The 107428-nt window shown below is 33.7% G+C and overlaps 12 protein-coding genes and 3 pseudogenes across 18 annotated transcripts; 9 read left to right on the top strand and 6 right to left on the bottom strand.

The window, feature by feature from the left end:
* Positions 1-6067: 6067 nt before the first annotated feature.
* On the top strand, positions 6068-9276 carry LOC110646638 (probable inactive receptor kinase At4g23740). 2 transcript variants are annotated; one of them, XM_021800142.2, is made up of 3 exons: positions 6068-6340; positions 6757-8078; positions 8337-9276. In XM_021800142.2, exons 2-3 carry the CDS (start codon positions 6848-6850, stop codon positions 8927-8929), a joined length of 1824 nt encoding a protein of 607 aa, XP_021655834.2. In that variant the 5' UTR covers positions 6068-6340; positions 6757-6847; the 3' UTR covers positions 8930-9276. The 2 variants fall into 2 exon arrangements, with proteins under 2 accessions (XP_021655834.2, XP_057988745.1); XM_058132762.1 differs by lacking the exon at positions 6068-6340 and having other exon boundaries at positions 6585-8078.
* Positions 9277-10510: 1234 nt separating this feature from the next.
* On the bottom strand, positions 10511-13850 carry LOC110646644 (uncharacterized). Of its 4 annotated transcripts, none has more exons than XM_058132764.1 (4): positions 13363-13850; positions 11962-12263; positions 11044-11085; positions 10511-10834 (listed from the first exon to the last, which is right to left on the bottom strand). In XM_058132764.1, exons 1-3 carry the CDS (start codon positions 13613-13615, stop codon positions 11071-11073), a joined length of 570 nt encoding a protein of 189 aa, XP_057988747.1. In that variant the 5' UTR covers positions 13616-13850; the 3' UTR covers positions 10511-10834; positions 11044-11070. The 4 variants fall into 4 exon arrangements, with proteins under 4 accessions (XP_057988747.1, XP_057988746.1, XP_021655855.2 ...); XM_058132763.1 differs by having other exon boundaries at positions 11044-11102; XM_021800163.2 differs by having other exon boundaries at positions 11945-12263.
* Positions 13851-15249: 1399 nt separating this feature from the next.
* LOC110646656 (SUMO-conjugating enzyme UBC9) lies at positions 15250-17784 on the top strand. The gene is made up of 5 exons (XM_021800173.2): positions 15250-15466; positions 15593-15670; positions 16342-16469; positions 16819-16923; positions 17400-17784. Exons 2-5 carry the CDS (start codon positions 15601-15603, stop codon positions 17541-17543), a joined length of 447 nt encoding a protein of 148 aa, XP_021655865.1. The 5' UTR covers positions 15250-15466; positions 15593-15600; the 3' UTR covers positions 17544-17784.
* Positions 17785-28471: 10687 nt separating this feature from the next.
* Positions 28472-30204, top strand: LOC110646664 (ethylene-responsive transcription factor CRF4-like; annotated as a pseudogene).
* Positions 30205-40182: 9978 nt separating this feature from the next.
* LOC110646675 (plastid division protein PDV1) lies at positions 40183-42320 on the bottom strand. The gene is made up of 2 exons (XM_021800190.2): positions 41944-42320; positions 40183-40974 (listed from the first exon to the last, which is right to left on the bottom strand). The coding sequence occupies exons 1-2, from the start codon at positions 42247-42249 to the stop codon at positions 40462-40464; spliced, it is 819 nt and encodes a 272-aa protein (XP_021655882.2). The 5' UTR covers positions 42250-42320; the 3' UTR covers positions 40183-40461.
* A 2261-nt stretch (positions 42321-44581) lies between these two features.
* Positions 44582-49013, top strand: LOC110646682 (mitochondrial carrier protein MTM1). Its single transcript, XM_021800204.2, has 11 exons — positions 44582-44854; positions 44948-45223; positions 45535-45624; positions 45725-45853; positions 46160-46219; positions 46321-46491; positions 46698-46797; positions 47002-47093; positions 47246-47395; positions 47690-47748; positions 48393-49013. The coding sequence occupies exons 2-11, from the start codon at positions 44984-44986 to the stop codon at positions 48523-48525; spliced, it is 1224 nt and encodes a 407-aa protein (XP_021655896.2). The 5' UTR covers positions 44582-44854; positions 44948-44983; the 3' UTR covers positions 48526-49013.
* Positions 49014-53341: 4328 nt separating this feature from the next.
* LOC110646699 (uncharacterized) lies at positions 53342-57772 on the bottom strand. The gene is made up of 4 exons (XM_021800228.2): positions 57613-57772; positions 56533-57276; positions 54810-55881; positions 53342-53839 (listed from the first exon to the last, which is right to left on the bottom strand). Exons 2-4 carry the CDS (start codon positions 57191-57193, stop codon positions 53653-53655), a joined length of 1920 nt encoding a protein of 639 aa, XP_021655920.2. The 5' UTR covers positions 57194-57276; positions 57613-57772; the 3' UTR covers positions 53342-53652.
* A 78-nt stretch (positions 57773-57850) lies between these two features.
* On the top strand, positions 57851-62622 carry LOC110645765 (dihydrofolate synthetase-like; annotated as a pseudogene).
* A 5700-nt stretch (positions 62623-68322) lies between these two features.
* On the top strand, positions 68323-68973 carry LOC131172230 (uncharacterized). Its single transcript, XM_058133184.1, has one exon. It carries the CDS (start codon positions 68323-68325, stop codon positions 68971-68973), a length of 651 nt encoding a protein of 216 aa, XP_057989167.1.
* Positions 68974-69435: 462 nt separating this feature from the next.
* Positions 69436-72833, top strand: LOC110645927 (transcription factor SPEECHLESS-like). Its single transcript, XM_021799202.2, has 3 exons — positions 69436-70437; positions 71288-71818; positions 72578-72833. Exons 1-3 carry the CDS (start codon positions 70033-70035, stop codon positions 72641-72643), a joined length of 1002 nt encoding a protein of 333 aa, XP_021654894.2. The 5' UTR covers positions 69436-70032; the 3' UTR covers positions 72644-72833.
* A 1696-nt stretch (positions 72834-74529) lies between these two features.
* LOC110646708 (probable WRKY transcription factor 53) lies at positions 74530-77140 on the bottom strand. Its single transcript, XM_021800240.2, has 3 exons — positions 76465-77140; positions 76252-76380; positions 74530-75487 (listed from the first exon to the last, which is right to left on the bottom strand). Exons 1-3 carry the CDS (start codon positions 76785-76787, stop codon positions 74854-74856), a joined length of 1086 nt encoding a protein of 361 aa, XP_021655932.2. The 5' UTR covers positions 76788-77140; the 3' UTR covers positions 74530-74853.
* Positions 77141-83268: 6128 nt separating this feature from the next.
* LOC110646719 (RNA polymerase sigma factor sigE, chloroplastic/mitochondrial) lies at positions 83269-87509 on the top strand. 3 transcript variants are annotated; one of them, XM_021800258.2, is made up of 6 exons: positions 83278-83533; positions 84184-84896; positions 85013-85159; positions 85398-85634; positions 85996-86253; positions 87049-87509. In XM_021800258.2, the coding sequence occupies exons 2-6, from the start codon at positions 84231-84233 to the stop codon at positions 87244-87246; spliced, it is 1506 nt and encodes a 501-aa protein (XP_021655950.2). In that variant the 5' UTR covers positions 83278-83533; positions 84184-84230; the 3' UTR covers positions 87247-87509. The 3 variants fall into 3 exon arrangements, with proteins under 3 accessions (XP_057988748.1, XP_021655950.2, XP_021655942.2); XM_021800250.2 differs by having other exon boundaries at positions 83279-83533; positions 84173-84896; XM_058132765.1 differs by lacking the exon at positions 85398-85634 and having other exon boundaries at positions 83269-83533; positions 84173-84896.
* A 272-nt stretch (positions 87510-87781) lies between these two features.
* Positions 87782-88735, bottom strand: LOC110646732 (transcription factor TRY). Its single transcript, XM_021800270.2, has 3 exons — positions 88527-88735; positions 88312-88399; positions 87782-88046 (listed from the first exon to the last, which is right to left on the bottom strand). The coding sequence occupies exons 1-3, from the start codon at positions 88576-88578 to the stop codon at positions 87938-87940; spliced, it is 249 nt and encodes an 82-aa protein (XP_021655962.2). The 5' UTR covers positions 88579-88735; the 3' UTR covers positions 87782-87937.
* Positions 88736-93996: 5261 nt separating this feature from the next.
* LOC110646740 (bidirectional sugar transporter SWEET3) lies at positions 93997-96150 on the top strand. The gene is made up of 7 exons (XM_021800279.2): positions 93997-94135; positions 94245-94281; positions 94406-94628; positions 94819-94980; positions 95193-95312; positions 95669-95881; positions 95975-96150. Exons 1-6 carry the CDS (start codon positions 94099-94101, stop codon positions 95837-95839), a joined length of 750 nt encoding a protein of 249 aa, XP_021655971.2. The 5' UTR covers positions 93997-94098; the 3' UTR covers positions 95840-95881; positions 95975-96150.
* Positions 95998-103817, bottom strand: LOC110639208 (pentatricopeptide repeat-containing protein At2g13600-like; annotated as a pseudogene).
* Between the last annotated feature and the right edge of the window lie 3611 nt (positions 103818-107428).

Below are 107428 nucleotides of genomic sequence, written 5' to 3' on the forward strand. Positions count from 1 at the left end.
GATATACACCGACCACAAGAGTTTGAAGTACATCTTCCAACAAAGGGATTTAAACTTGAGACAGAGGAGATGGATGGAGCTTCTGAAAGACTATGATTGCACCATCCAGTACCACCCTGGGAAGGCCAATGTTGTAGCAGATGCTTTGAGCAGAAAATCTTCTAGCAGTTTGGCGCACATTTCAGTAGAGAAGAGACCGTTGATTCAGGAAGTACATGAGTTGATGGATCAAGGTTTAATCCTAGATCTGTTGGATGAGGGGGTATTGTTGGCTCATTTTTCAGTGAGGCTAGACTTGAGAGACAGAGTTAGAGTTTCCCAGCACAGAGACCAACAATTGATGAAAATCATAGAAAGAGTACAACAGGGTGAAGGTGGCGAGTTTGGATTTGCCAATGATGGCACCCTAGTGCAATGTTCTAGGATATGTGTGCCCGATGTGGACAATCTCAGAGATGAAATCATGCGAGAGGCACACTATACACTGTACAATGTCCACCCAGGTTCCACCAAGATGTACCATGATGTGAAAGATAGCTATTGGTGGAATGGCATGAAGAGACACATAGCAGACTTTGTGTCCAAGTGCTTGACTTGTCAGAAGGTGAAGTTTGAACACCAGAGACCGTCAGGGAAGCTGCAAGAGCTCCCTATCCCAGAATGAAAGTGGGAAATGATCATTATGGATTTTGTGACTGGGTTGCCTCGTACCACACGAGGATATGATTCGATATGGGTAATTGTAGACCGTCTAACCAAATCAGCTCACTTATTGCCTGTGAAGACTACATATTCTGTGGCACAGTACGCCCGACTCTACATTCGAGAAATAGTCAGATTAAATGGAGTTCCTGCTTCCATAATATCTGACAGAGGACCCCAGTTCACTTTTCAGTTTTGGAGAAAGTTGTAGGAGGCACTTGGCACACAGTTGAACTTTAGTACTGCTTTCCACCCTCAGACAGACGGACAGTCCGAGAGGACAATCCAAACACTGGAAGACATGCTTCGCATGAGTGTTTTGGATTTTGGAGGTCAATGGGATGATCAACTAGCTTTGGTGGAGTTTGCCTACAACAACAGTTACCATTCCAGCATAGGGACGACACCCTATGAGGCACTATATGGAAGAAAGTGTAGGTCTCCTCTGTGTTGGACGGAAATGGGAGAAGCGAAGGTGCATGATGTAGACTTAGTGTAGTACACTTCAGAGATGGTTCCTTTAATCAGAGAACGATTGAAAACAGCTTTCAGTAGGCAGAAGAGTTATGCAGACCCCAGACGGAGGGATGTGGAGTTTGCAGTGGGCGACTATGTATTCCTGAAGGTTTCTTCAATGAAGGGAGTCATGAGATTTGGAAATAAGGGCAAGTTGACACCTCGGTATATCGGACCTTTTGAGGTTACTGATAGAGTTGGAGCAGTTGCCTACCGGTTGGAGCTACCACCCAACATTTCTCACGTTCATCCCGTATTTCACATATCCATACTCAGGAAATACATTCCAGATCCTTCTCATGTACTACAGCTGGATGTAATAGAGTTAAAAGAGAACTTGACATTTAAGGAGCAACTTGTAGCCATAGTGGACTACCAAGTGAGACAGCTAAGATCAAAACAGATCCCTATGGTTAAGGTTTTGTGGAGGAGTCATTCAGTGGAAGAGTGTACCTGGGAGTCAGAACGGGACATGCGTAGCAAGTACCCTTATCTGTTCAATGTGTAATATTGTACTTTATTCTGCCTTGTATAAAATTCAAGAATGAATTTTCTGTAAGGGGAGAAGAATGTAACACCCCAAAAATTTTAAATTTTATTATTTTATGAGTATTATTGATATTTTAATTTTATTTAAATTTTAAGTAATTATTTGAGAATTTTCGGATTTTAAAAATCGGGTTCGATTTTCCGAAAATATAAACTTTGATGATTTTTAAAAATTTATTTAAAGACCACGTGGCAAAACTAAAAATATATTTGGAGTCTACGAATTTTTGTGAGTTTTCTGGAATTTTTTCAGAATTTTTGGACCTCGTTTTCGGTCCCGAGGCAGAGTAAAATTTCAAAATTTTGTATTCTGAATCGAACCGACTGAATCGAACCGGACCGGATCGGACCGGTCGAATCGGACCTGCCCTTTCTTTTTCTTCCTTCTTCCTCCTCGTGCGTCCCGACCCCTCTCCCTTTCTCTCTCTTTTTCTCTCTCCTCCCTCCTCCCCTTGCCGCGCCGCCACCTTCTCTGCCACCCCAGCTCGTCGGCGCGCCGCCTCACCCCTCCCCCACGGCCGACCGCCTCCTGGAACGCCAAAAAACGGCTCCTGAAGCGACACTCACGCGCATGCGACCGTTCATCTTCCCGGCCAAAATTCGGCAGATCCGGCCACCAATAGGACCGGATCTTGTGTCTAAACTCATCTACTCGTCGAGAGCTTTCCATAGACACCAAGAACACCGAAATCCATCAAGCGGTTTGTCCAATTTTTGCCCGGGAAGTTTTAGCCCATTTTGACTTTTGGGCTAGATTTCTCACAAACCGTAAACTCCACGAGAAAACCGAGAGTACCAGAGTGCTCCACTCATCGAGAGCTTCGCGGCGACATAAATTTTGAAATTTTCCGACACCGTTTTTCGATGGGTCCCATGGAACTTCGCAGTATTTTTTCGAGAATTAAATGAGTTTAGAAAATTCTGAAAAATTTATGTACTAACCCCCGTGTTGTGGGCTTCGTGTAGGTATCCTCAATTCGCGGAAATTCGACAGTTATCCAGGTCTATAAATTTTCGGCCAGACAGACCAGTTACCGGAGAAGTCTCCGAATTGGACCAAGGTTTTGGCTACCCCCCCCCATTGTTAGACGTCCCGAGCGCGTTCCCCAAGTCAGAATCGGCAAAGGTAAACCCGAACCTTGCTTTTTCATAATTTTCTAGTGCTTAAATAGGATTAAAAATTCATAAAATATTCGTGGTAGCTCAAAAAATTATGATTCTTTTTGCAATAGCCTAGTAATATTTCTAAGGACTGCGGGGCAAAGTTTTAGAATTTTTAGAGCTTGTTTGGGTAGTTTTTGCAAAAATGATCAATTATAAGGACTAAATTGAAATTTTACATATTGTGATGGATGACTGATTTGATGGGCCCAGGAGGGGCTGTGTGATGTGATTGAATTGTGGATATATGAGTTGCGAATATAGAAGTGTGTTTTGAGCCCTTTTGCAGGTTGGGTAGGTCCTAGGTATAGGGGAGACTCTGCCAGATTTTCGGCACGACTTAGGACGTATTTGGTCTTTTCTTGATTTGTATTGAGTCATTTGTATTAAATAATTGTAATGTAATTGTCAGGTGAGCCGGGACAGCCTTCTTCCTCCGCCCAGCCGCCACAGTGACCGTTGTCTAGTCTGTGAGTAAAATATTAATTTTAATTGTAATTTCACTATTATTATATGTTCAAGCATGCCCATGCATCACTTATATGCATATATCTACATAGATAAACTTTAGGCACGATTTATGTTGCATTCGTAACTGTGAAAGTGCCATGTATGTTGTTGTGGTAATTTGGAGCAGTGTGCGTGCGTTGGCGTGCGTGTGATGTGGTGTGGACTATGGATAGGACGGGTAGACACAGTTTGAGATCTTCGCTGGGACCCGGTCCTTCGGAGTAGACACGACTTGAGTTATTCGCTGGGACCCCGATTTGGTTATTAAGTGGAAGTCCGAGCTGAGTTCTTCGCTGGCACAGTTGGAATTAAGAGAGCTGTATAGGGGATCAGCTCCCATATATATTATGATTGATATTACTGGATGTGTGAGTGCTCCAAATTGCCTTTTTGATGTTATGATGTGAAATTATTGTTGGTATTGTATTTCACTCTACAGGGTGCATTAGTTTTAGATAGTTATAGAGATTATGGTTAAAATTGATATGTTACTCTCGAGTAACACTCACTCTGCTCAATATTATTTTTTCAGGCTACAGGAGGATTTTATTGTGGTTAACCTGCTTTTCTCCTTCGCAGGTTGTTTATCAATATTTGTGTAATTTTACTTACTCATAGAATTTCCGCATGTGTTAAAAATATTAATTGATTCGGGTCTGTAATATAAATTGTTATGTAGACCTGTAAAATTACTATATGCATGCTTGATGGACTGGATGAGGGAGCTGAGCTCCCATTTATCTTTATGTTGATATGAGTATGTGGAGGGTGAGCTGAGCTCCCCAATTGATGATATATTTTGTTTACAGGTCGGGTGAATAAAAAACTCCCCGTTGAAAGGTCCACTTTTTAGCCGGACTCCGTTTGGTTGATTTCTTGATATTGGGCCCAAATGGACCTTAGAGTTGGGTTAGTGAATAGTTAGGCTTACTACGGCCTCGGGGGCTTAGGCTGGCCCAGGGTCCGGCCCATAGGTTGGGTCGTGACAAAAACCAATGAATTAAACTACAATATATATGTTCAATTTTCATATTAATTGGATTGGATTCAGTTTGGGTAATTTTTACTTGTTTTAATGTTTTTTAAACTTTTATAATTCAACTCTTATCATATTATTATACATTAATTAAAAAATAAAATATTAACTTAAGATGTATTACTCAATAAAAATAAATAAAAATAAAAAATGAAATAAAATTATTTACTTGTTTTATATATATATTTAGTTTGTGTTCGATTTTTACTAGGTTAATCCAAAATCCAAACTGAAAATTTGATTTGTAATTATTTTCAAATCATAACTAATATTTAAATATATAAAATTACTAATTTTAATTTAAATTTATTCGGGTTGGTATAGTTGATTGGTTTGATGATTTCTCTGCACACCCTTCAAAGATATGAATACATTTAAGATAAATTTTTTATCATTAACTATTAAAATTATTAATTAAATTCATATTTAAATATAATAATTTTCACAATTACCATATATTGCATGTAATGAATTTAATTTTTATGATAACGTTCATAATATTTTCATCTAATTAATAGGTTATTGTTATTTTTTTAATGAATAAAGAATTTCGTCCAAACCAAGGAAAATGCATGAAATCCATGCCCCAAAGAAAGCAACTTGAACATGAAATTTAATAAGCAAAGGCAAGAAAAATCAATTAAACAAAGTAATTGCAATTCTTAATTTCATTGCATCTTTGAAAAAATAAGGAACACGAACAACTTATCAATCGTAGCCATATTTCTCTTATTTATGAATACATAGTTTTTTTATAAGAAATTTGTTTAATTATTTTAAAGTTCCTATAATTTAAGTATAATTTTAAATATTATATATTTAAAAATATTTAAGAAAAAAAAAAACCTTAATTATATATAAGCAGTGCTAGCCTGTGAAAACAAATTAATATATTTAATTTTCATGGATAAACGTCACTGTTTTGGTTGTTAGCAAGGTAGAATGGGGGCCCTTGGGGCATGTGTTCATTAATTTATATTCATTTTCATGGGGCATTTCATTAAAAATGTGGTTTTCGCCTAAAATTGTAGGTTTCGCATTATTGGTCGAAATTTTTTTCTGCTCTTTCAAAGATAAGAATTTCATTAAAGGCCGTAGGTGGGCATTTATTTATTGATTAGTAGGTTCATTTAGGCCTTATTTTATTGAAGTTATTTGGTTAAATAAATTTTAAAAAAGTGTAAAATTTTATTTATTGTTTAATTAATATTTTATCTTAATTTTTTTTTTTAAATTCAAAGATGTAATTCTTTCAAATATCAAAATGTAACTTACATGTTACTATGACTTCCTGTCAGAGTTTAAACTAAATAAGTTTTATCTCATATTTGTAAACTTTAATATATATATATATATATATATAATTAAAATAATAAATAAATTAATCTTAATATAAATATTTAATTTAAAATTGCTTAAATATACCTTATATTGAATAGCCCAACATTTACCGCTACCATGACAACTACGTATTGCTAAATCAAGTCGTCTACTTTAATAACACGTATCGCTTAGTGTTTGTCTCCGTATGCACCCCTCCTGTTCGTGCGATATGATATATATTTTTTCTTGATTATTTATTTGCTTTTCTATGATTATCTAATAGTTTCTTGCATGTGATGCTGCTCTCCGAAGCAAAAACAGCTCATAACAATCATCATTTATGATCATCTTTTATCGTTGTCAAGAACGATCATTCCATTCTCCCACTATTCTTTCTTTTTTTGGTCTCTCAAGAATGTAGTTGCTTCTTTCTCCTTCAATATTCTTGTCAGTTTCTTTTTTCTTGGACGCACGCATACCTGAGAGAGAGAGATGGCTGCTTGTGGATCTTTTGCAAGTCTTGATGCAATCTGCATTTCGTATGTAAGTAGATTTTCTGTAAACAACTATCATCATGTGCTGCTTTCTTTTGGGTCTTGTATTTTGCTTTCGGTTTGGTTTCTGAGAAAATGAAAGAAAATGATTGATGACTCGTGCATAGGATTAGGCGTGGAAATTTTGGATTATTTTCTATTTATTTATGTTTGTCCCAACAAGCAAAATAGTTTAGGTAAAAGAGTGCTCTAAAAGTCAACGAATAACTCCATGTTTTCTAATCATGGTTAAGTTGCTAATTCTGACCTGAGGCTCCTAATAAAGTCCTAGGAATCATACTCTTTTAGAAAATTAACAAGAAATATCTCTACTACTGCAAATGACAATCAACATTCAACCATTATGTAATCTTTTTTCTTCTTCTATTGCTAATTCTGATTCATCTTTTACCCAAATTCATGTAGACTTAACCAGGAATTGTATTAGATACTTGGCTCTTCAATCTCAATTTTGCTTCCACTGCTGGATTTTTCACTCTGGCTGAGGGAAACAAGCATGAAAATGAACCTCCTGTTCATTTTCTCTGTAATTCTCTTCTTTGGAGCAGTTTCTTTTTCCGCCCTTGCAGAGCCAGTTGAAGATAAACAAGCTTTACTAGATTTCCTTCACAATATTCATTACTTGCATTCTCTCAATTGGAAGCAGAACTCTTCAGTATGCAGGGAGTGGAGAGGAGTGACCTGTAACGGTGATAATTCTAGAGTTATAGCCCTCAGGTTGCCTGGAGAGGGAATTCAAGGCCCAATCCCGCCAAACACTCTTAGTCGCCTGTCGGCAGTTCAGATCCTGAGCCTCAGATTGAATGGTATATCGGGTTCTTTCCCTTCCGATTTCTCCAAACTTGGAAACTTGACCGGCCTTTATCTTCAATTCAACAACTTCTCAGGCCCATTGCCTTCGGATTTCTCAATGTGGAAGAATCTTTCAATTCTTGATCTCTCCAATAATGGGTTTAATGGAAGCATTCCAACTTCAGTGTCAAATTTGACACACCTCACTTCTTTAAATCTCGCTAACAACTTTCTTTCTGGTGTTATTCCTGATATTAATGTTCCTAGTTTGCAATCTCTAAATTTAACCAACAATAATCTCACTGGAAGCGTTCCTCGGTCTCTTCTGAGATTTCCAGGTTGGGCATTTTCTGGTAACAACCTTTCATCAGAAACTGCCCTTCCTCCAGCCCTTCCACTTGAGCCACCAAGTCCTCAACCACAAAAGAAAACCAAGAAACTAAGTGAACCCGCAATATTGGGGATTGTAATAGGCGGCTGCTTTCTAGGGTTTGTAGTTATTGCTCTTCTGATGGTTTGCTGCTATTCGAAGAAAGACAAGGAAGGTGGATTACCAACGAAGTTACAAAAGAAAGAGGGGTCTTTGAAGAAAAATGTTTCAGAGAGTCAAGATAAGAATAACGGGCTTGTATTCTTTGAAGGTTGTAATCTTGCATTTGACTTGGAGGACTTGTTGAGAGCATCCGCTGAAGTGCTTGGGAAGGGAACTTTTGGGACAACTTACAAGGCAGCTCTTGAGGACGCAACCACAGTGGTGGTGAAGAGATTGAAGGAAGTGCCGGTGGCTAAAAAAGAGTTTGAGCAACAGATGGAAGTGATTGGAAGTATTAGGCACCCAAATGTATCTGCGCTAAGGGCATATTACTATTCAAAGGATGAGAAACTTACAGTGAGTGATTACCATGAGCAGGGGAGTGTTTCTGCAATGCTACATGGTATGTCAAAAGCCCTTTTTTTTTTTATAATCTTTACCTCAGCTGGTTTACCTATTTTCCTCTATAAATATTTTTCTTTTTGAACTCATTTGCATGCCTTCAATTATAGAATTAATGTTGCTTTATGTGCATTACGTGTTTGCTAATCCTCCCAAGTCACAATGTGTAACATTGCTAATGATAGAAGAAGTTACTCAAGCTGCAGGCTGCAGAAAGTCAGAAACGTTACTGATAGAAAATGCCTATCAAATTTTGCAGGTAATAGAGGGGAAGGCAGGATTCCTTTGGACTGGGAAACGAGGCTGAAAATTGCAATTGGTGCAGCGAGGGGCATTGCTCATATCCACAAACAGAACAGTGGCAAACTAGTCCATGGAAACATAAAAGCCTCAAACATTTTCCTCAATTCTAAGGGATATGGCTGCATTTCAGATATTGGTTTGGCTGCATTGATGAGCCCAATGCCCCCACTGGGAATGAGGACTGCAGGGTACCGTGCCCCAGAAGTAACAGACTCTAGGAAAGCAACTCATGCTTCCGACGTCTACAGTTTTGGGGTCTTGCTGCTTGAGCTTCTGACTGGAAAATCCCCTATACATTCCACAGGTGGGGACGAGGTTGTTCACTTGGCGAGGTGGGTGCATTCTGTCGTAAGGGAGGAATGGACTGCTGAAGTATTTGACATTGAACTTTTAAGGTACCCCAACATTGAGGAGGAAATGGTAGAAATGTTACAAATAGGAATGAATTGTGTGGTGAGGATGCCAGAGCAGAGATTAAAAATGACTGATGTAGTGAAAATGGTGGAGGACATTCGACGACGGAGTCCTGAAAACCCACCATCCTCTTGAACTAATTTAGAAATTGCAGTTTCAACCCCAACACTAGGCTGCAGACGTAGCTTCCACTTCTGCTCCACCTCCACAGTGAGATTCTTGTGTCCTGCTAATAGTTGTCGTGATATGAATTTATTATTTTCACAATTTCAATTTGTGATTAGTTAAGCTGCTACTGTATCTTTATATTTATGACACAAAGTACTGAGATTAGTTTAGCTACCGCACTACCTAACCCAAATCGTGTCAAAAAACAACTTGGGATCTTGCTATTGTCTCATCTAGTCAGGACTTAATTGTTATGTTACGCATGTAGAGTCTACTTGCTACCTAATGCAACCAAATTAATATCTTCATGCGTCTGTTTGTGCCTTGTGTGCACGTGCATGTGAAGAATTGTGAGGTCCAGATTCATTACTACCTACCAAAATTTACCCAAACCGATCAAGGGAGTGTTTGGTTTTAGAGTGTGTGATAAGTTTAAAATAATAGAGTCGATAATTGATGGATAACTGATATGATTATATCAATTTTATTTTTAAAACTATTTCTCATTCAAAAATTAATATTATTAATACTTTTATTTTTTTTTATTTTTAATCTTAACATCTTAATCAGCATATTACAACTTTATTAACATATTTTTTTATTAATAATATAAAATATAAAATGCTTATTTGTTATGAAATAATACATTTTTTTACATCTAATAACATAAAATTAGGTATAAGTTTTTTTTCTTTATGAACAATAATAATTACTTTATTATTTTATAACCACATTTTTAAAGTTATTTAATTATTTTTTAAAGAATTTAATTATTTTCTTATTTTAATAATAAAATAAACAATATAATATAATAAATCAATAATTATATATTTATTTCAATAATAAAATAAATAATATAATATATTAAATCAATAATTATATATTTATTTTAATAATATAATATATTAAATTAATAATTATATATTTAATATAATAATAATATAATATAATAAATTTATAATTTTATATTTGTTTTAATAATAAAATAAATTATATGAGATATGTCCCTATTAATCAATTTACATATCAACAGCATCAATTAAATATAATTTTATTAAATACTTAACATAAATTAACTATTATCAAGTATCAACTAACAATTATCAATTATATCTAACAGTTAAAAAAAAAACAGGACCTCAGCTACTAATTCCCAGACTGGTTATGCAATTTGACTCATAAACGTGACTAACAATCAACTGTTCAAGAGCAGTATAAATGTGAATCTCTTCAAAAGCTAGAGGAAAAAAAATGGCACATGCATAGGTATGGAAAATGTCTCAGGATCAAGTTACTAATAAGCAATTTGTTAAGTTGCAAGTCTATGCTACAACCCTCGGATCAGGTCTATATCTAAACTCTTCCATTGGAATTATGGTTTCTGTTTTGCTGGATGCTAGCATCCCTTAAGACTGACTATTCCCTCCCCTCTTCGCCATATTACTTTTATAAAACTTACATAAAAGGCTTGGAGCAATTGGCTTTCAAGCCCAGCCCCAGCCCCCGAAGCAATTTGTAGGACCCAACTGAAATTCCAAAGAATCAGCATACAAAACATCTTTTATATTATTTGTGAACATCCATAGAGTCTCATTTCACACATTCGTGTGGAGTTGGTTTCGTATTGAAAAATCATCATTCTTTTACTATAAAGAATTACGCCCACCAAAAAACGAAACACTAAAGGAACAACAAAGCTAAATTTTCATTGGGATTGGCCTTGATGCTGAGTACCCTCACACACAATGCAATGAATCTTAATGATCCTGTGTCTTTACAATGAAAGATGCCGCTCCCCTGCATAGTCTACAAACGTATGAAGGCATGTACTAGCTGCAACTCACTTCCTCACAATTCTAGTTTTAACACCACCTGAAATCACACAGAGAGAGAGAGAGAGAGGGAGAGAGAGATGACAATGATGACGATAATGAGGCTTTAGGAGTTTAAACAACCCAGAATTAAGACATGATAAATTAATAGCACAAGTTGTAGCTACGTCCTAGTCATAGTAGTTGGAGCAATAATTTTCAGTACAAAAAAAAACAAGGGAGAAATTTTCAGAGCATAGCATTACTGACCTTCGACTTCCTCAAATTGAACTTCCTTCACCAATTCAGCAGCTGCATGATACTCGAAACTGTAAAGATAAGTGCCGTTATCAATCAAGTAAGAACCACAGAACAAATTTAGACAGTACTTCTAGCAATGATGTCTTTGAGCAATAACATTCACATATATCTCATAATTTTGCTTGTGCTTTGAGGCCAAATAAGTACTGTCCCCGAAGCAAACATTTTTCAGTTCCTCTTATCTAAGAACACGTCTCTATCCCTTTCTGATCATAACTAATTCCTCTAGTCTAAACTCAACTCAACTCAACTCAACTAAGCCTTTATCCAAAAAATTTGGGGTCGGCTATATGGATTCGCTTTCTCCACTCTGAACGATTTTGGGTTAAATCCTCAGAAATGTGTAATGCTTCTAGGTCATGTTGTACTACTCTCCTCCAAGTTAATTTAGGTCTACCCCTCTTTTTCTTTCTATCCTCTAACCTAATGTGCTCTACTTGTCTAACTGGAGACTCCGTATGTCTACGCTTCACATGACCAAACCACCTCAATCTCCCTTCTCTCAACTTATCTTCAATTGGCACTCCTCTGGTCTAAACACGCTCACAAATACATGTAACAAACTGGCTACAAAGTCAGTGGCAGAGGCCTCGCAAAAAGGCTCATACCCAATATTCCTACGCTATAAGGCAACTATATCAAGCACTACCCAAAATATATATATATATATATATATATATATATATATATATATATATCATGAACATAATGTGCCCATAAGGATCAATAATATTAACCCTCTGCCCTTGCAAAAAGCATCCATTGTGTAGCCACTTGTGAAAACCCTAAGAAGTAAAACATTAAATAATAACATTACGAATCACAACTGATATCAACGGATTTCTTTTACCTATTGGAGAAAACCACCTCAAGTTCATAGTCAGATGAACTCTTTGTAGCTTCAACTAACACTCCGACAATTTCTGTCTTTCGTGTACTGGCCATAAGTACATCATACTCAGTTGGAATGATGATTGCAAAGAAATTATCACTTAATTCACTCAAAAACATTTTCTCCACAGCCGCCAATGCTATACGCCGTTTAAGTGTATCAGTATCCGGGTCAACAATATAAATGGCAAAGTCCGTTATTAATAATATACGCCGTTTCATCTTCCCTGAACTAGTGAATTTCAATACTTTATCAGCAAAGAGAACTTGGTTGTCACCTGCAAAAATCAAATGGAGAACAATTTAGAAAAATAATCAGATTGTCCCTGAGATCTGCTTCCTCACAAAGGGATCGAATCTTCTATTATGTACTGCCACAGATGCAATAGATCATCAAAGAAAAAAACTCCTAATTTTTTATGTGCATGTTCCTTTCAATTTGGCTTGAGTTTGTTCCAATTTGTGTTTGGAAATAAAGGTAGGATGGGCACCGAGGGCAGAGGGAGGGGGGACAAGTGGGATCCATGGCTTCTAACCTTACTAAAATTTTCTCCTATATAAATATATACACCATGAAAAATTTATTTCATTTTAGTTATTGTCCCCCCTTAAAATAATTTACATTGTTTTATATGATATAAGTATGCGAAATATTAGAGCCCTTATTTTTCATTGTATATTCAATAAATTTTTAAAGCATTTGCATCCTTAAATTTAAAAAATAAAAAAAAAAATTCTTGTTTAACAATTTTCTAGCTCCACTTCTGATGGACACAGTGATCCCATGAGATCCACTCAGTTACTTCTTCCTCTCCATCATCCTCTCTCACAAAAATTGAATAATTATGATCGATACAAAACTTCTCCATACATCGTCTAAATTAAAGGGGACGTTCTTTTCACTATTAAGGTAATAGCAAACTAGCATTCTTTCTCAAATGAGACTTTAGAACGATATTTCCCAAAAAAAAAAAAAAAAAAAGATGTAAAAATATATGAGAACCATGGAGTAATCTGCATGCATTGCACAACATGAGAAGGACCAAAGCTTATGCACCTACGCAGATTCTTGAAGTTAAAGTGCAACTAGAAAAGTAACTATTGATAACAATTAGACCACCCAAATTTTGAAATTGACCAATTTCTAGGACCCCAAATTTTTCTAAATCATTTCAATTCATATGTACTTCGATAGTAAGGATAATTTCATTGATCCCATCAATTGCCATCATTTTTAGCCTAAAATCTGGAAATAAAACGAACTTAAACAAGCAACTGAATGTTAATAAGACCTCTAAAAGTACTAATAGAAAAACAAAAACTAAGAACCCACAATCAATTATCAAATAATCATCAAATTACACAATTCAATCTAACCTTGCTTTTGCAAAATCTTCATCAAATATGGATTCGAAGGCACGTCGATGTAGTCTCCTCTTACATCTCTATGAAGGGATGCTTTTCTTCGAACCTTGATGCCCATGAAGGGCTCTTGATCTTCGCTCACATTGCTTCCCGACGGTTTCAATCGCATTCTACTCTCATCTCCCTCATCGCCATCTTCGCCATCGTTCTTGGGCAACTGGGAATCATCGATTTGGACTCGCCGGTTAGACTTGTACTTCCTCATTATTGGACAATCACGATAGGCGAGTCTCTGAATCGGAAAGGGCCGAGTGAGTTGGAATATTGGGAAAGTAAGATGGCTGGTGTAGAGGCTAACTTGCTCCGCGGTGTTCGTTGCGCACCAGATGGTGGATCTGGATTCTCGCACTTAGCCGCATCAAATTATTGGGTCCCACATTTGGGTTGGCAAGGCCCGTCTCCAATTGTTGATTCTCCGTCGCTACGCGGCAACCTGCCGGACTATAAATTATATTGCGGAGCTTTGATTTATTTTATAATAAATAAATTATAAATTAATAAAGATTTATAAATTATTATAATTATTAATATTTTAAAAAATTTTAACGTTTATAATTTTATAATTTTTAATTATACATAAATTATTGTATGTATTATGTATATATTATGTAATTTTTCTAGCAAACATATTAATATTATCCACTTTTATTTATTTCAAGAATTTTCCATCTACCAGTTTTGTGCTACAATTGATCTTATCTTTTCACAGTAACGATGATCTAATATTCATGTAATTTCATTATATAATTAATTTTAAGCAATAGTTATGTTGAAAAAGAAATTATAAGAATAAACATATGAATTATCAAAATGGTTTGGACTTTGAAATTGAATGGTAACGAGTGAAATATTTATAAATATCACTATATTTGAATTCGAATAATCTTATTAGGATTTGATTAAATTAAGTAATTTTTAATAATTTATTAAAATCTTAATTAGAGAGTTTATAATCGAATAAAGTCTAATTTGACTCGTGATTAATGTAGTTAAATTAAATTAAAATTATTATTTCTCCTTTAAATTAAATTAATCAAAATTTAATTTAAATTAATTAAAAAAGAAAATTAAAAAAATAATTATTAAATTAATTCAAAATTAAATTAACATTTATAATTTAATTTAACATTTTTAATTTTTTTAGCAGGAATTTAAGATTTTTTAATTTTAAAAACTGAAATTAGGGTAAAATATTTCGCGAAGGATGCTACTTGCAAGGGTGAACTAGAGAAAATATATAAATTTATGTTCATTGCTACTTTCGTGAAGTCATTATTGAGTGAGTTTATAGTTCTGCAAATTCCTTCCATATTTCTCTGTGATTCTTTCTCTTTGGCTTCAAGCAGTCCAAATAGATATTCACTTGTTTTTATTGGACTTCAACAAAATAGAATTATTTGTTATTTAATAAACTTATATTTGTTATTTTGATAATTTCGTTGGTCAAACACGTTTAAAATAGAAAGAAATGGTCAAATGATGACATTTTTCTTTTAAAAATAAAAAAGAAAAAAGAAAAAGAACCGTGCACCGTCACATTTGACGCCGTCCCGGCTAAAACAAAGCACGCGACAACGCGGTATTCGTTTCGATAGTCGAATCCCCCGTTGCACGACACCGTAGCGTCCATGGACGACAACGCGGTATCCATTTTCAATTTCCACCATCCAAAATAATAGACAAAATTAATAATAATAACAAAATTAATTTCCATTTTCCACCAACACAAAAAAAAAAAAAATAGTATTGATTCGACGGCGGCTTTCGGCGAAAAAATGGGTTTTACGTACAGAAAACGCCAAGTTGGGGGACCACCAAATACAGAAGAGAAAAACCCAAACCCAAATCCAGGGGTCGAAACCATCGAACCAGAAGGAGGTCCCAGGCATTTATAAAAGTCGTTACCTCACCCGATCTTAAATCTCTCATCCATTTCCTTTTCTTTCTTTTGCTGATTGTTCTCTCCGTGTCCTCTCAATTCTCAAATAATAATCATACTACCGACCCAGAAGCTACCGTAATCCACAGGGGAGGATCAATATTCTCTTCATCTCAGGTATTTTCGCTTCGATTTCCTCTTTATATATATATATATGTATCTATAGACCTTTGTAGCCGTGTATTTGTGCGCTCGCTTTTGTTTTGATCTTTGATCTGAGGGCATCTAAGCGTTGAATCGCAGATTTTGAGATGGCTTCGAAGCGGATCTTGAAGGAACTCAAGGATTTACAGAAAGATCCTCCCACATCATGCAGCGCTGGTATTGCATTATTATTATTATTATTATTATTATTATTATTATTATTATTATTACGCGCTTTTTTGTTTGATCGCTCCTGTTATTCCTGATTCGAATTCGATTTGCAAGTTCTATGCTCGGGTCTTTGTATGATTTTTTTTTTTCTCAAAAAAATTTCTTAGCGGTTATAGTTGTATTAATTCGTAGCATGGCCTGCTTAAGGAGTCGACAAGGTCTAGAGGAAAGTATTATTTTGTAAAATGGAAAAGTATTTATTGTCCATGGTTTTGCGTCTTTTGTGGGGAATTGGAACTTGGTGTTGTTTACTGTCCAAGCATGTATTCCACTGAATATTTGTTGTAGTTAATCATGGTTAAGATATTGGTTTTTTATGATAGAAACTAACATTGTATTTTGGCTTGGGTGATAATGACATATTGAAAAGATATTGAAAATAAACTGGTCAATCAAATCTCAAGAGTTTTTTTTTTTTTTTTTTTTTTGAAATTACATGTTTTGTATCCATATTCCAAATTAATGCTCAAACACACGTTCTTCATTTTTTTTCTGAATCTAATTATAAAAAAAAAAAAAACGAATTTCACATTTTTAGGGCAGTTTATCTTTCTGTGCAAAGACTGCTCTAAGATCTTTGATTTTTCTTGTTTGCCTCATTTCTGTAAATGTTTCAGGTCCTGTTGCTGAAGACATGTTCCATTGGCAAGCAACGATCATGGGTCCTCCAGACAGTCCATATGCTGGTGGTGTGTTCCTAGTTACTATTCATTTCCCTCCGGATTATCCATTTAAGCCTCCCAAGGTATGTTCTTTGCACTCTACTTGCAATGTAACTTTTTCATATTTTTTAAAATAGTTGGAATTTCTTCATTCACTTGTAAATTTGTAATGCTAGATTTCTCATTTAATCAAGATATTTGTTTGTACTCTGAATTAGATATATTCTCTCCTGTTCTATGTCATCCCCATATATAACGTGAGCAGAGAGAAATTTGTCTCGCATAATGAAGTTTGTGTATATATGATATACATTAATTAATCTATGACATATTTTACTACTAATTTTTGTGACATTGTATTTCACTTATGTATTAACAGCATTGTTGTGTGTAAATGTGTTGTCATTGATTTTATATGGATTTATCTCACAGGTAGCATTCAGAACAAAGGTATTCCACCCAAATATAAATAGCAATGGAAGCATTTGTCTGGATATCTTGAAGGAGCAATGGAGCCCTGCATTAACCATATCCAAGGTTCTTGTTCTATAACTCTGAAAGCTTTGATCTGGAACTCACAAGAAGACATTGTATGGATGACATAATCTTTCTGCAGACAAAGGGACTAGTGATTTATTCAGCATATCATTGAATTGTTTAAGTGAATCATATCATCCATGCAACCTACAGAACTCATATAGTTCTGGTTCCCTTGTCATTTTTATTATTCACTACAATGTTCATTGAAACCTTAGGCTAGCAAAAGATACCTCCCTTTAAAATAGAAATTTACCCTTTCAAAGGATAGGATAACAGCTATCTTAGCATTGATATTTGTTGATGATTTGTTGCATATTTTGGTCATCACATTCACCATTCTAAATCCAGTTAATTTCAACTTTTGTAAATGTGTAGCATATTTTTCACTTAATGTGGATGTTAGTTCCCTTCTTGTCTGATTGATATCTAAATTGCTAGGTTTCAATTTGTAAAGATTTGTTTTCATTTTATAGGTGTTGCTTTCAATTTGTTCATTGTTGACGGATCCCAATCCTGATGATCCTTTAGTGCCAGAGATTGCTCATATGTACAAGACAGACAGAAACAAGTATGAGACAACTGCAAGAACCTGGACCCAGAAGTATGCCATGGGCTAAATGATTTCTGGCGCGTGTGAGGAGAAGCCCTTTTTCTATTCATTTTAATTTTTGTCTTTCTGTTGTGTATCAATGTTTGTCTTGTCTCCAATCTAAATGGGCTAAAGAGGTCTATAACAACACCCTAGTTAAAAGAGATAACATTTATGTTGCTTTCAATTGGTGTATGGATAATGTTATCGTGGAACTGAGCAAATTTGTCCATTCAATATCAGCTTTACGTGTGCTGGAATTGTTCAAATGTGTTCCAAATTCAATGTTGTCTTTTGCTGCTTGTAATCCCTACTTGTGCTCCAGCTTCTCTGGTTGCTTAGGCCAGGGATATTTGGGGTAGGTTCAATGTTTTTTGCTCTAATTAGCAGGCCGCGGTTCGGTTCAGGCCCATAACCGTTTCCCTCCACTTTTGAGCCAGAACAGAATCAGACCAGATAGTTTTGGGCCTTTTGAATCGTCATTTTTATTTGAAAATTTTCAGCTTGTTTTTTAAAACAATAAAATTACAAAATTGGACAAGAAAATTTAAAAAATAAAATTAATACAAACAGCCTTCGAAATTAAAAGGCAGTGATATTTAGGAACATTTAATTAATTAAAGAGCTTCAATCAACGGTACAGGCTTTCAATTTTCGATGTTGAGAAGCTAATATATGAACTGAGATATTTCCTTCCAGATTCAGTAAAATGTTTCGAGGCCTTAATTTCAGCTCTGAGGGGTGGTAGAAAAAATGCCTGTTGCGGTTCACTCAGTTTGGATAATTAATGGTTAATCGAACGGCGCCAAATAGTATATAATAATTATCTTTCTTGTTATTTGCTTTTATTTTTATTATCAGCTTTAATTGTCATTGATATGTTTCTTGTTATTTTAATAAATAATAATAAAAAAAGAGCATAGTATTAAAAGTTACAGTAACATATTTTATCTTAATTTTAAGTTAACAAATTCATTTGGGTCCAAAAATTTGTGAAATAAAATTAAAATAATTAAACTGATCAAATTGTTTAATTTGTCTGATTTTAATATAAAAATGGGAATTGACTATCAATAAGAGAAACTATGGACTGTCGGGTTTGAGTTAATGGCCTTATAGTTGAAATGAGAAAACGAGTCCATATAGAATCTCATGGTCTGACTTGAAACCTATTATCCCCTTTAAAAGTATTTTCATAATCTTATAGAATATTATACATAATCACTCAATTTTATAAATATTTTTTATAAAAAAAATAATTAAATCTTAATTTCTTTCATGAAAATCATAAAATTTTCATTTTTTTAACCTTTACTCTTTTGAAATCATGAAACTTAATCTACATCGACTTTGAAGTCCATTTTTGCAATGTAAAATATATTCGGTTGCAAGAATCAACAAATATTTTGTCAAATATATAATAAATTGTAATCAACTAATAATTCATATTAATTTATGCTTTTCAAATAAAATTTATATTAATGTAAATTTTATTTTCTAGTTTATTTTTATTTGTTTTTGAAAAACTCATTATTGTCAACCTTCTAGTAATTATAACTTTATTTCGTGAAATTTAGGGCACATGGTGCCCTGCAAAATGGAATATAATGGCACATTATATGGTTCTTTCATTATTAAACACACATATCTCCACCATCTCAATTTTCATAAAAATTCTCAGGAGAAATTAAATGAATTTGGACGTTTAATTGTTTTCTTTAGTGACAATTGACTCACTAAAACATATAGTTAAATATATAGAAATGAAATTAAAATCACAAGATTTCATTAGATTTAATTTTATTTTTATTTTTATTTTAATTTAATTTCAAATCAAGTGCATTCCAAAAATTAAAATAGAATCACAATAAGTCGGTCGGTTATAATTGATGAACTATACGTATAAAATAATTTTAAAAGAAATTAATTAAAAAATTCGAATTTCAGAACCCTTCGCTCTATAAATCATATTTAATGGAAGAATTTGAACGTAAATGTATTAGTAAAAGAAAGTTGCTTTTATCATTTCGTACTAAAATAATATTATTATAATAGCATATTATCTGGTCTAAGCCCATATATATGTCAGCTTGAAGTTAGGAGCAAGTCCAGAAGGCAAGAACTGAAAGCAGCCATGCCTAGGAATTCAAACTCCAATTTATTATGTTCTTGTTCCCCATAAAAAACCAACTTTATGTGTTTTGATTAATTATAATTAAATACCACAGGAAATGGTGACCCATGTCATTTTTATTGTTTTATATATATATATCATTAGAGGTTGATTAATATTATTAATTACAAGTGTCAAATCTTCACCTAAGTAGAAATCTAATTAAGTCCAAACTCCAAGCTAGAAATTAAAATAAAACCCTGCAAATGGGTCGTGCCCACGAGTGGAGAGGGCATGGTCCCTGAAAATCTGCTTCATTAAATTTAAACCTAACCCCTTTAACCAAATCTCAGTTTCAAGGGACACATCAAAGGTATCTCAGTAGAGGGATTATATATATATATATATATATATATATATATATATATATATATATATATATATATATATATATATAATCACAATATAACATCCACTAAAGAGCTTTTTGGGTGGAATATTTTTGTGGGAAATTATGAACAACTCAACAATCAGCTTGCTGAAATGCTATATTAATTCGATTAATAATTAATCTTTAATTTAGTTAAATAATATTCTAATTAATGTGTTGCAGATGACTATCAATTATTAATTAGTATACCTTAGAAAATTAATAAAGTAAAAATCTCATTCTCATAGAGATTTAAAGTCGACATCGCATAATTTTAAAATAATTTATTGATAGTCAATTGCTTATTTTATATAGAGTTTAATTTTAAATTAATTTTAACAAATAAAAAATTAAAATTTTAAACAACAGTTTCTTTAGTGCATGATTAACACTGTCATTGAAGTTCTTACTTTAATTCTTTATGATTTTCTCAATGAGAAAATGAATAAAAAATATCTTTTATAGCATTTCCTGAATGATTCTCTATATTAATATGATAACAAAAATTAGAGAAAATCATAATTTCTAAAAAATTAATCATGGCATTTCATGGCTGCTTAAAATAGTGAGGAAAGTGAAATAAGTTGAAGAACTCACATGCAAAGCAACACAAAGAAATCACATAATTATAGAAGCAAGTGCATTCTATATCTCTACCACATCCTCCCATTTTTCATGGTTGTTTTGGATTTTTAAAACTCAATGATTGTAACCAAACCAAAAATCTCTTAATTTTAATCTGAAAAAAAATTAAAAATAAAACATTTCATTGATCAAATCCCTCATTTTGAGGCTCAAAGAAGTACAATTCACTAACTCCTAATAATCTCTCACTCAAATCCATACACCCTTTTGAATTCCACACCCCATTCAAAAAAAAAAGAAAAAAGAAGCACTTGTACAAGTCTAACACAATCTCTGTGTCTAATATATAAATATATATATTACAAGAAGTTTTAATTAAGTCTCTAATTCCAACTTAACACATCACCCCATATGGGAAACTACACATGCTGTCTTTGGTCTCCGAGAGAGGGCGTAACTGGCGCCGGTCACCGGCAGTTCAACAGTGAAGCACTGTCGGTGGGACCTAATGGAGGGAGAAGCTGGTCAGATCACCCATTGTCATCTGGTCTCGAGACAAAAACACTATACAGATTGGTTAATGTATTTCGCATCGCTTCCCAAAATCTTTTTTCCATAGGATATGTATATGTCCTGATTAGTACTACATATTAAAAGAAAATAAAGAACGCTCTGGACAGCTAAAACCATATAAAGAAGATATTCTTTTGTCAATTCTTGAAGATGAGGTACACTTTGACCCATTAGTTTAATTTTGTGCACTGAATTTTGCCAATGTAGAAACCCAAATAAGCTGAGAAAGAGAGAGAGAGAGAGAGAGAGAAAGTAGTGCATGAGATGAAGAGCACTTTCTATTTCTATAACCCACGATGCTTGCACGTCTTCTTGATCTTGAAAATGGAAAAGATTATATTTTTGGATTTTTTGTGTCCTTTAAGAGTGTCTCTCAAAGCCCAACTCAAAGCAGCGCTAGCACATGACTTGACTTCAATTTGGGTGATATTGCTTCTTTCTCTGCCCTTGATATATGCATATACAACTATGAAATCTTCAAGATATTTAGTCTTCTTAGCTCTATCTCCATCAGTGGAAGGAACCCATCTTTCTGAAAATTTGATACACCTAGCTAAAATGAAATGAAAAGGAAGAGGCATGTGATTTGATTCTGCTAAAAATATCTCTCTTTTTTTAAAATCAATCTTGTATATCTATTTTTGCAGCATAATTTGAATTATTTTGCCCATCAAATTATATTAATTAAATGGTATATATGACAAGTGTTTCCATTAACAAAATCACAGAAATAATAATGATAATATAATTAATTTAAGTGCATTATCAAAATTTCATGATTACAATTAATGTAGATTAAAGACTCAATCCGATTGAATATCTAGATTGGTCATTTTCTGGATCAACCAGACGAATTGAAATGGATCTATAACTACACGTGATTTTATAACTTCAACTTGGCAGAGGGAAGCATCTGCACAAATCATATGTAGCAGAAAATGGCGACTGTGAAATGAGGGTTTTTTTTTTTTTTTTCAAGAGAGGAGAGATGGGAGGGACCAACATGTCTTGCTTCAAAGAGAAGTTGTGAATTGCTGGTGTTTGAAGATTAATATGTACAAATTAATTTGAAAATATTTTAAAATTTAAATATTAAAAATTAGATTATTTTTTGATGGTTATGTTGTGTGTATATATTAGAATTCATCAAATTCCGAGCTTTGCTTTTGAATAATTTTGTTACAGTATGCACAAATATACATAAGAGACGACAGACATGGTAATAAAGCTTCAACGTTGCATGGGATAGGTGGCCCTTCTTTTTAGAATAGATCTCGTCACCTTTTATTCTATTTTTCATTTTGGCATTAATTACACTAAACATTTGTATTAAGATTTCATTTATTCTCCAAATTAAAACCCCTCTCTCTTTCTCTCTCTCCCTCTGTTAAAAAAAAAAAATTATCAAGCTAGTAAATTAATGTCCAGTGCCAGCTTCTTATCAGCTGTTAATTAGACAAGAAAATAGAAAAAGAAAATTATTGGTTTTAGCAGTAGACAAATGCGTAATGTTCCCGTGACTAGCATGTGTAGTTTGAAATATGTTCAGTGTCATTGTCGTTTTTCTTTGTCACTCTCGTCGTTTTCTTTCAAATTTTAATTTCCTTTTTCTTTCTCTAACTTTTATATATGAGCTTTTTCAAGTTTTTATTTTCTTTTCTTTTATTTCTTCTTTAAGGTTGGGAGTACTGCATGCTATTTAAAGTTAGTATTTTTTTTCCCCAATATTGCAGGTGAGGCATGCTAAAATATACATTGAGAAGTGGTCGATAAAACTAATTGTTAATTGAATGTGTGTATACAAAATTTTTCTTAATTTTTTTATTAATAAAATTTCTACTTATAAACTAAAGTTATTTTGGTAATTTATATATTATTAAAAAAGGGATAAATTAATAAGTTAATAAATATTTTAAAAAAAGATAAATTTTAAATTTTGAAGTTTAAAACATAGGACATATTTACCAAAAAAATGACATTAATTATTTTATATATGAAAATTTATAAATAATTAAATACTCATCTCTTAATTATATATCAAAAGATTATTAAAAATGTAAATTAATATTTTTTTTATAGAAAAATAAGATAATGAGGATTAAACCTAACACCTATTGTGTGAGTAATATATTTTTAGTTGTGAAATTTAGGTTTTTTTTGTCTTCATTTGGACACTATTGCTCGTTGTAGCACTTTGCACATTTCCATTCATAAATTTAAGTTTTTACTAATTTTTTTTATTTGATTTTAATCAAAATTCAGACTTTATGTTTCATAATTTTAAAATTAACTATATATTACTGGGTTTTGGAGAAAAATTTCATAAATAAATTCCACTTTTGTCTTCATTTTTCTTGTTTTCGCCCTCTTATTTCCTTGCTATATATTTTAGATTTGCGATAAAAATTTTATTAATTTTTTTAGTAGTGAATATAAATTGAAACTCGTCTTCATATTTATTTTGGGGTTCTGTATAAGTGTGAGAAGCCAATTTTTTATTGTAAATTCAATTTTATTGATAAAGTCGAATTCAAAATTTTATTTTTAGTAGGGTTGGATTTATCTGATTCAAACTTTTATGGATCAGATTCATTTACATGTTAAGAGATGTCGAGTCTGACTGTTTTTGAACTCATAAGATTTTCTCAAAATGAACAGTTTAGATCTTAGCAAGATGGTATTAAAAAAATCGACACCACGAGTTAGAGACGAACAAATGCAGGACATACGATATTAAGCACGGTTAGTGTGATTCTCGTTAAGAATCATGCTAACAATATAATTTCGTAATGTATGATTAAAAGAAATCTCGGGATTGGCCAATAATAACATTAAAATCATGCTATTATGCCTCCTATTACCATATAAACAGACTTTAAGTGCCTATTCAGATACGTTTTTCACACGCATTGCAGATATACTATTTCATTGCCATCTCGAATACTATCATTGACTTGAACATAGCAGTGGTTGTCAAACAGCTGTTAGCCTCACCCATTTCTTATTTATAGGCAACTCAAAATCCATTCTCAAATATCTGATGACCCAAAAATCTATGGCAGCATCATATATATATATATATATATATATATATATATATATATATATATATATATATATATAAAACAATACCTAGACTAGATATATGTATGTATCATAAGAATATTAATTATTGTATATACTTTTCAATATATTTATTAAAAAGTTAATAAATATTTGAAAAAAGAAATAGTAAACATTAAGGAGTATAAATAGCCGGTAAACACTGGAATCAAGCGCGTCTAGGGGTTGATGCCGATTAAGTTATTTGATGACTAAGGGGATGATTTGAAGGTAACGAGTGGAGAAATGAAGCAAGCAAGAATAAGGATCTTGGACTTGGTGCTCATTGACTTATCCCTACTTTGTTTTAGCAACCCACCAAATATATATAACAAAAAAAAAAAGCTAAAAAAAAAAATAAAAACATTAAAGAAATACATGTTTCAATGGCTTATAATACATAAGTGAGCATACTATCAGTGGTTTGTCTAATTTGGTGTATTTCCATAGCTGTCTTTTGTATATATTGTTCACTTGGCTCAATGGAGAGGGGCCAATGTCCGAGAACCAGCGAAACTTTCATGTTTGTCTTTCCTAATCCATATATATAACCCATTCTTTGTCTCTTTCTAAACATGGGATCTTCAACCTTCTATCTCTCTCTAAAAATATGGTTTCTAGGAAAATGTTGATGAGAAATGAAATGGGTTGCGTTCACTAAATGAAAAAATAAATTATTAAATCGATAATTGTTGAACTATATATCAAACACCCCCCACAAATTGACCAAATAATCATGCATGGATATGGTTGTTTGTAGCTGCAATTTGGCAACTTGCGCTGTCCTCTCACTGTTCATTAGAAGACAATTTCATGACCTTCTTGTCTTGCCATTAGTAAACTAAAAATGACTATATATATATATATGTCCGACAGTACACATGTTATTTCTGAAAAATATTATTATCGTGTGATGATCATTGAAATTTATCTTGCCAAAGACTTGCAATAGAACTAGTGGGTGAAGCCTGGAAGTTCATGAGTGTTTAGTTCCAGCAAGTTCATGTGAAAATATGGTACAAAAACAAAACCGTCATGTGAAAGCAGCTTCTTCCCCATAATTACAACCTTATATATATATATATGGTCTCTTTAGATTATAAATGCAGGCGTGCTAACTGGTACGCGTGATCCCTTTCTACTTGCTCATGCTTGCCTACACACACACACGTATACATATTTCTAAACACGAAAAGGTGGTGCATAAACCAAATTCTCTATATCATCCAAATCGGCTATTTCTTTGCTTCAAATTCTGGTGTTGTAGTTACCTACCTGTGATGGTGAAATCCCAACAACCAATCATTTGTGGACACATGGAGACAGAACCATTCATATGAATTCTAAATTTAAAAAGAAACAAAATTAGTCGGCTTCTTTGTTTCTTGCTTTGTATGTTCAAGTTATAGATAAAAAACTTTTGCCATATCTAATCTCTTATGATTCCAAAATCACTCGATTCGACTTAGGTTTTTCTTGGAGTCTAAATATTGACTAACTACTAGTAAATCAATGAATATGATCCTGTCTTCATTGTTGTAGTTAAGAAAATATCGCAAATTCTGTCTTCTTTCTCTTGGTAATCTAATGTTCGTCATTAGTTCCTTGATCTTTGGAGCTGAAGTCGATGATGACAAAATGATGGATTTATGCGGACATTAATACTATTAGTACTCTATATTTGTAATGAACAGACAAAAGAAAACAACTCATTTGGTTAATGGCATCCTTCAACCTTTTCCTTTAAGTTCTTGTACTATTAATGTAACATATAATCATTAGTTTCGTTTGGAATAAATCGTTTGCAATAAAAAAAAATCAAATGAATTCTTTTACTATTATACTTATTTTTTATTTAAAAATGTATTTTTTTAATTAAGTTAAAAAAATTAATTTTTTTATTCTAAATATAAAAATTCATTAAAAATATAAAATTTTAAATTCCAAATAGGGAATTGAGCGATTGAATTCTAATTTTATAGATACTACAAGATTGCATATGCAGCTTTCAACTCATGTATTTGCTTTTTCCATTTATAATTGTAAATGCTAATACTTTCTTTTCTTATGGGGAAAATATAAAAGTAACCCTAATTTAGAGAAAAGGTAATCATGCACTTTGTTCTTACTAATATATACATGTTTTCCTTTTTTAAAAAGGAAAAAAAATTTTGACCAATTATTAATAAATCTTAACTTAAATGATACTAAAGTTATTATTAGAATTATAATGTATTGATTTAAGTATATACTGAAATTAAATGAAAAAAAATAATCATCTTAAAAATCAATAATTATAAATAGAAAAAGGTTTTTTATGATTATTTTATTTTTAACTTATTTTCTTTGTATTTTATTTTTCAATTATTAAATTAAATTTTATTAATTTATTTAAGAGTAATTATTGATAAAGTAAAATTCACTGTATAAAAAATAAAATAAGATTATGATAAAACATTTGAAAATAAGGTTAACAGCCGGTGTACGGATGGTCCAAATTCACTGGTCTATATGATGATACGAGAGTGTGAACTGCTGACCTTCGTATTCGCTGTACACCAATCAAGCAGACGGCAAATTTGGACCTAATGAGGTGCATGCAATGTCCATGATGAATGATGTGTTTGCAGTGAAACAACACTTTTATTGGCAACAAATTTACCGGAAGACGAACAGGCAATGACCAGTAGGTGAGAAGCTGGAGATTGTCATCTCCATTCCGAACTCCTACGCGCCATTTTAAGAATTTGAATCAGGAAATAGTAATTTTTTGAGAAATGTTTACACTACTTTATTATTATTATTTTAAATATATTTAAAAATACAAATATTTTTTTTTTGGTACTCTTTTGAACTTTAAATAAAAAACAAAGAAAAAAAAATCCATAGGATTTCCATAAAAGATGTATACAGTAATTAATTCCTAATAAAGAGGTCAGAATTAAATACACTTTTTTCAAATTTTGGCGAGCGTGTTTTGCACGAACTATGAGGGAAAGTAAAACAAGTATGTCTCGGTTGGGCAAATAGGGAGAGCAGAGAAAGCTCAGAGACGTGCAACACTGAATTATAAATGGCGGCGAATTCTAGGCTGCCGGCCACGTTAGTTCTGGCTGTAAAAAAAGTAAATTTAAAAAGATTACCACTGAAAAAACCAAAAAAATATAATTCAACTCGAAACTTTCAAAACTTAAAAACGGTAAAAAAAAAAATTAAAAATATTATTAACCCCCACTATTAAGCCAGCACAAGATGAAGTGTAATGCAGTATTACACAAATCAGATTCCGAAATTAGCCTTCTCCAACTTCACCCAACCAACAAAGATCTAACAAGTAATTACTGGAGTGATTAAAGGAGAAAATAAGTAATCACAGATATATTAAGCGATTTAAGTGGTCAAACTAGTAATGTATTTCTAAATTTCATAATTGACCAGCTAATTTACAACCGACCCGGGTATCTTGGGCCTCACGTGACAGAAATCACGCTCCTCAAGATGCTGAGTAAGCACTTATGATGCTCTCCAATTGGGCCAGATTTCTTCATGGGTCCTATACTATTATAACTCCGTTTGGTATTGTTAAGATAGAAAGTTAGTAATTTTTAAGAAAAGTATAATTTTAGAAAAATAATTTAGAAAAATAATTTTATTATTGTAATAATGAAAATTAAAATTTTAATTAATATACTTAAAAATTAATTCATCATCAAGATGCGGCGGAACGTATAGTGTGGGTTCGGCCGTAGCCGTAATCATCAACCCGACTCACCAGATTTAATATGACCTGCCCCTAACTAATTACCCATCAGATAGACAGTGAACATATTATATTTATTTAATTAATTAAAAAAACAAATTAAAAATAAAAATTAAATATGAAAGGAAATATTAATAGAGGGCGTTTTCCAATTTCGGCTGTTGTGATCCTATAAAACAGCGATTTCAGTGTTTTGGTATCGGATGCTTCTTCTCTCCTTAGTACTAGCGATTTTTCTCGTACACTTCACTTCCCTTCTCATCCCATTTCTCTCCTGCTCTCTCTCTCTCTCTCTCTCTTCTCTTCGTTTCCATCTTTGAGCGAAGATTCTTGGGCTTTTTGGGCTGGATATTGATTGCGATCTCTACTAAATCACCTTCCAACATAGGAAAAAATCCAAAACCAGGTTTAGGAATTCCTATTTTGCTTATTTCTACTCGGTTTTCAATTCTATTGCTTCCCCTTTAGGCCCTCTTCGATTCTCGTTGATTCACAGAGTTCTCAACTTCCACTCTGTAAACTCTGTGCTTGCTTGTTAACCCATCCGTTGAAATCCTGAAACGGTGCAAGCTTTTTTTTTTCATTTTCAATTTCCCTTTTTATGTCCTTTAGGCAGATTTCTGAATCAGCCTTGTCTCTCGTTATCTCCAAGTATTAGTCTTCTTCTTCAAGGCTCTTCCCACTTTTTCGTTTGTCTTTTTCTCTATCTTATGCGAATAAAGAATCTGAGAAGTTAGTAGAAAACACTTGCACAAGAGAAGAGATGATGGAACAAAGTATCCTATGTCCGATCAAATATACAGAACACAGAAAAGTTACAAAGAAATTCACAAAACCCTCCTTAAAGCCCAAAAAGATCTCCGGTGAAAGGAGTCGGTTAGAGCACAACCCACCCAGAGTTGTACGGATATCAGTCACTGATCCCGACGCCACCGACTCCTCCAGCGATGAAGAGGGTGAGTTGTTTGGCCGCCAACGAGTGAAGCGGTATGTGAATGAGATTAGCATCGAAGCTAGCTCCAAAGACACTGTTGCCATCGCTAATGGGCGCAAAAGACCTGCAACTAAGCTTCCGGCGTCTCACCGGCCAATCAAACTCAATACAGCAAATACTAATGGCAGAAAGTTCCGTGGAGTCCGGCAACGGCCATGGGGTAAATGGGCTGCAGAGATTCGAGATCCTGCAAGACATGTGCGGTTATGGCTAGGCACCTATGACACAGCTGAGGAGGCTGCTATGGTTTATGACAATGCTGCAATTAAGCTTCGGGGACCCGATGCTTTAACCAACTTCATAAAACCGCCAAGAAGAGAAGAACAACAGGAAGAAGCAGAAGCAGAAGGAGAACAAGTAGAAGAAAAGCCAGAAATTCATGTGACTTCAACTTCTGGCTATGAATCCGGCGATGAGTCTCAAAATCTCTCATCCCCAAAATCTGTGCTGAACTTTAGAGCTCATTGCAATGAAGAATCTGAACTGCAGAAGCCGGTAGAACCAGTAGAAAAATCAAAAATAGAAAGTAAACCGGTTGAACAAGTAGTACTTGAAGAGTGTGAAGGGGAAACGAACGTATCCGACGAATCAGCAGAGTATCTATTACCGCTGGACTTACCCTTATTGGAGGAGCCATTCTTGAATGATTTCTTCAATTTTTCGAGTACAGGACCTTCACTCTTCGATGACACAATAGCAACGACAACAAGCACCGTTTTACAAGAGAGCATATCAAGTGAATATTTCAGTGACATATTCCTGGACACACCCCAGGACTTTGGATCATCCTCATCATCGTCCATGTGCCAAGAGGACGACTTTTTCCAAGACATCGGAGATTTATTTCTTCTGGGAACCGCTAGTTGCTCTTTGAGATGAGACCCAAGAAACGGCAAGTCCTTACCAGTTGCCGCCGTTTTGCGTGCCGATTTCACGGCAAATTTTGTACCAGTGGCATCAATGTTTTTCCCTTTTTTTTTTTTTATTAAGCAGTTTTGTGACTATATTATTATATATTTATTTGTTAAAATTTCTCCGTTCAAAAGACTGGACGGAGAAACGAGTGGAGTTCTGTTCTGCTAAGATTTTGTACTTAATATATCCTAAAAATAATTTCCAATTCTTTTGGTAATTACATGATTAACATTATTTTTTATTATGAATATTGGATGTATTATAATATAATATAATCTAAGAGTGACACAGTGGCATTCTTTTTGCCCCACGCGAGTTGGCGTGATTTGCGGTTGTGGCCGGTCGATTGGGTCAAGTCGGTGAGCCACGAGTGTGAACTCGAAATCGAGGCTTCCAATTTTAATTTTTCCATTTCTGAATACCTACGCTATGCACGCGAATAAATTGGCCCTTCAGTCCATATGGCGTCCGTTAAAGCCGTGCGGCCGCAAAGTTAAAAAAGAAGGTCTAAAAAGGCTAAAAAGGAAGAAGACTCTAATTAAGCAGGATTTAAATGGGATTTATGTTGTTGTTAGCTAATTCCATTAATTATACACATTAGATCATAATTAACATGGCTAATTAAGATGCAATGTGGACCAATTTCTCCAAAAAGAGTCAAATGATATATATGATCTAGAAATTAACATGTCACCTTTGCTTTTGAAAGGATATTTTGGGTTGCATTTGTGTTGATTTGGATCAAAGGAATTTAAATTAATATATTTTCTTAGGCTAAAAGGTGAGAAGGTCATGAATATATGACAATGATTTGGACCGCTGATATCATTTTAAATGGACGGTTGTGATTTAATGCCAAATTGCATTAATCAAACTAAATTACCAAGAGCAATATCTAAAAGAAACATAATTGTAAGAGTTGAACCGGAGACATTACATGGTCTATAAGGCCTCTCAACTACTACATCATATGCAACATACCCATAAACTAACTTCTTAGATTATACCTTAAATGACGTAAAAGTCATTTTCAATAAAGAAATTAATTAAAAAATAAATTTAAAATGTAAAAAATTAACTTAAAAATATTTTAAATTTAACTATTAAAAAGATATAATAAATAATATTTTCAAAAAATTTTAATTCTTTATGGTCCCATATCTTATTTTATTTTATTTTATTTCCCATCTCTCTAAAATATCTTATATTCACAACTATATATAGGATCACAATCAAAGTCAAAAGGAAAACAAGTGTCAAAGAAAGGCTATTATAAGTCTCCAATTAATCATCCTTTGCCTTGAATTTTTAATTGGTGGCTTAATTATTTAAACACAACAAAGAAGAATTTATAGGAAAAAAACAAAAATTGACGAAGAATGTTTCAGAGGTCCCTCACAGTCATGCTGTACATAGGATTGCTTCTTGCTTACTCATTACTCAAGGAGCAATAGAATTAAAATCATACAAAGACCTCTCAATTATATCCAAATCCACATTACGAATTAATGTCGTTTTCTCCATCCTCTAGTCCTTTTTTTTTTAACAATTTATTTATTTATTTTTTAATTTATTTTTATAAATTTAACATATGTAGATTGAATTTCTTTATTGGGTATTTATTAAATCAGAGGATTTTCTTTTTTTTATTATTTATTTTGAATCAATTGTGACAATATATATTAAGTTGTTAGCATTAGAAGGAAATTAAAGAATTGCTGCATGGAGATTAGATTCTAATAATTAATTAGTTCTATAAAAAGTGTAGACATATGATGTTTTCAGGAATTAGTTATTGGAAAATTAAAGAAAATGTTCAAGTTGAGCATCTAGACCCACAAGACCAATTTCATTGAATTGTATCTAACTGAAGGAGAAAGTGAGGAGCGGGAAAAAAAAATATACTCTAAAGAAAATGTTAACACAGTTCGATTATTAAGCTTAAAATCGTGTCCATTAAAATGGTTTAAGCCAATTAAATTAGACTCTCTTATATATATATATTTTTTAATTTCTTATAATTTTTTCAACGTGGGACTCCAACATGAGCAATGCTGCTGGATGGATCTCAGCGGTAATGAAAGGGGTGAGGGGTCCTGGAGTGGTGGTGCATGCCGGTTGGTAAAAATATAGGTGGTGTTTCGTTGGGAGGCATAGCATGCCTACTTGAATGTAAATGTAAAAGATACCCTATCACATGCTGCGTCCCTTTGTTATTAGGTGCTGCAAAATGTGAAGCTCGTTATTCTGTTTTCTCTTGTCTTTTCACAATTTCTCAGAGTTTTCGATTTTTGCGTGTGGTGTACAGGTGAAAAATGCATTGACCCATCTATATTAAATTTAAATTTTAACCTTTTTCATTATATAAAAGCCAACACTCAATAAAAATAAATTATGAATTAACCATAAAATATTACTTATAAATCAATACTTAAAAGGGAATTAAGCTGTGAAATTCACAAGTCATTTTATGTAAAAGTTAGCTTTTTAAAGATACGATCACGTTCTTGTTATTAATTCACTCCAAGAAGATGCTGAATTGAATTCACCAGAAAATTAACTCCGTCCTACAATAAGAGTCACATTTTACCCAGATTAACAACGAATCCACCGTATTAAACGCCGTAATAAAATTTAAATATTTTATATAATTATTAAAATTTTAAAATATAAATTATTTATAAAAAATATATCTTATTTAGATTATTAATTAATAAAAATAAAAGAGTTTAATATTATTTAAATAATAATAATAATTAAGAATTTAAGACTAATTTACCGTACAAGAATTTTCTTTCTAACCATGATTATGCCATGTCAGTATCTCAACTCATCTCTTATCAATCGGCAGCAAAAGGCCAATCCAACACTACCCATCGCTGCACAATTAACGTTTAACTTACGCCAATTTTAAAAAAAGAAAAAAAAACGTTTAAATTATGCCAATACATAATTAATCACTTGAAATATAAATATTAAATTTTAACCTCTTTTATTATATCTATATATAATCATTAAAATCACTCCCTTGTATATAAAAAAATATATATATTAGTTTTTATTTTTTATTTTTTTTTCCTTCTTGGGTAAATTTTTCCGAAACGGTTAAAAGTACTTATTTACGGCAAAGTTGAAGAAGGTATATTGATGTCGATTGTCAAAACTCAAAAGCACCGGAAACATTCAACAATGGCGGCGGAGAATAGCTTTTCATCAATGCACGTACCATTCCTGATTTCAGATGTAGCCAGTAACCAGTAATGCATTACCATGTTACAGAAGCCCTTTCTCTGCATCAAATTCCAAACTATTCAAATCAATAAGAGACCATTTCATAATTTATTTAACCTATTAAAATTTATAATCTGTTTCACCTATTAGAGTTTATTATTGTTCTAATTAATAATGTTATATTTTAATCTCTAATTTTATAATTTATTCTCAAGTAAACAACTCCATATCTATCTGAAGTATCTTCTTCATGTATTAATTTTTTATTTTTTTTTTAAATTAAATTTATATTTTCCAACTAATATACTGTTTAAGTTCTATAAAAATGAGAAATTATTCGATTTTCAAAAAAAAATGAAAAAATAAGATATTATGTTGTCTTCAAAATCAAACAAATAATCTGAAAAATTTAAAAATAAAAATTGAATTGAACTATATTTCTATAAAAATTAAACTAAATTTACAAATTAAATTGGTTCGGCTGATTATTTCAGTCTGAACTTAATAGTATTTGCTCTTATCTAATTAATTAATTATGATGTACTTGATTATAGTTACTTAATTTATGATTTATTTTACTAATAGTTACTTGATTAATTAATCTAATTGTTAATAATTACTTGATTAATTGATCTAATTAATTATGATACACTTTATCCTAGTTACTTAATTTATTATCTATTTAATTAGGTGGTTCGATTTTCACAAGAGAGAGGAAATAATGAAAATATTATGTTATCTCTAAAATCGAGCCGTATAAACAAAAAAATTTAAAAATAAAAAACTGAATCGAACTAAATTTATATAAAAACTAAACAAAATTTCTAAATTAATTATATTTGATCAATTAATTATTTCAGTCTGAACCAAATAATACTCACCATATCTAATTAATCATGTTATAATTGATCATAACTGATTTATGCACTAATTGAATATAATCTATTTGATTAATTTATAAAATACTTGATAGTACTTGATCTAATTGTTAATAGTTATTTGATTAATCAATTTAATTGATTGTTATATAATTGATTATATTTACTTGATTTACGATCTAATTAATTGTAATACATTTAATTAATTGATAAAATATTCGATATTACTTAATCATTATATAATTGATCATAATTAATTGATTTAGATCTAATTGATTATGATGTGCTTAATTAATTAATAAAACATTCGATAGTACTTTATTATAATCTAATTGATTATAATTAATCGATTTAAAATTTAATTAATTAACCATTACTTAATTAATTATTCAAATTAATTATAGTGTAATTAATCATAATTACTTGATTTATGATCTAATAGCTTAATGGTTACTTAATTAATTGATCTAATTATTAACAGTTACTTGGTTAATTGATTATGATCTAATTTAGCATAGTTACTTGATTAATAATCTAATTGATTAGGTAGTCCGATTTTCACAAAATGAAAGAAAAAATGAAAAAAATATTATGTTATCTTCAAAATCGAGCTTAACAAACTAAAAAATTCAAAACTAAAAATTGAATTGGACTGAATTTCAACAAAAATAAAATCAAATTTTCAAATTAATTTGATTCGATCAACCAGTTATTTCAATATGAATCAAATAATATTCATCTTTATTATTTATTTATGATATAATTAATCATAATTGCTTAATTTATGATATAGTTAATTATGATATATTTAATTAATTAATAAAATATTCATTAATACTTGATTATGATCTAATTGTTAATAGTTATTTGATTAATTGATCTAATTAATTATAATATAATTGATTAGAGTTGCTTGATTTATGATCTACTTGATTAAGTGATAAAATACCCGATAATACTTAATTATGATGTAATTGATTATAATAAAATGATTTATGATCTAATTGATTAATTGATAAAATATCGATAGTACTTGATTATTATTTGATTGATCATATTTACTTGATTTATGATCTAATTGATTAGGCGATTTGATTTTCACAAGAGAAAAAAAAAAAGAGAAAAATATTATATTGCTTCCAAAACCAAACCAAATATATCGAAAAATTCATAAAAAAAAACCGAACCAAAATTCTATAAAAACTTAATTGAATTTCTGAATTAATTTGGTTCAATCGGTTATTTCGATTTGAACCAGATAATGATTACTCTTATCTAATTGATTAAATGATTATTACATAATTAATCATGGTTACTTGATTTATAATCTAATTGATCATAGTTACTCGATTTGTAACATAATTAATTATGATCTACTTAATTAAGTGATAAAATACACTATAGTACTTGATGATGATGTAATTGATTAAAGTTACTTGATTTATGAGGTAATTGAATATGATATACTTTATTAATTGATAAATACTTAATAGTATTTGATGATGATGTAATCGATAATGGTTACTTGATTTATGATATAATTGATCATAGTTACTTGTTTAATATCTAATTAATTAATTGATCTAATTGTTATTAGTTACTTTATTTATTTATCCAAATGATTATGTTGTAATTGAACATAATTACTTGATTCATGATCTAATTATTAATAGTTACTTGATTAATTAATTTAATTGATTATAGCTACTTGATTTATGTTCTAATTAGTTTACTGGTTACTCGCCCGATTTGGATGGACCAACTCCAATGTGCTAAATAAATGGATTAAAGGTTGAACCGAACCAGTCATTGACCCGGTTCTCATTTAAATCGATTTGACTAATCTGATTCGGTTCGATTTTAACACACTATATAAGTCAATTATAATTAATTGAATTTTTAGTATTGTTAGGCATAATTGGTTAAATTGTTGGTAGGCTATAATTAGTTGAGAGATTAATAGAAGCTATTGATTTGTTAAAAAATTAGTGGGATATAATTGGTTAAAAGATTAATAAGAGCTAATTAGCTAAAAAATAAGGAAATTATGATTAGTTGAATTTTAGAGAGAAATAATTTTGATGGGAAACTAAATTAATTTAGAGCTTAATTGACTTAAAGATAAAGTGGACATTTTATTTCATTTGTACAACTTTTGTAAGCATTTTTTTTTTGTACACCGAGCATTTTCCTTTCATTATTTACTTATATGAATATAAGTTGAAAACAGTAAAATCTCAAGAGCGGAAGGGGGAAAGAAAATTAATGACACAAAGATTGATGAAGTTGTCTGAGCAAAGATTCAAAGAAAATATTAGCAGAATTAAATAACCAGTGTCCCTAGAAAGAAACTCAATACAGACTGGCAATGCTATACACTTACGTAGTCATGGCAGAACATAAAAGGGCCATAAAATCATCACACCATAATTGCAAACGGAGTTAATATATATATATATATATATATATATATATTATTATAGATGTACCTATGGGTCATCTTTCATCTTCATTGCTCCTTTAGTGGGCTAGTATTTCTGTATGCAAGCCTCCCTTCACGTGAGATGCATATAAAAATTCCAGTTTTTTTTTTTTTTCTACTGTGTTTCTATTAAAGATTGTGTACGCAAGTTGGTCTAATAATAATATTAACTGACTACTTTTTGCCTAATATATATAAAGAGACACTGACTTTTTCGTAAAAAATTTAATTTGTTGAATATGTACTTTTTCTTAATTATACACCTAAGCCTGCAGATAGTTATATAGCAGGGTTCTTATTACTGTATCATATTGAATGGAGTTGCTGTACTATAGTTAGCAGAGTTAACAACTTTTAATTATAAGTTAATATTGTTTGATGATATATTGATTATTATTAATCTTGAAATTTTGATACTTTTTTATATATAGTATCTCCAGGGTCCTTTTAAAAAGTTCGAGATTAATGTATCATTTATTTCTAATTATATCTAATTGGGTTTTGAATGAAAAATGTGATGGATATATGGAGGCATTAAAACATGTTTTACTTAAGGTTTTAAGATTATTATTATTATTATTATTATTATTATTATTATTATTATTATATAAGTGTTTACTGTAGAATGTTAATGTTTGAAGAGCTGAGAAGGGCTCACACTTCCTTACCACATCAAACTAAATTGGCATCTTATCATCATTAGGCTTCCAATATGATTTCAGTGCTTCATTGCAAAGAATTGAATGACATAATATTTTATCATCTCAATAAAACCAACTCCAACCGAATATGATAAGATCGGTGTACAGTTAAGCTATTAAGCACCGTTAATACAAAAATAAAATTGTTTTAATTAATTTAAAGAAAACCCATTATGACTAGAAAACAGCTTAATCAAATAAACAAAGAAAAAAAAAATAGTCATCTTTTTTCTGGTTAGTTTGTTACCCATTTAAGTGTCAATACAGTAAACTTTATAGCCTACAAGCAGGACTTCTGCGGCTGCATGTAGGCACTTAACCGGCGATACGTGTAAGTGTGGGGGCCGGCCACTTGAAGAAGTAGCTAGGTGAAGGTACATTAGAGCGTAGAGTGGCAGAGGTTGAGTGAAGAGAGAAAAGAGTAGACATGTGATTCAGAATTAGAGGCAAGTTGAGGAGGAAAATTAATGAACAGCGACAACACCTGAAACCACTTCCTTTTTTTCTCTACTTGTTTTCCTCGTCTCCTCTCTTCTTTCACTATCTTTGTATTCTCCAAAGCCTTTTAGTCCCCACATCCTAAACATCTGTATCACCTCTTCTTCTTTCATGCACTTTCCAATGATTTTACCTTTTTATTGTTTTCTTTTTTTAATATAAAGAAATTCCCATTGTTCCTGCACGCACTTACTTTGTTACTATATACATATATATTTATTATTTAATTTTTTTATTAAATATAACTAATAATTATTAACTGATAATAATAATTTATTTTAAATACTTAATAAAACAATTAAAAATAATTCACATTGGATTATTAACTAGCCAATAGATACTTCAACGAACTTTGTATTTGTATGTCACTTAGTTTTCAAGTTTAAAACAGACGTGAGTCTAAGATTTTGACTTCTTTGTAGTCGAGACAAACTGAAGTCGGTAACGATTTTTTACTTATTCCAACTGCGAAATCAAAGTTGGTAACAACTAATGTGGTGAGTGTTAGGATTTGCCCGCCAAAAAGTGAAACGAATGAATTTTAGACACGTGGGAGATTATGGCCCAGTTAGAAATTTGATGATCTTCTTAACCAAAATCATGATTAACTAGCGTTAATCATAGCATTATAGCTCAAAGATCTCATCAAATGTTTGACTAATCAAGTGGTGGGGGCGTTCATCATCCGCGCGGAGGCGAGGACCATTCAATCTCGAACCTTGGGCCCCATAAGATCAAATCTTTGGTTTTCTATTCTGAGCCCCATGCACATGCGAATAGGACTTTTGGACACAGGTGGGCCCTGGTATCCTGGCCCAACAAGAAATATATACAAAAGAAGAAGACAATCTGGTGGTGTGGCACGTGAACTCTGGATGGGAATAGTGCAACTGACAACAGTGGATTTTTCTTTATCAACGTGGCCATTATGAACAGGGTTAATCATGAGACACGTGGCTATGAGACCATCACAGACTGGAGAAAATTTGATTCTAATTTTAAATCAAATAGGATGTAATTAGACAAGTTGCAATGTCCATCCCATTGGAGGAAAGATGTTGAGAAACAAAATCGATTTAAAGGGAAAAAAGAAAAAGAACATGTGGGATCTGATGGCCTCTGTGTCTGTCCGTGGGGCTCAATCGACAAAGGAGCGCTTCAGCCTTCATCCTCTGCTTTACTTGGAAGCAAGAAAAATATGGAACCACTTTTTTTTTTTTTTTTTAAATGTAATTTATTTTATAATTTTAAAACTCCATCAATAAAATATAAATATAGATGTATAGCAACTTTAAATGTAATTAGCTAAAAAAAAAAAAAAAAGGAGTTGACCTGTAGAGGTGTGCTACCCAAAACACAGAATGGGATGTCCCACTTGGGATTTTACAGGAAGATGATGAATCATAAAGAGGAAAATTTGTTCGTTGATGTCCCCTCAAATTGTAAAGGTAAATCTGTTTGATTGGAGAAGGAAGAGCTACAGCCTACTCCATTTGGAAGTCAAAGAAGGTGTTCCAAATTATAAATGTAATTATGTGTTCACACTAACTTTTTGGGTTTTGCTTCCTAATCAATTCCTATTAGTCTAAACAAAATTAACATGCCTTTTTGCTATTATAGGTACGGCTCCCCAATTTGGCATTTTTTCCTTAAGTGTTTGACCTATTCCTAATAAGGCAGTTGCAATTTCTGAATTTCGCAAAATAGTATTCAAATGTTTTAGAATTGCTAAAGCCTACACTTGTTTCCTTTTTTTAAGTTCAAATTATGACCAGGTTTTTCCATTATTACGACTTGCATTCCATCATCCATGCCAGAAGTGGAGTTGTAATTGTGTTTAAGGTTGCAGGTCAGTACAGTGTAAGAACTTGATTTGGGACTAGAGACTTTTTTTTTCTGTGTTTTTTATAGGCCTCACGACAACTTCCGCAATCCTCACCAATCCCATTTCACATTTCCCTGCAAAGAGCGCCCATGATTACAGACAACTTGTTCTCTTCTCTATATACAGATTTTGGGGAGAAATTCTTTGATGGGTTGGTCTATCAAAACATTTACAGATTACGCCAACTTGTTTAATTTATTTAAAATCATTTTTAATTATAAATAATGTAAAAATATATGATTAAATTGATTTACAACCACATAATAGACTAAATCTGTACATTTATTTCTCGAATTTGAGTACATGCAGCATATTCTGCGTCTTAAATTTCGGCAATTACAATTCTTCTCAGTTCCCTTCCTTCCCTTTTTTGGGTGGTTGCTCTCTATGGTTTATAAACCATGCGTTAATCCCCAAAGCGGATTTATCATGCATCTTGCTGCCTGTTTCAAAGAATTGCTGTACATACAAGTAAGAATTTGGTAGCTGTGTAACATTGAAGCAGTAATAGCAAGTAGGCTTTAGTTATAATTTGGGGCATACATTAATGAATTTCAAACGGCATACAACCAGAAACCAAATAGTGCTATCGGCACCTCAAATCCACTCCTACTCAACAGGAATCTGCATCTCAATAGCTATGCCAAACTAAAATTGTCACCAAATCATGCTAACACTCTTGCAAGCTCTCAGTATTTCGTGGGATGAAATTGAAAGATAACCAAACTTTCTTGACTAATAACAGCATGGCTTCCCATTTTTAACTAACAACTGAAAATTTTCAATCTTATAAATTTCTTCAACCCCTGGCCAACATCACATCCAAGTGATTCAAATCAACATTGGATGAAGATCCTTCAACCCGAGGAGCTTTCCTGATATTTCTATTGTTGTAGATAAGTTCTTGTTTATATGGATGCTCCTTGCAGGCTACATGATGCAGATGGAGCAACGCAATCATGCTAACTGCAAATAACGCAGCGTTGCCCAGCAACCCACCCATATGATCCAATTTAAGGGATTTCCTCACAAAATCAAAACTTGAAATAAGAACTTTGATTGCCATGTTAGATCCCTTCTCTTTGCGCCTAACAAGATTCTCACCAGATGGACACTGAGATGAACCATAAAGGTTTTCAGGAGAAACAAAGCGACTTGCATCATGTACATGACCAACGAAATCTAGAGCTTCTTCAATGACTTTGTACTTCTTACCATGGTGTTCAGCCAATCTCATTGCAAGAACAATCCTGCTTTGTTCTAATCGAGCAATTGCAGCATCTCTCTCAGCCCGCTGTTGTATTTGTACAGTCTGCAAAACATAACAAATGACATGAATATCTCCTAATAGATCTCAGAGTTCATATCAAATCTGAACCAAAGAGATTCATATGCGTAAACTGCAGCATCAAAAGCAGAGACTGCTAAACATAATAGTTCATCAGTACGGCACCTAGAACAACTCAACAAATCCCCACCAAAACCATTCAGACCAAAGTTTAAAAAATAATCAGGTATCGTTCTTCTCATTCAAGGACCAGAGCTTCTGTTAACCAAATATAGCACCTAAATACTGCAAGTAAATGCAAATATTGTTTCCACCAAGACCAACTTTTTCCATTCAATCAACTTAAGCAACTTCTAATGTTAGACAAATTATATTAATATCTAATCAGCAAAATCTAATCCATTCTCACAGCTATTCATAAAAGAATTTGTTTTCACTAAATTTATCCCTAAATCCTAACTATTTAGAAATGATAGGATAAGTCCTTTTAAGAACTGAAATCAGCATGAAAAAGCCTTGATACACACATGGGTCCTTTCCTTCAACCCAGTCTTCCTAGAACCAACGCCTAAATTCAATCCTAAAAGGTTGAATATTCTCTCCATAATTCTACCACAATTTGGTCTCCAATTTGCCCATACAAAGCTGGAACTTGAATTAATTTCTTGGGCACAAACTGCGAGCAGACTAGGGTTGCTTATCTGGGCTCCTTAAGCATATGTGCAGCGACCAATTGATTTCCTAAAAGTTTGGTTTTCACCAAATTCGAAAGGGCATCTGCGATTTCTACCTAATAATTTGTAGAATCAAAACATTTCAACTCTCGATTTTTGAAAGAAAAATTAACAAAATGCTTCACTAGCACATTATCTATAACGGTAAAGCGATAGTATATCACAATTTCCTTTCTTCTCCTAAATTTTCCCAAGGTCCAAACAGACTCCAACCAAAATACACACAGCCAAAAAAAAAAACCTACGAATTTGGACTTACATGGAAGAACTCCAACTGATCCTCGAGGTTCTCGAGAGCAGTCCTGATAGCGTTGAGACTCTTGGCCTCTTGAATCGCGGATTCATTATCATCAACACGAAACTCCTTGACGAAGACAAAGCCAGCCCGGTTCTCTTCAACGACGTCGTTGTAGAGTTTCTTCTTATCAGACTTCCTTAGGTTTCCGACAGAGTTGAGGAAGTGGGTGCGGGAAATTGAGTGAATGGCGTCGCTCAATTTGTCGTGTAGGTCCCAGATTTTCTCCAGAACAGCTTCTATTTCTTCAATCTCCATATCCCATCTCATGTGGCAAAGCCAAGGAATTTCGTGGAGGGGAAGTTTTGTTTGGGCCACAGCTTACACCACAGTGAGCTTAACGAGGAAGAAAGACAGCTGTCAGCCTGTTAATTTTCACAAAATTAAAATTTATTATTTACATAAAATTAAAAAGATTAAATAAAAATTAAAAAAATAAATATTTGCTTTAAAACGTAAAAAATCATTATTACATACCGTAAGTTGAGCTATCATTTACCCAAATGATGTTAATGATTTTGTTATTTTCATCCCATAAACCTAAATTCAGTGACTTGATTCGTTTAAAATAAAAAATAAAAAAATAATTTTTAAATTAAAAAAAATATTTTAACATTAAAATTAATAAATGTAATCTTTATACAATGTTTCAAATTGAATTTTGAATCCGAATTCATATGTTACCCTTATTCAAATCCTATCAAATCTCCCGAGTCGGGTGGGCGGGTACCCGAACCCATGAACAAGTCTAAATTATTGTCTCACTTTGTTGAACTCTTTAATTTTTGTTTTTTCGAAATTAACTCTTTAATTAATAATTATACATCTCTTTCACTTTTATTTTCTAATAGTTCCCCTCTTCTCATTAACAACTATGACATTTAACCTTACCAAATGCAATAAATAATTAATTAAAGAATCTCTAATAATTATAAATAAATTCATTAATTTTTACTTATATTTTAAAAATAAATTTATTAATATTTAAAAACTAATTATAAATAACTATACCTTATCATAGTCCTTTATTATTTTGATAATTTAAACCTCTTTCTGTTGAACAGACTTTTATATTAGAGTTTGATTCAGTTCAATTTCTCTACATAATATTAGAGTCTAACCTTCTTTAATGTTAGACCACTCGTAAATATTTTTACCTGTAAATTTTATGTTTATGTTTAGGAGCAAGAGAGGTGTGTTATCTTATATTGATTTGGAATAAGGTATTTAAGTTACATATAAAATTTAAGCAAATATCCTAACTTAGTGTAGATAAATCCATCTCATTCTCTCTATATATATATATATAAAAGAATATTATAAATAAGAAATGCATTTATTTATTTAAAATAAAAAATGCCTTTTACACCATTGACAAAAATATAGAAAAGGAAAGAAACTAGGATCACGGTCAGCAATGAGATGAGAACAATAAATAATGATTTATTTAATATAAACTTAATTTTATATAAAAGATTAAATTAATAAATTTCGAATTAAATATTTATATCAAATTTAAATAAAATTAATTAGAAAAATAAATATATAAAATTAAATATAATTATTTATTTTTTTAAAAAATAAACAATTGTTAAATTTACTTTTATATAAAATATCACTTATTATAACCACAATAATAAATAATAATCCTTGATGATAAAGAAAAGAGAAAAGCAATTTATTAGAGGCCTAAAATAAGTTCAGAAACCAATCCAATATAGCAAAAAACCCAGCCCATACCAACTTAAAATCTCTAGGAGGAAGAAGAACTAAGTCTACCGCCGTATGTCAGTGCTGCCACTCACCTCTCTGCACTAAGCAAGAACACTGACAGGGACGACAGAGGCTCCAATGATCATAAACTCAAGGAGTACATGCAAACCACCCGAAGAACTCTAGAGCTCTCTCTAAAGCCGGCTCTGGACCTCTTATCATCATCAAATAACACCACGATAAAGCTAGGAGAGTGATGTGGTTTTACTCACGAGCCTTTCAATTTCTTTTAGCCATGAGTCAGCCTTCAAACAGAGAGGGAAAGGCGCAAATACCCTAGAGCAGCTAACGTCTTTACCAAGCTCAACCTCCTCCCATTGAGAAGCAGCAGTTTATAGACTCATATACCATAAACATACACAGAGCTGCAGCAACCGATGTGATCTTCAAACCCGATCATCTACATGTCTCCTTCAACATCTAAGCTCTAAGATCGGCTTCTCAAAACTTAAAAACTATGAGTAAACCAAATCTAAAGCGGGGAGGGCACCCAGATATCCGTTGGAAAAGGTGAGCCTTCCCCTATCCAATGGCAGTGAAAGTCAATTGGAGGATTAGAGAATAAAAAAACGTGAGAAACTGAGAAAATTTTCTCTCTAGAAAACAATAGAAAAATGCAGATTTAACCTTGTTATAAAAGTGAATAATAATATATTGTGAGAAAAATTATTATTTAATTTTTATATTTTAATAAAAATAATTTTTTATTATTATATTTTAAAAAATAATATTATTTAATTTATTTATTTTAACGAGATTAAATTATTAATTTTGTTAAAACACAAAAGCTGAATAATAATTGCCCCTATGTTTTCTTGGCAAACACAGTCCAGCTGTTCGGTGCTCTTGACCACACACCGAAAGTCACGCCTCGTCACAAGCGGCATTGAAAGCCCTAGAATCAACGGCCAACCCAAACTTACTCGCGTATTAATTTAAATTAGGGTCTCTGTTTGCGTTCAACTATCTGATTTTGCTTTTACCACTTAAAAAACTGAGTGGTTTTAGCAAAAAAGTGAGTGGATTTAGTCAATCAGAGCTTTAATCAAAATACACAAAATCGTCACCAAATGTGGACGTAGCTCGAGCCTCCTCCGAGAGGGTAAGCGTTTCCTGCTCTCTGTTTCCCTCTTCTCCAAGAATCATGAAAATAATGCTTTATATGCCTTGAAATAAGAAAACCCTCCTATCGCAGATTGATTCTCTCTTTGGTCGGTTTTGAATAAAGGGGATGGTGGAGCTTGAGCGAACTCAGAATCCATGGGTGACTACAGACCAGACCTCAAGGGTCGAAATCAACGGTCATGGTTCCTTAATGGTTGATGGAGCAGAGCCTGGATTATCTGTTCCTCACCCTCACCAATCAAACCGGAAATCTGAGGGGAAATTAGAGCTTGTGGAAAGAGCTTTCTCTGCTGCCGGTGCTGCCTTTCTATCAGCTATTATAGTTAACCCTCTTGATGTTGCCAAGGTAATCACTTTGCATTGTTTGTGTTTATAGATTTTTTTTTTTTAAATTACGTAAATCGATGTATTCGCTTATTGTCTATTTTTTCCCAATGAAATATTCTATTTCTTTTTGTTTAATTGTTTTGCAATTTGTTCTTTAATTGTGGGATAATGCTGTAACTGTTGTTTATCTCCATTATAACTTGATTGCTCCTTTCTGCTGCATCTGAGATGTTATTGAGAAAGAATGCGGGAAATTGTGAATAATGCTACATAAATTGGTCTCAGTCTCTGAATGTACGCTGAAACCGTTTTTAATTCCTCAATTTACAGACAAGGTTACAGGCGCAGGCTGCAGGGGTTCCTTATTCCCACCCACTTAGCAACATCACTAGTCGAATGGCGTATTTTGGGCCAAACATGGTTTGTAATCATTTTCCTTTTTCCCATTGTGTTTCCAACTGGTGTCATTTTGTCTTTGCCTAAGTTTTTATTAATTGGGCATGCTATATGTTGGTCTCAGATGTTTGCTGATCTTAGGTGTTCTCCATCATGCACGCGCGCTGGAGTTCATGGAACAGTTTCGATTTGCCCCCCTGATTGTTTTCAATACAAAGGAACTCTTGATGTCTTCTGCAAAATCATACGACAGGTTGGTGTTTTTTTTCCTTTCATGACATGTTAAAGTAAATCATTTTGACCATGCCAATTAATCACAACTTCGCAAGAAGATGAAATCCTTATGTATGCAATCTGCAAGTGGGCCGATGTTCATCTCAACTCAGAAGACATATTTTGTGTGGTCGGTAAACAGTTGCAAGTACAACATATTCTGTTGAATTGGAGAGATTATGATATGTGTTTTATGTTCTAGTTTTACTTGTCATGGTAGTCTTTGTCTTTGAGTTTCCTATAGACTTGATCCACCCTCAGTTATTTATTGGGTGGTACTTTTCAGGAAGGAATTGCTAGGCTATGGAGAGGCACAAATGCTGGTCTGGCCCTGGCTGTACCAACGGTAAATTTCTTGATCTGTGTGGACATGCCCGCTAAGAGGTGGCACAATTGGTATGTGCTAATTTATCTTTTATTGACTTTCTTTCCAATTCTGTAAAACAGGTGGGAATCTATCTACCATGCTATGATGTGTTTCGCAGTTGGATGGAGGATTTTACCTCCCAGAATATTCCTGGTGCAACACCATATGTGCCTTTAGTAGCAGGTTCATTGGCACGTTCTTTAGCTTGTGCAACTTGTTATCCTATCGAACTTGCAAGAACTCGCATGCAGGTGGGCAAAAATAGAAATTCCATGATTTCAAGATTTAGTCTGTGGTTACCAGAATTGTACAGTATATACGAGAACTGATTAGATGGTTTTAGAATATCTTTGTTTTGGTGCTGATCTCATTTCATCTTTCCTCTCTCTCACCTTTTTATTTTCTTTTTCATGGTATAATGGTAGCTTCTTATTTCGGCACCTTATTACAATTGTAGGCATTTAAAGCAGCCCATATTGGTAAACCTCCTGGAGTTTGGAAAACTCTGCTGGAGGTCCTTTCCCATGTCAGGAGCACTAGTAATGTCCAAAACAACCGTAAGTTGGTTCCTTTACCTGCATAGTTTTTGATCTTTGCATTGCAGCTCAAAACACATCAACTAATTATGAAGTTCTCTGTTATGCTAAATTTTTACTGGGAGGAACAGAAAGTGAAGGATTGTGGCTCAGAGCACATCCTGTTTACATATGGAAAACTAGTTAACATTTACTTATTTTAGTTGATATACTTGATTGCAACAGTGGGAGGTTACCGCGTGTTATGGACAGGCATGGGGGCACAGCTTGCTCGTGATGTTCCATTCTCTGCAATTTGCTGGTCAACCCTTGAGCCAGTGAGAACCCAATTGTTTGGCTGTTATGGAAAAAAAAAAAAAAAAACACTTTAAGACTTTTACCTTTCTTGGCCTTTAGTATGTAGATGATTTAGTGTTTGCATGATGTATATTTGCTGAAAAATGACACTTTCTTGTTGTTGTTATTATAGATCAGGAGAAAACTATTAAGTTTGGTTGGTGAGGAATCCAATGCTGCAAGTGTTCTTGGAGCAAACTTTTCTGCTGGTTTTGTTGCTGGTAGTCTTGCTGCCGCTGCTACCTGTCCTCTAGATGTTGCCAAAACCCGAAGACAGATAGAGGTTATTACTTCCCTCATCTTATTTGGCATTCAAATTTAGGCTGATGTTTGCCATCATGTATATCTGTTAAGATGTTCAATATGATCCTTTTGTAATTAATGGCCTATTGAATGTTGTTTTTTTTTTCCTAAGAAAAAAATGGGAGAAATAATACAGTAAAGAATTATTTCTAGTCCTTGTAATTTTAAGGAAAATTTAAACCAGATCACAGTTTTTGATTGAAAATGAGATGGATAAGCTTCTCTCTTGACTGACAGCATCTGACAAGTTTGATGTCTTTCTCTTGATTTTCAGAAGGATCCTATAAGGGCATTGAGGATGACAACACGGCAAGTATTGTCAGATGTTTGGAGGTGCATTTCTTAGTTCATGAATATTAATTTTATTGTTTGATGTTAGGTTTTCTCATGTTTGGGCAGAGTACCTGATCAAATAGTCCAATTGATTTTGTGATGTCTGGTAATATTTTCACATGAGACAATAATACTATTTTTTGTAAGGATTTTCATGCATGATACATGAAGTGTTTGTAAGTAAATGCCTAAGATTAAAATGAGGAACTGAGGGCTCAATTATCAGGTTGTCGATTTGATTCTTCATTAGAGCAGGCAAGGGTTTGGGATTTTACCATGTATGTTCTGGACAATACTTCACATCAGATGTTTTATTATAGATGGAATCCAACCAGAATCCCTCTATTCCAGTTGCAGGTACCGAAAAAGAAAAAAAATTGCAATAGGCATAGAACATTCTCTTGTACATGATATCTTTGACCCATCAAGGTGCCCCATGGTAGTTGAGTTTTCACTTGCATTAGAATAATATTGCCACTGTCATGACTCATATACCTTGAATCTGAAGTACATTGTCTGCTGCCTGTAATTTTTTAAATGCTATACTAGCAAGCAAACGATTTTTGTCTACTGTTTTTGTTCGACATTGTGGATTGACATATTTCCCATAGATAACATGATTTTTTTAATTTTGTTTGGATCAGAGATGGAGGAATGAAAGCACTATTCACAGGTGTTGGTCCTCGTGTTGCTCGTGCAGGGCCATCTGTTGGGATTGTGGTTTCATTTTATGAAGTTGTGAAGTATGTTCTGCAACGACATTATGCAACTTCATGACAAAAGAGGCGGGTTTTAGTGTGCTTTATCAGTTCTTTTGGGTATCTGTTAAATCAATTTTTGGTGACGGTACAGGAGTCACACTTGACTTTGAAGAAGTAGCCACCGGATATCATGTGAATAATATAGCAAGCAAAGAAGAGAATACAGTTCTGATTGTGTTAGGTTCTTTTCTCTAGGCCTGCAAGTGCACGATGGAAGCATTTGGTATCTTTGTCCAATTTTTTTTTTCTTAGGGTACTTGCAATGCACAGCTCAGAATGAGCGTGAATTTTGTTAACTTGGGAGATTTCCCTAATCTAGGATTTATCAGATTTTTAATAGTCTGCTAACCTATAGTTCTTTTTCTAACATAATAGAAGTTTTTAGTTAACCAGACCGTTCTTGCAAGTGGTTTTGTGGCTAAGTTGTTGCAGTTCGTTTAGGCTTGTTATGGATTGTGAAGTACAAAAGTTAAAGAATTGCCTTGATCGTTATTTTGTTCAGAATGTTCATTTGTCCGATTGACTCTAATTTTGTTCTCGAATTACATCAAGCAAAAATAAGGTTAGCTTGAGCTTGTAGGTACTCTGGAATAAGGAAGAGCAATGTTTCAAATTAAAGCAATTAATTGAACCAGTTAAAAACAGGCAAAATGTTAAATTTAACCCTCATACCTATTAATTTAATTTATTTTTAATTTTTATTTAAGATAAATTTAGTTTAAAATATTGGTTAAATTTTTTTGATTTAAATTAAAAATTAAAAAAGTTTAATTTTTTTTATTTGAAATTAAGTTTCTTAATTTTTATTTCAATTTTAAAATTAAAAATAAAATTAATTTCTTAATTTTTTTATTAAATTAGGTTTAAATTTAAATTTTTAAATTTCAGCTCCAACAAACGGGCTTATTCTCTTTGTTTTCCAAATCTTCAAAACACAAAACTCACCAACTTCTTTTGAGCCTAACAACTACAAAGCAATCAACGCAACAATACTTCTAATCCCTAAACGCAAGAACGCATCAACACACCAAAACCCACCACGCCACCAATTTTAATCTCTTGAAATCAACATAGCACCTTTGCAGTTCTGCTCATCCATGAATCTGGTCCTTTCTTCTTTCTCACTGTCGCAGCTCTTCATTGTCAAGGAGACCGATAGCGATTCACGATGCTCACTCATAAGATTCACCATTGGAGGGGCGACGAGGATGCAACCTCCTCAATCCCATCATGGCAGGCCTCAAGTGCTTTCATCCATGAAAAGATGTTTTATCCCTTTCATGCTGTTACCCGTCTCAGCGTCTGGCAAGCTCGCTTGCTCCTTTGCTCCTTATTGTACGTACCATGCAACAATTATTGATAAGTTATGTTTGATTGTTGATGTCTTGATGACATTTTTTATTTTGTTGATAATATAATTATTGAATTAAATTAATTTCAGTTTAATTTTAGGGTTAATTGCTAAAAATAAAATCCTAAAATTTGGTAATTTTTTTAATTAAATTTAAAATTTAAAATTTAAAATTAATATTCTTAACTGAATTTCATGTCAGTTGCCATCAAAAATTCCAAATGACGGTTAATTGTAACAAAAATTATGAAATTTATTAATTTTTATAATTGAACTTTCAAATTTGTATAATTACTAATTAAATCTTCACGTTTGATTAATGTCTCAAACTAATCCGACGGTCAATAAATCGTTAGTATGCGGTGCTTGGAATGTAATTGTAATAGTTTTTGTTTTTACTATTTTAATTTAGATCTACATTTTATAAGATAACTGATGTTAATAGACAATTGATTTAACGGAATAACAATTCTTAATTTCTTCCAAAATGGTGAGCTATTGACATATTTGCTTCAACAACAAAATCGCTGAGAAATAGATACAATTCAGTGAATAGTGTGATTAAAATAATACACTAATTAATAATTTGTAGAGTAGAGTTGAAATGTTGATAAAAACAAAAAGTAAAACAAAATATTTTTTTGTTTGTTGAAGTATACTAATGATTTATTGATAGTTGAGTCAATTTGAAATATCAATTAAATATGAGAATTTAATTGACAGTTATGTAAACTTTAAGATTAATTAAAAAATTAACAAATTTCATAGTTTTTTTTTTACAATTCTTAATTTTATATTTTAAAAATTCAGTTTGTTCAATTTAGTGAACTCGATTTGATCTAGAAATAAATCGACTAATTATCCACCCTTACTTAGGATGGCAAATACAATAATTTCATTAATGAATATGTCTGAAATATATTATGTAAGTATTGAATCTACTAGTTGAATACATATATGTGTAATTTTTTTTTGAATAAATTTATTTAAAAAGTAATTTTAAAGTAAATGGAAAAACAAACCCTTACTGATGCTTTTTAAATAAATGAGCGAACAACGTAAAAAAATTAAACAAAAAAAGAGATGATCATTTGAGAATAGAATAACAAAAAAGTACACAATTGATGCACTGCCCAAATGGAATCTCAACAGTCCTCCACATGAAAGAAGAAGGGATATTTAGAGCGAAATCCGTGGCCATGGTGCCTCCAAATTGGGGTTAATATAACACCCACAATCTCAAAACTAGAAAGAAGCTACTTATGACCACAAAACCACAAAGCAGCTTTCTCCAAAATGATATAAGTTGATGGATGAATCAGTGAATAAGGTACGTGAGAACCAATGCCACTAGCATTAGAATATACGCTATTCCTTGGTCTATTGTAGTGCCTGCAATTAATTTAACCCAAACAAGAAAACTTCTCAATTACAATTCATTCTTTCAAAAAAGATTTCTTTTTTCTTGGCTTTATAAAAAACTAAAGAAAGGGAAAAAAAAAAAAAAAGGAAAGGAAGAAGAAAGAAGATATCAAGACTTACCATCGCTTGTGGGAGAAGGAGCAGAAGCTGCGGATTGTGCATGAGCCAAAGGCAAAATGATGGCAAAAAGAACAGCAATGGTGGTTAAAACTCCAAATGAAACCCCACCAACAGCCATTTCTTCTCTCTTAGAAAAACGATCGACTGAGAGAGACACAGGGGCTTACAAAAGAACTAGGAGAATCAAATGAGCTTGAATTGAGGAATTGCTGGTGAATATTGCGGACAAGAGGACGTTGTGTTATTTATAGCCTTTCCTATATAAATATGGGGTCTACCCGCAACTTTAGAGGACACATAAACCCATGTGGCGTTCAATTTTTCTTTCAATTTCCTTGTAATTCCAAGCTGTGGTCTAGAAATGAAAAAGGCAGACCAGCCTGTTCTCAGGTTATTATTATTATCATTTCTTCTTCCATTCCTCTTATAAATTACATGCCATGCGGATCAAGGAATATCGATTTGCTGGTTCTATCTGGCAAGCTATTTAATTAGAGTATTCTCATCTTTATCGATTACTCAAGCTCAATCAGCCCTTCAATTTTAAGCTAAATTAGAATATTCCATCCCTAGAATAATGGTAGTGGAAGCTATATCTTATGATCTTCAATCAGTTTGAATCAGTAAAAATAAAGAAGAGAGACCTTATGACATCTATCTATTGGAACATGCATTCTATTAACTTCAAATCCAGCTCAAAACCATAAACAAAATAAGCACACCTTATAGCAGAACCAAAGAGAACAAAAAGAAAAAGACAAGAAAGAAATCTACTAATAAATAAGTAGTCTAGCATATGCATTATCAGCATCAAGATCCTCCGATCTTATATGCATATGATAAACAAGACTTCAGTAGTGATATTTGCAGGATGTGTAATTAATGGGGCCAAAGAAAAGCTCGAATGACAAACTTCCTCTTCTGTTCAACACCTGCTCCAACCATAGGAAGACCGTAATCTGATAGAAGGTGATCGAGTCTCCACTCGGGCATTGTCTCATAGTCCGATCTTTAGTAGTTTGGGTAATGCAATGGCATTTGGAAATACCCACATCTCTTTTTCCCTTGCCGGCCCTTCACTCTCTCTTCTACCTTCATCCTGCATGATTCCATATATGCCTGCTCAAGTACTGATATCTCTCAAATGGATGTTGGGCTACGAGTAGTTTCTTATGGAGGGAGCTCGTCAGAGTCGGAAGATATATATGACCAATTAATATTATAGCTTTTTATTCAATATCAACGTTGAAGGTAATTAATTTTTCTGAGGTGGTGTTAGTGCTCCAATGAAGAAAAAGGAAAAAACAATACCAACTCTAGTTAGGTTACCAACCCTACTGTTTGTTGTAATTTGTCGAGTCAGTTTGATTGGTGGATCCATCGCTAGTTCAAAGTTCCAACGTTAATCCAACATAGAATTCCAACCTCAACAGTGTACACTGTAACGCAGCAAATTGATGGTGCCAAAGTTGTCCCTTGCTCACACAATCATCTTTGACTTAATCACACCTCTCTCACTGCCTAACGCCTATGTTCGCAGGGTCGATGAGCTTATCCTTTGGGGAAAGGAGGCCAGTTTTGGCATCTTCTTCTAAATTCATGCTCCAACACATATTCCTCCCACCCCAAAACCGGAAAAAGGTCTCTTCAGCCTTCAGCTTTATCCTCTTTTCTTCTGAGCGACAACCCAAATACTCTTATAGAAAAAGAGACCAATAAACAGGCATCATGATGTTATTGCTAGTAAAAGAGAACTGAATAGAGGTATTTGAGCGAAACTGGGAGATATGTCTCATACTGCAATTTTAGAAATCGTGACGCATTCGAGCTGATACTAACCAGTAAAAGCATTTCCTTAAACAAAAAAAGAAAAAAGAAAAAAAAAAGAAAAAAGAAGCATAATCATGCCAGGTTCTGTACAAGTGAGAGAGAAAAACCATCAAACAAAAAGAAAACGACTATCATTATCACATTAGTATTTCCCTTGGTCACAGTAACGCCACCAGAAGGATATGATGGAATACTAAGCATAACCCACAAATTACAGAGATCATAGTGCTGGACCTTTCAAGTTCTATAGATACAAGCCTACCAAGATAAACAGTATTTACATAAGTTTGTAAACTAATATTAACAAACATTACACGATGGAGGATGCAAAAACAACAAAATGCCTTCCTCTGGAATTCACATCTACCAGAAAGGTACTTCGGACTACAAATGTATTCATTGCAGTCATTAAGATGCCAGTCAACGTGGGAGAAAAAGAGGATCCTCCTTGTTCTTGTAAATCTCAAACAATTGCTTAGAATAGCGAGAAGCCAATGTTCTGCACAATTCAACTGCATGGGCACCACGTTCTTTCAACTGCTGGACAGATTTCTTTAGATCACCATGTGGATCTCCATCAGTGAGAAACTCCGCCAATGTAGTTCCCCTGTAATATTTCCCAAAAAATTATTGTCACTCCTAAATATTTCACACAAATGTATCTTAAAGAACCTGGCAATTAACGGGCAAGTATAATATGAGATACAGAATTGTGAATTATTACAATTTCTCACCTAGACACACAAGTAGACCCTTGTTCTCAACCTAGATGCACCAAAAGATAAACACAAGTTACAGGGGAACCCCAGATGGACCCCTTTTGGCAAAGTTTCAGGGCCAAAAAAGTGTGTTTCAGAAAAAAAGTATCATTCTACATGTTGAAAAAAGTTGTTTTGTTAATTGTTATTTTAGTGTTTTATAGCTAAAACATATCAAATTTAATTTCTAATCCTCTCTAACTAATATATTTAAGAAGTGTTTTTCTCAATAGCAGCTATAATAGCAAACCAGACCTAATATTGAGTCATTACATAAAATGAGCGACGCCAGATTAGGGTACAAACAGAAGAAATTAAAGAAAAATATAGCACCACTGATAATGAAGATCAAAGTAAGTTTGGGAACTATAATAAAAAATATAGAAGTTAAAATCCTTAGAATTTCACATTGCGAATAGTGTTGGTATTGTAGGTTTGCCATGCTTCGCCTCATTGGAAAAACACTTGATATCTGTACGGCTTAAAATAACAGTGATTTGAACCCAAGGCCTCAATTTACATCCTTTTACATTAAAAAAAAAGGATAAAATTAATCAAGGATCAGCAAGCAAGAAAATTTTGTATCACATTACCAATTTGAAATCAGATGTATGTATATATATATATATATAAGACAATTTGAAGAATACATAGAATGCACACGCGATACAATGCACAACATGATATCATGCATGTATACATATGGGCATATTAAGTAGTAGGCAGTTTTTAATTAAATTAGTCTCTCTACTCTACTCAACTCAACTCAACTCATTAAACTACTCTCTGCACACACCAAAAAAGAATAGGGCCTTTTACCTGAGAGCATCAAATTTGCTAAATCCTCGGTTGTTTTCATACATTGTTTCCTTGCTAACTTGTTCCTCAGAAGTTTGCTGCCTATAGAGAGCACATACAGCTTTCATACACAGCTCAAGATCTTTACCAAAGGCTGAGAGCATGTCTGCCTCTAACTCCCACTTGAACTTATGATCCTTACTTCTTTGAAGTTTGGACAAAATCTCATCAAAATCCACATTGCCATCTGATGTATTTTCTGACTGGCTGGAAGCATTATCAGCATCAGATACATCAGAGCTGTCAACGATAAATGCATTCAAGCTCTCACCCTCACTGTCTGATCCAACCTCCTCAGATTCACCATCTTCAACATCATCTGTTGTAGGAATTCCTTGTCCATTTTTGGATCCACTGATCTTATTTGAAGAGCTCCTTTCGGCCTTAACTTTTTCTTCACACTGCCTAAGAGTCACTAAACGACGCCTCGAATGGGTTACAGTACCTTTGACAGCATCGTTCATATGAGAGCCAGAAAAAGAATTATCCACATTAGAATTTGCAATATCAGGGACTAATTCCTGAAGATATAACTTCTTTAGTTTGGATATTGGAACATTGTCATCTTCATCACTCTCGGTGTCACTAGTAACAATTTTAGCAGCTCTTTTTCTCTTGGGAGTTGGAATATATGGAACATTATCTTTGCAATCATCTAAATCTTCTTTGTGATCCTGACTGCAACCCGCCCTCTTTAAAAAGTTATCAGAAATCTTGTCTTTTTTAACCTCCAGAGTTCCAGCTACCACATGATCCATTGAAATGACATTTTTATTTCCTTGATCATTTGAAATAGAAAATTGGATACCGCATGAATCAGATTCATCATCGCTATCAAAAATATTGATCACATTAAGACAATCAGGTTTGCTGCCGCCTGGGGTTGATGGAGCCATCTTTTTGCTAGGGCTTTTGTCTTCAAATGACAACCGCCTACTAACTGTTTTGGTGCATTCCCCTGCAGATTTCAGACAGACTCCTTTCTTTTCCACCAAAGGAGTGTGGCCACATGGGCTGTCTTTAAATGGTGTGCCTACCAAAGGAAAAAGAAAATTGATGAAGTTAGTCAGACCATAAATTGTTTCTCTTTCAATCAGGGAACAGAACAGCATTTTTTTTCAAACAAAAGAAAGCTTCATTCTAAGATGACATTGTGAGAATTTCAGTTAGACATAAATCAGAAAAGAAGAGGGGAAAAGCAGCTTGACAAAATTTCTTAAAGTACCAGATTACAGATTAAACAGTTCAACAAAAAGTCAACCTAAGATGGCCACCCAAGTTCTACACTTGCAAATAAAAATGGTTCACACAAGGATATGGATAAATGCTCTTCTAAAGACTTTTTTAGCTCACAGGCTGACATAGGGCAGCATTGTGAATCCACCAAAGTAATCCTCTAACTATAGCCAAATTAAATTCTATTTGGCATAACTAATAAGAAAAAATAAATCCAGCACATCAATTTGATCAGCCAGGATAACAGATAATTCCAAGGCATATAACAGCCATATAAAGGAGTAGATCCTTGTTTTCTATGTATAGCGCCTAAACTTAAAAACTACTCCTGGTAAAGGAAAATGAGGCTTTGGCACCCTGGCATAGAGCCAGTGCAGTCTTTTACATAAAGGACTGATAACAGAAATTAAATGGCAACAGTAATAAAAGAAGTCAAGTCATTTCATACCAGCTGCAGGCAACTCGTCAGTGATTTTAAGCAGGGTACCGCAAGTAGGCCCTACATCCACCATGTTCTCGTTAATTTGCAGTTGGTCCACGCTGATACTTACATCTGGTCTATTTTCACCTTTAAGAACGTCATTTGATAGTCTTTTCCCACCACTCAAGACCGCACTGCCATCCACCTGAGAAACCCACAACTCCAATGCTTTAAACTTTTCTCTCCAAATCTCAACCTCACTTTCAGCATTTTTCTTTTCACATTCCAAAACATGGTTTTCAAGCACAAGCTGCTCTACTATATCCTCTTCACCTTCCTCCCCTGTCAAATCAACAACTACATCCTCCTTATTCTCTCCTCTATGACTAGCCTTATTTTCATCATCGAAAGAAATTCTGCTTTCTCCAGCTTCATTGTTCCTCGTCCTAAAAGCCATTAGTTCATCTTCAACGGCACACTTTTGAGCATCTAGTACCTTGAACTTAGCCTCAAGCACTTCAAACTCATTCTTCCTTTTTTCCAGCTCCAATTCCAATTCTACAATCCTTTCTTCAACCTTCTTATTCCTTTCTTCCAATTCACCACACCTACAGGTTTTTGAATCTTCCTTGACAATAAGCTCACACTTTGGAACTTTAGTTTCAACTTCGTCCATATTCATCTCCATGTGTAAGAACACCACCTTGACCCTCAGAGTGAAATATAAAAATCACCTTCTTGAATTATCCCACCGGTTCCGTTTTGGGTACCCTGCGTTCAAAAATTTCACCAAACAGTTACAACTCTAACAACAAAAATTGAGAGAGCGCCTAATCATCCGTATAAAGAGCATTGCAAGAAAAAAAAAAAAAAAAAAAAAACTAAAGTACGACTCTTTGCCATATTATAACAAAAGGTATTATCTTTATTAAGTAATTTGCAATCTCTGAGATCTAACTCACCTATAAGAGCCTGTTACAACAATTTTTCCTAATTTGGTTTGTTTCTACAAATTCTGGAAAACAAAATTAAGCAGAGAAGAGAAAAAGAATGCAAGAAATACTAAAGAAGAATTCGAATAAGAAGAAGAAGTAAAGAAAAACTTACCATGAGAAGTGGCTAATTGCTAAAAGCTCGCAACTCGGCGAATATCTCTAGGGTTTCCTGCGTTTTCCGTCTACGAGAAGATTGAGGGAGGAGCTGGAGAAATATTAACTACTAGAGTACTAGTAAATTCTCCTAGTAATTATGGTAGAAAAGAATGGACAATGAACTAACTGAACAGTCGGTGACGTGGAGGAACCTAAATACACGATGCCACGTGGATAAAATCAGCCAAAGTGAAGACGACGTCGTTTTTGTCTCACACTACATCTGAACAGAACTAGAATGGTCATTCTCATTTCGCCTTCCCGCCCAGCTCTCTCTCCGTCCCGGCCACGGTCGTGCTGAAATCTGCCTCCCGTCGACGTCGAGCGGGCCATGATCGTCAACCATCTCGTCCCATGCTGCAACCCAGGTACGGTGTATATATAGCTTCAGTTGTGAAATGTCATTTCCTAGCTGTAATTCATTCCTTTTTAATTATTCTCTTGTGCAGCCCATCGCTGTAATTATAAAGATGTCCATTTCGGGGGAAGCTTTAAACATATTAACCTTGATATTCGGTCATTTGATGACCTAAACGATACCGTAACGGAAGGATGAGATTTCTACATCTTCTCAGCGAGAGCCAATGGCCCGCCTTCCCTCGAAGAAAAGCTTTCTATGCTGATGGTGGTGGATCTCTGAGCCTAAGGAGGTTAGAGTTTAAGCAGTTGTTCTTTTCATACAGAAAGGAGACAGAGCTCAAGGACTTCATTGATTACTTGGATTCTCTCAAGAACCATGAGAAATCAGGTGTCCCCAAGGACGCCGGTACTGATTCAGACGAAGGCTTTGATCTTGGTCGCATGCGGCGCCTTATGGATCGTCTGGGGAATCCGCACTCCAAGTTTAAGGTTCCAGTTTCTTTTCCATATCTGCTGTAATTTTTTAATTACACCAATTGGATTCAGCTCCCAATTCTTTACAAAATAAACAATTTTTTTAACCAAGGCCATCCATCCATATTTCCGGGACAAAAGGAAAAGGGTCAACTGCGGCCTTTCTCTCTAACATCTTACGGGCAGAAGGTTTTTCCGTTGGTTGTTACACTAGTTATGAGCTTATTAACAAACTTTTATTTTTGTCTCCGGTTTATAGCTGATATTGTAATTTAGTGAATTGTAATGAAAGGCATAAAAGAAATTTATTATTATGCCATGTATTCTATACTGTAGTCGAAAATACGTATAACTGCAGCTTTTTATGTTTATGACAAACTTTGTTTTGTCCGAGCAGCCCACATATTGTGACTATAAGGGAGCGGATGTCAATGGGAAAGTTTGGCGGGCCAGTGTCAGCAAAGGCGTTAAATTGTCATTTCTATCAGATTAGGGAAAAGCTTGATGAGGCTATCCAACTAGAAAATGGATGTTTGAGTCATTTTGAGGTATCCAATTGCCTACTGCGTTCTTTTTCATTACAATGCTTAAAGAATTGGTCTTTTGTTCTTGAGTTGCACCCCCTTGGAGCTTTATGGTGGAAATTCTTTTTCTTGGACAGAGATTAGGTAACTACCTTTGTAAAAAAGGAGCGCACAATGGAAACATACTGATTGGCTAGCCTAGAGATAGCATCCAAGGCCCCAACCCTGCTACCAGTGAAATATGGTGTACTGTTGCATTAATTAGATGTCCACAATCACATGAAGATTAGGGTCGGGCCTGGATTGTTTAGCAGATTTAATTACTTTTGTGCAATTTTCATCCTCATTTTTCTATTTTTAATATTTTATACTGCATTTTTGCAGTCAAATGACCAACATTGTTTGAGTTTGTAGTTTCTTCTTTGAAATTTGATTATTCTTTGTTGTGTTTCAGGTTTAGTTTGTCCATAACGAGTCTTGTCAATGATGTGAATTTCTCCTTTATGCAGTCTTCTGATGTAATTATCTAAACTTAATTTTTCAGGTTTTTACTGCCATCGCATTCTCCCTATTTGTTCAAGAGAATGTTGACATTGCAGTTATTGAGGTTATTAATTTTCTCATCCTAATCTTCTTCTCACGGAATTATTATTTTTACCATAACTGTTTTTGTATGTCAATACTGTGCCATGCAATATCATTATGCTTCTTGGAATGTTAAATATGTTATTCATATTATATTTTCATGCATCTTAATTTGTATTCATATGGCTGCTTTCCTCCTGGGTATTTTCTGAGGCCAAATGCTGATTCTAATTTTTATTATTATTATTTTTTTTTTTGTAACAGGCTGGTCTTGGGGGTGATCGAGATGCTACAAATATAATTTGTAGTTCTGGACTTGCACTATCTGTCATAACTAGTATAGGTGAGGAACATTTGATGGCACTGGGGGTTTCTCTAGAAAGCATTGCAATGGCAAAAGCTGGAATAATTAAGCATGGTCGTCCAGTTAGGTGATTTTCCTCTCACCTTTAATCACTGCTGACTTAATTGGTAGGAGCTTGTTTATATTTGTGCTGTTTTGGTACTCTCTTATACTATTGCTAAAACACCTGACGTATGGATGCTTACATAAATGAAGCAAATGTTGGTTTATTAGTATTTATTATCCAAATATTATGGTTGATGAAATAAGTGAATTAATAAAATCAATGAACAGTGTACCTTAAAGTGGCATTGGACTGAGAAAGTGTGCACCTGTGCATATCTTAGTGCAACAATGATGTCGCAAATCTTTACATTTAATTGCAGCAACTTTTGTTGCATGGTTCAATGGTCTAATGGACTTTACTTATTATTTTGTTTTAGTTTGTATCACGCTTTTCACAGTATTTAAGTGGCTTGAATTTTCAGTTAGTTCTGGGTCGGCCTTTTCTTCCTCACATTGAGCTTATTCTTCGCAATAAAGCATCATCGATGCTTACTCCTGTAGTATCAGCATCTGATACTGGAGTCTGAACTATCATTAAAGGCCTTAGCATGTCGGTAGACATTGTCAGTTGTGTGACATGATTATTCAAGTCAAGAGGGATTTCCAGCTGGTATGTTCTTGAATGATTATTTCTTGAGCATCTTAGACCTTTTTACATCTTTAATTCTTTAACGCAATTACTAAAATCTCTATCTCTTCTAGTAATCAAGCTTATTTTTCATCTATAAATGTTGAAGCTTTCACAAAGTAGTGTTGATATATGCAGTTTATTGAGATATCTGACTTGAAAATGCAAATGCTTGGAATCACAAATTCCTAAATGCTGCTACTGCAGCATGTGCAGCACTATGCCTCCGCAACCAAGGTCCACTCTCATCTCTGCGTTTATTATATTTTGCTTTATTTTAAGCTTTTCTGAAGTAGAACAAATGCTTTTCATTTGATATTTTAAGTATTCAAGAAATCTCTAGATCTCAATTAAGTTCCTGGAGGATGCTTATCTTTATTAGTCTGTTCATTAGCTGAAGTTCTCTTTGTTACAATAGGCAGAACTTTGTGATTGGGGAAATAGTGGTTGATTTCAGGATTTCTACATAATTGGAGTACTTCTGCCCCTAGTCATTTGAGACTTACACTGCTTTATCCCTAACTTGCCTACTATTAGCAGTGTCCATTTGAGGTTCAACGACCTTTATTGTTCCACTTTGAATTGGAAATTACCCTAAAAAAGGACTTCCACAACTCATCTTATGGATACTTTATGGATGAGGCAAGCTTTTTATTAACTTGTAAATCTTTTGATACTTTGTGGATGGCACAGGATGGGGAATTTCAGATGGATCTATTAGGGTTGGATTGGAGAACACATGCTTGCTTGGAAGAAGTCAATTTCTAGCATCAAAAGAAGCTGAAGTATTAGGACTTCCTGGAGCTACAATATTGCTTGACGGAAGTTAATTCTCATTTTCTTCTTTGCTTCTTCCTAATGTTCTAGACAACCTTCCCCAGACTGTACGCAATGTTCTATGGTCTGTTTTTATCGCTCAGGTTGTGTAATCTGAGATGGTATTATACTTGTATGTTAATTGCATTTGTAAATGACTTTTCAGCTCACACTAAGGAATCTGCTAAAGCTTTGGTGGACACAATAAAGATGACATTTCCAGAGGCTCGAATGGCCCTTGTGGTTGCAATGGCTTGTGACAAAGACCATATGGATTTTGCAAGAGAATTTCTGTTAGGTATAGTCCCCTGCATGGCTATACTATCTTTTGTTTCTCTGTACTCAACGTTGATGCACATTCCAATAAGAAAATTGAGAACATACCACCAGAATCCAAGAGAGTTTTGTTATGGAGTAGGCCAATCTCTAGAAGTGCAGGATGCAACCCTAGTGGAGGGCTTTAACTTTTAATTTCTTTTTTCTCCCTTCTTTCCCATAGGTTTTCTAATTAAAATAATATCATACCAGATACCAAACTTCTCTTTATTCCTGAATGGACGAGCTCCTTGTTATCTCAATTCTTTATACGAGACACCTTAGTTGGGTGTTGCAAATGACGGAATGCAAGCATACAGTTCTTTGGACCGTCCTAATTAGGATTTATCTCCTGTTTCCAGATAAAAAATTAGAGGCTGTCTTCCTAACTGAAGTTGACATTGCTGGAGGAAAATCCCGAACAACTACAGCATCCTTGTTAAGAGACTACCGGGTACAAGCTTCAGAAGAATTGGGCATCAATGCCCTTCATGATGGAGTGGCAGAACGCCAAGAACTGTTGAAGAATCGATTCATCTATCCTGCAAGGGAATTGGAAGGCAGAATCTTATTGGCAGCTGAGAAATCATTGGAGGTTTCCTTTTGAGAGTTGCAAATGAGTTTCTTAAAGGAAGGACAAAAAACCGGTCACATGTTCTCGTGGTTACAGGATGTCTGCACATTGTATCATCAGTGTTAGCTCGTCTCTGTGGATATAATGTCTTGCAATTGCTCTTCTTCCCCCTTCTCCCCCACCCAAATAGTAGTTAGGAGCAAGTACACTGTCAAAACACAATTGATATACTTATCTCTCTGCAGTTTATTATTATTATTATTTTTTTTTTCTCGATTAAAGTTTTGGTAATTAAAAGCGAAGTGAACGCCATTGCGTCTGGTTGACTTAACCACATATGGACTTTTCTTGTTTTTAGGGTTTTTTTTTTTTTTTTTTTTTTATAATATTATAACTTTGTTATGAGCTGAAGGCATTTTAAGTTAATGAAATTTATCTTTTCAATTAAAAAAAAAAAAGCTAGAGATGGTAATAAGTAGGTTATTTGTGAAAATTACTCTACTTGAATTTAATTAATATTCTTAAAATTTAAATTTATTTAAAACTCAATTAAAATTTATTGTTACTTACTCGAATTTGTTCTAAATTTAATTATTGTTACTCGATAAATATCCGAATCGGTTTAATTTTATATATTTTAATTGATAATCTATATAAAAAATAATTTTTATAAATAATTTATATTTTAAAAATTTAATAATTCTATTAATATAAATATGTAAAAATTTATAAATATTATTATAAAAAATATATATTTTATATTTAATTAAATATTTATTAAAATTAATCTGAATAATAAATATTCAATATGAAAAACTTGAATTCAATATAAATTTATCATGAGTATTAAATTTTAAATTTAAACTCATTTCAAATTTAATTATATATTCTTTAAATTTATTTTATTTTTAATTATAAATTATTTAAATTTAACCTATTAAAATTTAATTAAATCAATTACTTATAAAAACTCAAATCGTTACCGTTCCTAATTTTCTAGACCGTAGACTCTGTATTGCTAGTACTTGCCTGAGTACTCTGTGCTTTCACCTCCCTGGATTGGGTTTATAAATCACCCTTTCGTACACGCACTTATTGAAAAAGGGCAGAATACTGTAATCTGTAAATGCATATATATATATATGTATTTTTAACAGGAGAAGAGTATATGATAGATGTGAAATCATTATTACGATTAAATTATTTGGATATTAATCTAATGGTTAATTGAAATCTAAAAATTTTAATGAATAAGCAATCTATTCTGGGTTGCACTCAATTTTCAAGACTTTAGGCATTGAAGTGACATTTGAATGGTCTCCACTCTTTACAGCATACTCAGAAAAAAGAGATGCGTATGGATGGATATTGGAATGGCTGCATGAAGAACGGGTCGGATTCAGCCCATTGTCCAAATTCTAGAACTATAATGCTTGTGGGAAAATTTGAGTAGTTTTTCCGAAAAAATATTTAAGAAAATTGAATATTATTTTTTTTTTTTTTATGTTTACATATGTCAATTTTTTAAATGGAGAATTAAAAAAATTATTTTCTTAAATTTTTTAAAATTTGATTAAGATTTGAAAAATAATTTTCAATTATTTTCTATTTTTTTAATAAAATTTTTGTTTCCTAATGAAAACATCGACTTTTCTATTATTAAAATTATATTAATTTTTTTATAATTAAAATTAAATAATTATTGAAGGAAAAAATTTATTGAAAATGGTAAAATTAATCATATTATTATATAATAAACAACATGTTAAAAAATATCAACTCTTCAGTACTGTTTGGGTGGTCTAAAAAAATAAACATATCTTAGACGTGAGCAATTCAAGTGGTAAGGAGCATGTGTACATGATAAGTCGATTAATTCATGATGTCATTTTTGAGAACACTTAGGTCTAGCCAAGACCATAAAAAAGCTTGGTAAGTAATAAGCACATTCAAGGAAAAATCAAAGTGATCAAGGAGTAGACATTCCAGCATCAAGGAGTAGACCTATATGAGAGCCAAAGATGAAAGTATTTAATTCCACATTATCAATTAGGGAAAAAATTATCTAGAATCTATTTAGTATTAATTTCATTTATTTTATATGTAAATTTCACAATTGAGATGAAAATTTTCCAACCAATTATTGGAAGGCTGATTGGTCACCATCACCCAAAGGGGTTTGGTAGTGACTCTAGAATTTGTTTTGTATTCGAGGCAATATCTGTATGCATGTGAGCATCTTTTCTCCGCATTTACAACATACTAGCTAAGGGTGTTTGCGTAGGGCGCATGTTGCACATTTGAGACAAAATAGGTTCAACAAACTTTGTCCTATTTTATTAACTCAGCTCAGCCATGCAAAACTTCAACAAAGACAATTCTGCCAAGTTCGATACCACAACCCTGGTCTCTGTGTCGAAAATAGCTAGGCAAGTCTTGCTAACCAGGGTGACTATAGTTTGTGACATTTGGTGAAGTTGGCAATAAACATCACTAGTCCTTGCACGTCGTAACTTTCCCACCAAAATCTTTATTATATTTTCCAACTTATTGCTATTGGGCAGTTCCATTCATCATTCATGAGGGGGGGCTACTGCTTCATTACTTTTGCGCCAAATAATATATATATATATATATATATATATATATATATATATGTGTGTGTGTGTCATTGCTTCTCTTTTCTTTCATTTTCCCAAGAATTAAACTCATCAAAATAATAGATCTTTTCTCTTTATTATACTTTTCATTGACCGAGTTATAGATTTAGGTCAATTTTATATATGCATTGATTAATTCATTATCTCTTTGACAACTCAATGAAATACTCTACACTTCATTTGCACAATCATGAATTATATTTTAAATTTGGATCAAGATAATTTAACCCAATATAATAATAGAAATTAGAAAGCAATTTCATCTATCACTCAGAACTCTTGTAGTTATAAATATCTTTTAATTTTATCCATATAGTGAGTTCTAAACCCAATATCTCAAAATATTAGCAAGTAAAAACATTCAAATTGTATAGCAGTGGGCCAGTAAAACCCTGGACTTATCGAGCATGATGAAATCGATCGGCTGATACGACAGTGCTCAACATTAACTACAATAGCTATCAATAGATAGCACTAGAAGATTTTGCAAACAAAGTGAATTAAATGGAGGGTGGGAAGGGGGAGCTGCACCAAAGTCTAGCCACCCAACGGTTCTCGGGTAGGATTGGGACATGACATCAAGAATGGGACAAAGAAATCTATAATACAATCAAGTTGGTGGGTCCCCATTCTCTGGTATCCGACATCCGTCCGATCGGACTGCATAAGTCCCGAGACTATCTGTAATTTTGACAGTAACCGGCGAATGAGACGAGGGAGTCCATAGGGGTATTGAGAGAGAGAGAGAGAGAGAGAGAGAGAGATTGAGTAACGTAAATGAGGAGTAATGTTTCGCTCATATATTTCGTGGTGCTAAGTAAATGATGTTTCAGAGATTGACAAGTAAATGAAGCTGTGGAGGTCCCGACTTATTAATGTGCCATTTTTTTAATTATTTTTTTGCTCGATCATCTTTGTTTTTAAATTTTGTCCCACATTTCCATTCACACATATGGTCTAGTATGCTTTAAATGAAAAAAGTTGTCTGCTTTTATATGTATTTAAATACATAAATATAGATACTGGATCTCTATAACCCATCATTAATTAGTTCAGTCTATATCATCAGAATGAGATTATTAGATATGTGTAAACTCATCACTGAATCCATTTGAATCAGTCCAAAATGAAATGGATTCTTTCTGCTTAACTTTAATTTGAGCTAGCTCGTAGCCATAGATATGAAGTATGGACAAATGGTTAATGGCCTTGAGCTGTTGAGCTGATGATGAGCGACACTAGGTAATGCTAGCTACCATCTGGAAAGTTGCATGGCTTTGCTATTTCACGTAAAACCTGAAGCCCGTAAGAAGTTTCCATAACATAAACTTGCACCATCCACAAATTTTGAAGCCTATATTAATATTGCCTTTATAAAGTATGTGTACTTAAAGCTAGCTAGTATAGGAAATGCAATTAGCTTGGTTTTTAACTTTGGATACAAAATAATTATACCGAAATAATGAACTAATTAAATCACTTGTAATTTAATAGTCGAGTGCTCATATCAATTTTTAAAATGTTCATATATATATATATATATATATATATATATATATATATATATATATTCTTTGTCCAAGGTTGACATGCAATTGAGCGTGAGGCAGGGTAAATAATGGGTTGAACTGAAGAGAAGTCGTCCCTTGGAAAGAAAAGTATGAGAGGTAAATATGGAGCCAAGGGCTGATACATCATAATAGCACATGAAGTCAGCTGCTATGGGGAAAAAAGAATCTCAAGCTTTTGTAACATTGGAAAACTTAAACCTTGGGTTTGACAGTGTACAAAAAGCAAGCAAGTATATCCATCAATTACACGTGATAACAAGAACAGATTCTCAGTTACATCATGAGTAAGTTTGGTTCAGCTAAATTCCCGGTAGCAACTGCGAGTCTAGAAAGCATAACAAGCGATGGAGATGGAGAAAGATGGTTGTTGAAGATGGTAAATGTGAAAATTGATGGATGAGAAGGGAAAGTTGTATTCATTTGGAGGAAAATTGATTGCTATAAAAACGAAAGAATTGTGAGGACAAGTTTGCCCTTTAAATGGAACCGCACTGCCATGCTGAATCCGCAATTACTCTGTCTCTTTCCACACTGCCATATATTGCAGTGGTGCCACAGGCACGGAGATGCCGTGTCTGCGCATTGAAAGCCTCTCATTGTTTACAAAATTATAGTAATATAATATCGAACTCCCCAACAGACAAGTTGCAGACTTCTGCTGCCCCGTACTCCTCCATCGTCTTTCCCTCCGACATTTATTTCTCTCTCTCTCTCTCAAATTCACTTATTTGTTCACTTTGTCGTCTTTAGGATTGCTGTAATAAAGCCACCAAGCTTCAGTGGTTCTTTTTTCCCTTTCCTTCTTTCTATTGTTGCATGTTCAATAAAACAAACGTCAATTCTGTCTAATTGTCTCCTGCAAGGCTGCAAAAAGCTAATTTTTTTTTTCTCTATAAATTTTGAATTCTCGTAATACATTGATATTGTAAAAACCTAATGAAATGATATTCTGCGATAATTAGATATATATATATATATATAGTTCTGAGAAAAAAAGAAAGTGTGTGATAGATACTTGCTGCCTTACTGAATCATCGACTAACTGTTTGTATTTGTAAAAGGAGAAAAAGACATCATAGAGGCTGTGTTCTTGGTACTGAGATTTTCCCTTTCCCTTTCCTCAGGAGAAAAAAACATTCTCTACTTGATGGGCTTTGCAGCATATAGGACGGCTTTCTTCTATGGCATTCATGGTGGATTCCGTTTTCCCTATCCTCCATATATTCTCTTAAATCATGGCATAAATACCGACACATTTAAATTTGTTTCACTACGCCAATATAATTCCTTTTTACATAAAGATAAATTCATTTATTTTAAAAATAATTTGATAATATGAGTCATTTAATTTTTAATGAAATAATATGTAAGTGAAGAGTATATTAGAATAAAATTAAATAAAATGTATTATATTAATTATATTTTCTAAATTATTTAAAAATAAAAGTAATCTTATTTTCGTAGAATAAAATGTAGAAATAAAAAATAAAAAAATTAATCATTATATATATAGATTATTCATGCACTGTTAGTGGTTGGTGTTGTTATCATTAGGGCTGAGCAGAATTCGATTCAAACTGAAAAATCGAATCGAACCGAGTCAATTCGGTTCAATCAGTTCGGTTTTAAGTCCTTGCAGCTATAAGCCTAACCCTATTGGCTTCACATGCTTTGCTCTATGGTGGTCTAAGTTGATCTCAGAATTTCATAACATGTTGAAGCTTGGTGTGTAGCTGCGACTACGTGTTGGATGATCTTAAAAGAAAGGAATAAGGTTGTTTTTTATCATATTTCTCCTAACCCCATCAATGTAGCTTGTAAAATTACAAATATAGTTGAGGAACTTCTGTTGTTGCGAGAAACCATCCCTAAACCCACCCATTGTGATCATGTTCCAGTTAATTCTGGTTGGGAAGCTCCTCCTCTTGTTTTTCTTAAACTTAACTATGATGTTGCTTGGAAAGAAAATTGCATGGAAGCAGTAGCAGCTGTTATAGTGAGAAATCATAAGGGAGATCTCCTGGATGGTAAAGCTTCCCACATCTGTGCAAGTTCTCCGCTAGCAGGGGAAGCAAGGGCTATGTTAGAAGCTCTGAAGTTAGTTACAACTGTGGAAGCCAAGTTTATTGTTCTTAAAACTGATAAAGCAGAACTGTTCCATGCAATTCAAGCTCAATCAGGAGTTATTCCATGGGAAATTAGAGCTTCAGTACTTGCAATTAAAGATTACATGGCTGCATTTGATGATGTGTGTATAATGTTAGTGAAGAGAACAACCAATAAGGCAACTAATTTTGTAGCAAAAAATATTTTATCGGGTTCTTTAGATTATTCTTGGATTAGAGTTATTCCCCAGAATCTTTGGTCCATTTTGTTTTCTGATGCTCAGTTATCTTCTTAATATAAGTTTCTGGATGTAGTTCAAAAAAAAAAAACTCTACGATTCTTCTCTTCTGATAAAAAAAAAAAAAAACTCCACGCTTCTTCTCTTCGCCCACAGCCTCGCAATATAAATGTGCCTTTTGGAGCCTCACTAGACCCCTCTTTCAGTGTGACGCATTTTCTTTCAGCTGGATATAAAGTGCTCTTTTGTTTTGGTGTTTTCTTGCTATTCTAGTGTTTTAGCTGCTTGTGGCTGTGGTTGGTGTTCCTTGTGTTGGTTATAAGAGGGATTGCTCATTGGCAAGATTTTTTAGCCAGCAGCCCTTTCACAATCTCTCCCATTTTCATTATCTTAATAAAATTCTATTGCTTATAAAAAAATAAAGAGTGTGAAGTTTTTTATCTATTTTTTATTATGCATCATGTTTATTTTAGATAAAAGATTATTCAGTAATTTTGGTGTGTCATGCATTTTCATTAATAATTATGCGGATCTAGTCCATTATCTTATAGAAGACTCACATGCAAGTAAGCGAGAGAATACGACCTGTTTTAGACAAAGCCTTGATCAGCCCGCCAGTATTCCTTCAATACGACTGCCCTAGCTCTTCGTTGACATCCCCTTGTTATAAAAACTCCTCTCACCCCCAGTCCCTCTCCTCCTCTCTCTCTGTCTCTGGGCTATCTACTGTTTTTATTTTGATTTTGAATTTGTGGCCTTTCGATTCAGTCTTTGTGGTTTCTATCATCTTGGTTTTCAGTGCTCACTGCCTCCCCGAACACCCGAAAGATTCCCAGTAAACAACGGCAAAGATCATCAACCTGATTTCACATGAAACCCCTTAAAAGAGAGTTGATGGTGATAGTTTAGTACTTGTCATTCCAGCTCTCCTATATACTTCTTTTGGCATCCTATTTTTTTTCCTTGATCTTGACAATTTTATTCCTGTGCTGCTCATCATCTGCGCCTTCTTTTCTTTTTTTAACTTCTTCACTCTCTTCCCCTCGCATTTTAACCTGTACTTTTCTATCACTTTCCCGGGGAAAGAAAGCAAACAAAGAAAAAGGGAGGTTTACAATGAGTGACACTTTGTCTGATTTTCTAGAAGAACCTGAATTTGGCGACTCTACCTTGGACGGAGACGATCTCTTTGCTATTTTTAAGAGCTTAGATAGAGTAACCGAGTTCCCTCCAGTTACACCATCGGATGAAGTTGCTGTTAGCTCAAAAGAAAGTGAAGAAACGACGAGGCTGGTGTCTCAGAAGTCTTCATCTTCTAGTGCTCTGGTAGAGTCTGAGACTGAGCTCGAAACTTCACCAAAGAACAAGAGACAAAAGACAACAGCTTCTTCAGAGGAAGTGGTAAACCCAGATGTGCAACAAAGGATGTCTCATATTACAGTGGAGCGCAACCGGAGAAAACAAATGAACGAGCATTTGTCTGTTTTAAGATCACTCATGCCTTGCTTCTATGTCAAGAGAGTAAGTCATTCCATCTATTTCTACTTCTTTCCATGCTACATTGCTTAAGCTTTTCGAGGCCTCGCTCAACTCTACCCAGATAGGTTTACCATCAACCATCGAGATAAGAGGTGAGATTCATATATGAGTAGTCCCACCAAATGTTTGTGCTCACACAGTTCATGATAAATCAAGTTCACCGAAACTTCTTTTTCTTTTGGACAAGCTTTCTCTTAATTTACTCTTCCTTTGGTAGTATATAGACTCGATATTTTGGCCTATAGTAGAGGGGTAGAGAGTTCAAAAAGAGTAAGAAGAAAAAGGGGGAAAAAAAAGAAAAGAAAAGTGAAGTATCTATTAATTATGTCTTCTATCAATCAAAATCTACAATGGCTCTTCTTAATATTACCCATTACAGGTGATATCGATTTTTTTGTCCCCTGCATGAATTTAATTCCTTTCATGAAGTGCCGTAAACTCAATGGCCTGTCAACAATTTTTCTAAAATGATACTCAATACATCGGTAAATCTTAGAATACTCCCATAGAAGATAGCAGACAGTATATATCAGATTATTTTGTCAATAAAATAATTTTTTGAACAAGTTAGCGACGAAATAATTTTCTTCACCAGAAAAGCAAAAGAAGGAGAAGTTCTTTTGGGTGGTTTGTCTTCACCTTCTCTTTTATTGTCGTTATTATTTTTTTAAAAAAAATTTTTTGGCAAGTCTCATTTGGATAGGCCACTCACCTTCTATTTCTATGGTTCATAACTAGAAATTCAGTTTCCTTTCTGTTTTAATTCTTCCACTGAGGTTAAAACAAGTTTTTTGTATTATTATTTTACCTTAATTTCCCTTTCTATTACTAGGGTGACCAAGCATCGATAATCGGAGGTGTTGTTGATTACATCAATGAATTGCAGCAAGTTCTACAATCCCTTGAGGCCAAGAAGCAAAGAAAAGTTTACAGTGAAGTACTTAGTCCTAGGCTAGTCTCAAGTCCAAGACCCTCACCACTTAGCCCTAGAAAACCACCACTAAGTCCTAGACTTAACTTACCTATCAGCCCAAGAACCCCACAACCAGGTAGCCCCTACAGACCTAGGTTACAGCAAGGTTACCTCTCCCCCATCATTGTCAGTTCTCTTGAACCATCTCCAACTTCGTCTTCTTCCTCCATAAATGACAATATCAACGAACTGGTTGCAAATTCCAAGTCTGCCATTGCCGATGTGGAGGTTAAGTTCTCTGGCCCAAACCTTCAATTGAAAACAGTATCTCCCAGGATTCCTGGTCAAGCATTGAAGATAATTTCTGCCCTGGAAGACCTCTCCCTCGAGATCCTCCATGTGAGCATGAGCACTTTAGATGAGACCATGCTTAACTCCTTCACCATCAAGGTAACACTTGCACAAATTACGTATGTTAGTTCTTTGAGTTTTTGAGTTAATGAAAAAGGGGCAAAAAAAAAAGAGAGTTCAATTATTTAGTTGAAGTATCACAACTTACTCACATTCTTTAGAATCACTGTCCTTTTCACTTCGAATTTTTTTTAGTAGGAAAAACAACAAAATGGAAAATATAAATTAGTGGCCCAAGCACCTCAACTCAACTCAGAACTCAATCACATTCTTACTTAAATCATGAGCAGAAAATAAATTAGTGGCCGAAGCACCTCAACTCAACTCAGAACTCACTCACATTCTTACTTAAATTCTGAGCAGAAAATAAATTATTGGCTCAAGTAAGTCTCTTTAATTGTAGGTAGACAGACATGCCTTTCTCTCACATTTGCTCTTCTCTATTTCCTGTTCAAATTTCACCATTTAAACCAATTGACGAAAAGTACATATAGAATAACATCGCATATATGCAGGCTTTTCACTGAAATGATTATCTCATTTTCCATTGAAATAGCATTTTTCCCTTTTTTTTTTACACAATTAATCAACAAGAGTCTAGCCCACTTATTAACTGCAAGGATACAGCTTTATGCAATGTAGAAATGGAAATATTGATAGTGGATTGTGAAAGAAAGCTTTTTCTAGGATATATTTTGCAGGGTATTGTTTTCTTTGAATTTTAAATTCAGTAAGGAGTTCATTTTTTTCCCTTTTTCTTTAAATGATTGGATCATTAATTCTGCTTTCTTTTGACAGATTGGAATTGAATGCCAACTTAGTGCAGAGGAGCTCGCTGAAAAAATCCAGCAAACATTCTGCTAATTAGTTGGTTTATTTATACCTTTAAATCCCAACCTAACAAGTGAGTGTTAACAAGTGGAATTGCAGATCAGTCTCATGACCTGTAGTAAGTAGTTAGCTAGCTAGGTAGAGTGGTAATTACATAAAACTTTGTAATTGAGCATTCTCAATTTCTCAAGTTTTATTTTAGTTAGTGTGCTGATACTGTAAAATTCACCTTATATGAAAATAAATTTAATAATTATTAGATTAAATATTTATACATAGATTTACAGAGTCATTATATACACTTTAATTAATTGTGTATAAATTTTAATATAAATATTTAATTTAATAATTATTAAATTTATTTTTATATAAGATCAAACTTATATTAAATGTAGAAATTCAATTTTAAATTACTGAGTCAAAATTATTGTCTCTCCAAGAGGGCTTTTGCAAACATTATATAGGCTAATTAATATTACTTCCGATACATGCACGGGTTTCGCTCTTCTAGATCGCTCCATGTGCTTATTAGTTAAGTTGATGATAATTTTAAGTTTGTTTTATGGAAGATATTTTAATATTTTTTGTATTTTTAATATTTGAGATATTAAAAAAAAAATAATTAATAAAAAAATATTTTTTAATTATAAAAAATAAATTATTTTAAAAAAAATAACTTCCTCTTAAATACTTTTAAGAGAAATAATTTTAGGAGAAAGTTATTTTTCTTAAATATTTTTATTTTTTAAATTTTGATAATTTTATTAAAATATGAAACGTTTATATATAAAAAAAATAAATATGTATTATTAATTTAATATTATAATTAAATAATATAAAATATTAACTAATTAATTAAGAAGTGGTATTTTTCAAGATTATTGTATTAAAAAACAGTCTGATTATATGGCAATGTTATTTTGCATGTCAAAATTATATTTATGATGTTATTACTCATTTTCAAAAGAACCAAATGTAATTTCTTTTTTTTTTTTTTTATCGAGAAAAGGAGAAATTACTGTTTTTGAAAATGTGGTGAGATTAATTGCTAGAGGAAATGTATGAATTTCAAAGACTGTAACTACTACAATGACATGACATAAATATGGGTACTCTCAAATTAAATGCCATGGGAATCAGAACCCTAATATCAGCCACCTATCTAGCAAATCATCATCAGCCAAAGCCTTGATCGATGGATAAAGTAGGTTTCAAATTTCGAATGGGTCCTTCAAACTTGAGAAGCGGCATGCTTGACGGAAGGAAGCATGCAACCAATTGGACCACTAACCAAAACAAGCACTTCTACACAACTTACCAATCCATGTACATCTTAATATAAGTTCAACTGTTTTTATTTTATTTGGAAAACTTGAATTGAATATGGCATAGTATTTCGAGCAATGGACCACTAATGGTCCCCTGTAATCTCAGTTCCGTGGGCGTGGCTATGGGGAAATGACAATCTCAAAGGTTCATGAGTGCTTAACGGGGCTTGACCACTTGTTGAATTGTTCCAATATATTGTAGTTACTCTAACGCGTCTGGAAATATGGGCTCCTTTATAGATTTTAAGGAGGGCTTGATCCCTTGTAGAAACCACTAATAATAAAGGGACTGGGCCTGGGAGATTAACTTTCAGTGCCCAAGAATCTTAGTCAATTCTCTACACGAGTGGGAATACAACTTAAATCACTTTTGACTACGGGGACATTTCGGCTTCGGCCTTGAGAGGAAGAAAAACGTGGAGACACTCCCAAATCAAATTCTAAAATTCAAATCGGAGAGATAATTTTCACACATTTAATTTAAATTTTCATATGAAAAATCACAATAGATATATATTAAATATTTTCAATTTCTTTTTTTTTTCGTTTTGCCTTTTCTTTGAAGTCTGGCCTTGCCCAATGACCCATCAGTAAAGTTGAATTGAGATGCTGCATAGAGTAGATTATTTTAGAAATAGATTACAGTGCAACAGAAAATTGACAATTAAGGAATTACAAATGACACTCTTTGTATAGGACCTTCACCATTCACGTACATAAGGGACGAAAACAAATACAAGTACTATAACTGGCACCCATTGACGATTAATTTCTTTAAGGGGTTAACATGGAAAGATTTAAAAGACCAAGCAAAATTTTCTTGGCCTAAAAATTTAACTTATCTATATCTTTAGTAAGGACAAAGTGATGCTTCTGCTTTCTTCACTTTATTTGATTCCGAAGCTGTGCATGCAACTAGGGAAGGAATCCTGAGTTGTCAAATGTGAAGTTTGGATCAAATTCTACATTGCCAAATGGGAAATCCAAACCAACAGTGGTAGAGTCTGTAGTTGAAGTAGCGGTAGCAGAGATTATGTCAGTCAGCTCAAACTCAGAAGTCTGAAAATTCTGATTCCCTCCCACGTAATGCTGTATTCCGGTTGAAGTAGCAGAGAAGTAGTTTGTCCCAGACGTCGAAGGAGATACGAAGGATGGAGAATAATTCCCCATGAAGCTCTTATCCACCATAGAAGGTGAAAACACTCGATTTTCAGCCGTAACATTTGATGTAGAAGGAAAGTGGGAGGGAGGAACTGATTGCTCGCGCGAGTCCAATCCTTCGGTTATGACTTTAAGGCCCGAACGAAAGTTCAAGAGGAGATCTTGCGGTGGTTGTTGATTTTCCTGGGGTTGCTGGGGCTGCTCCATGCCACTGTTTGGCTCTTGATTCTCGAGTGGCTGTGAAGGAGGGAACATATGGGAGGCTTGGGTGCAAGTGTGCCTTCCACGGTAGGTAATCTCGAAGATGGTAGGGTCCTCATCGGATCGTTGTACTTGCTTTGTTGCTAAACAGCCTTGGACAATTCGATGAGTGCATCTATAATAGCCCCTGCACATTCAAATTTATGTTCTTTTATTATGAGAAAAGGAGATTTTATGTGCATTATATACAGTAAGCAGAAAGATAATGATGTGAAGTATCATGTGTTACGAAATTGCATCGTCGATATCCTGACAGTTGGGATAGGTGAGTGGAGATTCACGCAGTTATTGCGAAAGATTTGCTTTTACAATTCAATTGTATAACGCATTTTTCTGTGGCCATTATTGAGTTATAAACACTGGATTAGTTAATGGCATGCAGTAGAGAGTGATGTTGCTTGGGAGAGAACGTAGCCTAACTCATGGCCACAAGAAGAAACTATGAACGGAAATATTTTAATACTACATAAGTTCCTTCATACAGGCACTAATATTCAAAGTAGCAAGCAACTCGAGGAGATCATTCCTAGTATGTCGCTGCTTAATTGGTTATCATTATGGTATGTTTTTAGTTTTTCCGCAACATATATATCTTCTTATGCATATTTGTTAATTATAAATGCGAATTATATTGCACTATCTTAATATTTTCTCAACCCCTAAACAAGGGTTAAAATTTTATGTCTGTTTTGTTTAGTTTTTTTTTTTTTTTTTTTTTTTTTTTGATTGCAGTGGCAAGTAGCAACAGAACTGTGTGCTGCCAACAACATAGGACTTCATAACCTAGGATACTGTGTTAGAGAGTTCTCCGTACTGATGCCATGTATTTAGGGCTTCACAACTAGAAATCCAGAGAAAACGAAACTACAGGAAAATAGAAATTAAGTGTACCTTGGATATTTAGCTCCAAGTATGTCTTTCTGGCCATACTTTCTCCAGCTAAAGCCATCATCAAGAGGCCCTTCTAGCCCCATCCCTGGGCTAACTCGCACTTGTTGTGTCCACCTTGGCGTGCCCTTCCTGCAGAATTAACCGACATTTAGATACAAACCCAGCCAAAGTTAGTATGTAAAAACACAAATGAGATATCATGTATATGTATGCCTCTTCCTAGACCCATCTTTAGGGTCGTGGTCCTTGAAGTCCCGGTCAGAGTCTTCACTCCGGGGACTTCCACTTAGAGAAGGCGGCGACTCATGAGACATGGCGACCGATCCTGTGGGATTTGGCTCTCTTATTGAGCTGCTCAAATTTAGCATCGAAAGTGCCTTTTCATAGGAAGCTATGATCTTCTGGACCAACATTTCACGGGTTTCTCGGGAAGAAGATGGCACGTTGAGATGGATTTGGAGCTGCCTTGCTAGCTCTCTCCCTAGAGTTAGCTCGTTTAGAACATTCTTTTGCTCCCAATCTCCCAAGTTCTCCATGTATAAATTAAATATCACCCAGAAAGGGCTACACCAATGATTTGATCAAGTAATGAAGGCTGACTGTTTCTGTAAAGCTTGTGAAATATAGTGAACGGAATTTCTAGCTCATGTAATCACGAGAACACAGAAAAAGGAAGAGATCATATTATGATATGAAATAGCAAGTATATGATGAGAAGCTAAAAGTAAGCTCTTGTACAAGTACTGAATTGTGGAGGCAAATGAAGGAAAATGGATCAACTGAAAAGGGCCAAACTCATAGAACATAAGAAAATAATCAGATATTTTTGTGGGTTTTGAAATTGCAAAAGATATAAGATTAATAAGCTGGGGAATGAGGGTGGGTTTGAAGGGAAAGCCTCTTTTTGAATAAGGAAAAGAGGGAAGGTGAAAGGGGTTTGTAAGAGAGAAGTTTGACGTAGAAAAGTGGCATTAAGACTGGTCTTTGGTCATAGGAAATGTGGTTCAAAGGGTGAGGAAAGTCCAATTGCTGACCATTTCAACTTCCCATCTTCACTTTTACTTTCTTTTCCCCCTTTTTTGGTTTAGACACTCTCTCCAGATTTTTCTTTTACATTTTAATTATTAATTGTTCTCCCCTATGGTGATTTTTAAATTACATATACAAATTATATATATATATATCTTGATTAATCTATTTTTTCAAATAAATTTAAAAATATTTTCACATTTAATTTATATTTAAAAATTATTTCTTAATTAAATATTAAACGTAAAAAAACCAAATGAAGATAATAGATATAAGATTCTTTTATTAAATCATAGCCAGAATTTTGAGAATTAATGGACATATAGAATCTTTTAGAAAAAATTTTAGATAGATTTAATTTATCCGTAAATTAAATATATAACACAATTAGAAATAAATATGTAATTTAATATTTAATTATTTATTTATATTTATATAATTGTAAATACGGAAGATATCAAATGATTTAATTAATTTAATTTACAAATGATGTAATAAATTGAATTTACCTAAAATTTTCTCAATCTTTTAAAGTAATTCTAGCTTTTGTCTTGATGCTATTAATTTGAGACAATAATTTCCATTTGTTTGATGTGATAAAAACAAGTAATTAAGTCTGATATATTTATTTAGTCTAATTTAATTTAGTGATTATAAATATATTATTTAATTGGCAAATATTAAGTTGGAGTCCATCTTCTCCGAATCTCCTAAAAAAAAAAATTGATATATTTAATGGTTGTTAGTATATAAATTTTTTATTAATAAATGCAAAATCAACGAGTAACATGTAATAAAAGTAATTTTTTTATATTATAATAATGGTTAATTTTAAAATACATAAATAAGACTATTCGAATTTTATTATTTCCTCCCTTATATATATATATATTAAGAATAACTTCGTTAACTTTAATAATTTTAAAAATAAATTCTTTCACTTGACTAATATATACAAAATTCAATTTAAACCGAGCCATCAAAATCGAATTATTATATTTTAAAATTTTAATTAAATTAAAATGTATGAAAAATTGAATCAAATTGAACTGTTTTAATTCGGTTTAATTTGAATTATGGTTTGATGAATTTTTTATTTATACTTAATTTTTAAGTTATTTAGTCTAATTTTAATATTTATTTAAACTTAATAATTATTAATTAATAAAATTAAACAATTTATATATAAAAAAATATATAAAATATATAAATTTTTTATAAAAATAAATTAATTTAAAAATTAATATAATAATTCGATTTGATTTAGTTCAATTAATTTTTTTTAAATTAAATTAAATTAAATTAAAAATTTTAAAATTTAAAATTAAATTATTTTAAAATTTAAATTAAATTATTAAATTAAAACAATTCGATTTTAATTTATTCGCGGCTCACCCATAAATAGTTGCATCTCCGATTGAATGTGCATTATTTTGGTATATATCATGTCTTGTGCGACAAGCTACGTTACCAATGATTACGTTTGCTTGCCTTAGTTAAACTCTTGTTAAATACAACCGTTAATTGTGGCACACGTGGAATCGTGTTACCAGGGCGTGAATTTGCCCTTTAAATATCACATTATATTGACCACATACATTCTATGTATGCCAAATTATTTATTTGTAATATTTTTTTTTATTTTTTCCCCTCTTTTCAACTTTCCTTTTAATTCGCATTATAGCTTTCCTTTTATACTTTATCATCTCCATATACTAACATGTGGCATCATGCACTATGTTTTAATACATTAATATATTAAATAAATAATTATTTCATATAAATATCACATTTACAAACCTATCAAAAGTTTACAAGATTCTACCCACTTTCACATACGATCGTACTAATAGATTTAAACAAAAGCTAAGTGTAGAAATGCATAATATATACTTGCATTTTCTTCTGATAAAGAGAGTAATAATGTTAGGTTTGAAGCAAACATTAACAAAAGGGAAATTGCGTCACTTGTGGATAACGTGGTCTAGCCACTGATGGTAGACAAGCAGAGGAAGTAAGAGATGAAGAAATTTCGAGGATGGTGAAGAAGGGGGGGGGATCTCTAGCAGGTGGTTTCCGACACGTTTGGACCAATTCAAAAATCAATGATTTCAATGTAAGAAGAAGTGGAGAAAACACCTTAAAACATAAAAGTGAAGTAAACTCTGCAGTAACTCCCAAGTCCGAAGCGAAGCGGCTGTTTTTCGTAGAGAAGAAGCTTATTAATTTCCACAGCCGCAATACAGATGTGGGTTCACACTCGCGCCACCAAATGGTGGACCAATTGGGTTTAGCGCGTGGAAATTCTAACGACTCTCTCACATCACTTTTCAACTGGGTCATACCTGGACTGGGTCAGAGGCTATATCTGTCATTTACCACTTCAATATTATGCTTGTAGACCTTTTATGTTTCAATCCGCACTGGTATAGTTAGATTGTAGTGGGCTCGTCGTCTGTCCCAACCCAATCCACATCAGCCACCTGTCTCTCTTTTCTCTACACGCCACCAAAGACCAATTACTAATATTCAAAACTTAAATTTAAAATCTTATAATTTTAAAGATAAATTTAATACTATTAAATTAAAATTTATTATAAATTCTCAAATTATATATTAAGTTTATGGGATTATTACAACATATATTCCTTACATGAACAGCTTAGATAAGTATTTTCTATTTTTTATTTACAGTTTTGAAATAAATTATGTAAATTTTAAAAGGCATATTTTCATAATTTGGTATATATTCTTACATTTGCAAAGGTGTTAAAATTAAAATTAATATTTTTCAATTTATATACTATTTTATAAAATATAAAAAAAAATCAATGAGAATCCACACATTAGGTAGGTAAATCGACTAGTAATGATATAATTATGATTTTTTTTAATAAATTAACTTTTTTTTACATAAGTAATTGAGCATAAATTCACACTTTTTTTATTGCTTACTAATGTCTAATAAGTATTTTTATGATTTTCAACTTATTCGGATGTTAATTTACTTCCAAATTGTAAGAAAGAATCTTATTTATACGAATTAAAGTTATGTTTAATAAAGTGTAATGTAATAAAATATAATTACATTTATATATTTGATTAAAAATAAAAATATAAATAATGTAACATAATGATAATTTTAATATTTGATTTATTTATAGTGTTAATAATAAGTGGTAATTATTGTAATGATTGGTAATCAAATAATAGTAGCAGCAGTTGGTTAGGTGATAACGATGGTAATGTGAGATAATAGTGGTGGTGGAGGTGATAGTGGCTAAATGGTGATAGCGATGATGGTTGTAGCGATGATGGTTGTAGCGATAATGATAATAGTAACATGGTGATAGTGATAATAGGGTGGGATAATAATGGTAATAGTAGTAGTAACCATATAATGGAGTTGGTAGAGTTGATAACAAATGGAAAAAAAAAAAAAATCAAAACTAATATTTATGATTATATATATTTTTGTATATAATGATCATTATGTTATTTTAAAAATAATTATTTACATTATACAATTACCATTCTATTATATTAATTTTTTTATCACCGAATAATATAATTAAATATGTAATGAAATCATAGTTACATTATAACTTTAGTTACATTATACTAAATATGGCCTAAGAGCATTATATTAAATTAATAGTTGAATATGAAGTATAGGTAAATAATTAATAATACGATGATAACTTATTAATTAAGTATAAAAATATTTAATTTTCATTAATATCAATTTTAGGTAGGCAATAATTATGGGTATATTTTACTCGTGATATTTTAATTTAAGACTCTATAACTATAATAATATAATATACAAATTTTAATTTGTAACATAAAACTATATCAACATTAATTTTAGTACTACAAAACATCATATTACTGTCTATAACCAATTTATAGGTTACATTGTCTATATAAAATTATTTTTTAAAATAAAATACTTTTCTATCCTTAAATAAACATGCTCCACTTATTGATCTTATCTCTACACTTCTCCCTTAGGCCTTCTCCTTTTCTCCTCCATCTCTCTCACGATCGCTTTGCCTTCTCTATGTTAATCACCAAAGCCACCATAAAACCACACCATCACTACTAGACATGCGATTGACCTTGAGTAACTCCAATGATGCCTGTCAGTTTTGACCCCTAATCGCGACCCAAACAGAAACATGAGGAACATGCATTTTGTCCATCTCACGACTTGAATTTTATTTGCACGAGTGACAAGTTCATTTTCACTTTTTGTGAATATGGAGCTTTTAGGAAGGTTATAATAAATGTAAACCTCTAAAATGGTGTGATTTGAATACCTGGCTCTCACACATTACAAGTTAAACTGGTCAAAAGCTCGTGCTTCATTTTCATTGCAATATTACTTGATATACCTTAGTAGATGCTTAAAAATGTTATGGGTGTGACTTGATGTTCTGGTTTGATCCATCTAGACTTGCAATATTATTACTATTAGGATAGTTAGATTTGCACTTTTTTTATAATGTATTTTTTATAACATTTAATGTTCTTTTTTTTTTCTCCCTAAAATTATCAGGCTTGAAGAGTCTGAACTTTGTAGATAACATATATACAAATATTAAAGAGTAATGTATGAAATTCAAGTCTTTCAGTTCATTTGGTTTTGCAGTCTTTTATGTTTGATGAAAGTCCTAAAAGAACTATTCTTTTTGTTTATAGCTCTATTCACAATGGCTCTTTTTTAATAACTAATTGATAACAATTTGATGATGGGCATCATGTCATATTTATGCAGGTAAGTTTATGCCTACTTGTGTCTAGCACTTATGCTTTTATGCTAATTTGCCAGATATTCTACAATTTTGAACTCACTAAATTTGTTTGAATAAGTACAATACACAAGTAAAGAACAATTCCTTTCTCATTTCAAAAGTTACAAAAGCTAGCAGATACCAAAACTCTTATCACCTACTATAATTTCCTATATAGGTTTTTGAGAAACTCGAGTATGAAATGGCATTTTCAATTGCTATTGAGAATGGCATGTGTTCTTAATATGTCTAGCTTACAATCTTTGACATGGTGAATCATAGGTATTTGGCAAAACTTGTTTGAAACTAATTTTGTTAAACTCATTACCATCAGAAGCTGATTCTTGAATTTGAATCTTTATCCAACTTTAAATTACTTGTAGGTTAGGTGCTCCTTTATATTGATTTGTTTTTCTTGATTTTGGGCAAATTCAAAATTTTCTTCAAGTGCAAAATTTCTTAGGTGCAGATGATAGCCATTTGCTGGAAAATCAAATAGATAGATAATAAAAAATTGTTATATTATTTTTTTTCAAATTACTATATTGCTAAAGATTTTTCAGTAGGTTTGCACTTTTTTATTTCAGCAATTTTTGACAAAGAGGAAGAGATTTGAGAGAGAGATTAAAAAAAAAAAGACACAGGAGACTGGTGAAGAAAGACAGAAACAGAGAGGATTAGGCAGGTAAAGAAGAAATAAAAAGGAGAGAGGAGTGGTGAAAAAAAAAAAACTCAATGATATTTTAGTCTCTTGAAACTTTAAAAAAAAAAAAAAAAAGAATAATGCCAAAATAATTTTGTAACCTAAAAAGTGATTATAATAGGTAAAAGTGATTAATATTTATGTGATTTTTTTGTTATATATTAAAATTCATATATCCTACTATTATAACACCCTAAATTCAGGTGCCATTGATGAAATTCACCCAAATAATTATCCTAATTTTAAAGACATGCTTTTAAACTGGCCGCGATTAGGAAACGTAAGGACACCCTAGACCACCACATTCGCTGGACCCTACAAGCCACATCTCGTATGTCATTTCCAATGAGAACCTTCCACGTGTTATAACACCATCCATAAATTCCTTCAAAATATCTCCTCTTCCCACTATAAAGTGGCCACGTAAGACCTCAGAGATACTATTTCCTACTTCGGCTCTGGCCACGTCGTCACCTCGATTCTTATGTCGCAATCTTTGTGTCTCACTTGTCACGTTAGTAACCGTTGATACGATAAACCCATGTTTCTATCCTTTTGATTATTCAGAGAAACGACTCGTGGACACCGTACTTTACATGTTTATGATTCTTCTTTCTTCTATAAAAGCTCAAAATAAGTTTTATTTTTGATCCCCTGTGTTCTTCTGCTTTGAGTCTGTTCTAGAAATCACTACCTCTAGAAATCGGAGATTCTGCGTGAAGTGGGAAATTTGGGTGTTGCTGTATTTATCCAGGTATGCTATTTTTTTTTGCGTTTCATATATATTACGGCATGGTTTTTGAAATTTTTTTGTTGATTTGTAATAAGCTGTGATGTTGATTTTCTGCAGATCTTTACTTTTCATTTGTTTTATTTTGTTTCTGGTTAGCTGTGCATGTTGGTTTGGGTGTTTTTCTATAATAGATTAACGTTAATTGCAAATTCTTAGCTGGGTTCTATGGTTAAGTGTATCCAGTTAGGTTGATTGTTAATTATTATTTTCTTGGTAATTTAGACGTTCCATCTCCATGAGATTTTTAGTTTCTTATGGTTTGTACGTGCATGTTGGTTCGTGATCAGAACTCAAGAAAGCCATAATGCACGAAAATGAGGCGAGGCTGACTGGTTTAATCAGGCTAATGTTTTTCTTAATTCTGTTGAACCATAGAATCAAAATGAGGAAATGCTTTCTCTCCACAAAGAATTTATGGGGAGAAAGAATAGAGAGATTTATTTAAAATTTCAGTAGAAAGGGGAATCATTTATCCTAAAAAACCTTAATGTAGGGAATTTAAGAGTGTGTGTGTGTGTGTGTGTGTGTGTGTGTGTTCATATGACGCCATGGTGAATGGTGGATATGGATTCTCAGTAACTGCACCATTGTTGTTTTCAGTGTTTGTGCAGTGAGAGGAAAGTCCTCAGTCACTTAAAATTCTCACTAGGAACTTGGCATGGGAGTTGTAACTGCTTCTAGCTCAGCTGCTCAGACAACACTAGGATTCAGCACAAAAATTTCAAATTACAAATCCACAGTAAAAGGATCGTTGATTGTGGCATTTAAAGAAGATAAATCCAATAACACAGCTTTGATTGCACCTCGTGAGCGAATCCCGTTGCCTGTACAGCCACCCAAAGGGAAGAAGAGACGAGGAAAAACTAACAATGAATTGTCTTCAAGCACCTTGGAAGTGGATTACAATGAAGCTGCTGCTAAGCTTGAAAATTTATACAAGCTTAGCCCTTCAACTGATGCGTCTGATGTAGATGTAAATGTCTTGATTGGGAAAGGTCAACGAAGGAAAAGGAAAAATGGTGAAGGTGACAAGAAAGCAGTGATTCGAACTAGTAAATTTGTTGTTAAGAACCCTGCAAAGAAAGCTAAACGATTGAGCCTTGACAAAAGAATTGCAATGACGAAGTACAAGGCAGAGGAAGTGGTAACTGCAATTAGGAAGAAAACAGATGCTGAGGATGAAGATGAAAAGATTGAGGAACTTGTGAGGGATTATTCTGCGTCAACTGATTTGGTCAGCTTGGAATGGAAAAAAATGAAGATACCTCCAGTTCTCCCTTCAACAGAGCATACCTGGTTGTTCAAGTTGATGCAACCCATGAAGGTGAGTATTGTGTGTAGACTTTTTTGAAATGTCTTCAATTTTGAAAATTGATCATTTGCATTCTTTGATAAGAACTGGTAGTTTTTGTTGCTTAGTTACATGTGTGTTTATGTTAGGCACTCCTTCAAGTGAAAGACCGTTTGCAAAAAAAATTGGGTAGAGAACCAAATAAAGGTGAATTAGCTGAGGCAACAAATATGAATGTAGAGCAAGTAAGGAAACAGATAAGAGTTGGTCAAGCCGCAAGAAACAAGCTAATTAAGGTAACTGTTTATATCCATTGATTACAATGACTGTTAGTACAAGTAACTGAGTTACTGGGGGACAATAATATTGTTGATGATATCAGTTTGAATAAATTACTTAACTTTTAAGTGCTTATGGTTTTTGTCCAATTTCATATTTGGGTCAAAATGGATGGTTAATGTCCTTCTAAAACATGAGAATGTCTCATCTTTTTGAAGAAAGAACTTTTATTTATAATTCTTTTATCTGTTGCAGCACAATCTCCGGCTTATATTGTTTGTAATCAATAAATATTTTCAAGACTTTGCAAATGGGCCCAGATTTCAAGACCTTTGTCAAGCAGGAATTAAGGGACTTATTACAGCAATTGATCGCTTTGAACCCAAAAGGAGATTTCGGCTCTCAACATATAGTCTTTTTTGGATTAGACATGCCATAATACGTTCAATGACACTCTCGAGCTTTACACGTGTCTCGTTTGGTCTTGAATCAGTATGTTCTCTTCATACCTAAGCTTCTTTCTTTCTTTCTTTCTTTTTTCTCCATTTCTTCAGAATATCATGATGATTATGTGTGTCCCATTTTATTTTCATTCTAAATAAAGGTTTTTTGTTCCTTGGAGTGCTTGCTGTTGCATCTATGTCAGAAGAATCAGTTGCTAGTCTATATGGATCCTTTTCCTCCACTTAGCTACCCTACTTTCCATTAGCTGTTGCAAGTCTTGAGCATCAAGTAGACCATAAAGAAAGATTTAGAAAAGAGCAATGTCTATATTGAAGTCTGGTTCGGGTGAGCATTGGTTGCTGCCAGTGAATGGGGATACATTATGACATTCAAACTTCAATTTTTGCAGGTAAGAGTAGAGATCCAGAAAGCCAAACTTGAGTTGTTGGTTGAACTTCAAAGACAGCCGACAGAGGAAGAGATTAAAGAGAGGGTGGGGATCTCTCCTGAGAGGTATCATGAAGTAATGAGGGCTTCAAAACCTGTTTTCTCTCTACATTCAAGGCATGCAGTTACCCAGGAAGAGTTCATCAGTGGGATCACTGACATTGATGGAGGTGATAACCGGAGGCAGCCAGCTCTTCTAAGGCTTGCTCTTGATGATGTGGTAATTATTTATCCTCCCAAAACCTTGGATTTTGTACTGTGTTGATTTCTCTCTTTAATAGCTTATAAACCTTGGATTTTGTAATGTGTTGATTTCTCTCTTTAATAGCCTATAAACCTTGGATTTTGTAATGTGTTGATTTCTCTCTTTAATAGCTTATAGTTTAAATCTTACAGGAGTTAACACTTACTATGCATTGTTCAACCAGAAGTGAACAAATGGTTTTATTTCGAGGCCTGTTGAATTTTCTTTCAAAGTTTTTCTATCATAATTTTTTTGATCTTAATGTCTTTTAAGTTAAGAGGGTGGCTTTGGTGTGATGGTAAGGTTACTCTGAGGTCACAAGGTTCGACCACGGAAATAGCCTCTCTGCAAAGCAGGGTAAGGCTACATATATCAATCCTCCCCAGAGCCCATAAGTATGGGATGCTTCGTGCATTGGGCCACTTTTTTTTTTCTTTTAATGTCTTTTAACCTGTTTTTCGGTTATATCACTTATTTGGACATCTCTTCGATTAAGATGCATAAGCACAAGGCACTTGCTTTACACTTGGACTTTGAGATTTTGAGAACTTGTTTGCTATTTGAGGGGAAGTTTTTATTTCCCTGGGGATAGATTTATTTTATTAAATGCTTCTATAGTTCTTTTATATTTCCCTCCTGGAGGAAAGTACACATGATTGCTTTAATTCTCCCTTGGATCCTATTACAATTGTCATTACTAGATAAGTTCAATTGGTTGTTATCATACTACTATCAATAACGTTTTAATTAATTTCTGAAAATCCTTAACAGCTTGATTCTCTAAAGCCAAAGGAGAGCCTAGTGATCAGACAGAGATATGGGCTAGATGGTAAAGGTGATAGAACATTAGGAGAGATTGCTGGAAATTTGAGCATGTCAAGAGAAATGGTTAGGAAGTATGAAGTTAAGGCACTCATGAAGCTCAAGCACCCAGCTAGAGTTGATTATCTTCGCCGTTATGTTGTCTGAATTGGTGAACATCATAAGGTTTTGCTTACATTACTTACTCCCCTCCTATGACTACTCATCAACAGTTGCTGTATACTAATGACCTGTATCATAGTCATTTTTAACTACATGAAAATAGAAAAATCTCATACAATGTAATATACTTCTACGGAATTTGGAGATTTCAAATCACCACATATACATGTAATAGTGTCTCTCCTTTAAAATCTGATAATCCCTCGTACATTTTATGTATATGTATTCAAATTCTTCACTGACTCATATACGTTGTGTGTTCTATTGATGTTTGCATAAGCATGAATCATTATTTTATCTGAGGAGTTCCACCTCATCTTATCATCAGACCTCTAAAATATGATTTCAAGATTCATGATAAGATATTGGCACAATGCTTTTGAACGGCTTATAAAGGCATTAAAATTCCTGAAAGAATGCTTGGCACATATACTAAAAGAAGCTTGCCTTGGAACATCAATTGACCTGTGTCTGTGCTGTGCAGAAGATGTTATGAGAATGTGTTATAGATGGAGAATCGAATAAGAAGTAACTTTTTTTTTTTTTCGGTGGACTAATACGAAGTAACTTTTAAAACTCTTGCGAAAACAATAAATATAGAAGAAAAACACTTGAACGAATAACACATTTGAAGCCATTACAAGTTGGTGACTTAAGCTTAGAGTACTTTTTAACACTATGCAGTTTTTCTCTTCGCTGCAAACCCTTCACGGTGTCTCATTATCCAAAATCTCTCTATTTCTTCTGCTTTTCGGCCTGGAATCCGGCCGGCTATCAAATCCCATCTGAAAAGAAGTCGTTAAAAATGTAAAATGTATATGAAATGAAAAGACGATAGAACCTGAAAAATGCTATTCCAAATAGAAGGCATTTTGAATTAAGAACAAGGAAAACAAATTATAGCATTACACTTTTCTCATTATCTTATAATTGCATTCATAAGTAGCAGAAATGACTCCATTATTGAGGCCAAATGTGCTCATAGTTCAATAGATGTTTTTTTCTTTGAAAAGAAGGAGAGGGGTGGCTGGTGGTAGTAGCTCCCATTACCTCTCACCAACGAGGCTATACATTCTGTAGATGAGATCTGCCTCTTGTTCACTCATGTTTATGAACTCCCATTCAATACTGCTAACCTCTGCATGCATAAAGACTAGAGAGTGAGTAATCTCACTATATGAATCAAGCATAAGAGATTAAAAAGCTAGAAAAACTAAATATGATTGAAGTAGAAAAGGGAAGAAGAAGATGAAGAAGAAGCTAGCCTTCAAATTCAAAAATGGTAATTTTGGCTTGTTTCTGGTGGCATCGGTCCATAGTTTCCGACCTGACGGAATGGCAAACAAAAAAAGAGAGAAAACTGGAGATCTTCCAAAGCCCAGAAAGGGGTGGGGAAATGGAAGTGTGTGTTTGATATAAATGCCAAAATGCTGCTCAACCAACCTGGAAGTTGTATGTCAATCATGTTGTGTGTTTGTTGACTGGTAGCTGATAACACATCCATAGTCATAAAGATGAATCATTTTAATTTTGTATCTTATTACAAACCAATTAATTTTTAGTTTTGGTCCCTTTTTAACCTAATTGTGGGTGCACATAGGGCTAGGGGTTATCTTTCTTCAAGTGATTAATAGCACCATCAACTAATAAATTAAATAACAAGCAAGTCAGACTCGTATTTGATTGTTGCAAGTCCTATGTATTATATTAATATATAAATGCATAGGTAGGGTAAAATAATGTTATCATAGGTATCTGGGAGAAGTTCCATGAACCGGTTCTCCCTTTTGCTATTTTATAGAAATCTTTTCCCAACATAATTTAAGTGTTGTTCTTCCTCGGTTTTAACGAGGGATTAATTTATTACATGAGCATTTGAATCTGATTAAATAGACTTGTTCTTGTTACTAATGCACAGATCTGATCTCTATGAGGAAGATCGATTTATATCATTAAATGAACACTCAATCTCTTATAAAAAAATTACTGATCAGATGACTTTTAAGTGAGTTGCTAGTAGAAAACCTGATATGAATGATCAAAGAAGCGCAGAATCTTTCAGCATTCCACCATGAACCGATTGAAGGACTTCTTACATCCAAATACTCTCCGATTAAATTTTCTTTATATATAATGAAAATTTTTTTATGCTAATTAACTAATAAATCTTAAAATTAATAGAAATTTTCATTCAAAACAAATATGATAATACAACAAAGTTAAGAAAACTAAAGTAAAGATCTAAATTAAAACCACAAACATCTAAAAAACACTTTCATATATTATATTATACTTGTATGTAATTAAGTAGACAAGAAATATTTTTATTTATCAATAAAATCTTTCATTTTGTCTAAAAAATTCAAAATATCCATCTTATTAGATATAATACTTTATATTCCCAAATTTTTTATTATTCCCAAATTTTTTGAAAATTTAAATTAGCGCTAACAATAAAAATTTAAAATTTTCCAAATTTTACTATTATAGCTAATTTTTTTATTATTTTAGAAAATTTACTTTATTTTAAACATTTATTATTTTAAGTCAACAATCAAAATTAAAATGAATTGATGGTTAAAATTATAATATATCAATCGATTGAAATAGAGAGCAATACTCAAATTTTTAACAATCCCATCATTCTCATCTTCTTTCCACCGTAGATAGATTATATATAAATATATAATAAATTTTATATCCTGATGAAGAAAAGGATCTCATCTGAAGGATTTTGGAGTTTAGACAAATTCAATGGATGCGCGCAGTTTGAAAGTCGACGGGCACAGATATTTGCTTTATAAACATGATGGACAAGCACTTGCCAATCTGCCGTCAATAAAAGCTCAGCATATCCTATAAATTATTAATTCCCAATAAATTAATATTGTCAGTTTAAATCTCTCTAAAAGTCAAAATTCGCTGAGGGTATTGTCAGATAAACATATTATAATGAACGATTTGCAGGAAATGCAAAATCTTGGCTTAACATGGGCTTGGAAATAATTAACCAGTTAACGTACACTTATGATAACTTAATTTAATGGTTAAGCTTGAATTTGCTGATGTTGAAGTGGGGGCACGGACTTTAAAATATGAATATAACTAAGTTAATTAGACCTTAATCTCAATTAAATCCGAACCCTCCATAAGAATAGAAAACAAATGATTTCCACATCAGCTAGTTCGTAGTCCTAGTCAGCCCTAAGCAAGGTCAACTTTCAGCACATGTAACGCATGCAAAATTCTTACGCTCTACCGACGGTATATGTAAAGCTTTCGAGTCATACAATGGATAGCTCTCAATTCTTTTTTTTTTTTATTTTTTTATTATTATTATTATAGTGTAGAAGATTTTCCACATGGGCAGCTGGGCTGGCATGGCCTGGTGGTGGTGGGTGTGGCCTTCTGTCGGGTTTAAGTTCATAGTTCATACTTCCTTGTCCTAGACCTAGTCAAGCGTAAGCAGCACTAGCTTTTGAACATGTCCATTTTTTTTTCTTTTTTTTTATTGCATTTTGCATTTTAAGATCTTGTGGAGAAGAGTTGAATCTAGAGCATTATCCAGGTGAGCGATGTCTTAGCCACTAGGTTAAACCTGGACCGACGAACATAATCATTAAATGTATATAGCTCAATCACTTACACATGTTCATATTAAAAATGAATCAATATGTTCTATTTCATGAGTTCTTGGTGTACAACTCTAATATTTTTCCCCATAAATTCTCTCACTTTTCATGTGGTTTCCACATTGTGCACCTAACCCACGATCCTTATTATATAATATAATTTGAGCCTAAATATATGATCAATTGAATGCAAATTGTAGCATATCTGAGTAGTCTCAGACATCATTACACTTGAAAAGGCATCACTTTTTGGCTAATGAAAAAAAAAATTCTGATATTGCTTAGCCACCTTCCTTGCTTTGGCAGATTAAAGTCTATGGTGCTACCCAAGTGGGTTTCGTACCCATCACATTGTTGCGTGTACCCAAAAATCTACCTTTTTTCTGGCTTAGCTAAGAGAACCAGTTACAAATGAATATGCACTGCCATCTCCAGATTCTTGTATTGTGCTTTGTGACTAGAACCTTTTCTCTATTCCTTTTATTATTTGATATCTTCCCTTCACAAGCTTCATTTATGTTCTTTAAGGAGCCTGAAATTTTTCGTATTATGCAAGGAGGAAAAAAATTTGGAATGATGTGAACAAGACAATTCAAGAAATGTGCTAATTGTCATTTTCGTTTAACTTAATTCATAAAGGCATATTATTAAGTTAATAAATCTGAATTCGAGGGTTCATTTTTATAATTTTTAACTTAACAAAAAAAAAATTGACCAATGGCAATCAGTCGTCTATGGTACACATGGACCATCATTTTGATAGCTACTCATGGATTTTAGCAAGTATATCCTTTTGTGCATGTGCATTTATAATAGCAGTCGTCACATCCAAGCATCCATGTCTAATATGGCATTGGGTGGTTCCCATAACCGACAAAAAGCATTGGCGTGTGTTTGATACATATTTTTTATATGGCAAAATATTTAATTTAGTATTAATATTTATTAAAAAAATTTAATTTAATTTTTTTATTAAATAAATTTAAAAATTTTAATTTATACTCAATTTAATTTAAAAATTAAAATTTATAAACTAAATTTCTTATTTTTTTGTTAAATAAAAAATAAAAAATTTTAATTTCTTAATTTTGATAATAAATTTCTTAATTTTTGGAAAAGTTCAATTTATTGATAAATTAAATTGAATTTAATTAAAAAATTTTAAATTAAATTAGATAAAAGTTAAAAATCATTAAATTAAATTTTTTCGATAAATAAATAAGGGATGTAATTGAATTTTATTTTTTTTAATTTATATTTGATTTCTGATTTGGCTCGAAATTTTATAATTCTAAAATATATTTTAGCACTACTGCAACTAAAATTCATGGATTGTATTTTTCTTTTCAGCTTATGAATATATTCTTAAATACTCAAACTTAATTTGAATATAGTTTAAAATTTGATTAGTTAATATGTCTAATTCCAAAAGAGATAGCTAGCCATTTCAGTGCTTGTCATATGTCATTAATAGGGCTAATTAATAGATTCACTAGGAGTATTAAAAAATAATGCTCACTCTTTTACAGAAAAGTGGACTCTCTCTATAATGTAGAGAACAAGTCTCATATGATTGTAAAAGATAATGCATTTACCCCGGATACACCTAATAAGTTATCAATTAACAGAAACCTGTCATGTGTACACTATTTTACAACATTCAAGTACTTGACCATGACACAAATTAAGCATCAGAAACCCCAACTGGAGGATTATAGATAGAATGTTTGAGTAATTGAAGCTAGAAATAATAAATATAGTTTGGTTCCAAGTAAAAGTTCTTCCCATGTTATAAGAACCATTACAACTAATAAATGTCAGGATTGGAGCAAATCTTTTTTTTTTTATATATATTCATTAATTAAAAGATTTCTACATGTTTGGAACATTCTTTTTGTAAATTGATTTTTAGAACTGAGGTCGCATAATCAGTTAGATTACGATATCCTACTTTATTTTATCTTGATTAGCTTTACCCTTTTTTTAATTAAGGTCGATAATATTTTTAATTAATTTGACATTTCAATATTCAGTATAGTTTGATTGACTCTAGAATTTAAAAGATTGGTATGATTGAGTTATAGAATTAGAAAAATATGAAGATCAAAATTCACTCTTCACTCAAACTCATCCATTGAGAATTTTTTAGTACTTATAAAATGATGGTGCTGTCTCTCTGCTGACATGTTGCTTAAGCAATTCAGTTCGGATAAAACTATGGTTTCATTTCTAACAATGAGGAACTGAAGAATGGCAAACTTGCACTAAAACCTACTTTAATCAGTTGATGCAAGTTCTACTTGTAACAAATGGAAGTAGTATATATCCTAACACTATTTTAAAACATAAAATATCGAATGTTAGCGGTGAAAAGAGAAAGATGAACCCTAAATAGAGTAAAATAACTAAAAATATTCATATAATTGATTCAATTAATTTATAATTAAGGCTTAATTTTATATTATCTATTGTTTATTTAAACATGTACATTATTTTCATTATGGTTGTAATCACAGTGCGAATGCTTAATATCCCATTTAGTAGGAGCGATCAAGAGCAATCTAGAAATGATAAACTAAACCAAGCATGCACAGAAGCTTGTTTGCATATGCGATATCTGTACAAATAGTGAACAAAAATTATTGAAAAAATCATTCTTTTAATAATGCGTTAGCTCTAAAACACAATAAGATTATATTACTAACATTAATAATATCTCTCAGGAGACAAAAAGTGAAGTGCCAAACATCACTTAATTAAGTAACTTAATTGTATCAGATGGAAAGTGGAATTGATGTGGCATGCATCTTCCACTTACAATAATAGAACCCAGCAGCAAAATATTCCTTTTGAGCTGTTCTCTAATCAATCTTAGTGTTTAAACCAGACACGAGTTTGCAAAAATAAAAAAATAAAAAGCCTCCAATGTTGAAGAGCTCGTGATGTTTACATTCACAATTTTATAATGCAGTCCACATGTTAATTACGTAGACAGCACTAGAGCTCTTCTTCTTTTAATTTTTCTATTATTCTCTTTTTATCCACGTCCCCATGGTATATATGTATATATATCCCCTGTATGTGCTAGAAGGTCCACAGGACACACTTAATATTACTTGTTTAGAGATTGACTACTTCTCTTCTCCTATTGTTGTTGTTGAGGCCATTTCCTCTCCTTCTTAGGACCATCTTTCCGCAGTAAAAAATGGGAGATAGGCTGCGCTTGGCAGTTGGAGTGATGGGTATTGTATTTTTTTTTTTCTTTCCTTTGTTTTCCTACTTGCTTAGCTATGTATTATACTAAACCATGCTGAACTGACCTATTTATATCAACTTGCTTTTCTTGTGCAGGCAATGCAGCTTCTTTGTTACTTTTCACTGCACCTATGTACGTAATTTTCAACACTGCATGCATATATGTTATTTTATGAACTGCGAATGATTTCAATTTTTCACTATATATATGGAACTGAAATTATTATAGATTTGTGTGTTTCTATAAATGTTTCCAGATTAACTTTTACAAGGGTGGTAAGGAAGAGAAGCATCGAGAAGTTTTCATGTGTTCCTTACGTCTGTACACTATTAAACTGTCTCCTTTACACTTGGTATGGATTGCCAGTCGTAAGCTACAAATGGGAGAACTTCCCTGTCGCCACCATCAATAGTTTAGGCATTCTCCTTGAGTCTTCTTTCATCATCATATATTTTCTATTCGCTGAAACTAGAGGAAAGGTAAGCAAACTTAAATAGTTTATGTTTGGAACATTATTTAATATATAGCAATTAATATCATGAGAAACATTCTTTTTTATTATTAATATATATTATTGATTTATTGTCAATAACATACGTATATGCAAGCCCACAATATATTATTAAAATTTATATGCATTAATGATGATTGAACACCTTGGATATGCAGATAAAAGTGGGTGTTACTATGCTACCAGTTATCCTAGTTTTCTCCATAACGGCAGCTATCTCGTCTTTTGCATTGCATGATCACCATACTCGCAAGGTATTCACCGGGAGTGTTGGTCTGGTGGGCTCTGTGGGAATGTATGCTTCCCCATTAGTGGCTATGGTGAGTCAAGGAGCCTTGCTCTCTTTTTAATTCGTTATCTACTTCTTTTCTTCCTTTTAATTTTCAATTTTTTATTTTTTGCCGTCAGTGAAGTACTTCAAGCATGTCTATTGGACGTCCACACGCACATGCCCCCCAAGGCCTTCTTGAAATGCTAACTGATGTTAATTATTTTGTTCCTATATATTGACGTGTCAACTTTACAATTGCAGAAACTAGTAATACAAACAAGGAGTGTGGAATTCATGCCGTTCTATTTATCATTTTTCTCATTCCTCTCAAGTTCACTTTGGCTGGCATATGGACTGCTAGGCCGTGATCTCTTTATAGCGGTTTGTATTAATTGTCCTCCTTCAACCTTAACTTTGCTAAAGCAAAGCAGCACATAGACATCGCCCTTTTTGAATAAAATCAAATTGATTTTGATCAACCCGGTCCGGTTTTATTTTAAAGATGAATTTTTTACTTTCTTTTTTTTTTTTAAACTTTAACCGTCAAGTTTAATCAAACCCGATAAATCAAACCAAAATTGACTGAAACAAAAAATTAGTACCCTTCCATCTGGTCCCAGGTCCCAAACCTTCAAACTGAAACCGGACCGTTCCTGTCTAGCAGCACACAAAAATTCTCCTAATGCAATCTTCGATTTTACTCTTTTTTTTTTTTTTAACTTAAAGAAGTTTTGCAGTCCCCTAATTTCCTGGGCGCCCCGTTAGGCATCCTCCAGCTTTTACTATACTGCAAGTATAGAAAAAGGGGTGTCATGGAAGAACCACAAAAATGGGATTTAGAAAAGAATGAAGAAATATCCAAGCAGTTGCAACTGGTGGTTAATGAAGATACCAATGGAAAGAGTTGAAAGAACTAGCAGCAGATAATGGCACTCCTTTTCAGTATGGAGGTATCTCTTCATATAGATCTTCAATGTTGATTTCTAATATATATGCATACTTTTGTATTTTTAACAAACTCGACACATTTGCTTTTGTAACAGCGGAAACTATAATTCAATGAAGCTCATAGGAAGGCAGTAAGAGCAGCAGAAGTTCTGTAGTGAAGATATTTGTAGTGCCATGAATTTAATGATGTATGAAGCATGCTAATGAAGTAATGTCCTGTATTGAATAAAATATCAACATAAGGGTGGAAAGGAATCTCTCCTATTGAGTATATGAGGAAGGCCATTTCTAGAACCAAGTCTGAAACAAAAAAAAATTAAAAAAAAAAAACTGAAAAATGAGATCATGGATCGTCAGGCAATGAAATGGAGTTCTTATGAACCAGCCAGCTTAAGAGGTATTCATACATAATTTCAAACGAAATACTCAGATTTTTCCTTCGAATTCGAAAAAACTAAAAAAATAAACTACGCAAGTCTGTCTTCCCCCATAGAACATAATGAAAATCCATTTTACCAGACCCGTGCCCCTTCTTTGCAGCGGCCACCTTTTGTCAAAGAAAACAACAAAGAATTGCCACTTTGATGGTAAAAAGACAATATGAATAACCAAAAAGGACACAAGGGATTTTAAGTATTCACAGATAAGGGAAAAATGACAAATAGGGAACTAGGGAAGGATGAAAACTTGATTTCTCTGGTTAGCCTAGACTCATATTTACCATATTTCTGTATATTTTTCAAAAAGTATATAATAAATTACAAAAAAAAAGTTGCCTAAAAAAGAGGAGGCACCACCGGCAAAACAACCTTAAAAGAGGAAGTTGCTCTTACCAACAGTTAATTATGAAATTCCAAGAAAGCAAAAGCAAAAAAAGCAGATAGTTAACCAGCAATACAATCATGAACATCATCACCACAAAAGAGAACTATAACTGGACCACTTCGATGAGCAAGAAGCGTTGCTTTGACAAGGGATATGTTCAGAGGATCCTTTCTGCCTTGAAAGTGCAAGTCTGGTGTCCTGACCTATCACAGCCATGAAATAATTAAAGGAAAACAGTGGTTAACTGTGAAAATTGGGAAGACTATTTTGCTTAGGTGTAGTAAATTAGTATAGAGACCATTTCTTCCGAGAACCTGTGATTTGTGTGTCCAATCATTCAGTGATTGGGTTCTATTTTCTACAGAGAACACATGAAGCCGATTATTAAGCTCTATCCAACTACAACTCAGATACCTTTTCACCTCTAAACTCCTTAAATTATTTCTCAAATTCAACTTTTTCCCCAACTTCCCCAAAACTGCATAAATATTAGACAAAATTAATGACATAAACACATGTTCGCTTGGGATGCAAATGGAACATGTGCTCGGCCACCCTTTCACCCATTGCCATGTCCATCCAGAGCCAAGCAGTTCTGTGCAAAGCCACCCAAAAAGTGCCATCTGCTTCAAACTGGCATTTCTTTAATAAACTCCTCAGCTTCCAGTTGGCGCCCTGACCTACCAAGAAAGATCCAGAAAGCATGCATAATGATTTAAAGTTGGAGTTGGTCCATAGATTTCCTCCATTGAGTGGAAAAAACTCACCCCTTCATTGACCAGACCTGCATAGCGACAAGCAAGCAGAATCCCAACAAAAGTAGCTCCGTTAAGGACTACTTTTTTTTATCTAACATATGCTCAAAGAGTGATATTGCCTAAGTCTATGATGTGCATATCCATTCATGAGAGCCGTCCATGCTGCATTGGGTGAACAGATAGATACCTGAGATGAGAAGGATTTTTGAGAATAAAAAATTTTCCCACATTTGGAATACATATCTACAAGAGAAAATCCAGCATTAATGTTTGAATCAAAAGGTGTTTTAATTAAGTCGGCATGAAGCGTTTCCGCTAGTTTGAAGGGAACCAATGCAGGAACAAGCATGAAATAGAACAGAGAATATAGAACTAATACAATCTACCAACAATTAACGCATGGTTACATACAGCTTTAAAGCATCTTCACGTTGTTCATTTTGAATATAGACTGACAACATTGAATTCCATGTCACAGGATTTTTCTCCCCTTTTGTTCTCTCAAAAATCACCAAAGCCTCATCAATCTCACCGTTCCTTGAGTATAATGTAATCATAGTATTTGAAGAAATGATAGTTTTCCGAGGCATTTTCTCAAACAACCTCCTTTAATCCTCAATTCAGCCGCTCGACCATCAAATTACACTAAACCGAATTTTTCTGAGTCACTCCATTGAAAATCAGTTAAGCATCTTCAATCCTACCCATCAATATATAGCCCACAATTAGGGAATTTGAAGCACTAAACGGGTTAGCTACTCCATCATAAACTCTTTTAGCTTCAGCCTCAGCCTCAGCCTCACAATTACAATAAAACTGAATTAGAGCGCCACCAATTGACTGGTCAAATTAATTCACATTTTATCAAAATCCCATGAACAACCATCACTTCTCTTAAGGCTCCAAGCTTCGTAGCTTACTGCAAAACCCTGTAACACAATCAAAGATGAACTCGTTAGGTACCATCTGGCCACTCCTTCTCATCCATCGAAACAAGTCCAAGGCCTTTTCACAACAATCCCCACTCTTGCATACCCCAAAATTAGCTTAGTCCACGAAACAGCATTGATATGGCCTGCCCAAAATACGGAGTGAACTCGGTGAAAAGGTCAAACAGCCCCTTGACTCGATCAAATGGTCAAAGTGAAAGATGACTTGATCAACATTACTGAACAGTAGCTCAGACAAGCACAACAATCCACATTGCTCGAATAGCTCTGAGTGATAGCTCCGATAACTAACTGAGAAGGATAACACGCCTGATATGAGACATTCTCGGCGAGGATTTCGGGGTCATAACTATAACAGTAGTCTGAGTTTGAAAGTGTATAAATCACATCAGTTCTCTTTAAATTCAAATACCTTTCCTGATTTGTTGTAACTATATCCAAATCTTGTGTAACAACTCTGATATGACTCTGTAGGCCTGTATATATACAGAAGCTAATACAATACAAAAAGTAGTTCAAAACATCACTTACATGGTATGAGAGCCATTATTAGCCATCCATGGCAAACACCTCTTCAGCTTTTGTTTCTGCCTCCTCTTCTTCAATCCCAAATGTCTCTTAGCTCCTCTCAGTCAAGCTTACATCTTCGAATTACCTTCTGTTGAAAGGTCAGATCCTCCCTCTCCTGAATGGGTACAACCTGGCTACCCATGTGCCGTCTTCCTCAACTGTGCCAGACAAAAATCTGGCAGACGGACTGCCTAACAACGCTGGTATTGCCAAGACCAGCTTGTTTTGACATGGCTGTTTGCATCGATTTCTGAGCAGCTTCTGCCTCAGGTTGTTGGTTCCTCCACAGCCAACGAAGCGTGGACCAAGTTAGAAACCATTTTTGCGTCGGGCTCAAGGACGCAAGTTATCCAGCTACGGAAACAAATGAAACACCTTAAGAAAGGTTTTGAATCAATTGACTCATATATGAGAAGGGCCAAGACACTATATGATCAACTAGCTGTCCTCCAATCACCGGTATCTGAGGACTCACTGGTTAGCGACATCCTTGATGGATTGGGAAGTGAATATCGGCCATTCGCACGAGCTATTGAATCTAGGAACGCTTCAATTACTTTTGATGAGTTGTATGCTCTATTACTGAGCGAAGAAACCCAATTGAAGGCTGACACAGAGTCATTGGTAACTTATATTCCACCAACAGCGCAGATTGCGACTGCAAATTCTGTCAAAACCAATTCTCAAGCACGTGGAAAAGCACGATATGGTAACAAAAATACTACATCTGGTGGGCCTATCATCTGCCATAATTGTAAAGGGCAAGGACATCTTGCACGTCAATGCCCAAGCCCACGAAACCAGTTTTCAAATCCTCCAAACCGTCAGGCACAAGTCCGTGGACCTCAAACTTATCTAGCAGCCTCTCACCCTCAACTATGGACCACGGACAGTGGAGCAAATTATCATGTCACCTCTGCAGATGGCAATATTACTCACCCAACCTCTATGCAGGGCACTGAAACAATAACTATTGGCAATGGTAAAAATATTTCAGTCTTGAACTGTGGTCATTCTCATGTCTCTATTAATAATGTGTCTTTCCAGTCGGATAATATTCTTTTAGCTCCTGATATCCATAAGAACTTATTATCTGTCCATTCTTTGTGCTGTTGAATTTTTTGCTGATTGTTTTCTTATCAAGGAAACCCGCACGAGTCAAATCTTGTACCGTGGCCTGAGTAAAGATGGGTTATACCGCTTGCCTCTCCAAGTCATATCTCCAATGTCTCCTCAAGCTCATTCCATCGAATTCAAAATTTGGCATGAGAGATTAGGACATATAAATAATCGCACTGTAACTCATGTTTTAGCTTCCAATAATCTGCCTTCTTCCAATAAAAATGAACAACATCATTGTTCTGCTTGTAGCATTAGTAAGATGCATAAATTACCATTTTCTAATGCTACAACTCTTGTTTTAAAACCATTAGAATTAATCTGTTCAGACGTTTGGGGACCGTCACCAGTTCCATCAATCAATGGTTTTCGTTTTTATGTCATTTTCTATGATCATTACAGTCATTATACATGGATTTACTTTCTTAAGCATAAATCTGATGTCTTGTCTGTTTTCATTCAGTTTCGTAAGCTAGTAGAAAAATATTTTTTCTTGCCAATAAAAATGTTTCAATCAGACTGGGGTGGGAAATATCAAACCCTCACTAAATACCTACAAGAAAATGGGTGTGCAGAAAGAAAACACAGACAAATTGTTGAGAGTGGCCGAGCCCTTTTGCACCATGTTAGTGTTCCCCTGAAATATTGGACATTGGACCTTTGCTTTTGAAACAGCTGTCTATACCATAAACCGCCTTCCATCCATACACACTAAACCATCAACCCCTTATGAGATTTTATTTCAGTGTCCCCCAGATTACAATGCCTTGCGGGTATTTAGCTCCCTTTGTTATCCATGACTAACACCATCATCTAAACATAAGTTAGATGCTTGGTCCACACAATGTGTATTTTTAGGGTACAACAAAATTCACAAGGGTTATATTTGTTTGGATATTAAAACCAAAACAGATATTTCCATTTGCATCACAAGCCATAGAAGCACCTCGTCCATTGGTCCACACACATCATTGATACCACCACCTATTTTTGACTGGATTCCTGAACCAAATACAGAGGATGGTCTACTTGGTCCGCATCCGAATCTCATCCAAAGTCCACAACACCACTCACCTCATCCCCACCCCCCGATGCAACAGTATCACAAATACAATCGCACCCATTAACCATAGCCTCACCCATAATTCACTTGGATCCCTCACCCAATCCACCACCACAGCCCCATCGCACTCACAAGATGATAACTAGAGCTCAAATCGGCAGCTTGAAACCAAAGACTTATATAGCTCAAACCCAATTACCAGATGTTCCTTCATGTTATTCCAAAGCCATTGCAATAAGAGAATGGTGTGAAGCAATGGAAAATGAGCTAAATGCATTGCTACAAACTAGCACATGGGATCTCGTACCTCGTGATCAAGCACATAACATAATTGGTTGCAAGTGAATCTTTCGAATCAAACAAAAAGCTGATGGATCGATTGATAAATTCAAAGCACAATTAGTTGCCAAAGGATTCACCCAGCGTCCTGGCATTGACTTTCATGAGACCTACTATCCAATTGTGAAGCCAGCTACTATTCGGCTAATCTTGACCTTAGCAGTTTCTAACAATTGGACCATTCGACAGATGGACGTCTCCAATGCATTCTTGCATGGTGATTTAGACACACCAGGTTTTGTTGACAAAGAAAAACCCACTTTTGTACGGATTACGCCAGGCACCGCGATAGTGGTACAAAAAATTAACATCAATATTGGTGAGCCATGGGTTTCAAATTTCTACTGCTGACTCCTCATTATTATTCTATAATAAAGCTGGCATACAAATGTTCTGTTTTGTTTATGTAGACGATTTAATTCTTACTGGGTCAAGTAAACCATATTTACTGGAACTCATATCAGCATTGGGTCAACAGATTATGATTAAAGATCTTGGGCCTCCAGATTACTTTTTGGGCGTAGAAGTCCAACACACAAAAATGGGCTTGCATCTCTCCCAAAGTAAATACATAAGAGAGCTTCTGGCCAAAGCCCAAATATCCACTTGCAAAAGCATTTCAACTCCAGCTGTGGTATTAGAAAAACTCCAACGCAACATTGGAGACCCATGTGCTGATCCTACCTTGTACTGTGCACTAGTTGGTGGCCTCCAATATTTAATGCTAACGAGGCCGTATATTTCTTTCTCGGTCAACCAAGTGTCCCAATTTCTCCACTCACCCACCATTGAACACTGGAAGGCACTAAAACGAATCCTCCGATATCTAAAATCCACACAACATCATGGTCTGGTCATCCAACACAGCAAAAAGCTACAGCTGCATGTCTATTCTGACTCAAATTAGGCATGTGATAAGGACAACCGTCACTCAATTACTACTTATGCCACCTTCCTTGGTCCTAATCTCATATCCTGGTTGTCTCGAAAGCAGCGTACTGTCGCCAGAAGCTCAACCGAAGCTGAATACAGGGCAATCGGTGCAGCAGCAATATAGGTAACATGGTTAATGTCATTGTTATGAGAAATATCCATGGCTCCCACTCAACCATCAGTCTTGTGGTGTGACAACGTTGGAGCGACATATCTCACCGCAAATCCGATATTTCATAATCGCATGAAACATATCGAAGTTGAGTTTCAATTCGTCAGAGATATGGTGGCTAAGGGTGCACTTCAAATACGCTATATCTCCAGCAAAGACCAGATAGGAGATGTTTTTACCAAAGGTTTATCCAAATAGCGTCATCAGCTGCTAACGCAGCATCTTACAATTCGACCACCTCCAGGCTCGAATTGCGAGGGCGTGTAATAGTAGTATGAGTTTGAAAGTGGATAAATCACATCAGTTCTCTTTAAATTCAAATACCTTTCCTGATTTATTGTAACTATATCCAAATCTTGTGTAACAATTCTGATATGACTCTGTAGGCCTGTATATATACAGAAGCTGATTTGTTGTAACTATATCCAAATCTTGTGTAACAATTCTGATATGACTCTGTAGGCCTGTATATATACAGAAGCTAATACAATGCAAAAAGTAGTTCAAAACATCACTTACAATAACCAAACAACACCAAAAACCTCACATCCACTTACACCACTTACACCAGTCACTAAGCATCAATTTATATATATCATAGCAACACCAGAAATCAGGTATGCTTACTCTGCTTATTTCAGTATTCAATTCTCTACATTCATAGCTCTCAAAGGCACTCATCACCGTCTGAGTGGTTACCCAAGGGCCACGGATCTCACCTCTTTGTCTATTTGCAAGCTCACATAACACATCGACTGGTCAGAGGAGTTCATGGCAGCATCAAACATCTTTTTTAGGCATTTTAATAAACAGGTTATAAGCATCCTTCATTAGTCCGCACAGCAAAATCACATAATCCAACGGCATCAAACTCCACACCAGCTCAATCCTACCATGCAACTCATTAAAACCCGCATCGCACTATCGATTTGTGAACAATTGACACAAAAATGCAACAATTCACTTCCTACAACCTTGAAACTCTCGCAGCCAGATTTCAGAACAAGACAATGAATTTGCTCGCCATCAGTAGATGATTGCGCCTGGGCACAAAATAAAAGAGAAAGTGGCCTCATTGAGTTTGGAGTTGGTACGGTGCATGAAAGAGAGTAGAGCAAGGGACTCGTTGTCGTTGAATATGTACCATTTTGATTAACTGGACATCTTGGCTGTCAAAGAAACAAAGGTTCGTTTTTTCATTTGATCGAACAGGTATCAAGCAAAGTACATTTCGCCCTTTTCTGCGGGTTGAGTTGTGGGGATGTTATTAGAGATTGATTCAAAGTAACAGTTGTTTTATTTTCTGACTTTGTCTTAGGCACGTTTTGTTTTTCTTCCTAAAATTCTAGTTGTTTGTTAGTAGTGGGAGCATTTTTGATTTAGTGCCAATTAATTCTGCTATTTTATTGTTTTCAGTTATTGTGTTAAGCCTATTTAAAGGCCACTTTGATTCATGAATAATATGTCTTTGTATGTCAAAGCTTTCTACGGATTTGTGCCCACCATATATTTGATTAAATTTCTCTTTGAGAACTAGTTATCTCTTTGCTGTCCTCACTTTATTGCTTGTTGTGATTACTTTATTTTGCAGCATTTGTGAGTTCTAGTGAGCCATCTTACGTTCCTTTCACAACAGAAGTGGTATCAGAGCCTGGTTCGATTGCAACCGGGCGTACGACTCATGGCATCTAACGGCAATGCAATGAATATTTCTCAACCATCAATTCCAATCTTCAAAGGTGAATGCTATGAATTCTGGAGCATCAAAATGAAGACATTGTTCAAGTCTCAAGATTTGTGGGACTTGGTTGAGAACGAGTATCCTGAACGAGATGAAGAGGCTAGACTTAAAGAAAACAAGAAAAGGGACTCCAAAGCACTGTTCTTCATCCAGCAAGCAGTGGATGAGTCAATTTTTTCAAAAATAGCGGCAGCAAATACAGCCAAATAAGCATGGATGACCTTGCAGACGGCATTCCAAGGTTCCTCAAAGGTAATCACAGTAAAACTCCAATCACTTCGCCGTGATTTTGAAACCTTGCAAATGAAAAGCGGAGAATCAGTGCAGGATTTTCTGTCTAGAGTATCTGTAATAGTTAATCAAATGAGGTCTTATGGAGAAGTAGTTACTGATGTGACTGTTGTTGCAAAAGTGTTGCGTAGTTTAACTCCAAAGTTTGATCATGTAGTGGCAGCTATTGAGGAGTCGAAAGACTTGGCTACTTACTCGTTTGATGAACTAATGGGATCTCTACAATCCCATGAGGCAAGGTTGAACAGGGCAAATGAAAAGAATGATGAAAAGGCTTTTCAAGTGATGGGGAAGTCATTTAAACAACAAGATGACTCAAGAAAGGCATTAACCAGAGGACGTGGTAGAGGAGGATATCGCGGCAGAGGTGGTGGCAGAGGTGGTAGAGGTAGAGGCAAAATTGGTGGAAAAGATGAGCAAGGGCTAACAACAGAGAGGCAGAAAAATTACAAGAGCAATATCCAGTGCTATAATTGCAAGCAGTATGGGCATGTGAAGGCAGAATGCTGGAGGAAAGAAAAGCAAGCAAATTTTGCAGAAGATGAGGAAGAGCTCAAGCTATTTATGGCCTCTCAAGATGACAATAAAGCCTCAAGTGACATCTGGTTTCTGGACAGCGGGTGTTCCAATCATATGACTGGAATAAAATCTTTGTTTAAGGAGCTTGACGAGTCATACAAACTGAAAGTGAGACTTGGTGATGACAAACAAGTGCAAGTTGAAGGCAAAGGCACAATGGCAATAACAAAGGCCACGGTAATGTGAAGCTCCTTTACAATGTTTATTTTATTCCTTGTCTATCACAAAATTTGTTAAGTGTCGGACAACTTGTGTCTAGTGGATATTCAATTATGTTTGATGATGGCTCATGTGTGATTAGAGATAAAAAATCAGAACAGATTATTGTAGATGTTCACATGGCACCAAACAAGCTTTTTCCACTTGAAATTTCCAGTGTTGAAAAACATGCTCTTATTGTCAATGAAAATAGAGAGTCTAGATTGTGGCATTTACGGTATGGGCATTTGAATGTAAAGGGTCTAAAATTACTGAGTCAAAAGGAAATGGTTTTTGGGTTACCTAGAATTGAGTCATTAGATTTGTGTGAAGGGTGTGTATATGGGAAACAATGTAAAAAACCATTTCCTATAGGAAAGTCTAGAAGAGCATCTGAATGTCTTGAGCTTGTACATGCTGATTTATGTGGCCTCATGAAAACACAATCGTTGGGTGGGAGTCATTATTTTCTGTTGTTCACAGATGACTATAGTCGCATGAGCTGGGTTTACTTCTTGCAATTCAAATCAGAAACTTTTGACACTTTCAAGAAGTTTAAGACACTTGTTGAGAAGCAAAGTGGAAAAAGCATAAAGGTCCTTCCCACCGATAGAGGAGGAGAGTTCGTATCTCAAGAATTCAATCAATTTTGTGATGAACAAGGCCTGTACAGAGAACTAACAGCACCATATACATTGGAGCAAAACGGAGTGGCTGAGCGCAAAAATCGCACTGTTGTTGAAATGGCAAGAAATTTGTTAAAGGCTAAGGGAATGCCTGATCATTTTTGGGCTGAAGGTGTTGCAGTTGCTGTATATTTGTTGAATTTGTCACCAACAAAGGCTGTCCAAAACCAAACACCGTATGAAGCATGGAGTGGAAGAAGGCCTTGGGTAAGCCACTTAAAAATATTTGGTTGTATTGCCTATTCATTGGTAGATTCACATAATCGCAGCAAACTTGATGAAAAATCTGTGAAATGTGTTTTTGTTGGTTATTGTACTCAATCCAAAGCATATAGGCTTTACAATCCTGTGAGTGGCAAGGTGATTGTTAGCATGAATGTTGTGTTTGATGAAGAGGCAAGCTGGTGTTGGTAGGAGAAATCAGATGACATTCAGTTCAAGATTCCAGTAGAAAATAAAGGATCACCAACCATTAGACAGCAAGCAACCCCTCCAAACACTCCTAGTCCATTCTCATCAACCTCACCAAGCACTACTGTTGCTGGAACTTCCAGCAACAGTAGTGCATCTGAAGGTAAAACTCCTCCAAGAAAATTCAGATCATTGGCTGAAATATATGAAGGCACACAAGCCTTGTTTGTAGCTGATCCAACAACATTTGAAGAAGCAGCAGAAAAAGAAGAATGGCGCAATGCAATGTTAGATGAGCTTGAAGCAATCCAGAAGAATGAAACATGGGAATTGGTAGATCTTCCTCAAGATAAGAAAGCCATTGGAGTTAAATGGGTCTTTAGAACAAAGTTTCATGCAGATGGCAGCATTCAAAAATACAAGGCACGACTCGTAGTGAAAGGCTATTCACAACAACAAGGTGTAGATTATGACGACACCTTCTCTCCAGTTGCACGATTTGAAACGGTGAGAATTGTAATAGCCTTGGCTACTCAATTAAATTGGCCCATCTACCAATTTGATGTTAAATCGGCATTCCTAAATGGGGAGTTAGAAGAAGAGGTGTATGTTTCTCAGCCTGAAGGTTTTGTTGTTCGTGGAAAAGAAGACCAAGTCTACAAGCTGCGAAAGGCACTTTACGGATTGAAGCAGGCTCCACGGGCATGGTACAGCAAAATCGACTCTTATTTCCATCAGAATGGCTTTGAGAGAAGTAAGAATGAGCCCACTCTCTATACAAAAAGGCAAGGTAAAAATGATCTTCTAATTATTTGCCTTTATGTTGATGATATGATTTATATGGGCTCTTCTCCTTCTCTTATTGATGAATTCAAAGTCTGCATGAAAAAGAAGTTTGAGATGTCAGATTTGGG

The sequence above is a fragment of the Hevea brasiliensis genome, chromosome 13 (assembly GCF_030052815.1).
Source record: "Hevea brasiliensis isolate MT/VB/25A 57/8 chromosome 13, ASM3005281v1, whole genome shotgun sequence".
Classification (NCBI taxonomy): domain Eukaryota; kingdom Viridiplantae; phylum Streptophyta; class Magnoliopsida; order Malpighiales; family Euphorbiaceae; genus Hevea; species Hevea brasiliensis.

What these genes read in the sequence shown, in the direction of transcription:
- LOC110646699 (XM_021800228.2), bottom strand. Translation starts at nt 57,193, where the DNA reads ATGGAGATGAATATGGACGAAGTTGAAACTAAAGTTCCAAAGTGTGAG. An exon ending in TGACGAGTTGCCTGCAGCTG is followed by an intron (nt 55,882 to 56,532) that starts GTATGAAATGAC and finishes TTCCTTTGGTAG; the next exon opens with GCACACCATTTAAAGACAGC. An exon ending in AGCAAATTTGATGCTCTCAG is followed by an intron (nt 53,840 to 54,809) that starts GTAAAAGGCCCT and finishes GAAATATTACAG; the next exon opens with GGGAACTACATTGGCGGAGT.
- LOC110646638 (XM_021800142.2), top strand. Translation starts at nt 6,848, where the DNA reads ATGAAAATGAACCTCCTGTTCATTTTCTCTGTAATTCTCTTCTTTGGA. An exon ending in TGTTTCTGCAATGCTACATG is followed by an intron (nt 8,079 to 8,336) that starts GTATGTCAAAAG and finishes CAAATTTTGCAG; the next exon opens with GTAATAGAGGGGAAGGCAGG.
- LOC110645927 (XM_021799202.2), top strand. Translation starts at nt 70,033, where the DNA reads ATGAGTGACACTTTGTCTGATTTTCTAGAAGAACCTGAATTTGGCGAC. An exon ending in CTTGCTTCTATGTCAAGAGA is followed by an intron (nt 70,438 to 71,287) that starts GTAAGTCATTCC and finishes TTCTATTACTAG; the next exon opens with GGTGACCAAGCATCGATAAT. An exon ending in TTAACTCCTTCACCATCAAG is followed by an intron (nt 71,819 to 72,577) that starts GTAACACTTGCA and finishes TTCTTTTGACAG; the next exon opens with ATTGGAATTGAATGCCAACT.
- LOC110646675 (XM_021800190.2), bottom strand. Translation starts at nt 42,249, where the DNA reads ATGAGATGGGATATGGAGATTGAAGAAATAGAAGCTGTTCTGGAGAAA. An exon ending in ATCAGTTGGAGTTCTTCCAT is followed by an intron (nt 40,975 to 41,943) that starts GTAAGTCCAAAT and finishes TATGTTTTGCAG; the next exon opens with ACTGTACAAATACAACAGCG.
- LOC110646719 (XM_021800258.2), top strand. Translation starts at nt 84,231, where the DNA reads ATGGGAGTTGTAACTGCTTCTAGCTCAGCTGCTCAGACAACACTAGGA. An exon ending in CAAGAAACAAGCTAATTAAG is followed by an intron (nt 85,160 to 85,397) that starts GTAACTGTTTAT and finishes TATCTGTTGCAG; the next exon opens with CACAATCTCCGGCTTATATT. An exon ending in GGCTTGCTCTTGATGATGTG is followed by an intron (nt 86,254 to 87,048) that starts GTAATTATTTAT and finishes AATCCTTAACAG; the next exon opens with CTTGATTCTCTAAAGCCAAA.
- LOC110646644 (XM_021800155.2), bottom strand. Translation starts at nt 13,615, where the DNA reads ATGAGGAAGTACAAGTCTAACCGGCGAGTCCAAATCGATGATTCCCAG. An exon ending in GAGGTGGTTTTCTCCAATAG is followed by an intron (nt 11,103 to 11,944) that starts GTAAAAGAAATC and finishes TTATCTTTACAG; the next exon opens with TTTCGAGTATCATGCAGCTG. An exon ending in TCAATTTGAGGAAGTCGAAG is followed by an intron (nt 10,835 to 11,043) that starts GTCAGTAATGCT and finishes GTGTGATTTCAG; the next exon opens with GTGGTGTTAAAACTAGAATT.
- LOC110646682 (XM_021800204.2), top strand. Translation starts at nt 44,984, where the DNA reads ATGGTGGAGCTTGAGCGAACTCAGAATCCATGGGTGACTACAGACCAG. An exon ending in TTGCAAGAACTCGCATGCAG is followed by an intron (nt 46,492 to 46,697) that starts GTGGGCAAAAAT and finishes TTACAATTGTAG; the next exon opens with GCATTTAAAGCAGCCCATAT. An exon ending in TAGTAATGTCCAAAACAACC is followed by an intron (nt 46,798 to 47,001) that starts GTAAGTTGGTTC and finishes TGATTGCAACAG; the next exon opens with TGGGAGGTTACCGCGTGTTA.
- LOC131172230 (XM_058133184.1), top strand. Translation starts at nt 68,323, where the DNA reads ATGATCTTAAAAGAAAGGAATAAGGTTGTTTTTTATCATATTTCTCCT.
- LOC110646740 (XM_021800279.2), top strand. Translation starts at nt 94,099, where the DNA reads ATGGGAGATAGGCTGCGCTTGGCAGTTGGAGTGATGG. An exon ending in TCGCTGAAACTAGAGGAAAG is followed by an intron (nt 94,629 to 94,818) that starts GTAAGCAAACTT and finishes TTGGATATGCAG; the next exon opens with ATAAAAGTGGGTGTTACTAT. An exon ending in CTTCCCCATTAGTGGCTATG is followed by an intron (nt 94,981 to 95,192) that starts GTGAGTCAAGGA and finishes TTACAATTGCAG; the next exon opens with AAACTAGTAATACAAACAAG.
- LOC110646732 (XM_021800270.2), bottom strand. Translation starts at nt 88,578, where the DNA reads ATGGACCGATGCCACCAGAAACAAGCCAAAATTACCATTTTTGAATTT. An exon ending in TACCATTTTTGAATTTGAAG is followed by an intron (nt 88,400 to 88,526) that starts GCTAGCTTCTTC and finishes TTATGCATGCAG; the next exon opens with AGGTTAGCAGTATTGAATGG. An exon ending in TATAGCCTCGTTGGTGAGAG is followed by an intron (nt 88,047 to 88,311) that starts GTAATGGGAGCT and finishes ACTTCTTTTCAG; the next exon opens with ATGGGATTTGATAGCCGGCC.
- LOC110646656 (XM_021800173.2), top strand. Translation starts at nt 15,601, where the DNA reads ATGGCTTCGAAGCGGATCTTGAAGGAACTCAAGGATTTACAGAAAGAT. An exon ending in TCCCACATCATGCAGCGCTG is followed by an intron (nt 15,671 to 16,341) that starts GTATTGCATTAT and finishes TAAATGTTTCAG; the next exon opens with GTCCTGTTGCTGAAGACATG. An exon ending in ATCCATTTAAGCCTCCCAAG is followed by an intron (nt 16,470 to 16,818) that starts GTATGTTCTTTG and finishes TTTATCTCACAG; the next exon opens with GTAGCATTCAGAACAAAGGT.
- LOC110646708 (XM_021800240.2), bottom strand. Translation starts at nt 76,787, where the DNA reads ATGGAGAACTTGGGAGATTGGGAGCAAAAGAATGTTCTAAACGAGCTA. An exon ending in AAAGATGGGTCTAGGAAGAG is followed by an intron (nt 76,381 to 76,464) that starts GCATACATATAC and finishes TTAATTCTGCAG; the next exon opens with GAAGGGCACGCCAAGGTGGA. An exon ending in CTTGGAGCTAAATATCCAAG is followed by an intron (nt 75,488 to 76,251) that starts GTACACTTAATT and finishes TTGAATGTGCAG; the next exon opens with GGGCTATTATAGATGCACTC.